This window comes from Mesoplodon densirostris, chromosome 6 (genome assembly GCF_025265405.1).
Source record: "Mesoplodon densirostris isolate mMesDen1 chromosome 6, mMesDen1 primary haplotype, whole genome shotgun sequence".
NCBI lineage: Eukaryota > Metazoa > Chordata > Mammalia > Artiodactyla > Ziphiidae > Mesoplodon > Mesoplodon densirostris.
The window spans coordinates 46,494,515-46,638,693 of record NC_082666.1 but is presented as its reverse complement, the minus strand read 5'-3'; the positions used below and the strand labels follow the sequence as shown (position 1 = coordinate 46,638,693).

At 41.7% G+C, this 144,179-nt stretch overlaps 3 protein-coding genes across 8 annotated transcripts; 1 reads left to right on the top strand and 2 right to left on the bottom strand.

Moving 5' to 3' along the window:
- Window positions 1-34,656: 34,656 nt before the first annotated feature.
- On the bottom strand, window positions 34,657-85,286 carry APTX (aprataxin). 5 transcript variants are annotated; one of them, XM_060101851.1, is made up of 10 exons: window positions 84,323-85,286; window positions 74,161-74,247; window positions 55,118-55,254; window positions 53,770-53,816; window positions 53,230-53,532; window positions 52,110-52,169; window positions 51,061-51,287; window positions 45,216-45,319; window positions 43,895-44,077; window positions 34,657-34,744 (listed from the first exon to the last, which is right to left on the bottom strand). In XM_060101851.1, the coding sequence occupies exons 3-9, from the start codon at window positions 55,248-55,250 to the stop codon at window positions 43,923-43,925; spliced, it is 1,029 nt and encodes a 342-aa protein (XP_059957834.1). In that variant the 5' UTR covers window positions 55,251-55,254; window positions 74,161-74,247; window positions 84,323-85,286; the 3' UTR covers window positions 34,657-34,744; window positions 43,895-43,922. The 5 variants fall into 5 exon arrangements, with proteins under 5 accessions (XP_059957834.1, XP_059957830.1, XP_059957833.1 ...); XM_060101847.1 differs by lacking the exon at window positions 34,657-34,744 and having other exon boundaries at window positions 43,799-44,077; window positions 84,323-85,285; XM_060101850.1 differs by lacking the exon at window positions 34,657-34,744 and having other exon boundaries at window positions 43,799-44,077; window positions 85,205-85,274.
- A 165-nt stretch (window positions 85,287-85,451) lies between these two features.
- DNAJA1 (DnaJ heat shock protein family (Hsp40) member A1) lies at window positions 85,452-96,674 on the top strand. The gene is made up of 9 exons (XM_060101846.1): window positions 85,452-85,576; window positions 86,676-86,817; window positions 86,970-87,147; window positions 89,330-89,434; window positions 90,462-90,689; window positions 93,592-93,706; window positions 95,027-95,142; window positions 95,445-95,545; window positions 96,289-96,674. The coding sequence occupies exons 2-9, from the start codon at window positions 86,686-86,688 to the stop codon at window positions 96,505-96,507; spliced, it is 1,194 nt and encodes a 397-aa protein (XP_059957829.1). The 5' UTR covers window positions 85,452-85,576; window positions 86,676-86,685; the 3' UTR covers window positions 96,508-96,674.
- A 4,785-nt stretch (window positions 96,675-101,459) lies between these two features.
- SMU1 (SMU1 DNA replication regulator and spliceosomal factor) lies at window positions 101,460-123,161 on the bottom strand. 2 transcript variants are annotated; one of them, XM_060101839.1, is made up of 12 exons: window positions 123,041-123,161; window positions 119,528-119,738; window positions 118,020-118,172; window positions 116,878-116,988; window positions 113,683-113,811; window positions 111,934-112,053; window positions 110,463-110,579; window positions 109,710-109,837; window positions 108,778-108,904; window positions 106,053-106,220; window positions 104,220-104,372; window positions 101,460-102,482 (listed from the first exon to the last, which is right to left on the bottom strand). In XM_060101839.1, exons 1-12 carry the CDS (start codon window positions 123,064-123,066, stop codon window positions 102,384-102,386), a joined length of 1,542 nt encoding a protein of 513 aa, XP_059957822.1. In that variant the 5' UTR covers window positions 123,067-123,161; the 3' UTR covers window positions 101,460-102,383. The 2 variants fall into 2 exon arrangements, with proteins under 2 accessions (XP_059957822.1, XP_059957824.1); XM_060101841.1 differs by having other exon boundaries at window positions 122,987-123,073.
- Between the last annotated feature and the right edge of the window lie 21,018 nt (window positions 123,162-144,179).

The following is a 144,179-nucleotide window of genomic DNA, read 5'->3' as shown; positions in this document are numbered from 1 at the left end:
CATACTGAAAGAAAACATTAATTACAGGGAGACCAAAAAAGAACCTTTTACTGCCAGTAAAAGGTTCCATCATTTCAGATGTTGGCATGAATTGATTAATGTTAACCTATCTGATGAAGTGGTTAGCACAAATAAGGATGCTGCTGTGAAATTTGAACCCAGGTTGTAAGGATTAGTTAAAGCAGGCAGTTATGATGCTCTTCAATATGAAAGTGACTGTGACAAAAGCATGAAGATGTCCCAGAGGAAGTGACACTAGCAAAAAAAAAAACTCAGGTTAAGAGAACTCTCAGATATTTCATGACATTGAAAGTGCAAAGGATAAAGTGTTGAAAGCTGATTCAGGCTTAGAAAGGATTACCACAATTTGCCAAGGCATAAAGAACCGATACATGCTACAACATGGATGAAACTTGAAATAAGTGAAAGAAGCCAGTCACAGAAGACTACTCAATACATACTATATAATTCCATTAACATGAACTCTCCAGAGTAGGTAACTCTGTAAGTACACAAAGTAGATTAATGTTTGCTTAGGGATGGGGGGAAGGCGGAATGGGAGGGTGATAGCTACAGGTTATGGGGTTTTAGCCATCTGTTTAAAGATATCAGAGAGCTGTCAAAATAACCAGGATTTGAAGGGCCAAGATTCCAAAGAAAAGGGAAGCTCGCTAAAGTGAGTCCAATATTCTGTTTACCTCTTTTTTTCCTCAGGGAAATGATGGGTCTTAGGGTGGTAGAGGCTGTAGGGGGTGAGGGTGGGAGGGCAGGAGGGAGGGTGAGAGTGGTGAGAAGCCAGGCAGAGAATGGATGCTAGAGGCAGAGATACCAGTAATCTCACAGACTTGGGGAGGGAAAATAAAATCTGGGCCTGCCAAAACAGCCAGGACTTAAATTGCCAAGATTCCTGAAGAAGGGAGGCCTAGGGAAGACAGTCTCACCTTCACTGATTTCCCCTCAAGGCTAATAAAACTGGCCATCCTTTTAAGCAAGACCAAACAAGAAAAAAGAGGAAAGGTACAGCTTACCAATAACAGAAATAAAAATGGAAACCTCACTACAGAGTTTGCAAACAACAGAGATGCCAATGGAATTATAGAACAACTTTAGGCCAATAAATTTGACAGTTTAGATAAAATGGACAAACTCCTTGAAAAGTAAAACATCAAAACTGATATAGGAAAAAAACATAAAATATGAATAATGCTTTAACCATTAAAGAAACTGTATCTATCATTTTAAAATCTTTCCACAGAGGAATCTCCATATCTAGTTGGTTTCACTGATGAATTCTTCCATTTAAGGAAGAAGAAACAATACTAAGAAAACCTCTCTCAGAGAAGACAATCTACAAATTAATGAATTTATCAAATTTGCCAGTAAACAAGGTCAATATATAACAAAAATAAAATACCAAAAATAAACCATAAGAAAATAAGATTTGAAAAATGATATAATAGTAACTCTCATCTCCCCCCTCCCCAATACAGCTCAGATTTAATTTCTTTAAATAATTATCTGATGATAAATTTAACACCTTGGAGGAAGTCATAAAGTCTATATTTAAATAACTGGACTCCTCTTTATCCAACATACATGAATACATGCATGTCTTCCTTTTAGACAGGCCTTCAAGGAAACCCAACATTCCAGGTGCCACAATAGTTCCAGGTATATCTGCCTGAGTTCTGGGAGAGAAGAAAGGAAGGTAAATCATACAGCTAGTACAATTCACAAGCTCACCTTCAGTTCATTTTCAAGGAGAACCCTTGTTTCCAAGGGACACTGATTCTGTAAGGAGACCTTCTTGGGCCTGGTTGGAGAACCTCTAAGAAATGTAGACAAAAGGGTAGGGGCCAGAGGTCAAGAAGCCTGGCTGGTGAGCCTCTGAATTTGATGGAGAGCCTGCTCTCAAGACTGTTAACAGTCCCCTCCCACCACTGCATCAGTGACTGTTTGGAAAAATGATTATAACAAGTATAACAAAGTGCTATTAATGCCCTTAATAGGTAATGAACATACAAATATCAATCCAAAAGACCTCTAAGACCCAAAATACAAGTGGGCAACAATCCTAAACAGAGTTTACAGAAAAAAATATTAATACAAATGTTCAATAACCATCTGAAAAGTGTTTGCCTGGGGTAGAAATCAAAATTAAAATGAGTTATCTGTCTTGCCAAACATATTAGCAGAGATTTTTTTAAATAATCATTTTTACACACAGAAAGAGAGATGGGCACCCTCGTATCTACTGGTTGGTATGTTAATATGTCTTCAAAACTGTAGAAGCCTAACAATAAAAAAGAAATCCAAACAAAGCTAATTCTAATCTAAATGCTATAAAGAAACAAATGCTGTGGGGATGGGGGTTGATATGTCCTAGCCCACCTCCTGTCTAAGTAAGTTGAAATAGCTCTTACTTGAAGTAAGTACTGCCCTCCAGCTATAGTATATAGGAAGACTACTATCTTCCTTTATGCTGTTGACCTGGCTGTTCAATCATGAATCAAGGAATGACCTTAAAAGAGAGCAAATCTACTGGAAAACTATGTTAGAAAAAAGAGTTTGGTAGAACATATTTCAGCATTCAGATTGACAACGTACTCTCAATATACCTCTCTACCACACATGCACACATATACACACACATATACACACACACAAATACATACCCACACACACACACACACACACATTCACACTCACACACACATTCACTCATACTCACATATTACATGCACACATAGTTTCTGAAGCTGTTTCTTCCCTTTATTTTCAAAACTTTTCAAAACATACCCCCTCTCAATCCTCTAACTTCTCTTTTTTTGTGGGATCTTTGTTCCTTGACCAGGGATTAAACCCGGGCCACCACAGTGAAAGCACCAAGAGTCCTAACCACTGGACCACTTGGGAATTCCCTCAATCCTCTAACTTCTTTTCGGCCACTTTCCCCTCTCTGCCAGCTAGTTTTCCTCTGTCTGCCCCAAAGGTTCGGATCCTTGCCTTTCTTCTCTTTAAGGATTACACCTTCTTGCTGAGTGGTCTCAGATTCTACTATTGCTTCAAGAACTATCTCTATCTCAACAACTTCCAAATACATATCTCCAAACCTGCATGAACTTTCTTCACAAACTACTAGATCTATATAGTTCTTGTATTGCCTCAAATGTATACATCTAAAATGGAATTTTCCTTTCTTATTCCACCTCGTCTACTTTTTATCCTATATTTATTCATTCATTCATTGATCCAACAAACAGTTACCAAGTGTCAGCGATTATTGACCACTCCTTTTTCCAAGCTAGACACTTGAGAATCCACCTTCATTATTCTCAGCCCTTCTCCTGCTCAGGTCAACCATGTATTCTAACTCAGATAGGTCTCTTAGATTTAGCCCTTTCCTTCATCTCCACCAACACTTTAGCCCCGGTCCTCCTCATCTCTTACCAGGATGCCTGCAGCAACCTCCTATATGTTTTCCCTGCTGGTGAAGTCGGTCCATTTTCTGCACAGTTGGCAGAATTATATTCCTAAAAAAAAAAAAAATCAGGTCATGCCACTCCCTGTTCTTAAAAGCCTTCATAGCCCATAGCAATGGGGTCTGTGGACCAGATGCATGGGAATCAGCTGGGGAGCTCATTAAGCTATTGCTTTCTGAGCCCCAGAGTGACTGCATCCACCTCCTTGGAGAGGAGGCCTAAGGATCCCCATTTTTTTTTTTTTTTTTTTTTTTTTTTTGTGCGATACGCGGGCCTCTCACTGTTGTGGCCTCTCCCGTCGCGGAGCACAGGCCCCGGACACGCAGGCTCAGCGGCGATGGCTCACGGGCCCAGCCACTCCGCAGCACGTGGGATCCTCCCAGACCGGGGCGCGAACCCGTGTCCCCTGCATCGGCAGGCGGACTCCCAACCACTGCGCCACCAGGGAAGCCCAAGGATCCCCTTTTTTTTTTTTTTTTTTTTTTTGCATTACGTGGGCTTCTCACTGCTGTGGCCTCTCCCGTTGCGGAGCACAGGCTCTGGACATGCAGGCCCAGCAGCCATGGCTCACGGGCCTAGCCGCTCCGCGGCATGTGGGATCTTCCCAGACCGGGGCACGAACCCGTGTCCCCTGCATCGGCAGGCGGACTCTCAACCACTGCGCCACCAGGGAAGCCCGATCCCCATTTTTAACGAGCTCCCAGGTGATTCTTGTGCCTGCTAAAGGTGGAGACAAGTTTCTTAGGCAGCAATGCAAGGTCCTCCACCCTCTGGGCCCGGCTGATCTGAGTTCCTTCCTCTCTATACTGTGCACCCTACACATCAGTCACACTGAACTTGTTGCTCTTGCCTAGACACTTCAGGCTCTCCCAGACGTCCACGCCTTTCTCTATATGCCACTCCTCTGCCTCCTTCACCTAGCAAAGCCTGGTTTATCTTTCTCTGTGAATCCTTCCCTGGCCACCACTCTCTGTTCCATCAGAATCGTCTCTTTCTCATTTGTTCTTCTTAGCCTTTTCCTCACACCTTTATCGTGGCCAGGCACTAGCCCTGCTGAATCATAATTTATCTGTTTATGTGGTGGTCTCCCAAATAGCCTATGACCTAATGGTATTATCTGGCAAATTTAAAAATCTTTATAAATGCCTAATGGACTGATAGATTAATTAATTAACTTCATGCACTAGGTCCATTAGTTTATTTTGCCTGGTATGCATTATGCCAGGCTCACGGGATTCAGCTCTGCCTACAATCTACAGTACTATTAGAAAAAAACTAAAGTTTTTTCGTGATCGGGAAAAACCACCATTACCATGTAAACCAGGCAAGCCTCTGGAATTTAAAGGTTCTAACCCTATAACAAGTTAGATCACCAGAAAACTCCCTATTTTAGCCACCCACATTCCTCATAGAATTATAATTTGATGTAATGCCTACTGTCACTGTGATGGTTAATTTTCTGGGTCCACTTGACTGGGACTTGGGGGTGCCCAGACATTTGGACAAACATTATTCTGGGTGTGTCTGTGAGGGTGTTTCTGGATGAGATTAACATTTGAATTGGAAGACTGAGTAAAGCAGATCAGCCCTCCTCAATGTAGGTGGGTCTCATCCAATCAACTGAAGAACTTAGAACAAGAAGGCTGAGTAAGAAGGAATTCCTCCTGCCTGAGTATTTAAGTTGGGACACTTGCCTTTTCCTGCCTTCGGACTCAGACTGAAGCATCAGCTCTTCTTGGGTCTAGAGCCTGCCTGCTTTCAGACTGGAATTTACACCATCAGCTTTCTTGATTCTCAGGCCTTTGTACTCAGGCTGAAACTACATGTTGGCTTTCCTGGGTCTCCAGCTTGCCACATGCAGATATTGAGACCTCTCAGCCTCCATAATCACATGAACAAATTCCTTATACTAAATGTTTGTTTATTTATATACACATCCTATTCGTTCTGTTTTTCTGAAGAGCCCTAATACAGTCACCAAGTGGCCATTTTGAAAGATGTTTCTATATTCTCCCCCGTTGAAAACCTTGTCTATTATGTTAAGCGCGCCACTGAAATGGTTAAACACAACGTGAGTGTGCTGCTGATGCCCAAGTGTATATCACTTCCCTGAGCTCCACACTCATGTATCCCACTGTCCACTTCACATCTCAACTGAGTTGTCTCATAAATAACTCAAATTGAACATGTCCAAAACACAACTCCTATTTTTGCTCTCCAAACCAGCTTATGCCCAGTCTTCATTATCTCAAAAGATGGACTCTCATTGATCCATGTGCTCAGGCCAAAAACTTAAAGCAATCTCAATCCACTTTTTCTCTCATTTCCTTCATGCAGCTAATCAGCAAGTCTTGTTGATTCTACTTGAATCTGAACACTTAATACCAATTCTACCAGCTTCCTCCTGGACCAGCCACCATGATCTCTCACCCAGACTTTTCCCACAGCCTCCCAATTGGTCTCTTCTTCCACTCTTGCCTCCTGCAATGTTCTATTCTCCATACAGTAGCCAGTGGGAACTAGAATTAGATACTTTAAAAGATGACACAACTCCCTGCTCAAAACTTCCCAACAGTTCCCCAATCACACTTGAGGAAAAAAATCTAAATCTCTACGAAGCCATACATGGCTACTTTCTCTCGCTTCATCTCCTACCAGTCCCCTGCCACTTGCCCCACCACTGCTATTTCCCCCACCCCACTATGTGCAAGTCTTCTCCAGTATCACTGGTCGTTTCTCAAATATATCAAGTTTTTTCCTACCTATGGGCCTTGGAGCCTGCTGTGCCCTCTCCTGAAATGTTCTTTGCAGAGCTCACTCCCTCTCCTCATTCAGGTATCTGTTCAGATATCACCTTCTCAGACGGACCTTTCTTCCCCTGCCTTCCTAGCACGATCTGCCACATTAATTCACTTTATTTGCCTTCGGAGCATTCACCCACTACCTGACAGTACTTTATTTACTAACTTGTTTGTTGACTCTCTCTCTTCAATGAACTATAAACCTCATAAGGTCAGAGAATTAGTTTTTCTTGTATATCTTCATATCCATGGTGTTTGGAACACATATGTACACAATAAATAAATAAATGGGTGGATTCTTCTTAGTATGTAGTACCAAAAAACATTCAGTATTTGCAAACTGATATGTATCCTCTTATGAGACACAGAAATCATATGATTCATCATGTTTCCCTTTTTCCTAACTTCCAGGAAGCCCAATTCTTAATTTTGTGCTCAAGCCCAACAACTTACCTTAAATTGGGTTTCCTTTTTAATTATCTCTCCATTACATGAATCTTGATCTTTTATCATTATTGCAACATTTCACAGAGCTATCTTTTATTATAAACCATCTCGATTCCTTTGTGTAGGCAGACTATAAAAATCAATACATACTTGTCCTCTGTTGTTTTTTTGATTCATGTGTGTTAATACTATCTCTCTAACATGACTAAGTTTCTTGAAAGCCGACCTATATATAACTGCCCTTCATATGCCCTCAAGTACATATCAAGGGGTAGAACTTATATTTCTCAATAACATTCTTTTTTTTTCCTTTTAGGTCCCAAGACTTTTTTTTTTTAATTTTTATTGGAGTATAGTTGATTTGTGTACAGCAAAGTGAATCTGTTTCAATAACATTCATAACGTACTGACTTCTTCACTCATTGATTGATCAACAGCACAACCACACTTTGGTTACAAGTGAATAAGCTAGGGTCTAGAGAAAATTGTCATTTCCCTTTCAGAAAGTGGACAAAAATTTGTTAGAAGTGAGAGAGCAAGAGTTATGTTATATAAAAGAGAACTTGACTTGGTAAGCTGGACTGGGAGGACATCACAGGCGCAGCTAAGCCTGACACAAAGTTTAGTGGCAGAAAACCTAGAAGAGGTGAAAGGTTCTCCAAGAAAATGCCCTGGTAAACCTGGTGGAGGGGAAGTCAAGTAAGGGAAGGAAAGAAATTTGAGGAGGCCTGGAGGTGGGCCTTGAAGAAAAGTGAAGGTATTGATCCAAATCTTGCTAGAGAAATAATGAAGACCCCTTGGCAGAGTGGATGGGGTTGAGGGGAGGCAGGATAATTTGGGATTAAAGGGATGGGAACAGTGAAGGCTTTGTCATTAGCACTGCTTGAGAACTACCTGGAGGTGGGAACCCTAGAGACATCCCTGTGGGATGTCTGATGTCTAGACTGAGGTTAGAGAGACAAGACAGGAAAAAGAGAGAGGGAGATGTAAAGTTCTGATAGAAATCTGGCAGGACTGCCCCTTCACGATTAATTCTTGACATTCAGCAAAAAGCCCAGCACTAAACATGAAGGCCAGCGGGCAGGAGTAGATGCTGGCATGGTGGATGTAGCAACTGTCCCCACTGGCATCCTTCCAGCCCCCGGGCACTCCACATCTTCACAAAACTCTTTGGGAGCAGCTGCAGTGCTAGACAAGGTTTTAAGTTTCTAGGTATTTCTATGTAGGTATTTCCCCACCCCCCCAACATGCCTCCAGAATCTACAACTTGCATTCCTCACACCAGGAGAGGGCCCAAGACCCTCCCCATTAAATAGGATGGAAAAACAAAAATGAAAAGCAGACATCCCACATCCACAGCCTCTGTTTCAGCACCCAGAGCCTTCTACTGGATACTCTGCTCAAACTTTAATGTCTACATCGAGGCCCAGAAATAGCAGGGACAAAATGTGAAGTTTCATCTGAAAATTGTGCCAAATAACTGCATGTTAATCAGAGTAACTTATATAATATGCCAGAGTTTTGTGGGGGTTTTAATGCTCTCAAAATACAGTTATCTGATGCTGAGACACTTACCTATTCCAGAGCAGGAAACAGATGGTAGCTAGTTTCAACATGTGAGGGAGAGCACTTTTGCTCAGAGGACTTTTTGCCCTAACATTGGACCAGACCTAGAACCACTGGCATATTCAAAATCCCCTGTGAGCATTCATTAAATGATGCATTATTAACCCCACCAATAAATCAGCCTACCCTGATGCAAAAGCTGAGAGGTCACTCATAAATCTAATTGGTATATACAGGCTAAATGGAATAAATTCACAATAAATCTTAGGAGAAATGGTCCACTAGCAGCTTGCACTCCCCCCATATCTATAGCGGCACAGCCAGACCCATACAAGATCCACTCCATCATCAACGCGTGTGTTCACTGAACACTTACTATCTTCCAAGCACTATGTTTACATCATCATCTCATGTAAGCCTTCCAAGAACTCTGCAAGGTAAGTACCACTATCACCCCATTTCACAGATGAGGAAACTCATCAAGATTAAGCCTTTGCCCAGCTGGTGGAGCTGGCATTTGGACCCATGTGTTCTCACTCAAGAGCTCCCATTCTTAGCATTTAAAGCTACACTGTCTCCCAAGTGATGGCACAGGGTCAATAAGGAGAGATGCCAAAGTGAGGTACATCGTCCCTCACAACTGCCTCTAAAGAGAAAGAAACGGTTGCAACTGAACAGGGGAAATGGAGTTCACGTCAGATGTAGAGGAGATGGGACCTCTTAAAGCTCTGAGTACAATAACTCCGAATACAAGTGGCTTTGTTTGTTAAATTAAACTACAGTATCAGCTGATAAAGTATTGCATCAATCGTTTTCACTTAAAGCAGTTTATAACATTTGAAGTTTCCTCCTGAAAAACAAATATTTGGGCTTAAGAAAACACCTTCCAAATGATTTCTGGGGAGATGAAACATTTGAAAAGACTTTACCAATTGATCTCAATGCAGAGATACTTTTAAAAACAAAAATTCTAAGCCCTGGGTCTCAGCTCCCTGCAGAACACACAAACACACACACACACCATATTCATCACACACACCTACTACACAAACAATGCACTTACACCACAAGCAAACATACACACACACATGACACACACACTTATCACCAAAAAATACACCATAAATACACACACATACACCACACACATATATATAATACATATATACCCAACACACAAACCACACATCCACCACATATATGCACATATACTATAAGACACCCATGCCACAGAAATCACACACATACACTCCACACACTAGCAGTAAAGTGGCATGTGCTATTTGTATTTGTGATCCCCTTTGTGCATCCATTTATGGTGTAACTGCACCTTTCATTTTCAATTTAAAGTGTACAGCTCTGTAGGGACAATTGTTTTAAATTTGAGAATGCCTGAATTAAATAACAATTTTAATTAATTTTATAGTCAAAAATGCAGTTCAGGGACTTCCCTGGCGGTCCAGTGGCTAAGACTCCATGCTTCCACTGCAGGGGGCACGGGTTGGATCCCTGGTCTGGGAACTAAGATCCCACATGCTGCGCGGTGCTACTGGAAAAAAAATGCAGTTTACACTAGCAGAAAAAAAAAGTATGGGGCTTCAAAAATTATGCTCTTAAGCCTACTGAGTCACTGTAATTTTAAAATTTTGAATCTGCCACTAGTGGGAGAAAGGAAATCTATTTTGTAATCTGGCACATTCTTATGATGAGTCTCTTACTGTGACTCATGCCATAGGTGCCCTGTGCAAATGTAAAAGAAAATAACCAGATTAATATGTGAGAAGAATTTCAATGATGGGAGAGAGGCTGTTGGGGTGAATCAAGCCTTTCCCACCCTTCACTGACTTGGAGCCCCTCAGAGTGCCCACATCAGGTTAAAACAATCTCACAGAGTTGAGAAGAACTTCATAGCACACCAGCAGAACAAAAGAGAGGATTTTTCGGGCTTCCCTGGTGGCGCAGTGGTTGAGAGTCCGCTTGCCGATTCAGGGGACACAGGTTCGTGCCCCGGTCCGGGAAGATCCCACATGCCGCGGAGCAGCTGGGCCCATGAGCTATGGCCGCTGAGCCTGCGCGTTCGGAGCCTGTGCTCCTCAACAAGAGAGGCCACAACAGTGAGAGGCCCGCGTACCAGAAAAAAAAAAAAAAAAAAGAGAGGATTTTTCAACTTGCCCTGACCTACACTACTCCCTTTGTCCACTGAAGAACACTCTCTTAAACCTAACAGACTATCCTCTATTTCTTTTATTCTCCTAATTAAAAACCTTATGGCTAAACGCAAGTGGCCTCAACTGCCTTCAAGCATAGCATAGCCCTGGGGTGAGGGGCAGGGGTGTGAATGGTGGAGAGAGAAAAGAAGGAAGTCAAGCCATGTAAGCGCTGTTATATTTAAAGTAGATAACCAACAAGGACCTACTGTATAGCACAGGGAACTCTGCTCAGTATTCTGTAATAACTTAAATGGGAAAAGAATTTGAAAAAGAATAGATACCTATACGTGTATAACTGAATCACTTTGCTGTACACCTGAAACTAACACACTATTGTTAATCAACTATACTCCAGGTACTTTCCTGGTGGTCCAGTGGTAAAGAATCCGCCTTCCAATGCAGAGAACACGGGTTTGATCCCTGGTCAGGGAACTAAGATCCCACATGTTGCGGGGCAACTAAGCCCACAGGCCACAACTACTGAGCTCGCGTGCCTCAACTAGAGAAAGAAAACCTGCACACCACAACTAGAGAGAAGGCTGCACACCGCAACGAGAGATCCCACATGCCTCAGTAAAGATCCCACATGCTGCAACTAACACACACAGCACAGCCAAAAAATAAAATAAAATAAATAAATAAAATGTTTTTTTTAATTCTTAAAAAAAAAGCCTTAAAAAAAAACCCTATACTCCAATATAAAATAAAATTTTAAAAAAAGAAGAAGAAAGAAGTCAAGGAAGTGAATTAATGGGAGATGAGGCTCAGTGGGTTCCTCTATGAATGGGTTTCTCAAAGGAGGGGTGGGAGTGAAGGAGGTGGAAAGAGCATAGGGCTGAGGAAAGTGGGTGATGCACCTAACTCAGAAGTGTGTGCCTAATTCTCAATGTTAACATGTGCCAAATAAGCTTACACTAAATACGTTTTGTACATTGACTTAATGAGTTTGGTGTACTTTTCAATTTGGGGTTATCTATAATCATGTAATTATCTCACCCTATTATTTATTGCATTGTGTTTAAGTTTCAGGTTTCAGGGGGCAAAACCGTTGAGAACTTTTTTTTTTTTGGCCACACCGAGCGGCATGTGGAATCTTAGCTCCCTACCAGGGATCGAACCATGCCCCTTGCAGTGGAAGCACAGTCTTAAATAACTACTGTACCGCCAGGGAAGTCCCAGAGAACTTTTTCTTTAATTTACTATTGTAGTAGAAATGAGGAATACGTTTTTATATAAATGTTGGTTGCAATTCGCCTTTAAGGAAGGTCTTGGAAGTTTACTGTGAATCATTACGACACTGTTGTTTCCCTTCCTAAAAACCACTTTAAAATAATATAATTTACCTAAACAATATAATTTATCTAAACAATAGTTTGTAAGTGCCAGGGACAACAATTAAACAAAGGGTTTATTGTGTGCTACAGGAAAGGAACTAACAGGATTTTTTTAGGACTAAAAATGTTCTTATCTTCTCCCTGGGTGTCAGGAGCTGGAGGATAGTTCAATCAAGGCAAATGCATCTGTCTTGGAGACTTTTCTTGAACCTTCAAAATCTAGCTTTACTGCTAAGTTGACTTCTGTTATTAAGTGAGAAAACTGTATATCTGTTATCATAATTTTCTTTCTTTCTAAAGATTTATGTGTTTTTCTAACAACCCAGTTGACATAATTTGAAAATAACACATTTTCAAGGTACAGATAATTTCCATGCTCTGTAATCCATTACAGAGCATTAAACTTAGAGAACAATTTCCTTCATTTAAAAAAATTCACATATCCCTGAATAGAAAAACAGAAAATGAGAAATCAAGCCTCTTACAAATATAGATATGTTTTAGGATGAAGTCAGGGATATCCAATATTACAACTATTATTTAATATTGCCTTGAATATTTTAGCAAATGGGAGTGGGAAGAAGGCAATAAAAAGCAACAAGTATAAGTATCAGAAAGAAGAAAGAATTATCACATGATACTCTATCTAGAAACTTTGGGAAATCAATCAGAACTAATTAGAACTAATCAGACTATTCACGAAGGGGCTAGTTACGAAACAAATTACTAACTTTCCTTTATATTAGCAATAGACCAAAAATGTGATGAAAAATATAAATCGCACTCCAAGTGCAACAGGATCTCATTATACATAAAGAATAACCACTAGGAATAAACTTAAGAAGAAATGTGGAGGATATAGATTGAATGAAAATTACAAAACTATGCTGTAAGTCATAAAGGAAGATTTGAATCAAATTGTTTCCAGAGAAGTGCAAGAGCTGTAAGACCGAAGTCTACCCAGGCCCACGGAGACCCCATTCAAGACCAAAACCAGTGACTTAGTGACACCCAAACCTAGAAAACTAGGCTTCCTGCAAGATTCTAGTCATCAGTCATTGGACAATGGGAAAGACACTATGTCAAAGGCATCACCAGGTTCACCTGTCACCATGTTTTAGTGGTAATGAGATTTCACACACACAAAAATACAATCAAGTGGAGTTGGACTATCTCCACGGATTGCCAGGTTTCCTGGGGTAGGATTGTGTTACTCTATATTAGCAAAAGTAATGCTTGCCACTGTAAAGAAAGATAAGCCCATTTTCTCAATAGCCAAACAAAATGAAAACTACCTTCTTGCTTATTTAGAAGTCCAATCAACCTGGGATAAGGAAAAAGGAGAGAAGCCAGGTTGATGAAGGCCCTTGCCATCTTCAACACATGGCTTTTCGGGTTGCCCTGAACATCAAAGTCCCACCAGCAGATGGGAGAAAATGGAGAAGAATATTGTTTATGAGCCAGCTCTGAATGAGGTGCCCCTCACTTCTGCTCACATTCCGTAGCTACAACTCAGTCTCATAGCCAACCTAACTGCAAGGGAGCCCAGGAAGGGGGCTCGCACTGCTTCCCTAACCCAACTAAAAGAACAGACAATTGGGTTTATTCAACAGGCAAAGAAAGAGCTGCCCAATTGCTGATATCTTCTTCATATAACTGGAGCTTCCCCTTTAAACAGTTAATTTTTTAATTTTACACATATTGATGCATAACAATTTTTCTGTTTCAACAGAGGGGGCAATAATGAAACTTTTCCTGTGGCTCAGGAGCTTGATGATGTATATCAGCTCTCTTCCTGGGACTGTGGTCAGGAACTCTTGAGGAATTACTAATACTTTCCCTCTATACTAAAATGCTCTAGATCACTATCTTTTTTTTTAAACCCTTGGGTCTTTTGAAATGTCTTTTCTGAATCCTTCCTCCGAACAGAATGGTACCTGTCACTTGCTCCTGTCATCACACAGGTTTCTAGCAGTTTATTTCCCCTCTAATGTCCTACTTCTACTAAGGATTTACAATAAGGTAAAAAAATTGAGTGTGAAGTAAAAGCAAAAAGTTGGCTCAGACTGAGGCCCACTCCTGAGTAAAGATTGTGAATTTCTATCACCCGGACCTGCTAGCCTTGACTTTTGTTATCCAGTATCTTTTTGAATTTTTTTCTTCCAAGTTTTTACTGCTTTTAGCAGTTACAAAAAAACAAGTATGTTGGTTTAGGATATGATCCTAGAAAAGAAAACAAAATTATGCCTCAAGGAGAATCACTTTACAAATAGTTCTAACTGTGAAGAAAATTAAATAATAAAAAATAACAAAACTAGAATAATAACTAACAAGGAAAGAGGTCTGCAATATATTGTTAGGTAGGGAAAAAAAAAACCAAGCTGCAAAACAGCATTTAGAGTGTAACCCCATTTTTGTAAAAAATAAAAAGGTGTATTTTTGTACATGCATAGAAAAACCTTAAGGAATGGGGAGTCATTTTCTCTAAGGTGTGGGATTGGTGACAAATTTTACTTACAATGCCATTTATTTATGTGTTTTATATTTTATAAGAAGCAGATTTTTTGTAAGCATAAAAAACAGTAAAGATGTTAAAATAAAATTCGCACTGTCTTCTCAGAGTATAACCTCCTGGAAGATATGGATGACAGATGAGCACTCCTCTATATACTGCCTACTGCCACAAATAAGGGGATTCTTAATAAACACTAATATAAACACTGATCTTTATAGACTAAAAATACAAACTAGAGTCTTGAGCTCAGAGTCGATCTCATAGACCAGGCAGGCTCCAGGAAAGTGCTGATGACTTTCCCCTTGGAACACTTCTGCCTGGAAACCTGCTGGAGACCATATTAAGCAGAGTTTCAAGAGCCCATCAAAGGAGCTTATGCTAACCAGAGCCATACTCTAACCTATACTAGAATCATGATGAAAATATACTCAGCTGGGAAAAAAACTCTGGATAACTATACTGTGTTATAAAGGTTTTCCAGAATCTACTTCACAAAACATTGATCATTTAGTGTGTGAAACCAACATGCACATAGTAGGCTTTTGCCTCTTGGTGTATACTGAGGGGATCCCACAAGACACCTTCTGCGCAGCATTTTCTCTCTACCCTGCATGAAACTCTATAAGACATTCACAGGAATAAGGCATGAACTCCAGAATACTGCAGTTTAAATGAAAATACATTTGCTAGGAAAGTTATGTATCAGTAAGCTATTGCCCCAAAAATGCTGCTTAACAGATTGACCCCGAACCAAGGGGCATGCACCAAGAAGCATTTATTCTCATGTTCATAAATCTTCAGGTGTGATGTGGCAGCTCAGCCGCATGCCGTGGGTGTGTGTGTTGGTTGGGGCAGCTATGCTCCACATGCCATGATTCTTCTGGGAATCGTTTTCATACTTAGTCAGTCTTAAAAGGAGGACACTAAGGAAATAGGACAGGAGGAAGGGGGGAAATGGGGTCTAAAAATATGTAGCACTCTGGACATTGCCTATGAGGGAGGAAAGCCTGGGGGAGGTGCCACAGGAGAGGTTTCTGGAAGAGAACATAATAAAACAGAACACCCTCATGAATGAAATTCACTGATGAAAATTCAGAAATGAAGAAAAACAAGATAAGACAGCAGGAAGACATAGATACATGAGTGTAAAAGAAAATCACAGAGAAAGACAAGTTTTAAGAAACCTGTACATAGAAGTAAAACTGTTCAAGCACAATGTGTTTCTCCATTTGAAACTAGCATTTCTTGTATGGCCATCCCTGATTCATAATCTGAAAGAGGTTGCAAACTGCTATGAGAAAATCTCTGTAAGAATCCTTTCTACAAGAAAAACAAGTGTGCAAGTGTGTGTGTATGTGTGTACAGGTTTTTTGTAAATATAATTTTATTATTTTTTATACAGCAGGTTCACATTAGTTATCTATTTTATACATATTAGTGTATACATGTCAATCCCAATCTCCCAATTCATCCCACCAACACCACCACACCCCCGCTTACCACATCAGTGTTCATATGTTTGTTCTCTACATCTGTGTCTCTATTTCTGCCTTGCAAATGGGTTCATCTGTACCATTTTTCTAGATTCCACATATATGCATTAATATACGATATTTGTTTTTCTCCTTCTGACTTACTTCACTCTGTATGAGAGTCTCTACGTCCATCCACGTCTCTACAAATGACTCAGTTTCGTTGCTTTTTATGGCTGAGTAATGTTCCATTGTATATATGTGCCACATCTTTATTCATTCATCTGTCGATGGACACTTCGGTTGCTTCCATGTCCTGGCTATTGTAAATAGAGCTGCAATGAACATTTTGGTGCATGACTCTTTTTGAATTATGGTTTTCTCAGGGTATATGCCCAGTAGTGGGATTGCTGGGTCATATGGTAGTTCTATTTTTAGTTTTCTAAGGAACCTCCATAATGTTCTCCATAGTGGTTCTATCAGTTTACATTCCCACCAACAGTGCAAGAGGGTTCCCCTTTCTCCACACTCTCTCCAGCATTCATTATTTGTAGATTTTGTGTTGATGGCCATTCTGACTGGTATGAGGTGATACCTCATTGTAGTTTTGATTTGCATTTCTCTTAATGATTAGTGATGTTGAGCATCCTTTCATGTGTTTGTTGGCAATCTGTATATCTTCTTTAGAGAAATGTCTATTTTACATCTTCTCATTTTTGGATTGGGTTGTTTGTTTTTTTGATATTGAGCTGCATGAGCTGCTTGTAATTTTGGAGATTAATCCTTTGTCAGTTGCTTCATTTGGAAATATTTTCTCCCATTCTGAGGGCTGTCTTTTCCTCTTGTTTATGTTTTCCTTTGCTGTGCAAAAGCTTTTAAGTTTCATTAGGTCCCATTTGTTTATATTTGTTTTTATTTCCATTTCTCTAGGAGGTGGGTCAAAAAGGATCTTGCTGTGATTTATGTCATAGAGTGTTCTGCCTATATTTTCCTCTAAGAGTTTTATAGTGTCTGGCCATAAATTTAGGTCTTTAATCCATTTTGAGTATATTTTTGTGTATGGTGTTAGGGAGTGTTCTAATTTCATTCTTTTACATGTAGCTGTCCAGTTTTCCCAGCACCACTTATTGAAGAGACTCTCTTTTCTCCATTGTATATCCTTGCCTCCTTTATCATAGATTAGTTGACAATAGGTGTGTGGGTTTATCTCTGGGCTTTCTATCCTTTTCCATTGATCTATATTTCTGTTTTTGTGCCAGTACCATATTGTCTTGATTACAGTAGTTTTGTAATATAGTCTGAAGTCAGGAAGTCTGATTCCTCCAGCTCCGTTTTTTTCCCTCAGGATTGCTTTGGTGGGCTTCCCTGGTGGCACAACGGTTGAGAGTCCGCCTGCCGATTCAGGGGACACAGGTTCATGCCCCAGACCGGGAGGATCCCACATGCCATGGAGCGGCTGGGCCCGTGAACCATGGCCGCTGAGCCTGCGCGTCCAGAGCCTGTGCTCTGCGACGGGAGAGGCCACAGCACTGAGAGGCCCGTGAACCGCAAAAAAAAAAAAAAAAAAAAATTGCTTTGGCTATTTGGGGTCTTTTGTATCTCCATACAAATTTTAAGATTTTTTGTTCTAGTTCTCTAAAAAAATGCCATTGGTAATTTGATAGGGATTGCATTCAAACTGTAGATTGCTTTGTGTAGTATAGTCATTATCACAATATTGATTCTTCCAATCCAAGAACTTGGTATATCTCTCCATCTGTTTCTGTCATCTTTGATTTCTTTCATCAGTGTCTTATAGTTTTCTGAGTACAGGTCTTTTACCTCCTTAGGTAGGTTTATTCCTAGATATTTTATTCTTTTTGTTGCAACGGTGAATGGGATTGTTTCCTTAATTTCACTTTCTGATCTTTCATTGTTAATGTATAGGAATGCAAGATATTTCTGTGCATTAATTTTTTATCCTGCAACTTTACCAAATACATTGATGAGCTCTGGTAGTTTTCTGGTGGCATCTTTAGGATTAGCTATGTATAGAACTATGTCATCTGCAAACAGTGACTGTTTTATTTCTTCTCCTCCAATTTGTATTCCTTTTATTTATTTTTCTTCTCTGATTGACATGGCTAGGACTTCCAAAACTATGTTGAATAATAGTGGCAAGGGTGGACATCCTTGTCTTGTTTCTGAGTTTAGAGGAAATGCTTTCAGTTTTTCACCATTGAGAGTGATGTTTGCTGTGGGTTTGTTGAATATGGCCTTTATTATGTTGAGGTAGGTTCCCTCTATGCCCACTTTCCGGAGAGTCTTTATCATAAATGCGTGTTGAATTTTGTCAAAAGATTTTTCTGCATCTATCGAGATGACCATATGGTTTTTATTCTTCAGTTTGTTAATATGCTGTATCACACTGATTGATTTGCATATACTGAAGAATCCTTGCATCCCTTGGATAAATCCCAGTTGATCATGGTGTATGATCCTTTTAATGTGTTGTTGGATTCTGTTTGCTAGGACTTTGTTGAGGATTTTTGCATCTATATTCATCAGTGATATCAATCTGTAATTTTTTTGTAGTATGTTTGTCCGGATTTTGTATCAGGGTGATGGTGGCCTCGTAGAATGAGTTTGGGAGTGTTCCTTCCTCTGCAATTTTTTGGAAGAGTTTGAGAAGGATGGGTGTTAGCTCTTCTCTAAATGTTTGATAGAATTCCCCTGTGAAGCCATCTGGTCCTGGACTTTTGTTTGTTGGAAGATTTTTAATCAATGTTTCAATTTCATTACTTGTGATTGGTCTGTTCATATTTTCTATTTCTTCCTGGTTCAGTCTTGGAAGGTTATACCATTCTAAGAATTCGTCCATTTCTTCCAGGTTGTCCATTTTATTGGCATAGAGTTGCTTGTAGTAGTCTCTTAGGATGCTTTGTACTTCTGTGGTGTCCATTGTAACTTCCTTTTCATTTCTAATTTTATTGATTTGAGTCCTCTCTTTTTCTTGATGACTCTGGCTAAAGGTTTATCAATTTTGTTTATCTTCTCAAAGAACCAGCTTTTCATTGTATTGATCTTTGCTATTTTTTTCTTTGTTTCTATTTCATTTATTTCTCCTCTGATCTTTGATTTCTTTCCTTCTACTAACTTCGGGTTTTCTTTGTTCTTCTTTCTCTAGTTTCTTTAAATGTAAACTTAGATTCTTTGAGATTTTTCTTGTTTCTTGAGGTAGGGTTGTATTGCTATAAATTTCCCCTTTGAACTGCTTTTGTTGCATCCCATAGATTTTGGATCGTAGTGTTTTTGTTGTCATTTGTCTCTAGGTATTTTTTGATTTCCTCTTTGATTTCTTCAGTGATCTCTTGCTTTTTTAGTAACGTATTGTTTAGCCTCCATGTGTTTGTGTTTTTTACACTTTTTTCCCTGTAATTGATTTCTAATCCTATAGCATTGTCGTCGGAAAAGATGTTTGATATGATTTCAATTTTCTTAAATTAATGGAGGCTTGATTTGTAACCCAGGATGTGATCTATCCTGGAGAATGTTCCATGTGCACTTGAGAAGAAAGTGTAATCTGCTGTTTTCAGATGGAATGTCCTATAAATATCAATTAAATCTATCTGGTCTACTGTGTCATTTAAAGCTTGTGTTTCCTTATTAATTTTCTGTCTGGATGATCTGTCCATTGGTGTAAGGGATGTGTTAAAGCCCCCCACCATTATTGTGTTACTGTCACTTTCCTCTTTTATAGCTGTTAGCATTTGCCTTATGTATTGAAGTGCTCTTATGTCGGGTGCATATATATATATATATATATATATATATATATATATATATATTTTTTTTTTTTTTTTTTTTTGCAGTATGCCGGCCTCTCACTGCTGTGGCCTCCCCCATTGCAGAGCACAGGCTCCGGACACGCAGGCTCAGCAGCCATGGCTCACGGGCCCAGCCACTCTGCGGCATGTGGGATCTTCCTGTACTGGGGCACGAACCCATGTCCCCTGCATCGGCAGGTGGACTCTCAACCACTGCGCCACCAGGGAAGCCCCCCAGCTTATTTTTGATTTCCATTTGCATGGAATATCTTTTTCCATCCCCTCACTTTCAGTCTGTATGTGTCCCTAGGTCTGAAGTGGATCTCTGGTAGACAGCATATACATGGGTCTTGTTTTTGTATCCATTCAGTGAGCCTGTGTCCTTTGGTTGGAGCATTTAATCCATTCACATTTAAGGTAATTATCAATATGTATGTTCTTATTACCATTTTCTTAACTGTTTTGGGTTTGTTTTTGTGGGTCCTTTTCTTCTCTTGTGTTTCCCACTTGGAGAAGTTCCTTTAGCATTTGTTGTTGAGCTGGTTTGGTGGTGTTGAAATCTCTTAGCTTTTTCTTGTTTGTAAGGCTTTTGATTTCTCATTCGAATCTGAATGAGATCCTTGCCAGATAGAGTATCTTGGTTGTAGGTTCTTCCCTTTCATCACTTTAAATATATCGTGCCACTCCCTTCTGCCTTGTAAAGTTTCTGCTGAGAAATCAGCTGTTAACATTATGGAGTTGCCCTGTATGTTGTCATTTTCCCTTGTTGCTCTTAATAATTTTTGCCTTTAATTTTTGTTAATTTGATTACTATGTGTCTCAGCATGTTTCTCCTTGGGTTTATACTGCCTGGGACTCTCTGTGCTTCCTAGACTTGGGTGGCTATTTCCTTTCCCATGTCAGGGAAATTTTCGATTATAATCTCTTCAAATATTTTCTCGGGTCCTTTCTCTCTCTCTTCTCCTTCTGGGACCCCTATAATGCGAATGATGGTGCATTTAATGTTGTCCCAGAGGTCTCTTAGGCTGTTTTCATTTCTTTTCATTCTTTTTTCTTTATTCTTTTCCACAGCAGTGAATTCCACCATTCTGTCTTCCAGGTTACTTATCCGTTCTTCTGCCTCAGTTATTCTGCTATTGATTCCCTCTAACGTACTCTCCATTTCAGTGATTTATTATTCATCTCTGTTTGTTCTTTAATTCTTCTAGGTCCTTGTTAAACCTTTCTTGCATCTTCTTGATCTTTGCCTCCATTCTTTTTCCAAGGTCCTGGATCACCTTCACTATCATTATTCTGAATTCTTTTTCTGGAAGGTTGCCTATCTCCACTTCATTTAATTGTTTCTCTGGGGTTTATCTTGTTCTTTGACCTGGTACATAGTCTTCTGTCTTTTCATTTTGTCTATCTTTCTGTGAATGTGACTTTCATTCCACAGGCTGCAGGATTGTAGTTATTCTTGCTTCTGCTTTCTGCCCTCTAGTGGATGAGGCTATCGAAGAGGCTTGTGCAAGATTCCTGATGGGAGGGACTGGTGGTGGGTAGAGCTGTGTGTTGCTCTGTTTGGCAGCGATGAGTAAAACTTTAATCCGCTTGTCTGCTGATGGGTGGGGCTGAGTTTCCTTCCTGTTCATTGTTTGGCCTGAGGTGACCCAGCACTGGAGGCTACAGGCTCTTTTGTGGGGCTAATGGCGGACTCCAGGAGGGCTCACGCCAACGAGTACTTCCCAGAACTTCTGCGGCCAGTGTCCTTGTCCCCATCGTGAGCCACAGCCACGCCCTGCCTCTGCAAGAGACACTCCAACACTAGCAGGTAAGTCTGGTTCAGTCTCCTATGGGAGACTGAACACACTACTTTGTGTGTGCCCTCCAAGAGTGGAGTCTCTATTTCCCCCAGTCCTGTCGAAGTCCTGCAATCAAATCCCACTAGCCTTCAAAGTCTGATTCTCTGGGAATTCCTCCTTCCGTTGCCAGACCCCCAGGTTGGGAAGCCTGATGTGGGGCTCAGAACGTTCACTCCAGAGGGTAGACTTCTGTGGTATAACTGTTCTCCAGTTTGTGAGTCACCCACGCAGTGGTTAAGGGATTTGATTTTATTCTGATTGCGCCCCTCTTACCATCTCATTGCAGCTTCTCCTTTGTCTTTGGATGTGCAGTATCTTTTTTAGTGAGTTCCAGTGTCTTCCTGTTGATGACTGTTCAGCAGTTAGCTGTGATTTCAGTGCTCTCCCAAGGGGGAGTGAGCACATGTCCTTCTACTGTGCCATCTTGAACCAATCTCTAAGTGGCAAGATGTACAGGTTTTTTTAAACAAAGCAGATCAGAAACTTCCTAGAATTTGAGCCTTGAATATAAGGATACAAGACTGAAAACAGTACGAGCTCACTCATCATTCTGGTTGCCCTGAGGAGGCTATGTCATGATTACTGCTTCCCAGGTTCTTAGAGTTGCTCCATATTCCTGACCCCTCTGAAGGTCCCCTCTTCCACATTTCCTTCAACTCTGTGAACCATCCTTTAATCCTATCAATAAATATATTTTTTGCTTAGATGAGTTTTAAATTGACTTCAAATTTTAAATCAAATAATTGAAATCAAAGAATTGTACTAGGTACTGGTCCCTTTCCTGTGTTTATCCTCCAAGGAGACAAGAGAGAGAAGGACAGAGAGCTAAAGATGCCTTGAAGCAAGTAACAAGGAATGCCATCACTCAAGAATCTAGTATCCAAAATCATTTCATAAAAATCACTATTACTATGGCAACTCTTTAATGTGCATTCAGTGACTTTATAATATATTAGCACTTTGATGTAAATCAAACTGTATTGGCTTATTCGGCCTTGACTCCTTTTTACATATAGATTGTTTTATCTCATAAAATTCATCAGAGCTGACTAACAGAGTAAATTTACTTTTTCCTCTAAAATTCCTATTGAAATCACACTATAAAGGAAAGCCTTCCATGTTTTATCTTCCACCATCACTCTATAAACATACCCACACACACTCATAATATCCACTAGAGCCCCAGCTCCTGTCATCAGAATCTGTTCTGATGATCCAATATGGTTAACATGGTTAATATGCTTTCTAGTAAATGATAAATTAAAAACCATCAAAGTCAAAAGCCTAATGATTTTTTAATAAAATCTGACTAGTTGGAGAGAAAGTTCATCTGGAAGAGTAACTGTGTAAGAGCCAATAATCATGTATTAATGAATAAATATAACCAATCTCTAGAATAAATCAGATTCAGCTTCAAAAAAAAAAAAAAGAGCCGATAAAATGTTGGGTATTTTTGGCTGTGCCACCTGGCACGTGGGAGCTTAGTTCCCCAACCAGGGATTGAACTTGCGACCCCTGCATTGGAAGCACGGAGTCTTAACAACTGGACCACCAGGGGAGTCCCTTTTGTTTTTGGGGTTTGTTTTGTTTCGTTTTGGGGTTGTGGGGTTTTTTTTTAAAGAGTCAATAAAATGTTGAAGAAGAAGAACACTGGTCAAACAAGCCATGACCATAGGGAAAGTCAAGGTAGGTGGCAGCAAAGTAGTGCATAGAGCCCCAGGAGGGATAGCCCTAGGGAGAGCCCTAGGGAGAGGCATGCCTATTTCTCATCACTCTGAGACAAACACCAGCACTTCCATATTATCTGAACCCAGAACAAGTTCAGACAAACTTTGAGCATCAAACTGTTTCCAAGGCCATATGGCCATATGGGACCACTGAGCATCACGTAACTCATTTATGTGCTACAAGACTCTGAGATTCAACGTCTCACTAATTCAGAGAAGAGCTTCAGTCAAAGAAAATAAATAAAAGAGGAAATAAAGGAAGAGGTGAATCCACATACACTGGGGTCAATGATGTTTTCACATCTTCAGAGAACTTAGAGAAAGTTTTTAAATCCAGCAGTAAAGACAAATAGATTCTACACAGACACTTGGTCCAAAGGATCAGAAAGAGGAAGTGTAAAGAACAAGCCTTAACTACAAGCCACAATCCTTCCAACCTCAGCAAGACCTAAGAGGGGTAATGATGGGCAACAAAGAATGGGGGAGTGATGAGTAGGGAAGGGACAAAGATTCCATGGTTAAGGAAATAAAGCTGGATACTGTGTCAGTTTGCCTCAGCTTCACAGAAGCCTCATACAAGATTGGCTAGATAAAATGGTAGTAAGGAAGAGAACAGAGGAGAAGTGGGGAGGAAAAGGAGAAGAAAAAAAAGGAAGAATAAAGAAATTCTACAAAATAATATGAATGAAAATTGTGGTATGAGTTTAGTAACAAACAGCTCAATAGTAGTGGAATAGGGAGTCCATAATAGACTCACATATGTATTAAAATTTAGCTCACCATAAATGTGGCATTTCAAGTGAATAAGAAATGAAGCCTTGTTTAATAGATGAGTTGGAGTATTTAGCTAAAAATTGAAAAAATAAACACGGATCCCTACCCACACTATACCACAAAATAAATGCCAATTAATAAAGACCTAAAGTCAAAAACAAAAGTATAAAAGTACCAAAAGATAATATGAGAACATATGGATGAGGAAGGCCTACTTAAGCAAAATATAAAATTTAGGAACAATGAAGAAAAAAGAAAGAATGCCTGATTTGGCTACATAATTTTAAACCTCTGTATGATGAGAGACACCGTAAACAAAGTTAAAAGGTCTAAATTTGTTAAGTATTTGCAAAATAAGCAACAAATATGTCAAGAACAAAAAGAGAGGTAACCCAATTTTTTTCATGTGCAAAGGAACATTGACAGAGACTGTTCAATATCTCCAATTCTCATTCTGTGCTGCTTCTATAATAATAAAATTTTATTATTTAATTGGGCGTGTAGTTATACAAAATAAAGATTGTATTTCACAACCTCCCTTAGAGCTTAGTCACCTGTGGCATGTGAATGAATGCTGGCCGTGGAGTTATAGAGAAGGGTCATGAAGGAGGGTCCAGGAATTTTCTTAAGAAACAGTATGTTTGGGTCCTTGACTCTACATCCTACTGCCCAGAGTGCAGATGCTTCCATCTTAGACCTGAGGTCAAGGTGAAGAGCTGGATTTGAACAGGAAGAGGGACCCCCTTATCCTGTGGAAGGAAATCAGGAATTGTATGCATGTAGACGAGCGGCAGTGAGGGGGATGGAAAGTGAGCAAGATAATTCTTACTGGCCTCAGTTTTTTGATCAAGTAGGAGAAAACACAGTCAGCTAAGAGTAAGGTGAGAACTTAAGGACAGTGGTAGTGACATCGAATATTTATTGACGACAATGAAGGAGGAACCTGACAACAGCCAATCAACAGAATGAAAGGAGAGTGCTGAGAGCCCAACAAGGGTTCAAGGCCATAGATGTGGGGGGGTGCCAATCTGCAAGGTTTATTGCAAGATCTACTGATATTTTTTTCTAACATTAACTAATCTGAAGATAGGAGTAAAGGAAGCAAATTGTGGCACTGATCCAGGGTTGGGATACAGTAGAGTGGGATGAGCAGTAGAATAAAAATAAAAGGGGTATTTGTGGGAGAATATTTTAGGTGATCAAACGTGAGGGTTCATGGAGAAGAAACAAAGCCCAAGATGGGACCGATAAACTGGGAGGAAGTGGAAAGAGCAAGGGACTGGAAATCTTGATGCTGAAAAACAGAGATAGTAGAAATGAAACTATGAAAAAACTGACAGCTGGGATCAGGATACTTGAGTTTTACTTGAGTCTTCTAAAATGGAGGTGTTCTAGAAGAAGGTAAGTTCCAGAATATGACCACGCAATAGACAGGAGAAGTATAGCACAGTGGTTAAAAGCATGAGCTTTGAAGCCAGAGAGAATTTCTGTTATTAGTTTTATTATTTATCTTCACTTAGCCTTGGTTTCTTCATCACACCTAATTAATAAGATTGTTGTGAGGATTAAAATAATTTACTTAAAGAGCTTTGTTCAGTGCCCAACACATACCAAGCTCTCAATAACTGATCATTTTTAAAAAGCAAAAAAGAGAAAAAACACAGATACCCTACTATTCTGCCTACTATTAAAGAAGATGCACAACACATTATTGGGTAGAAAAAGGTACTACCTTTTATACTGATGCTAATTTTGCTTATGGGCAGCAAGCATTTCCAAACTGTAAGCAAATGTCTAATAAAAAAAACAGTGAATAGCCCAATCCAGTTATGGGCTCTTCATTTTCCTTGATTGAAAATGTCTTTTAAAATAAGTGCTTGTTATGGTGAGCAGTACTTCAGTAGGGTGTGCCTATTACAATGAATTAAGTCAGCAATTACAGCAGAAACTCAGCCCCTTCAACTAAGCCAATATTTTGAAAAGAAGCATTTTTAAATGAAAGAAAAAAAGAACCTATTTCCAGATAACAAGTAAAAAATGATCATAAGTAAACAGATAACAGAGCCAGTGTGACTGGAGATGGAAGAATTATTCTTGGTAAAGTTGGAAAGGATGTCAGAGTTACCTAATGCAGTCAGCATCTTCATTATCAGAGAGCTTTCCCTACTCCATATGCCCTTATCACACCTCCCTCACTCTGTAAATTATTACATGAAGTGTGGGAAACGTATACCTGTATATCAAAGATAGGAAGTAAACCACCTCAGCAGATGCAGTTAGGAGAACAGATAGAGCCCCTGGTGTGGGCTAAAGGAATAACTGCAGACTTGTGATCTGTTAGTTATGTTTGAGTGCACATGGTTTGCTCTGTGATATACCCAAATCCTTTTAACTCAAATGGCTTTAGGCCACACAGCCAAAAGGCAATGCCTGATGTCCGGTGCCTAGTACATAGTAGGTATTCAACGAATGTTAAAAGCCATTTGCTTATTTATGTAGCCAACATTTATTGAGTACCTAATATGTGCCAAACATTGTTCTAGACATTAGAAATAGAACAAACACATTTTTAAAATTTTGTTTTTATTTTGGGTTTTTTTGCATTATAAATGTAATACACGATTGTTGCACAAAATGAAACAACACAAAGATGTATCAAAATTTTCTTTGTTGTCAAATATGGGATCAACTATTTTAAATGTTCCATGAACATATGGGGGGAGTATATCTTTTCTCTATTCAAAGGATGTGAGTCTTTCTCCTCTATACATGAGTGCACACCTGGGTGCTCACGTGTACACGCACGCGCACACACACACACGTTTACTTATTGTAGCATTCAATTCCTTTATGTCCTTACTTATTCTTTGCCTCCTGGAGATGTCCAATTTTGATATATATATACTAAAATCTCTCACCATAATTATTTTATATATCTCACCAGTCAATAAAAATTAAGATTAAACAACCATACAACAATGAATTGAGAGGCAAGAGCTAAAGTCCTTTGTTAAGCACCAAATGAATCAGAAAAACATTAAACGAATTCTGTCAATAGAACTGTCTATAGCTAAGTACACTGTGAATTAAGTTACAAGATTTTTTTCTTCAGAAAAATGCTCTTTCTGTTGATGTCAAATTAAATTCCTCAAGCACAAGAACTACATATCAGATCATTTACCTCTTCCCAGTCTGCGAGTCATAATTATTTCCCTTGGCTCATTGTTAATGTGGGCTTTTGTACAGTTGAAAATGACTGTGCAATTAGGTAATTCTATTAAAAAGACAAAAATTAGGTTTTTCTCTCAAGAAACAGAAGCCATATGAATACAGTGATGAGAAACCAAAAAGCAATTCAGAAACAATTTTAATTACAGTACAAAGTCCAAAGTATCTGCCTGCATCGTTCATCTTCAAAGGTCTTTTGCTTTTCGTTTTGATAACTCCTCCTCAGATTTTAAAGGAGTAGATAAGGTGAAAAACACAATTATATTATGTGTATAGAGTAGCCCCATCCAGGAAAAAATGAGCCACAGAAGGAGAGAGGATGCCCTGTTGACTGTCCTTGCTATTAGTCACATTGGTTTAAAACCTCACAGACTTTGTAGGGATAGAATACATGGAAAACAGGAGGAAAGAACCCAGAAGATGGAAACCATGATAATGATAGGTGTTTACAATTATACAAAATGTTTACTTTCCTTAGTCACCACAAATGAGTTGGAGTGTTAATCCGTACCTGGCCAAGTGACTGAAAGTTTAATCTTGAAATTGATGGTTGCTCCAAACAATTGTGAAGTGAATTCACCTAAAATTGCCACGTGTCAGATTATTTTTCCACTTTAAAAACATAATAGTTTATTAATTAATATAGAAACTACCCTGCTAGCTCCTATCTTTGGAGGAGGGGCTAAATTATTTCCTTTCTCAAAATTCTTTTGAATTAAAAGTGACTTCTTTTGTCAAGAATGTTTTACTTGGTCCTAAGATATATTTGGCATCTACCAAAATGAATCTTTTCTTAACCTGCTCACCTAAGCCGGCTGCCACTGAGCAAGAGAGGTGGAAAGGGCAGGAGAGCAGAGAGAACCTGCAAGTTGTATAGTTCCTTACATCAGAAAAGAAACCAAGAATTCCAATGAATAGATTAGACCAAATCTACAAGAAAGTTTCCTTAGAAGACAACTATTTGCCATAATCATCATAGTTATTTAGTGACCATATACCAAGAGTTTAACTGTCATTATTTTACAGCAATCCTACAAGGTAGACCTATTGTGTCTCTGTTTTACAGGTGAGAAATCTGAGGATCAGAGAAGTTAAACAACTTGCCAGTGTCACACAGCTGCTAAGTGGTAGATCTGGCATTTGAACCCAGCAACTAGGATGTGGGTTGTTTTGGTTAACATGAGAGACTAAGAAAAATCAGTACTGGTCATTGAGGATAGAAAAGGCACAGGTATTTTGCCAAGAGGTGATGTTAAAATCACTTTTAGACTGGCAGCCCTGGAGCGCGGAGGATATTATGGGGCCCCTTCCTCACTGCCCAGCGTCTGGTCATCCAAGTCCAGCCCTGGTGGGTTGCCCATCAAGCTGCACTCACCCCCTGCAGTCCAGCATGATGCCCTGGTCCATCCAGGCGGAGCAGCAGCCAGCAGGTGTAGTCTTCGTTGTCCAGATCTCACAAAGCCCGGGTCCCTGAGATGAGCAAGCAGCTCCTGCTCTCTGAGAAGGTCTCTCTGAGCCCTCCATGACTCCAAACCCCAGGGAGGTGCCCACACCACCACCACTACCACCACCCCGGGAACTCCTGCCCCAGGTCATCCCCAACACCAAACCCTGGCGAGGGGGCAAGGGGGCCTCAAAGTCTCCAGCGGGAGCCTGGTGGAGGGCTTGGGGCTTACCCTCCTCTAACCCTAGCCATCTGGGACCCAGGACTCCCTCCTGGTCACGGTCTCCTCTGTTCCCCACCTCCTCTGGCTTGAGCCCCTATGGGCAGCCTCTGGCCTACACCAACAGGCCAAGGATGCCTCAGAGCCCCAGGGGCGTTCTCATGGTGAGGATCCTGGCTCGGCTCCTTCCCCTCACTCAGTGCAGAGACGTGGCTCTGCTATCTCAGCCCATCTCCATGGGAGGAGAAGGGAGGGAGGAAGTGGGCAAGAGCTTCACATGGGCTGAGGCGCAGCCCCGGGCCCCTACCCTGCCCCCTCCTGGGAGGCTTGGTCCATACCTGCCTGGTACCTACTTCCAGGCAGGCCCGTCCATTCCACCTTGTCGCTGGGGGGAAGAAAAGGAAATTTAAATCCAGGGGGCCAGGCCCTGTACTGGACATTTTAGATACTTTATTTCACTTACTTCTCACTGTTTTAACACCTGATTTTACCATAAAGGAAACTGAGACTCCGAAAAGCCAGCCAGAGCAGGGAGGATCCAAACAGCCAAACATGCTGGGTCTCTCTACTCTGCCCTTTCCACCTCCGCTTGCTCAGTAGCAGCAGAGGTTTTATTGGAGTAAGTCATTTTTCAGCTATACTTTTACCTTTCTCTGTTCACATGGTTAGAAGGGAAGGATGGAGATGGGAAGCACATGCTTTTATGAAGGGGACTGAGGGAAGAAGTCAGGTTGTTCAAATAAGATGCCCCAGCCTTCAGACTCATTGCCTTCAGCTCAGCCAGGCTTGGACATTCGCAGCTTGCCTTCTAACATACTTTGACTGAACGTTAAGGCTCAGTAACTGGTTTAAGGGAGATGTTCTGTGTGAACACGTGAGGAGGCACCTGGACATAAGGGAAGAGTTCTAGCTTCTAATTCCCTATTCTCCACCCACTACCTTGGTCTGGGACAGAACCATTCTGAGTTTTTTTTTGTTTTGTCTTGTCTTGTTTTGTTTTTTAGCTGTGCTGCACGGCTTGCGAGATCTTAGTTCCTCCCGACCAGAGATTAAACCCAGGCCATGGCAGAGAAAGCACAGAGTCCTAACCACTGGACTGCCAGGGAATTCCCAGAAACACTCAAGCAGATTGAAACTAAATTCCTCAAGCAAAGTGAAACTGAACCCACCTACCTTATGGCATTGCTGCCAAGGTTGGTGACTGTCACAAAGGGAGCCTCAGTGCTGTTTATTTAGTGCCTCCCTCTATACCCAGCAGACCATATTTCCAGGCCCCAGAGGAGGGGAAAAATCTTATCTTGAAGAGACCAGTTTCTATTTCTCAGGGCAAACCCAGCTTGAGAATTCCTTTTGTCCCCAAAGACATGCCTGTCCTCACTGCTCTCCCACACACCTGGGCAGCCTAATGCTCCCTATGCCCATCTCCCTTTCACAAATGAGTTGTCATCTCTTTCTCAAAAAGTAGACTCCACTCTGGTATTCCTCCCACCACCAGTAACTGGAAAACAAGCTCTGCCTTTACAGAACAGTATGCTCAGCAGGTCAGCCTGGCAAACTGGAGTTTCAGAAAGGATTCCTGGAGGATTTTGCGGTGTTTTGGAGAGTGCCTCTGGGCAGATCACACACTGTGACAAGTTCTTTCCAAATTGTGACAATTCAATCATGCCTTCTACAAAGGACTGACTTTTTACACTTAACATGGGTGGTAGCTGCCCTTGCTCATTTTCCCCAAAATCTTGAAGTGAGCTTGGGACAGCAAAACGGAGGCAAATGCGTGGTTTTCCGAACACTGCTTCTGTTCTGTGGCACCTGTGAACTGGCAGATAGGCACAGGCAAGAGGTGAGGAGCCTCTGCTGACAGTTATGCTGGAGTTTAAAATGTCTGTACACATTGAGCCCAGGAAGGCAGCAGCTTCCAAACCCCACCCCCACCAACTGTCAGAGGAAGAAAAACAAACAGCTGGAGGGGGAGTGGAGGTCTCTCACTGTAGTCTCCCTAATTTACATGGCTTGCTGCTAGCAGTTGTATTCTTTTCCCTTGAAATTTCTTCTCTCTAATCATAGATTCTCATTATCAGAGAAGTGGGACATTGGGAGGGGAGGAAAGAGATGCTTACTTCATATTAAAAAATTTCCCGATCAGGGCTTCCCTGGTGTCACAGCAGTTGAGAGTCTGCCTGCCGATGCAGGGGACACGGGTTCGTGCCTGGTCCAGGAAGATCCCACATGCCGCGGAGCGGCTGTGCCCAGGAGCCATGGCTGCTGAGCCTGCGCGTCCGGAGCCTGTGCTCCGCAATGGAAGAGGCCGCAACAGTGAGAGGCCCGTGTAACGCAAAAAAATAAATAAAAATAAAAATAAAAAAATTTCCCCATCAGATAATGCTTTAAACCTTGTAACAGGGGCTTCCCTGGTGGCACAGTGGTTAAGAATCCACCTGCCAATGCAGGGGACACGGGTTCGAGCCCTGGTCCGGGAAGATCCCACATGCCGCGGAGCAACTAAGCCCATGCACCACAACTACTGAGCCTGCACTCTAGAGCCCCCAAGCCACAACTACTGAGCCTGCATGCCACAACTACTGAAGCTCACACGCCTAGAGCCCGAGCTCCACAACAAGAGAAGCCATCACAATGAGAAGACCACGCACCGCAACGAAGAGTAGCCCCCGCTCACCGCCACTAGAGAAAGCCGCGTGCAGCAACAAAGACCCAATGCAGCCAAAACATAATTAATTAATTAATTAATTAATTTAAAAAAAATCTTGTAACAGGACATTCACCAAAAAAAAAAAAAAAAAAAAAAAGAATCTAGACACAGACCTTACATCTGTCACAAAAATTAAATCAAACTGGATCATAGACCTAAATATAAGATACAAAACTAAAACTCCAGGAAGATAACATGGGAGAAAATCTAGGTGACAATGGGTTTGGTGATGACTTTACAACATGAGTTGGGGCAGGGGGAGTGGGGGGGGAATGAATAATAAATTGCACTTCATTAAAATTAAAAATCCTTTAACTGGGGACAAAATTTTTTGTTGTACAAATAGAACTGAAATGCAAATTCCTATCTGAAGGAAAGAATACTGGGGTTTAAAATCACAGTAAAGTATAAAAGACTAATGGCAGATCCTTGCCTAGGTCATATTGTTTCATTGCTGTGATACAGGTAAGGAGAAAGGAGATGAGAGCACCCAAATACAACTACTCATTTATAAGAAAATACAAAGAAAAAATACATGTGACATGTACAAGGAACAAAGTCTTATTCTAGGGATAAACATACCACTTCCACTTTAGCATCTTGAACATATGCCTTCTCAATGGACACAAGGAAATCTGACGGTTCAGGTCTTAAAATTAGATTAAATATTTCCTTGTTATCAACAGCCAAGGCAGTTTCCGTAAGTCTCAGATCCAAGCCAGCAATCAATTCATAGCAGTAAATATTTTCATTATTTAAAAAGTTCAATCATGAAAGTAACTAACAAATGCAAGAACTACTTTTCTGAAAAATATCACTTTGTAATATAAGCAAACATTCATCAAATGCAATCAAGAAAAAAGGAAGAAACACAAAATGCAAGATATGAGAAATGGAAAGAAAACAACAGAAATCAAAATTCCCCCCCCAAGAAGATGACGTATATAATCTTTGCTTTCAACTCTCAAAAATTATTAAAGGGGATCCAGGTCACATCAGGGAGAGTAACCCTTTTCCAAAATCTCCTCCTCCCTTCCCTAGTTCTCCCGACCACTCAAAAAAGGGGTAAGACAGGAATAAAGACACAGACCTACTAGAGAACGGACTTGAGGATATGGGGAGGGGGAAGGGTAAGCTGTGACAAAGTGAGAGAGTGGTATGGACATATATACACTACCAAACATAAAATAGATAGCTAGTGGGAAGCAGCCGCATAGCACAGGGAGATCAGCTCGGTGCTTTGTGACCACCTAGAGAGGTGGGATAGGGAGGGTGGGAGGGAGGGAGATGCAAGAGGGAAGAGATATGGGGACATATGTATATGTATAACTGATTCACTTTGTTATAAAGCAGAAACTAACACACCATTGTAAAGCAATTATACTCCAATAAAGATGTTAAAAAAAAAAAAAAAGCTCCCACTTCCCAAATGACTCAAGGTCCTCTCCAAATGTTCACCTCCTGTATCTTCTTTCTCTTCCTCCCTTTTCACTATGTAGTTTGGTTTAGCTTCTCTGACTTCTTTTTGTTGCCTCTCCACTTCTCTCATTACTTGAATTCTCTACCACAAAGGATATCTGAAGCCAAAGTCCTGACCATTCTCTCCTGATTTTCAGGTCCTATTTGCTCCTCCACTTCTCCTGATCTTTATGTCTGAAGTCTGGCTTTCAGGCCACAAAGCACTCACACATGAACTAACCTATAAATGTTATCTCCCATTCCCACCCCATCAAAAATGTTTCCTGGAGTCCAAGTCAACACTGAAAAAGTAGCCCTCAGGAACCAAGAGGGTTCATTCCCAGAACTCAAGGACGGTTCAATATTTGGAAACCTAATATAATATGCCACATCAACATAACACAAGGGAAATCATGGGACTTCAATATCTGCTGAAAGACATTTGTAAATATAAGTAGGAAGTTGCTGTGTACAACAATTTTGAACAAAATGTAGTTGATATCTCTGTGAAAGAAACAGAGATTGAGGCTGTGGGCAAACAGAGAAAATATAGTCTTCTAAATCTAGTGATAGGGAAATCATCCAGAACATGAATTACCTTCGTCTGTGTCATTCTCAGGCCCAACTGAACCTGTTAAAGGCTTGGAATTTGGACTTGCAGGATGTCTTTCCATCTATAGAGGACTGGAGAAGTGATATGACTTGTTAAAATTATTAGCCATTTTTGGCTTTACCAGTTATTAATATAAATTAACTGAATGTTGATTGCATTCCCTTGTGACCTATTACTTTTTTTAAATAAAACTTGGTTTTTCTCACATTCCCAAAAACATATTCACTGTAGCTAATTAGAAATATTCACAACATAATGAAAATTATGTTACCCACATTCTCACCATCCAGAAAAAAACACCAATTAACATTTTAGTATATATTCTCCCACCATGAGTTTGGGAATATAAGCGTTCTTGGTGTTTAATAAAGACTTAACTTTATCACTGGTGTTAAAACAATCACTTCTGTGTCCCAAATGACTCAATGGGATATCAGAGGCTACTAGACTAAAGAATTTTAACGGACTCTTGAGGCAAGAGTTTAAACATTTGTCTGCCCGCAAAACACAGTATTAGATGTTCTCCCATTGATAGCAGAGTTAATTTCTGTATGTGGTTTGGAAAAATGCCCTACCAGATTGTTCAAAATAATCAGGGTCAAAGGGATGTACATACACATATACACACACACACACCAGCTGAGAACCTTTGCCCTAAGAAATCGATAGATAATTGATTTGTATGAAAATGTATGTACAGTGAGAGACTCCACAGTTTTCACCTCTCAGAACCTGTGTGACTCCTTCAAAATGTCAGGAGCCCTGGTTTGTAAAGTTCTTTCCAGCTCTAATATTCTGGTACTATCTGAGGTTGGGGCACTTATTCTGCCTGTTTAGAAGAGAGAAGCATTGAAAGAGCTGGAGGACAGAGGTGAAGCTAGGTTCTTTTATCAGAAAGAGGCTTTGGTTGGAAACTGGCCCATGAAAAATGCACACTCAGCCCTTTACCTTCTCTGTGGATCACCAGCTCGCTTTGACAGTGCTTCCTCTAATATCGAACCATCAGAGAATTAATAATTAAGTCAATGTAAAAATGATGTCACTTTTCAAAGATATGCCCAGCAGAAATGTCTGCTCCCAGTGCTGCTTCCAGGTATACCTGTGATGGGAACAAGAGTTAGTAACCTTGGGGTCAACTTAAGAAATGGGAGGAAACGAGATAGCATACTTTTCAATGCCTACCATGCACTTGACATGTCCAAGACCCTCCACTGTTAAGTGCCAGAATCAGATCTCAATCATGGCTCTAGCCAATTTTAGAGTCTATTTAATCTCAAGGCAAATGACCTCCTCTATCAATCATGTATGTTTTATATTCTTACTACACCCTGGTTTTCTGTCCAACTTCTATCTTAATTAGGAGATCAGTTAAACACACATAAACCTTATTTTTAAAACCCCTCTGTATTTTATTTTAAAACACTGATTCTAAAATATAAGAGTTACATAAAACTTCCCCCCGCTGCAAAAAAAAAGGACAAATTAAGACTTTATTGTTCAAATGCTGCCATCTGGTGGCCAAAGATAATAATCCCCCTAAAAATAGATACTTCATAGAAAAGGTATGGAAAACCCCAATAGCCTTTATCACCTTGTTTGTTAGCAAAGATTGATAATCTGGAACGTTATGTGGGAAAATATGAACATTTTTATGTTCCACTAATTCTGATCCATAACAGATACTATGCTCATAGAAATGCAAATCAAAACTACAATGAGGTATCACCTCACACCAGTCAGGATGGCCATCATCAAAAAATCTACAAACAATAAATGCTGGAGAGGGTGTGGAGAAAAGGAACCCTCTTGCACTGTTGGTGGGAATGTAAATTGATACAGCCACTATGGAGAACATTATGGAGGTTCCTTAAAAAACTACAAATAGAACTACCATACGACCCAGCAATCCCACTACTGGGCATATACCCTGACAAAACCATAATTCAAAAAGAGTCATGTACCAAAATGTTCATTGCAACTCTATTTACAATAGCCAGGACATGGAAGCAACCTAAGTGTCCATCAACAGATGAATGGATAAAGAAGATGTGGCACATATATACAATGGAATACTACTCAGCCATAAAAAGAAACGAAATTGAGTTATTTGTAGTGAGGTGGATGGACCTAGAGTCTGTCATACAGAGTGAAGTAAGTCAGAAAGAGAAAAATAAATACCATATGCTAACACATATATATGGAATCTAAGAAAAAAAAAAGGTCATGAAGAACCTAGGGGTAAGACGGGAATAAAGACACAGACCTACTAGAGCATGGACTTCAGGATATGGGGAGGGGGAAGGGTAAGCTGTGACAAAGTGAGAGAGTGGCATGGACATATATACACTACCAAATGTAAAATAGATAGCTAGTGGGAAGTAGCCGCATAGCACAGGGAGATCAGCTAGGTGGTTTGTGACCACCTAAAGGGGTGGGATAGGGAGGGTGGGAGGGAGGGAGACGCAAGGGGGAAGAGATATGAGAACATATGTATATGTATAACTGATTCACTTTGTTATAAAGCAGAAACTAACACACCATTGTAAAGCAATTAGACTCCAATAAAGATATTTAAAAAAATTAGAAAGTAAAACAAAAAACATTTGTTATTATAAATAACAATGGAATTTAGTATGCTATTATACTCTCAGACCTACTGTAGGACATGCTGTTCTTTGCTGTTCCACTTGTGGCAGGATTCATCGTTTTTCTAACAGGTACAGATACCTATGCCTGATACTGTGAGGAAATGTTATACTTGAGTTCCACTCTTATCTCGCTCAGGCATTTTTTGGAATTGTCTAAAATGTAATTACATACTGTCAACCTCTAGCATGATACCAGGCACATAATAGAAACCCAATAAATGTTTCACTGTGAGTGGAGAAAAAAAAATTTATTGGGATCCTATTATGTTCCAAGTATACTGAATTTTATTGGGTACATGTCAGAGAACCAAAGAAATAGCATCTGTTCTAGAGAACCTCATGGTCTGGTGAGAAACAGGGTCCCCACCCTGTAAGGTTGCACATTTGTGACCTACATGAGCCCCAGACTCAGGGGTGAGTGTGGGCTAAAAGCTTCCACCTGCAGAGGGTGCCTTTTACTCATTCACATGAGACATACACTAACAGCTTCTCAGGTGGGGTATTCAGATAGGGGTGCCTATTGGGGCCTTTCTCCAAAATCTTGGGTCTCTTCCCTAATGCCTGACAAGCTGGAGGGAATCACATTTTAGTATTTTACCTATTTCCTCCCCTTGCTCTGTCATGAACATTTTGTAGCTGATTCACTGTGTTATACAGCAGAAACTAACACAACATTGTAAAGCAATTATACTCCAATAAAGATGTTAAAATAAGGAAGGAAGGAAGGAAGGAAGGAAGGAAGGAAGAAAAGAAGGAAGGAATCAACACACACACACACACAAAAGAATCCATCTGTTCAACTGGCTTTTCGGGCAACTCCCAAAGCCCCTTCCTCTGCCCTGGCCCTAGCCTCCTACCCCCAAAAGAGCAGCCAATGAAAGAGCAGCCAGTGAAAGAGCAGCAGAGCTGGTGTTCTACTAGTGAGCCAGGACATGGAGGTGCCTCAGGACCCTGGCAACTCTAGCCAGTGTTATAGGAGTGCATCCTACAGCTTCTGGAGAAGTTTCTGCAAAAGGTCCTTAGCGAGAAGCTATTCAATTTGAATATGATAGTTTTTCCTCCAATCAAGGCAAACAGTACAGGCTGGGGGTCGGGGCAGTAGGTTGTGTCAACTTTCAACCTGTAGCTACGAGAAGCCCAGGATTGTCTGCCTCCGTTTTAGTCTTAGATCCCATGTCAACGGCACGGGGCTAAGGGAGCTACCAGCATTTTGGAAGGATGTGTGCAGTCCATGTGAGGGGTAAATATCTGTTGTTTTGCAAATTGCTCTTCCCTGTTCTGTGTAACTCTAGCGGGGCCATCAGTCCTGTGGCCCTCCACCCATCTCGCCTCAAGATGGTCCTGTTCCTCAAGACAGCCAGAGTACGTCTCCTCCTAAGAGATACAGTGATTAGTCCAGAGATGAGTATGTGACCTAAGCAGAAGACTCAGGGTCCTTTCTATACTTGGGCAGGAATGTCAAGGAAAAGGACTGTCCTCTCTCTCTCTGAGGCCCATGGCTATTTTTGTTGCCCCCTGGAGAGAGTCAACACAGGAAAGCAGAACTAAGAAATGGAAAGGGAAAGTTCTAATGATGTCACTTAAACCCCTAGATTCAGCTATGCCCTTTGCTCTCCACCATGGGTCCAGAATCAGCATAAACTGGGGCAGATGAAGACTTCTTTTAAAACTTACTTAACAGTTAAGGGCATGGATGTAAAGAATCTCTGTATTTTAGAAAGCTCATCTGCCAATTTTGATCTTAGTAAAAAAGGAGACCTTAGGGACACAGCAATAGAAGCTAACCAGCTGGAGCCTGAAGCAAGTTATAAGTCCCTCTTACTACTGGGAGGGACTTTAAGTATCATCTAGTCCAAAGCCCTGGTTTTAAATATGAGAAACCAAGACTGGAAGGGAAAAAGAACTTGCTGGAGAGAATACTCACTGAGGCCTCACAGGTCAGATGGGGTTAGTTTAGCAGAGAAGACCAGGATTGATGAGTGCTGTACCTGGGACTTTCACGTTCATACTTGTTTAATCCTCACAGTCAATCGGGGATTACACATTTTAACTCAATTTCACAGATGATAAAATTGAGGCCAGAGAGGTTAAATGACTACTCCAGTGTCACACAGCTAACATGTGACAGAGCTGAGCTTCAAATACAAGCCTAAGCCTTTTTTTTTTTTATCTATTTTTGGCTGCATTGGGTCTTCATTGCTGTGCGTGGGCTTTCTCTAGTTGCGGCGAGCGGGAGCTTCGCTTCGTTGCAGTGCACGGGCTTCTCATTGCGGTGGCTTCTCTTGCTGCGGAGCACGGGCTCTAGGCACATGGGCTTCATTAGTTGTGGCTTGCGGGCTCTAGAGCGCAAGGCCTAAGTCCTTTTATTCCTACTCTACCTTTAGATAAAGAAAATATGCAAGACAAGAAACAAGTGAGATTTAGCACTGACGCCATTCCTTATTCTTAAATAAGATGTCAGTACCCTGAGCACATCTGGGAAGAGTCAAGAAGACTTCCAATACAGGCCAAGATCTGGTTTAAATTGCTAAATGAACCCTTTAAACCTCCAAGTCCCAGTAGCCTTCTAAAAAATGACAAGGTTGAAATAGATGGTCTCAAAATAAATTTGCAAAATGAAACAGGCAAAAGGAATTGAGTAGTGAATGGCCCAGAATCCTAGAACTCCTTTCCCACTGCCCCATGCCCAGGCTGTTTCCTTCCCTGAGGTCTGGGTAGACAGCAACTGCCAAGAGAGGAACTCTCAGGCATTTGAGGATGTCACTGATTTGATGAGTCATTTGACAATTGCTTACATATTGCTCACCTACCAGCCCCTCCCTGAGTCAGAAGCATCAGAACCCTACTCATTAGGAGACTCCAAGACGCAAGCAAAGCTCATTCCTTGGTGATAGCTTGTTTGTTTAAAAAAAAAAAAAAAAAGTTAACAGATTAAGATATAAATAATAGATTACTCCATTTCAGAGAGGCTAATGGACTTTGAGAGCCCTTCCCTCCAGCTCCAACTTATGATTTGTTCAAAGCCTATTCTTCATGCTACCATGTAAGACATTCACTTGATCAGTTTCAGGTTCCAGTTCAGCTCTGTCACATCTTACCTACCTTCTCTTTCAGCAAGAGAAGAACTCAATTGTAAATGTGCCTTCTTGACTAGAGTTTAAAGTATCCATCCATATTCAACTGCTTTATTTTAATAAAACCGCTGTCTTGCCTGGCTATGATAGGGCCAAGATAAAAGAGGATAGTCCTAATGGAGAAAATACTGCAACCTGGCATCACAAATGTGATTTACACGCTTTTGGTCTATTTTTTCATGCCAGTATGCCCTGTACCTTGAGAAGACTCCACCCAATTGCAATGCAGTGATAAATCTGGGTTAAACAGGCAAAGAAAGGTAATTTTTTTCTAGTGATAATGTCAACAATAGCCCACCTGGGGGAGGGGATGACATGAGGCCTATACACCTCAATATTTTGCATCCTTTTTCTGGCCCCTCCAAGTCATTATTTAATTTGTTCTTCTAAAAGAGCTATTATTCAAGCTCACTGAGTAGCCTGGCTGAACAAAGAATTTAGAGGTGGCCACCTCACTTCCAAATTTTCCTTCACTATCTCTCACATATTATACTATCTGTGATATAGTCTCTCCTTGGTTGCAGTTTATCAAATATTCTCATCTTGATTTTAATATTGATATGCTAAACTATATAACATTACTGATTAGGTGGAAAATTAAATTGAATCCTTCTGCAATATCTATTTCTTAAAGTTCACTGGGCATTTTATCTGAAATTTAGTTAAATGTTCTGTAATTCTCAAGTGCACTGGCTGGGGCCTCAGTAAAATCTCTGCCTTAGTTTAACAGTACAAGCTGCTACAAGCTGTACTGGGTCTTCAGTCTTGAGATACAATCATGGTGCAGATGATCGGTACAGTTTTCCCCTAGATATTCATTTTGGTAAAGTAGATTCAATGCCATTTATTCATTCATTTAGCCGTGTGGCATGTGGGATCTTAGTTCCCCAACCAGGGATCGAACCCACACCCCCTGCATTGGAAGTGTGGAGTCTTAACCACTGGACCACCAGGGAAGTCCCAATGCAATGCCTTTTAGATAGCTTATGATGAGTGTCAGCCAAGGTTCCCAAAGCCCTCAGACCCACTGAGGATTTCCCTGTTTCCCAAGACTCCTGCCTGAGTGTGGTGGCTAAACTGCAGCCAGCAGTTCCTGGGTCCGGGTTCCAACTCCAGCCAGAGGCCCCCAGGATGTGTATGTACTAAAGGGCTGAGGAGGGAGCACTGAGACCAAAGGAGAGCATCCCAGAAACATCCTGGAGATGGGATCTGGCCCCTTGTCTTCCACAGTGATGACAGACACCTCCTGAAATCCCAGACACATGATGAACCTTTTCACCAGAGCAGGGGTTCGTAAGTTGAGGTCTACCGACCACTAGGGAGTCTATGGAAGCACTTCAGGGACTTTATAAACTCCCTATTAATGTATATAAAATGTGTATATATACATTATCCTGGGGAGTAGGCTTGATGGCTTTCATCAATTTTTTTTTTCAGCCGCGCTGCACAGCTTGCAAGATCTTAGTTCCCCGACCAGGGATTGAACCTGGGCCACCACAGTGAAAGCACCAAGTCTTAACCACTGGACCACCAGTGACTTCCCTATCATATATATATTTTTTAATCTAGTCTATGGAAGACCTCTGTGGAAGTCTCCAAGTTGGCATTACTGGGACAGAGAGAGGCAGTTAGGCCAATTCTGTCACAGATGAGCCCTGAATCTCTGATATCTAGCCATATCCAAACTCCAGGAAATGTCACTGAACCTGCAGAGACTCTTAATGACCATCCCAAGTATGGCCTGGTCCCTGAAGGGACTATTCATCCCTGGATATCAAAGAGACAAACCCAGGAGAGGAAAAAACATATATGCTCTGAGTCTACTATGGCTAGCTACATTCATCAGGGTCCCAAGCCAAGCCTCTGAAACTGACCCCTGGGCAGGAAGAGGGGAATGGGAGCCATTGAAGAGGAGCAGTCATCATTTCAACTTGGCTCCTAAGAGCCTGGGGCCAGAGAGGCTCCCTCCAACCCCTGCAGAAAGGAAGGGCTGGTGGCTACAGCCAGTCACTCTCCCTCATCTAATGCCCAAGGTCTTCCTGGATCCTGAAATAACACTGACCCTGAAAAGGGAAGGAAGACCCATAACTGGCCCAGAAAGCCAACCAGAAAATACAGTATGTGCCCTGGCAGGACATAGCCTAATCTGGAAGCTTCAGAAATGCAAGGTGTTTTGAAGCCAAGGGCTGACTTATACTCTGGTTCTCAAAATTTAGTATGAATAAAGATCATCCTGAATGTTTGTTATATAGTGCTGATTCCTAGACCCAGGGGATTGTGATTCAATAGTTCTGGGGTAGAACCCAGGTATTCAAATTTTTTAAAAGGAAACTAGTAATTCTGGTCTCAGGAGTCCATGGAGTATACCTTTAGAAAGAGAGTTTCTCTGGGTTCTAAGGCATCAGATGTGGAGAAGGGGATAGATCAAGTGAACCCTCTTTCCCAATCCCCACCATTCCCCCCACCAAAATAAAAGCAGAGCTTCCAGTTACCATTTATCGAGCCCTTCTCTGTGCCAGACACTATGCTAAATCTTTTACATGGATTATTCTATTTAATGCTTATAACCCTGAAGTTCAGGGAAAATCAGTAACTCACCTAAGATCCCTCAGCTCTGAGTACCTGAGCCAGGATTGGAACCCAGAACTGAATCCAGAGTCTGTTCTTAACCAACAAGCCCATGATTCTAGAAAGAGTCATAGTGATGACACCAAAGGAAAAGCTATGAAGCCACATCCCCTCCACAGGGTCGAGGGAGAAGGCCATGGGCCACAGGGTAAGGAGGCAACCACTGCAGGAAAGGAAGCAGACAATTGGGCAGGCTCAAAGGTCCAGAGTTGAGCCAGACAGAAGGAACTATTTATTGGATAAGGAACTATTTATGGATAAGCTGGGCTTATAAGATAAGGACTACATTCCTGGAATGCAGAAGGAACAGAGGACAGAGACGAAAAATGTTGGACAAAAGGGCTTTAAAGGAAATGACCAGCCTCAGAGAAATCAACGAAAGCCATTGAAACTCTTGGTCAGCACAGGCCCAAGGCCCCTGCGGGTCTGTGACCTCTGCTGGTTAGTACTGCATTTTACTGTTCAGCTGAGAGGGAAAATAATGAGTTCAATGCACCAGAACCAAGACCAACTTTGGAGCCCAGGATCTTTTACAGATTTTTAGATCTTCATCCTTTAAAGGGGCATAACAATAGTAGCTACCCCAGAGTTACATACAGTAAGAAGTAAATGAGATCATTTGGATAAAGTACTTAACATAATACCAGAAACGAAGGAGCTGGACAAGTGTTAGCTGCTATAATCACTAATTACTACTAATTATGACTATACCCATGCCCACCAAAAAACCACTGTGGCATCTTGTTTATTTGTGAAAGACACAGGTCAAATGTGGTCTCTGTGGATTGAGGTTTTTCTCTCTTCAGAGAAAAGTTATTGTTAAGATGTTCTTTTTTAAAAAAAAAAACAAGAGCAAAAAATGTCACACCGCCAAATATAACAACAACTCATCAAAAATAATGTTTTAGACTTCACTTCACCTTTAGTTTTGATGTTATCCAAAAAGTAACTTAATCCAACTGTTCCATCCAAATTTGTTCTGAGGGAAAGCAATGGGGCTCTGTGCAACTTTTCATTCAACAACTATCTTTTTGTGCATCAGAGCTGACTTTGTGACTATTAGCTGACCTCCTGATAGTTTTCAATTACCTAAGAGAGACCCCAAACAAATGAACTTTATTTTCAGACAACAGATCTAAGCAAGACACCAAGAAGACTTGACAGCTGAACTGTGATGAACATATGGCTGAGTATTTCCATACCATCCAGGAACTCCTGATATTAGAAGAAAACTCCATCCTTCTACCCCCTCACCTAGCCTGTTTGCTCAGAGTGAAGGAGAACTGATGAGACAGACTTCCTGGGAAGAGGAGCATTTGGGTGGTTTGGGATAGAAAGCAATGAAGGGTACAGAAGAAACTAAGTCTCCCTATGAAGGAGGGAAAGAGAGAGAATATTACAGACCAGACTGAGATCAAAGAACAAGACCAATCAGTGCCTTCGGGATAAATAAGAGACCATTCTGGCTACTCTGATGAAAGGGTACCACCTGCCTCTAAGGAGGGAGGATAAATGTAAGAAACAGAAATATATAAGCAGCCCTCTGCCTCTATATCCTGTGTTTGATCAGTTTGAACATGGCTTTGCTCCCATTAGTCAGACCTGATGTGGCTCCTGGAGATGGTGGGCCAGGCCTATCTCAGCCACCCTCACCAGAGAACACATCCATGACAAACCCTAATTCCTAATTCCTGAACTATTCAAGTCACCCCATATTTGTGGCCACTCAGGAATAGAACAAGCTTTGAAAAAAAAATTGCATGTTTTAATTCAAGAAATAAAAGTTCACACACAATCCAGAACAGGTGTCAGGAATTTGGTCTAAACAATCAGCCACACCTGCTGCAGAAGTTCAGGCTCCACAGAATCACTTTGGCCAGTGCTTCCTGAGATGCTCTTTCAGCTGAGGAATGGAAGGCAGCAGCTGCTGGCACTCATGACAACGGAGGGGCAGCTTCAAGAGCTCACACATCCCATCTTGGACAGTCACTCTGCCAGCCTCTTGTACCATCTCAATCACAGCTGCAAGCAAGGAAATAGAGTTTAGAGCCCAGATACAAAAAAAAAGAAAAAAAGAAAGAAAGGAAGGAAGAAAGAGAAAGAAAGAAAGAGGAGGGGGGAGGGAGGGAGAGGGGAAGGAAGGAAGGATGGAAGGAAGAAAATCTGACTCCCAAATATGCCAGGTATCCTTAAAGCTAGTAAACTTGAGGTTACATTCACTATTGGGAAAATGGGCTCAGTCAGGTTCTAAATCTGAGCAACTTATTTCTGAGATGATTACATTCCTTCAGGATACACTCTAAGCAATCCATGTTACTATGTCCAAGGCTTATTATCACAGGGCTTTACCCCTAGTTATCCCTTGATCAATAGGAGCTGTCATCATTAACATCCCAGCATGATGAAGTTTCACAGTATACACACTGGGAAATGCTTCCTTCTGTATACACAGCCTTCCCCTGTTAAGTAACCACTCTTGACGGAAGGCAGCCCCCAAGTTCCTCCTAGCTGAGTTTATTCTCAGGACCACCTCTGAAGTCCCCCATTGTTAAAATAAACAATCTTTTTTATACCCTGACATAACAGCATTCTAAGTCCCCCAAGAAGGCTGCTCACAGCAAAGTGGCAATCCTACTACAGTCCAAATAGCCCAGTTTCTTTTAATGGGGCTCTCTGTACAGGCAACACAAAGTTGTACATGGGTTTTTGAAGCCAAGTTATTTTGGGAAACAAATGAATCAAGTATAAGAACAACTGAGAAGGGCCCTGGTGGGGCAGTGGTTAAGAATCCACCTGCCAATGCAGGGGTCATGGGTTCGATCCCTGATCTGGGAAGATCCCACATGCCGCCGAGCAACTAAGCCCGTGCACCACAACTACTGAGCCTGCACTCTAGAGCCTGCAAGCCACAACTACTGAGCCTGCGTGCCACAACTACTGAAGCCCACGCGCCTAGAGCCCATGCTCTGCAACAAGAGAAGCCACCGCAATGAGAAGCCTGCACACTGCAACGAAGAGTAGTCCCCACTCACCACAACTAGAGAAAGCCCAGGCGCAGCAACAAAGACCCAACACAGCCAAAAATTAATTAATTAATTATTTTAAAAAAAGAACAACTGAGAAAATGAAACAAATGTAAAAACCAAAGAACACTGTTTACCTTGTGATTCGAGGAAGTATTCGGTATTGAAAGAATTCCAGTGTTTTTTGTTTTTAAGGCAAGGAGAATCAAAATCCTGGCTGATCACATGAAGGTGTACATGGCTAGTTGAGAGGAAACAAAGATTGACCATTAAACCCAGCTTAATCAAAATGACAAAAAGTATGGGTATGTAAAATATTGATAGTGTTTCCATTTAACTCCACTCATTCATTCATTCACTTAAGACTATTTAAAGCAACCTAAATGTCCATCGACAGATGAATGGAAAAAGATGTGGTACATATACACAATGGAATATTACTCAGCCATTAAAAGGAACGAAATGGGGTCATTTGTAGAGACATGGATGTACCTAGAGACTGTCATACGGAGTGAAGTAAGCCAGAAGGAGAAGAACCAATATATATTAATGCATATATGAGGAATCTAAAAAAATGGTATAGATGATCTTATTTGCAAAGCAGAAATAGAGACACAGATGTAGAGAACAAATGCATGGACACCGAGAGGGGAAAGGGGATGGGATGAATTGGGAGATTGGGATTGCCATGTATACACTGCTATGTATGGAACAGACAACCAGTGAGAGCCTGCTGTATAGCAAAGGGAACTCTACTCGATGCTCTGAGGGGAGGGAAAACCAGAAGGGAGGGGAAATGTGTATACATATGGCTGATTCACTTCACTGTACAGCAGAAACTAGCACAACATTGTGAAGCAACTATATCCTAATTTAAAAAAAAAAAAGACTATTTACAGCTCATGAAGTACCTACTCGGGCCAAGCACTGTACTAGCACTGGGAATTTAGCAGTGGACAAAATGGGAAAGGCCTATGCCCTTACAGAAATTATATTCTAATGAGGGGAGAGAAATAATAAATAAGTAAACAGATAAACAAGAAAAATTCAAAATGTTAACATTGCTAAGAAAAAAATAAACAGGGAAATGGGATGGAGAGTGCCTGAGGGTAGAGGCTGCCTCTTTAAGTAGCTAGGGTGTCCAGGGAAGGCCTCTCCCAGGCAGTGATTTGAGCTGAGAAAGCAGTCATGAAAGCAAAGATCTGAAAGAGTGTTTCAGGGAGTGGGGAGACCAAGTGTGAAGGCCCTGAAAAAGGGCTTGGTGCAACCAAGGAGCAGAAAGGAAATATGGCTGGAATGGCTGGAAACAAGGAGCAGGGACTAGGTAGAAGCCAGATCATAAAGGGTCTTATAGGTTGGCAGAGGGTTTGCATTTTATTCTGATTACACTGGGGAACCACTGAAGGATTTTAAGCAGGGGAGTCCTGTTATCTGATTGACACTTTATAAGATCACTCTGGCTACTGTGTGGAGAAAGGACTGTAGAAAGGGTAAGGATGGATACAGAGAGACCAGTTAGGAGGCTGCTGCTGCAGCAGTCCAGGCCAGAAATAATCATGTTTTAGACAGGAGCTATAGCAGTCGAGATGACAAGAAGCAATCCAATTTTGAATATATTCTGGAATAGAACCAAAGGGACCAACTAATGGATTGGATGTGGGTTTGGGGAGGTGCCACTTGCTGAGATGAAGAAGCTTCAGGAAAAGCAGGTTTGAGGAAGAAAACCAAGAGTTTGCTTTTGGACTTGTTAAACCAAGTAGGATGACTTTTTGTATAGCTTTGACTCTTAGAATCAGTAATATTTCACATTCTCCCAATAAATCATCAAAACCAACCAGTGCCGTGTGGGAATTTAAAATGGAATAATAAGCAGTAACAAATAAACCTAACTGTATTACAAATGAAAAAGGAACCACACTGAAGGGAGTCAGAAAGAAAATAACTACCTAATTAAGCTTGGAAAACAGTATTTTGACTGGATTCTGTAAAGATAAAAAGAACGTTATACAAAGACTGTACTCTAATAAGTAAAATGTCTTTCTCACCTGGGTGTGGATTAGCAATTCTGCAACTATTTTATGTGTACACTAGGACTGAACAAATAAGTGAACTAATTGTACCTAAAGAGAGCCAAATTTCTCACTGTTGGAGAAAGAAGTCACAAAAAAGGAAACGGGAAGACAAGGATGAACCTGTGGAGTTGGACTGGAATCAGAAGTATCAGCATGAGCTCATGGCTTTCCATACAAATGTACAGGTAGGTAAACAGAGAAATAAACAGAGAGGTGCATGTATCTGTGTGGGTTAGGATTCATGCATGTATTTCCTGGCTCCATCTGCTAAGAGGGCCTAGAAGCAAAGACACTCTGGAACCAACCACTTCTCTCTAAAGAAACCTCGTGCCCTAGTCTTGGCTTATAAATGTCATTATCCACTAAAAAGAACTCGGGCTCTTTGGAAAAGTGGTTCATTCCAGGGCTAGAACAGGAAAAATATAAGACAAGCCTGGAACATCTTGTTCCAAAAAATAAGGAGCCAGAAAATAAGGAAGAGCTCAAAAAATGTTTGGGGCATGTCAAAGTGATACAGGAGCCAATCTAAAGGAATTTCCAATGTCCAAAGCTGGAACAATTTGAGCAATAAACAGAGGTAGATTAAATTAAATCCTATAGACTAAAATAAATATCCATGAGTCCATACGTGTATTGAATAAATACATAATGGGGGAGGACAGCTCTTCCACACAGAGGAATTCCAATTAATAAATTAGAAGGAATGAGGGAAACATAAAATTACCATTAGGTAAACACCATAATAATAACTGTTGCAGGCAAGATCCACCAATAGCTGCTAAAATCACTGGGCAAAAGTTTGAGGAGAAAATATATAGTAGCATAGTCTTAAACATCTCCCCCCAAGATATTCATCAATTACAAGGGAAAAATAGTAACTTTGAGTAGAGAAACCTGGCAGACACTACCTCAACAAAGTGATCAAGGTGAATATCATGAGCAACAAACCATCTCGACATCCTGCACTCCTTGATATGATGCACTGAGAAGGACACACATCATTTCTGTGGTATATTGGCAAAAAAAAAAAAAAGCATAACCTCAATCTAGTCATGAAAAAACATCAGACAAACTCAAATTGAGAGACATCCTGTAAAACAACTAGCCAGTACTCATCAAAAGTGTCAAGGTCATGAAAACCAGAAGAGGAGGAGGAACTGTCACAGATCAGGGAGACTAAGGAGAGACAACAAATAAATGCAATGTGGGATCCTGGAGCAGAAAAAAAATGGAAAGAAAAATGGCTGAAATTCGAATAAGGTCTAGAGTTTAATTAGTGGTGATATTATGGAAGATCTTTGTTCTACTTCATACTTCCAGTTTTATATTTTCTAAGTTGAAAATATATTACTTTTACAATAGAAAAAATATTTAATTTATTACCTTTTCTTTCCTATCTTTAATTTATTCAAAATGATATCATAAAGAGTGATCATAGGGCCTCCCTGGTGGCGCAGTGGTTGAGAGTCCGCCTGCCGATGCAGGGGACACGGGTTCGTGCCCCGGTCCGGGAGGATCCCACATGCCGTGGAGGGGCTGGGCCCGTGAGCCATGGCCGCTGAGCCTGCGCGTCTGGAGCCTGTGCTCCGCAACGGGAGAGGCCACGACAGTGAGAGGCCCGCGTACCGCAAAAAAAAAAAAAAAAAAAAAAAAGAGTGATCATAAAAGGATATGTAACTGGAAACTTTACTTACTGGTCATTTTGCTTCCCACCCACACCAGTCACAGCTCTTGCCTTTAGCATTCTCCTTAGCACAACAGCAGATGCAGAAAACGGACGTGTGGACACAGGGTGGGAAGCAGGGGATGGGATGAATTGGGAGATTAAGATTGCCATATATACACTACCATGTGTAAAATAGATAACTAGTGGGAATCTGCTGTATAGCACAGGGAGCTTAGCTCGGTGCTCTGTGGTGACCTTAATGGGTGGGATGGGGGCGGGGGAAGGGAGGTCCAAGAGGGAGGGGATATATGTACACATATAATCGATTCACTTCATTGTACAGCGGAAACTGACACAGCATTGTAAAGCAACTATACCCCAATTAAAAATATATATATTTTTTTGCGGTACACAGGCCTCTCACTGTTGTGGCCTCTCCCGTTGCGGAGCACAGGCTCCGGATGCACAGGCTCAGCAGCCATGGCTCACGGGCCCAGCCGCTCTGCGGCATGTGGGATCTTCCCGGACCAGGGCACGAACCCGTGTCCCCTGCATCGGCAGGTGGACTCTCAACCACTGCGCCACCAGGGAAGCCCCCCAATTAAAAAAAAAAAAAAAAAGGTATGGCCACCATGATTACTACGTGAAAAGGGCTTTGTGATCAAGGGCTGGTAGTCATGAGCTCTGCAGCATTAGGGAAATAGGATTATGGGTGACTTTTTGCCGTAAATTTTTGAATAAGGTTTTAACAATTAAAAAATATTTTTTTAATGAGATACAACATAACCTCCACCCTGTGACCTAGCAATTCCACTTCTGGGTATTTATACAAGAGCAAAAAAATGAAGTATATCCATGATATACACAACAACATGCATGGATCTCAAAATCCATTATGCTGACCAAAAACAGACAGAAAGAGTATACATTGTATGATTCCACTTATATGAAGTTCTACAACAGACAAAAACTAATCTATGCTGAAAGAAAGGAGAACAACACTTGGGGATTGAGGGGAGGATTGCAAGAAAGGAGCACAAGGGAACTTCCTGGGAGATGATAGAAACGTTCTGTATCTTGATCACAGTGATAGTTACATGGCATATACATCAAGACTGATCAAACTATAGATCTTATTGTGCATTTTATTGTATGTAAGTTATGCCTCAATTTAAAATAAAGAGTATTGATGGGGAAAAAATGGGGCACAAAAATTTCACTTGTTAAAGTGACCAGTAATCTAAGTCATAATTACCCACCTAATAAAATGTGAAGACTGTTAGGTGGTTAAATAAAATAATCAAAAGAAATTCTGACACATGCTACAATATGGATGAACCTTGAAGACATTATCCTAAGTGAAATAATCCAGCCACAAAACAACAGATACTGTATAATTCCACTTATACGAGGTACCTAGGGAAGTCAAATTCATAGAAACAGAAAGTAGAATCGTGGTTGCCAAGGGCTAGGGACAGGAAGGAATGAGAGGTAGTTCAGGAAGATGAAAAAAGTTCTACAAATAGATGGTGGTGATGGTGCACAACAATGTGAATGTACTTAATGCCATTGAACTGTACACTTAAAAATAGTTAAAATAGTAAATTTTATGTTATGTATATTTTACCACCCCCCCCAAAAAAAAAACAGCCTAAGATAAAGACTCAGAAACCCAATTACTCTGCTTATCTTGTTGCTTAGCTCAAAAGAACTGGAGATCTGCCTTGCTTTCATTCCTTGAAAAGAATCAATCATTCCTTTCTGAATCCTTCGGGTATGAGCCAAAGGAAAACAGGCTCTACACTTTTTTCTCATTTTATTTTAAATCTTAGATCTACTAGGCTGTCATGAAAGAATTCAGTGATGCTTGCCTCCTTCAAAGCAATGGTTCCTAATCATTTAGGGGTTATAGATGCTTCTGAAAAATCTGATAAAAGCCACTGACCACAGTTCTTCACCCGAAGGCAATGAAGCTGCTTCATCTAGTTCATAAGTTAGGCTCTCAGAGTTTACACTTTGAGAAGAACAAAGAACTGTATGTTATCGAATTATAAGCAAAGTAGGAACTCAAGGCTTATGAGCAAGTCAGGCAGGAGGGTTGAAGTTTCACCCCACCTGCCTTGGAAACACCCTACCCTACTCCCCTGGACCTCAGGGCTATGAGCACAGTCAGCAGACCCAGGCTGAATCCATCTGTCCACCTAGATAGAACCAGGACACACAAGCACTCCCCACAAGGCTTACCTCATGCTGGGAATGGCATGGTAGCCCAATCGGAAGCGGAGTTTGCTAGACCCAGCAAAGTCTGCAATCACTTTTTCCCCGACAGTGTGCATGTGTCTGAGGAGCTCAAGGTGTTCTCCGGTCACAGCCTTCAGACTGGAAATGGAGGCCCATGGTAAGACCAGCCAGTGGTGACGAGCCTTGGGGTATTTATCCTTAATCACCACCACCTGCTCATCTTTGTAAACCTACAGAGGGGCACAAGAGAAGGAAACAGATATCTACAGCGCATCTTGTGTGTGTGCCAGATACAGTCACATTCATTAACTCACTTAATTCCCACCACAATCTTGCGCAGAAGGTCTTAGTATCCCAATTTTGACCGATGAAAGCACAGAGACTCAGATAAGTTGAGTGTCTTGCACCAGGCCACATAGTTATCAGTACTAAGTGGGAAGTCTAGAATTCCAACACAGATCTAGTTGACTCCAGTCTGCGTTTTCAGTCACCACACTACACAGAACACACAGAAGAGGCACATAGTTCCTGAGGATCTGATGTAAAACCCCTGCAGGCATGAATTCAAATGCACCCTTCTCACTCTAACACAGCAGACCACAAGATACATGCAAGTGTGCTCCAAGAAGCCCTATCAGATTGCCCCTTGTCACTCCAGGATGTAATTTAAGAACTCAGACTCCTCCCAGGATGACACCTGACTATTAATCCCAGGGCAGCCCAGTAACTACAGTCACTATACATTATCTGACACTCTGTTGAAAGAGACCACACTAAGGTTAACACAACTTCCCTTATAATAATAGTACCCAGAAGTTTAGGAGGAACAAGGCAGAAGGGATATTCATTTGAGAAACTTGGCTTCTCTCCAAAGAACTCCAGTTGCTAACTTACTAACAATGAGAAAAGCCACTTGATCTCACAAAATAGCGCAGTAAAACGAATCTCACTCAGAAGGACTGATCTCCTTTGATTTCATTTGTAGTTATGAACTCTGTGAAGTGATCATTTAAAACGTGGAATGTATTTCAATGGCAAAATTTTATTCTGACCTGCATTTTGGGGTCCTCCATTGAAATCTTCAAGCCTTGACTCCAGTGGCCCAATGATTCCTAAAGCAAAAAGGGGCAGTGTAAATCACAAATGCGATAGTTAAATTTGTCAGTAGTTAATACTGGGCGTCAGCAAAGTCCAACCAAACTTGGAAATAAGGTCAGTCTTTAAGAATTAAACTAGGGGGCTTCCCTGGTGGCGCAGTGGTTGAGAGTCCGCCTGCCGATGCAGGGGACATGGGTTCGTGCCCCAGTCTGGGAAGATCCCACATGCCGCGGAGTAGCTGGGCCCGTGAGCCATGGCCGCTGAGCCTGTGCGTCCGGAACCTGTGCTCCGCAACGGGAGAGGCCACAGCAGTGAGAGGCCCGCATACCGAAAAAAAAAAAAAAAAAAAAAAAGAATTAAACTAGGGCCTCCCTGGTGGCGCAAGTGGTTGAGAGTCCGCCTGCCGATGCAGGGGATACGGGTTCGTGCCCCGGTCTGGGAGGATCCCATATGCCGCGGAGCGGCTGGGCCCGTGAGCCATGGCCGCTGAGCCTGCGCGTCCGGAGCCTGTGCTCCGCAACGGGGGAGGCCACAACAGTGAGAGGCCCGCATACCGCAAAAAAAAAAAAAAAAAAAAAAAAAAAGAATTAAACTATATCTCTTTACCTCAATCTTTTCCTTTATAAACCATAAACCATTCCCATTTTCTTCCCATATTCAGAGGTGCATGTCTAGACAGAGGTTGGAAACACCAGAGTGTGAATTGCATCTTCTTTGCCCTCTCCCACTCCATCTACAGCCTAAGTTTCCACTTTGACATCAGGATGTGAATCGCATGATCTATGAAGAATGTTCCAATCTTAACCTTCTATAGATATACACTGACCCATTTTAGCAGCTCAGTGTTAAGCACACTGCCATTATCACCCTACCTTCAAGGGGCTTACCTCAGGAATTCAAGAGAAAAGTACATAAAGGGAATTCACCCAACTGACTGGTGACACAAATAAGTGACTCTTTCATCATGGTTAATAACCCCTTAGGCATGTCTGGGCTTTACTGCGTACAAAACAATTAAGTAGTCATTACATCTCATTTAATCTCCACATCATCTATCAAGCACACTACCCTCACCTTTTTGGTGGATGCATCTTTCCCCTTCTTTGGGGGCACAGAGCACTGGCTAGGATTGCTCCCAGGTTCTAATCTTGTACTGGGCTCAGCTTCCTGGGCAGCATCCCTTTCTACAGAATCACTGTTGCCTGACCTCTTTCTCTTCCTGTGTGTTTCCAGGCCAGGGTTCTTTGTCTCTTCCTCAAACTCTATGATATATGGATAAAGTTCATTCACCAGGTGGAGGACCTGGCCAGGCTGCAGCTTCACCTCTTGGTCTTTCCCAATTATGAGTGAGTCAATGCTGGTGGGATTGACCCCTACCTATGGAATAATCAGAAAATAATTATAATAATAGCAATAACACCATTAGCAATATAGCTACTCCTACGTTCACCACTGACTATGTGCCAGGCACTGTGCTTAATATTCACTTCTGTTACTCTGCCACTTTCACACGTGAAAGAGAAGCCTTTATTGGCTGGCACAGACATTCTAAAGTCAACAGTGTAAGAAAATCATCAAGTATAACATGGAAATCCAAGTTATAAATAGACATACCTGCTTTACCTTGACATATCCTTTGTTACACTCTGCTTTCAACTGTACTGAAAGAGATTGAAAAAAGTTAAACCCAAATGCCATGAAGAACCAGGCACTTGCTCCTGTTCTCCCTACAAGACAGTGAAGCCTCACTCCAGGAGGCAATGTGACAAGGGTTTCCTCAAAGGCCTAAGAGCAAAATCATCCATTATTCAGTTGGCTAGGGCTCCAGGTCCTTCCATAAAATGCCCAACAGTGTACATACTCCTTTAGCTACTGCTAATATCTTTATAAGGCAGCTTCACTGAATCCCCACAAGTCTCCCTATTCCAGAGCCCTTGGCCCACTCAAGATCACAGACTCTGCAGTCAGGAAAGGTGACCCATTTCTCTCACAAGCTCTTATATCTCAGGATTAAATCAAGGCTTCCACTATTGTATGAAACCAACAGATGCCTTCAACAGAGAAAAAGGTAAAAGATACGTTCCTGGAAAATTGAAGTTCAGCTGGCCTTGGGTAGGAGTAGAAAGAATATTCTAGAAAAAGGGTTGCAGGGACAGAACAGTCTGAGCATGTGTGGGAAGAAGTAACACTAAATACTTGTGTTCAGATACATGAACAAAAAGCTTCTGGACAGGGTGACATACACATCCCTACAGCTGCTGCTGTGACAAGGCAGACAGAGAGCAAGAAGTAGTGTCTGCTTCTGTATGTTTGGCTTAGCCAGCTCAAGCATGGCTTTCTTCTTTTTCCCATTTAGATTAACTCTTGTGGGAAAAACCATAATCAGTGCTCCAAGCCTTAGGAACCCCTACTATGGCAAACACACTGCAGGGGGAGGCCTGGTAGCAGTGAGCACGTCTGGAGTTTACAGGTAAAAAATGAGGTACATGGTAAAGATTTTTCCTAAGGACTTTCATTTCATTAAATCCCACTAAAGACATTTCAAGAGCTAGATGTCATAGTCTTTTAAAGATACCACCCTCTGTGTGTGGCAAAATGTAAAGGACAAAACCAACCCATCACTTCTCAGACATGGTTCCAACCTGGAAATCCCAGAATTCAATTGTCTCACTGCCCAAAGAGGAATCTCCCTGGGCAAAGCAGAGTGCAGAACTCAGTTCCACCACCCCAGAGTACAGGACAGAACCTGCCTGCTCCCAACACTGAATATTAACCACTTTCAGAGGGTGCAGTCAGGAGTGCATGGGGCCCTAGCACTGGTCAGAAGAGCTCAGTTCCTGAGTTTTGTTTATGGCACACAAAAGGTTTTCCATCAGTAGCATCCAGGAAATGTACATCTTTGATTATATCACTATCTGAGGGAACCAAACATGGTAATCTCCACAATCCTATGACCAGTTACCTTGCTGTCGAGAACATTTCTTGTCAGTGATCTTGGTCTCGGGGCTGCGCCCAACCATGACTGCTTCCAAATGTGGAAGTTTGATTCGCTGGTGCCGATTGTCCTGTCTCACCAACCAGCACACCCGCATCATTACTCTGAGAGACAAAACACAAGAGAATCGCTGGAAAAACTAGCACAGGTGCTCCAGGGCCACACCCCAGCACCACCACACATGCCATTTACCAGCTGTTCATCTTGAGGCAAGTGACTTCACCTCCCTAGTCTCAATTTCCTTACCTGTAAAATGTGATAATGACAGGACTCATGAAGGTGTTGTGAGGATTAAATAAAACAATATGGGTAAAGTATTCACTTCTGTGCCTCAGTCATGCTACGTAATCAAATATTTGTTATGTTTATTGATATACTCTATGTGCTGGACATTAAGCTACCTGCTGAGGATCAAAGAATGATGAAACATTGTCCCTAGCCTTCAGGGGCCTGGAGTGCGATGGGGCAGACTCATATACCAATTATTACAACATAATGTAACATCTACTATAAGAAGGGAGTAGCCAAATATGGCCTTAGCCCAGGGAAAGGACAGACTAACTCTTGTAGGGAGCCTCAAAAAAGGCAGGGATATTCACGCTCAGTTTTAAAGGGTGAGAAGCTTGCCTGACAGAGAACTAAGGACATAAGAACAGAGGATGTTCTCCATAGGCATCAAGGTTTCCATTCCTTAACTGTCAAAACATACTGATGTTAGGACAACACATTTCACTGCCATCTGCCAGAAGATAGTCATAATAAATATACAAACCTACAATTTCTAAAGTGTGAATGCAGCACCTTTGTGCAATACACAACCTGCACAACACTATTGGAGGGTCTGATATTCTCTTGTAAAACAACTTTTATGGTCATGTAGGATATCAGTAGAAGAGAAAGAGAAGAAATTCGGGAGAGGGATGAGGCCTGAACAAAGAGGATGGAGAGGAAAAAGAGCCAGGAGAAATTGCGAAGGTAGACTTATTGCTGACTGCATTTGGGGAATGACAAGGGAGTGAATGGAGACACCAACCAAGATTTCTAATTTGGAAATACTCATTACCCAAAATGAGGAATACACTGGAGACGTAATTTAGGGATAAATGATAAGTGAAGAAGGGATGATTTCAGATTGAAACACAATTACATTAAGTTGCCTGCGGAAGATCCTAGAGTCACACTAGGATATACGGGTATGAAGCTCAAGGAGGGGAAGGGACTGAAGGTATATATATATATATATATATATATGTATATGTGTGTGTGTGTGTGCGCGCGCACGCGCGCGCGTGTGTATTTTTTGAGACTATAAAGTGCTTTATTTGGAGTCTTGGGAATTGCAATTCAGGAGACACAGTTTCGAGTAAAACTGAAAGTGTTTCAGGGAAGAGAAAGAATCAGGGGCTTATAAAGGTAAATGCCACAAGGTTGTTAAAGTTGTAAGAATTATGACCAGCTCTGACACAAAAAGGAAGTATTTGTCCTTAACTGAATGTATATATAATGAGAGGCATCAACGTGTCACAGAAGTTAGGGTAAAAAGAGGATGAGATCACCTAGAGGCAGAACAGGGAACTGTGGGAGGGACAGACTAGATCTTTGGGACACCTCCCTAGACTCCAGAAGCCTACTAATGCTCAAGCCTCTAATACCCTCTCTTTGCAAAACACCCCTTGCAGGCAAGGCAACACTCAATCAGCCACTCTGCACAAGCTTTGTATCCAAAGGAGAGAGAAAAGAAACCAGATTTTTCAAAATCAGAGTTTCGCTACCATCTGCAAAGACAGAATAACGCAAAGCAGAGTGAGCAAATGAGTGCTGAAGACGTGCAGTCACAGAAATAGGATCAGTCAGGAAAGGCTTTGGAAACTGCCCAGTAGAAAAAGCCAAGACCCAAGAGGACTGATAAGAAAGAAAAGGAGTGGGAGTGGACATTCCACTTCAAAAAGCACAAGTGACGGTACAGATTTCAGCAATGACAAGCCATGGGTGAGGGGTGAGAAGCAGACCTTAGTTGGCCAACCCAGAGGAGCTGCCCCAGAGAGGCACCTAAAGAAAGCAAAGGTGCTGAAAGAACACTAGGCCAAAAAGTTGAGATTTAACAATCCATAGGAGACAACTGCCAGGGTCTGAGCTGCAGAGTGAGGTGAAATGATGCTGTATATAGGCAGGCTGGAGTGGAGAAATCTAGAGTCAGAGATGAGTCATTTAATAAATTAAATGTGGGCCAGAGTTAGGTCTAAAAGGCAACTTCTTTGTGAGAGAGCTGATGCAAGAGCATGAAGAGTCACCTGTAAATCTAAAATCCTAAACCCAGAGCCTCAAATGATGATGGTGCTACAGGCAAGTCCCACTTCTAAATGTTTTATGTGTTCAGAGGGGCATGTTTGCTCTTGCTGGAAACTGATGAATGAGCAGCTAATGGACTGAGAAATGAAGTATGTCTTCATTAAGCATTGGGAAATAAGTCCTCTGGTGACTGACTACTCACAGTAATAATAAAAGAAGCCTGAAGAGAGAACAGTTGGATAGCAGGGACAGGAGGGAATCCAGTGGACAGCTGAGAGCATGGCTGACTTTTGCAGAATAGGACCTACCCCTCCTGCCCCACCCAAACATACATTCACATGCTTCATTCTCTCTAAAGTTCTGAAGTTATAATGTTTCTATTTACTACACCTTGAGAAACTGAAGCAGTGACTACAGGATGCTTATTTAACTAAACTTAAGCAATATCTTCACCCATTTCAGCCTCCAATTCCAACTTCTAGGAATGAAGCATTTTAGAATATGGGGAGCACATAAGGATGGATGTTCCTGAATCTTCAATATAACTCATCCAGTAAAACTCCATAAACTGCAAGCTCTATGACAGCAGAAGTCAAGGCCATTTTTCCTTCCACTATACCCCTAGCACTTAATACCTAGAATACAGCAAGAATATAATAAATATTTGCAAGTGAATGACCAGATAATAATCCTATCCAGGTTCTCCTCCCTTCCTTCTCTCTCCCCTCCTCTAGCTCCTCTTATGTGGGGTGCTTTGCTACTCTCTCTGAGCAACCCCATCTCCACATCTATGTGGGTAAATCCTAATTCTCTATTTTTCAGCCCATTTTTCACTTCAGAGTTGTAGGGACTGGTCAGAAAGAAATTCTGATTATTTCTTAAGGGACCCAGGTGATCTGATGGGCCGCACAAGGCCAGAAATCTGGTAACCTGGAACACGCTGTCCAGAACAATGTTCTGCAATGATAGAAGTGTTCTAAACACTAACGTAGCCACCACGTGACAATCAAGCAACTGAAATGTAGCTGGTGCAACAGAGGAACTAAATTTCTTACTTAGCTTTTTTTTAATTTACCTTAAAGTTACGATAGCTACACGTGGCTGAGGGCTACCATAATGTCCAGCACAGCCCTGATCAATCCCAAATCCCTCAGGCTTGAAGTTGAGACTCTCGTACTTTAACCCCACAGAGGTTACTTATTTCACCTCCCACTTCGTTTCATAAAATTAGTCCCATTTACCCATCCTCTCTCTCCTCCCTTCCCCTCACATACATCCTTCAGGTATAACGTACTGCATCAGGTCTCCCAAGTAAGTCATTATGAATATGCTCTCCTGGTACTGAATTATACTCTTCCCTTCCTCCTAAAAAAAAAAAAAAATTCTTCTCAACCTCCAAGTCCCACCTCCTCCCTGAGGCCTTCACAGAGCCTTCTCTCCTCTACATCTCTTCTTCTCTTCTCTACATCTTGTTATTGGGTGTGGTCGGATTTACCTTCTCTGAAAATGAAATATGGATGTAATCCCACTGGCCAAATGAGATTATAATCTCCTTGTAAACAGACTGCATCCATTCAGGAAACTCGGAGGAAGGGTCTCTGGAGGTCACTGGCCTAGGCTAGGTCTGGTTTTGTACTTCGGGATCTGCTGGTCTTCAGTATACTTTTATCAAGTGCATACCATGTGCTAGGTACTTGCTAAATGTCTTACTTACATCATCTCATTTAATCTTCACAACTCTCATTCTAAGGAAAATTTAAGTCTTAGAGAAGAAAAGTAACACGTTCAAGTCACACAGCCAATGTGTGCCAGAGATAGGATTTGAATTATTCCAGAGAACGGGTTATTTTGTTGCTGTTGTTGTCTTGTTTTGGGTTTTGTTTTGTTTTGTTTTGTTTTTTGGCCACGCTGCATGGCTTGCAGGATCTCACTTCCCCGACCAGGGATTGAACCCGGGCCACGGCAGTGAAAGGCCAGAACCCTAATCACTAGACCACTAGGGAACTCCTGAGAATGGGTTCGTAATCACTACATCATATACTTTTTGTCTTCAGTCATTTGATCATTCAGTCAAAATTACTCCATGCCTACCATGTGCCTTATGCCACCCTGGTGCTGGGAATAAAGAGGTAACACATCTCACTTGTATGGCATGATGCAGGTATTATACATCATACCTGCCTTCAAAAGGCTCAGAGTCTTGTGGAGGAGAGAAACTCAAAAACAATTGTAACATATGTGGAAAGTATAATGATTGGTCTATGCAAAGGGTGTTGTGGGAACACAAAGCTGGAGTATCCAACCTAGACTTGGAAAAAGGAGGTGTCAAGGAAGGTTTCCGATAAGAGGTGGGCCTAAAATGAGACCTATACATTAACTGGGTTAATTAGGTGAAAGTGGGCAGCCTAATTAGGTGAGGAGCAGGAAGTAGAGAAAGGAATCAGCGAGAAGATTCCAGTCAAAGGGAACAGCAAGGGCAGTGCACAAAGAAACAGCACAGTGCACATGAAGAAGCAGTTCAGGGCTGCTGCAACCTAAAGTATGAGGCAAAAAAAGAGGATGGAGATGCAGGCTGGTCCAGATGAAGCAGAGTCCTGGGTGACCAGTTGCAAAGCTCAAACGTTAGAAGCTCTAATGGATTTTGCAATTTAGTAAACAATAAATATTTGCTGAATAAATGAGAGAAAAGATTGGATGAATGGACGGATTCCCTTAAATATTATTAGCAGGACTTTGACTCAGTCAGATGTGTTTTCAAAGATCATTTGGGGGAGGAATGTAGGTAGTGTGGAGAATAGATAACGTCGGATATAGGACTAGAGGGGGGGATACCAGTTAGAAGGCCATCTAATTTCAGATCAAAGAAGATAAGGTCCAAAGTAAGACAATAATAGAGATAGGAAAAAGAGCAGAGATTTGAGAAATATTTAGGGGGCAAAATCAACAAGATTTAGTGATGGATGTGCTAAGAGTAAGTTCAGAGAAGACAGAATTTGAACAGTCTGTGGGACTCACAGGCAGAGCTGTCCAGCAGGGTAGTCAGAGGTGAGCACGAAACTCAGAGGAGATCTAAGCTGACACTTCGATTTGGGAGCCTGCAGGAGGGAGTTAAAACCAAGCTAGTTGATGTGCTCACCTAGGCAGCGTGTACAGAATGAAAAGAACAATGGGCCAAAGTCACAAGCCTTGTAAACACCCAACATTTTAGGAGTGGAGGAAGAAGACTATCCACAGGAGAAATGACTGGTAAGAGAGGCACATGGAAAAACAGCTAGAATGTAAGCTCTTTAAAGGAAGGAGGCACTTTGACTTGTTCATCTCTATATCACAGTACATGTTTGTTGAATAAATCAGCTGAGTGTATTGTCCTGAGAAGCAAAGGAGTAGGGAGTGAAAGGTATCATCAAGTTTCAAAAGCAGCAAAGGAATCCAGTAATGATTGAAGAATGTCTATCTGGTTTGATAATCAATCACTAGTGACTACAGGATAAAATTTCAGGGGAATGACAGATCTGAAAACTAGACTGCAGAAAGGAACGGGAGGTGAGGAGTTGGAGACAGAATTTAGAATACTCTTTTAAAAGTTTGGATGAGAGGGGAAGAGAGTTACTGGATGAGAGCCAAAGGAAGATGGATCACTAGGAACTTTTTCTTTCTTTCTGGCTTGGGAGTGGGGGGGGGGACACACACATGGATATGAGAAACCTGACCTTGACATAGACAAGGGCACAAAAGACAAATGAAAACAAGGTCTCATAGGTGAAAATATAAAAGAAAGGTCAGAAGCAAAAATAAAGGAAATTGCTTTGATCAGGAGACAGCTCATCCTCTGATACTGAAGGAAAAGTAAAGATAGGTGTAATCTAGATGACTGTATGAAGGGAAGGCAGGGGCAGAAATTTGAGGGAGAGCACATCTGATGACCTCAATTTTCTCCCTAAAATAGCAGACAACAACAGAGTAAGGTGTTTGGGAGCTTGATAAACAGTTGAGGAAAATCAACATAAAATAGTGGATAACATCCAAGCCTCTAAAATCCAACTGCTCAAGTTCAAATCTTGCCTCCACCACCTACGGACTGTGTGACTTGTGGCCAGTTATTTAAGCTAAGTCTTTATTTCTTCAGCTGTAAAACGATATTAATTACTGCTCTACACCACAGCGTTGTCACAAGGGCTAAATTAAGAAGTTCAGTACCTGGCAAAAAACAAGCATTCAACACTACTATCACTCTTATTAATAGTGAAGGTAGGATGAAAGCAAGAGCTAAGGAAATGTAAAACGATCATCCGAGAGCACTGACTGTGCAACTAAGGTGAAAGGGCACAAATCTGTTGTGTCTTCCCACGTGAAGAGTCCTGTCTCAAGTGTTCTAATGACGCCCAATATAAATCAAATTCTCAAAAGGCTCCAAACCTGGACCACATTAATTCCACATGTTAATTATATCCTTGCTTTGTTGAACCGCTATCACTGGTCTGCATGAGAAAAGGCTTGCTTTTTCTGGCCTTCCTGTAAGGCCTGTTGAGGACGCTGTGAAGGGCCCTCAAGTTCCTCTCATGGAGGTTTCTGGAGAAAACAATGTCCCTCCTGACAGGCTGCGCCGCCTCCTTGGGTTAGACAATACCCATTCTCTAATCTTTCCTCTGCTTGTGTTCCGACCAAGCTAGGTACAGGTGTCAGGGGCACAGGTGAACGAACGCGAAGTGGGACGGAGGCCAACGTGAGCGCCGCCAAAACACGGCAGGCGGGAAATGGGAAGCCCAGAGCCCTAGAGCCCTAGAGCCCGAGGATGCTGCAACACCTGCAGGGAAAGAAGCCGTGAGAGCGTTATTCAGGGCACATCACCTCAGAGGCAATAGCGGACCCGGCCTGAGGCTCACTGCCACGGCTCCCAACCCGGCAGGCAGAAGAGGCAGGCCGATAAGCGCCTTACCTAGAAACGGCGGAGGCTGACAAGCTCACGTTACTCCTCCACTTCCGGCGCTGTGGGATGACGTCGAGAGACAGACTGGAGAGCAACCAGTGATTACCTGCTGACAGGGTCTCGCCCGATGCCCGGATCGGGAAGTGCCCGCCCCACTTGGACCTGTATTGGGCCACGGTCCAAGTTTGGATCTTGGCAGTTATCCCAAAGAGGACGAGCTTTCTCAGCATCACTCTATGCGAGAGCTGCTACCCCGTCACCACCTCTTAGTTTCTGAAATGGGAGAGACTTCAGGCTGCTCTCCTCTCGGTGGCCGTTTCTAGGCAGTCGTCCAGCCTCTGACATTCCCTTCATAAGGAAAAGCTCACTACTTTTAAGGCCACCTTTTGCGCTGTAGACAGTAGCTGCTTGTGGCCGCCCCCTTTCAAAGCTACAATCTGCTTTCTCCTATTCTGGGGGAGAAAGGACTGGAGGGGAGAAACCTTAGCGGAGAAACCTGCTAAGATTTTTTAATGCTGTCTTCACTAAATGAACTGGCTGAGGGGCAGTCAGGGAGGAGAGAAGCAGGATGTTGGAATGAAATGTGTTTACCGATTTTTACGGCAATTCCAAGATGTTCCCTAAGAGTCATATATTGCGATTATTCGAACGCATTCTGGCAGATGGAAAAACTCCTCTCTCATTTGGAATATCGTTTCCTTCCAAAGGAAAGCAGAGACTCAATGGTATGATGGCGATATCAGAGCTATAAAAACAGAGTGGGAGGATCTTCCAGGAAACACGTAAGGGAGACTTGCAGTTGTTAGCAGAGAAGATGCAGGTTTATATTAGGGTCACACCAGTAAGTGGAGAACAGGAAGCTTCTCAGCGGCCACACAGGCCTCATGGCAGTGGAATGTGGTTCACATTGCTCGAGGTAAAGAGAGGCTATTCTGGTGACCTGACCAGTTATTTCCTCAGAATTAAGCTTCTCTTAGCCTCTACTTCAACCTACCTGCCTATGTTGTGTCTTGCATTCAAAACTGGATTGGATTATTCTAATTGGATTATTCAACATATACTGTGCAAAAAATGCCCAGCCTATTATGTCTAGCATACTACCGGCCCAAGAAGCAGGGTCACATGGCATAATGCACGGCTTCAGGGCATGGCAGGCACAAAATTTTCAAGGACTCCAAAACCAAAGATTTATCACAAACACATATATAGAGATTAATAGAGAATAAGCCTGTGGTATTATCTAATGCAGTAGCCCTCAAAGTATAATCCTTGGATCAGTAGCACTAGCCTCAAAACACTTGGGAACTTGTTAGAAATGCAAATTCTCAGTCCTCGCCCCAGGCTTACTGATTCAGAAACTCTGGGGGGCGAGGCCCAGCAATATGTTTAACAAGCCCACCAGGTTATCCTAATATTGTACATGCTTAGATTTGAAATTCACTGATGGAAGGCAAAGGCTTCAAACCACACACTGTGATAAATGTGTTTTGTTAGTATACTCAGAGTTTTGGGGATTTTTTGTTTGGTTTGGTTTTCTTTTTTTCAAATAAAAATTTTTTTTCAATTTTTAATTGTGGCAAAATACAAATAACATAAAACTTACCCTCTTAAGTGTTTTTAAGTGTACAGTTCAGTAGTGTTAAGAATATTCACATTGTAGTGAAACCTATCTCCAGAACTTTTTTTTTTTTTTTTTGATTGCGTTGGGTCTTCGTTGCTGCACGCGGGCTTTATCTAGTTGCCGTGAGTGGGGGCTACTCTTCGTTGCAGTGCACGGGCTTCTTATTGCGGTGCCTTCCCTTTTTGTGGAGCACGGGCTCTAGGCACGCGGGCTCAGCAGTTGTGGCGCACGGGCTTAGTTGCTCCGCGGCATGTGGGATCTTCCCGGACCAGGGCTCGAACCCGTGTCCCCTGCACTGGCAGGCGGATCCTTAACCACTGCACCACCAGGGAAGCCTCTCAGAACTTTTTAAGCTTGAAAACCAAAACTCAAACAACTCCCCATTTCCTCCGCCCCCAACCCCTGGCAGCCACCATTCTACTTTAAGTTACAATGAGTTTGACCACTCCAGATACCTCATGTAAGTGAAATCATACAGTATTTGTCTTTTTGTGACTGGCGTATTTCACTTAGCATAATGTCCTCAAGGTTAATTCACTTGTAAGTGTCAAAACCTCTTTCCTTTTCAAGGTTAAAAAACATTCCATTGCACGTATACACCACACTATTCATCTGCTTCCACCTTTTGGCTATTATGAATAAGGCTGCTGTGAACATCGTTGTACAAGTATCTCTTTGAGATCCTGCCTTCAATTATTTTGTATATATACCCAAAATTGGGATTGCTGATTCATAATTCTGTTTTTAATATTTTAAGGGACCACCTACTGTTTTCCATAGCGGCTGCACCATTTTACATTCCCACCAGCAGTGCACAAGGGTTCCAATTTCTCTACATTCTTGCCAACACTTGTTATTTTCTGATTTGGGTTTTTTTTCTTTTAATAGCAGTCATCCTAATGGGTGTAAGGTAAGGTGATATCTCATTGTGGCTTTGATGTGCATTTCTCTAACGATTAGCGAAGTTGAGCATCTTTCCATATGTTTTTTGGCCATTTGTATATCTTCTTTAGAGAAATATCTATTCAACTCCTTTGCCCATTTTTTAATCATGTTAGTTTACTGTTGTTGCATTGTAGAAGTTCTTTTAATCTTCTGGATATTAACCCCTTATCAGATATATGACTTGCAAATATTTTTTCCCATTTCATAGGTTGCCTTTTCACCCTGTCAACTGTGCCCTGCACAGAAGGTTTTTTTTATTTTTTTATTTTTTTTATTTTTTTTGCGGGGGCTGCGTTGGGTCTTTGTTGTTGCGTGCAGGCTTTCTCTAGTTGCGGTGAGCGGGAGCTACTCTTCGTTGTGGTGCGCAGGCTTCTCATTGCAGCAGGCTCAGTAGTTCTGGTGCACAGGCTTAGTTGCTCTGCGGCATGTGGGATCTTCCCGGACCAGGGCTCGAACCCGTGTCCCCTGAATTGGCAGGCAGATTCTTAACCACTGCACCACCAGGGAAGCCCCAGAAGTTTTTAATTTTGATGTAGTCCAATTTATCTATTTTTACACTTGCTGCCTATGCTTTTGGTACCATATCCAAGAAATCATTGGATGCTTTTCCCCTATGTGTTACAGTTTTAGGTCTCACATTTAGGTCTTTGATCCATTTTGAGTTTTTTTTTTTATGGTATAAAGTAAGCATCCAACATCATCCTTTTGCATGTGGATATCCAGTTTTCCCAACACAATTTGTTGAAAACACTGTCTTGCCTCCATTGAATGGTCTTGGAATACTTGTTGAAAATCATTTGACTACATATGCAAGGGTTTATTTCTGGGCTTTCTATTCTATTCCATTGGTCCAGTACCACCCTGTTTTGATTACTGTAGCTTTGTAATAACTTTTTAAATCAGGAGGTGTGAGACCTCCAACTTTGTTGGGTTTTTTTTCCTTTTTCCAAGATTGTTTTGGCTATTTTGCTCAGGGGGAGTAATTTTTTTAATTATAACAGTTAGAAATTAGAAAATCTTGCATGAAAATCAGGATTCTTGGTGTCCTGGGAAAAAAATCAAGAAATCCAGCAAATTCTGGCAACAAATAGTTGGAATTGGAGTGGCTGCCAAGTGCTCTCTAGTTGCCATTGTCTCCACCCACTCATTTATGTAACCTGTCCCGTCCCTTAAAGGCCCTTCTTTCTTTGATACTTTGAGACTCCTGGTCTAAGGGAAAGGCAGTTGGAACCAGAGGACCAACCTGGGGAGGCTGCAGTGGTCTGGTTCAGAGATTTTCTCAAAAGGAAAAATACAAAGTTCTGAGAGAAAATATAGCTAGGAAATTTTGTTTGTTTGTTTGTTGCAGGAGAGAGGGTAGAGTGGGAGGGGTTGGGGAGGGGTGTCAGGAAAGACCTATCTAAGGAAAAGACAATTAAACTGAGTCCAGAAAGATGAAAATGAAACAGACAAAACTTGGTAGAAGAATATTCTAGGTCTATAATCTAGACTGAGGAAAGGGCATGTACAAAAGCCCTACAGTAGGGCTTTTAGCATATTCTTTCAGGCATGACAGAAATTCAATGGAGCTCAAGAGTAGATTGTAAGAGGAAAACGGTGATATATGAGTGAGGGTCAGATAGTAAACCATTCAGGAACTGTATGTAAGCTCATCCTATAGTCAATGAAAAAACCCTAAAGAGTTAGCCAGGGAGCAACATTATTTGATTCTCATTTTATGAAGATTACTGTGGCTGCTGTGAAGAAGAACGGATTGGAGGGGAGGATGAGAACAGAAAGGCTGAGAGCAGTTAGGAGTTTACTGATGTAGCACAAAGGATGTTGGCAGCCTGGACAAGAATACAGAAGTGGACTGATTTAAGAGCTATTTTGGAGGCAGTAGCAACTGGATAAGACAAGACATATTCTTCTCTGTAGGCCAGCCTAGGTCAGATGGCAAATAATAAAAGTCACTTAGTGGGGATAGGACCAAAACCTAGTGAGCTACACATGTAGTTGCATCTTTCACATATCCAAAAACTTCTCACTGCAAGTACCTACGACTCTGCCTGAAGGCTTCCTCTGGCCCCAAGAGCCTTCTCTGACTGCATACAGGCCAGAAGGGATGGGATTTACACTCCTGGGAGTAGTGAAAATGATGTAAAGAAGTGAATGGGTAAACTTGTTTCCACACCCCTGGGGTGAAACAACTTTGAAGCATAAACTACTCTGTCTCCCAGAGGCTCTCCAGCCCCAGTTGTCTAGAGGGGTAACCTGTGCATTAACCCACAGGTACTGCTTCCCTCCCATCCCTGTCTCACTTCTCCACTCCCCTACTGATGCTTCCTGCTATCATCTCCTAAACAAACTAACTGCACTCAAATCCTTGCCTTGTGTATGCTTCTGGGGGAATACAACCTACACACTCCTGCTGAATATTTTATTTATTTGTTTGTTTGTTTGTTTGTTTTTGGCCGCATTGGGTCTTCATTGCTGCGTGCGGGCTTTTCTCTAGTTGCAGCGAGCAGGGGCTACTCTTTGTTGTGGTGCGTGGGCTTCTCATTGCGGTGGCTTCTCTTGTTGCAGAGCACAGGCTCTAGGCACGCAGGCTTCAGTAGTTGTGGCACACGGGCTCAGTAGTTGTGGCTCACAGGCTCTAGAGCGCAGGCTCAGTAGTTGTGGTGCACGGGCTTAGTTGCTCCGTGGCATGTGGAATCTTCCCAGACCAGGGCTAGAACCCGTGTCCCCTCATTGGCAGGTGGATTCTTAACCACTGTGCCACCAGGGAAGTCCCTGAATATTTTCTAATGATATTTTATTTCTCTTTTTTTGGTAAGTTAGTAACTCCTACTGCTTCCCAACTTTTTGATGTCACGACGCAAAGATAAAATTATATATGCAGATCATACTGGGGTCACCTTAAGGTCTATGAGGAACTTGGTGAAAAAAAATCATTATATTTTCTTTATAATTATATGTGATAAAAATTTAAAATAGACCATTTGAGAAAATAACATTGATTCTGGCTAAATATCCAAATAAAATATTTTAAAATTTTTCATGAGAAACTTGACCGTGTTTCTGTGAATATTACCTTTTTGACATTAGGTTTTATGGTGAAATAGCTATGTCATTTCTGATTAAGTTTTTAATGATAATCTTTTTAAATTCTTAGAGTCACACCCATAATTGACGCACCAGTAGAGAAGTTGTTCTATACATCAGAGTAAACATGCTAATGTATCCATGAACTATACCCTGCAATTAACTTTAAAATTTTCCACCTATAATTTACACTTTGTTTTCAACTCCTACTTTCAATACTAGTTAACCTCTCCCACTATGTGTTGAGTTCATAGCTTAACTCTCTCAAGAATCTAACTTTGCAAGAGTTTAGGGGATCATCACTGTAATCCCAAGGACTAACATTCATACTATTGATGGTTCCTGTTAGAACTTTCATTTCAATTCACCGATTCTTATTTGTGTAAATTGCAGATGTTGTGGTGGTCTCTTCTAAAATTTCTTATAAACATACTAATTCTAACTTATCCTGCTTACCTTCTACCATCTCTTCATTGCCAGCCTTGTACGAGCAATGCTGAACTTCTTACCCTTCCACCCCCTCCTCCTCAGTACTCTAGAGAGATAGATGAGCTATCCCTGCTAAGCCCTGGCACAGCTGTAATACTCTATTGCATTCCTTGATGTTCATGCTATTTCCTCTGGAATGTTCTTCCTTATTTTCTCCCTAATTCACTCCAGCCCCCTCCAATCCATTTACATGCAACTAGAGAAAATATTTCAAAACACAAATCTGACTAAACTCAGTAACTTTTAGTCTTACTTTTGAACGAGATGTTATCTATCTCTCATAATCCTATCTACCACTTTTTCCTTGCCTATCCACATACCCAACACAGGGAGTTTCTTTCAATTTTTTGAACCCGTTCAGTCAAGGTTCTCTGGTTGGAAGCTGGAAAAGTACTCTAGCTAACTTAAAGACTGATGCAGCTGCCCTTGGTACCATTCCCAAACCATATGAATCTTGTACTATCCAGGCCCTCAACCTCACAATTACACAGAGTTAACAGTAACTCCAGAACAGGAGGGCCTGGGCTCCTGACATTGTCAAGATCAGTTCTTCCCTCTGGTCAAGTAGGAGGGACGTGGATTTAGGAGCCCACATGGACACTTGCATCCCATTAAAGGCCAAGATTCTCCAGGGTCTTGGCCTCTAGCCAGATGAAATCAGAGAAGCTCTAACTTTCCATTGCTTGGTACATTTTTTCATTCATTCAACAAGTATTTTTGAGTAGCTTCTACATGTCAGGCATTGTTTTAGGTGCCAGGGCCTATACCACAGTGAAGAAAACAAAGCTCCTGCTTTCAAGGAGCTTACAATCTAGTGGGGAGAAGCAGACCATAAAAAAGAAATATACGGATAGGGACTTCCCTGGTAGCGCAGTAGTTAAGAATCCGTGTGCCAATGCAGGGGACATGGTTCAATCCCTGGTCCGGGAAGATCCCACATGCGCAGAGTAACTAAGCCCATGTGGCACAACTACTGAGCCTGCCCTCTAGAATCCATAAGCCACAACTACTGAGTCCACGTGCCACAACTACTGAAGCCCACGCACCTAGAGCCTGTGTTCCACAACAAGAGAAGCCACCGCAATGAGAAGCCCGCGCACCGCAACGAAGAGTAGCCCCTGCTCGCCACAATTAGAGAAAGCCCACGTGTAGCAACGAAGACCCAACGCTGTCAAAAATTAATAAATTAAATAAATTTTTTAAAAAAAGAAGAAATATATGGGTCATGTGGGGATAAACGTTATAAAGAAAAAGCAGGATAGAAAGTGATGAGGATATTTTGTTTATTGTGGAAGGCTTTTTTTTGAGTACAGACCTAAAAGAACAAAGGAAGCCATGTAGATATCTAGGTGGGAAGGGAAGCCATCAAAGGATTTTAATCAGAGGAATGACTTTTTGAGCCCCGCCACCTCCAACCACCACAGAGTGACATATTTTTTAAAGGGTACATGTTTTTTAAAGAGTCATTCTAATTATTTTATGGCACCAGGATCTTAAAGAGAGGGAATGGTTTACAACCTGCAGTTTCTTCAAACCTCAATGTCTATATCCATTCAACAATCGCTTGGAGTGCGTCCTCTGTATTTGGCAGTGAGCTAGGTGTTGAGGACAGAGAAGGCAACAAGCCAGACCCAGCCCCTCCCTTTAAGGAACTTTCAGTGCTGGGAGCTCAGTTCCAGCACATACTCAGCTTTCAAAGACTCACTTTTGAGCTCTTCTGCTCTCCTGAACTTGTCCGTGTCCTTCAGATACTGACCTACCTGCGATTTCTCCCATTTGTCTTTCTCACTATACTTCAGACTGGATGCCCAGTGGCATTTTCCTGACTGTGGTTTGGCTCCTCTTGACAACATATTTGTATGTCTATACTTTTACACTATTCAGACAACCCTGGGACCCTCCTACTTTGTCACTCTTTTCACTAGCAAAGATCCAGCTCTGCATATCAAAATAACACAGTTTAATTAAATTTACTCTTTCTTTCTTCACCATACTTTCAATGAGAGTAAAACATCTATTTAACATAGAATAATATTGGCCTAAATTATATGGCCTGTAACAGAAGTTTTTAACCACTCTCCAAAGGACTTTCAATACAGAAGAGACCTCACTTCCCACATATGTGACTTCTCCCTGATGTCTCAGAGATAGGGGATATGGCATACGCGATTAAGGAGAAGAAAGGACAAAAAAAATTTTTAGAAAATATAGATTTAGTCTTTCTCTCTATGGCAGTCTATTACTTTTCTACACCCTATTGATTCTCCCCTCTCAGAATTCTTGCCCTTGTATAGTCCCCTCCCACACTGACTCTGGTCTTGGCCAAGGAACTGGCTTTGGCCAAAGGGACATTAAGAAGTAGGATGTGAGGGCTTCCCTGGTGGCACAGTGGTTGAGAGTCCGCCTGCCAATGCAGGGGACACAGGTTCGTGCCCCGGTCCGGGAAGATCCCACATGCCGCGGAGCGGCTGGGCCCGTGAGCCATGGCCACTGAGCCTGCGCGTCCAGAGCCTGTGCTCCACAATGGGAGAGGCCGCAACAGTGAGAGGCCTGCGTACTGCAAAAAAAAAAAAAGAAGAAGAAGAAGTAGGATGTGAGCAGAGCCTTGATAAGTGCCTGCACATTGTGGCCTATCTTTTCGGGGTGCTTCTCTTCAGAACCCAGCTGCCAGGCTGTGAGAAGCCCAACTTAGCCACATGAAGAGATCCTATGAAGGAGTACTGGGGTCCTGGTCAACAGCCCCAGATAAGCTCCCAGCCAACAGACAGTATGTGAGTGATCCAGCTTGGATGGACCCTCCAGCCCTAGTTGAGCAATCTCAGTAGTCACCACACAGAACAAACAGGAGCTATCTCTGATAAACCTTGCTCTAATTGCAGAATTTTGAGCAAGTAAATTACTGTTGTTATTTTAAGCCACCAATGTGGGGGGCATTTTGTCATACAGCATGAGATAACAAGAACACTCTTTTAAAAAAAAAAAAAAAGAGGTGCTGTTTTCTACTGTATGTTGGAATTCTTAAGACTAAAATGCCTGAACCCTGGGTCAAGGTTCAACTTCCCTAATAAGAGAGATGCTGGTGTACAATTAATTATACTGGTGTAATTGTTAGTTTAACGTCTGCAGCCCCATTCATCTGTAAGCTCCATGAGGGTTATGTCTATCATGGTCAACATTGTTTCAATGACCTAGAAAAGACCCTACCACATAGTAGGCACTCAATCAATATTTTAGTAAGTCAATATTATGTTGATTTACTAGCTATATTAGTTCTTCTGTTCGAATAGGACAGTAATACTTGTTATTTTATTATTATTATGAGCAAACATTATTATATAATGTTTACTACATGTAGACACTATTCTAAGCAATTTACATGTATCATCAAATTTAGTCCTCACAATAACCCTATGAGCTTGGTTCCATTATTATCCTTTTTTACAGATGAGGAAACTGAGGCACAGAAAGAATAAGTAACTTGTTTGTCACGGGACCAGGATTCAAACCCAGGGAGTCAGCTTCCAGAGTCTATATTCTTTGCCACTGCACTGCCCCTCCCAGTTTCCTGTCCTAGCCCTGGCAGTGTCATTGCTGTTGAAGCAAGAACAAGGAAAGGTTTCACACCAGAAGATGAAGAGTTCCCTCATCATGATGAAGACACCCCTGTGATTATGCAGGTGGAAAGCTGCACAGAGGGACCGCGTTCCTGCTCTAAAACACCTTTACAACGTCAATGACAACAAGAAGATGACAGACAGGAATGAGAGATGGTGACACACACCAGGAAGAAAAACCCTTATACCAGGGCCTAACCCAAGCCTCTAACTCTGCCAGCTAAAGTGACTGAACTCCAACTTGTGAGCTCAGCTCAACCCCAGTCACCCTACAGGACTATAAGGAGCCCTGAGTCAGGAGCTGCTAGCTCAGCACTGAGTCTCTTTTAAAGCCAGTGCCCCTGTGACTTGTTACTGGGTCTTCCTTATGCTCAGCACACAGACCAATGACAAAGGCCCAATGTGGCACCATCACCAACTCTGCCTCTGCTCTGAAGAACAGCCTGGATGTGGGAGTCTGGATCTAAGCCAGTAGCACTGTGAAGGTCACTAGCAAACTGACCTCCCAGTTTGATGAGTACTTTCTTGACCCAAAACTACCACTACCACCACCAGCAAGTGTGTACACCCACACACAAATGGCCCAGCCTCACTCCCCTATTTGGAGAAGACATGATAAGTTTAATATTAAAACTGAAATGGCAATTTACCCCAACAGTAGAAGAAATATTTCATAACTGCATCGCTTGATAGCTAAAAAGGGGTGCAGAGTTGGGGAGCAGGACGTTAGGTCTTGGTAATCAGAGGGGCCTTTTAGAGGGAGCCTTTGAACTATGTCTTCTCCATTTGACATTCACTCAACAAATACTTTTTGACACCTGCTATATGCCAATAACTGTACTAGGTGTGAGAAATAAAATGTTGTGAAGCCATGATCACTGAGAGTGCTCCACCTCAGAAACAGTGCTTTAACCCATGAATCCCTTTTTGGTGTGCTGCCATCAGGCTGTAAGAGGCACCCTTGTGAACTAGACACCCTGTCAGGGATGCTGTCAAGGACACTGCTCCTCATATAACATAATGTTCTCTTCATGAGCATCCCTGGGAGACAGTCCAATCTGATCTCAATTCTGGGTAACAGGTTTGTTTTTTACCTAGAGTAACAGGTTTGTTTTTTACCTAGGGACACCACAAATTGTAGGACCAATGAGGCTGTCAGCTTAGAGACAAATTCATGGCCCAGCTGTAGCAAATGTGAAAGTCATTCCTATCTGCATTTTTAGCTTTGTCCCTGGCTCTATTTTGTCTCTAGCCATGTTTTTATTTCTTCTCTGCACTTTTAATTTATGGCATCGTGTGTGTGTGTGTGTGTGTGTGTGTGTGATTTTTTTGTTTCAGAGATTTTTCTTGTATCCTTGGAAATGTCTATGAACACTTTCTAAAAGACATTGGCATCAATGTTTATAATACATTATATACATTTACATAAATGCTATGATAGAAGTGTATCTACAGGGTGATGTTAGCACACAAGAGGTCTTATAAATCAGTCAAAAGCATTAGAGGAGACCTTGCATAGGGGTCATTGCTTGAGCTGAATTCTTATTTTGTATTGTTCTTTGTTTTGTTGAGGATCTTGTAGAGTTTATTCACAATGCAACAATTGTTAAACAAAGTTAAGTTGTTACCTAGTGCAAGACGATAATAAAAATCTGGCAGAGTAAATTTTTTACATCCTATCATGGGTTCATGGGACACCACAGAAATCTTTTACAATAGATTGAGGCTACTTCCACAAGAGTTTCATTTCATCAATTTTTTCTGACAAAAAGATCATGAGCAAAAATAATTCATATTTACATCAGAATTTACATGCAGAGAAAGAAATTAAGGTGGGATATCAAACTTAAGTTAGAAGATATTTGATAGCAAAGTGAGATGAAGAATTAAAATAGTTATTTAGAAGACATATATACACAAAATGTTATCAACTGGATTATTCAAATAAATGAGGACAAACAGGATTTGGGAGTTTAAATTATCAAGATCGATAGTCTCCATGTGGAAGGGATATTAAAAATCATTTAGTTCAGTTGCATACCTGTGCAGCAGTGTTATTCCTTAATTCTTTATTCCATCTTGCAGGTAGGCCCCCCAGCCTTGGATGGTCCATGGATTGTGCGATTGCCTGTATGAGAACAGAGTGAGAGAAAGAATAGCTGCTGACACATTGTTTTATGTGTGCTGGGTCAGCAGATTATTTTTAAATACACTCAATTTGAGCTCTTTTTTCCCCTCTTTTCTTAAAAAAGAGTTCTAGCAATATAAAAACTCATATTGACCAACTGTATATAGAGGACCTGAAGAAATAGGTCAAGATCTCATGGATGAAGCATTTCACAATTTACAAAAAGACAGCAATAAACATGTTTACTGCACATCTTTTCATTTTCAATGGCATGAAAAATTACAACTATCTTTCTTCAGGTTAAAAAGAAAGAACGAAAAAGTAAACTAGCTATACTCCATGACCTCTTTCAACAATCTATAAGGCCTGGCGCTTTAAAGAGGATACTGTTCTGCCTTGCATTGGGGAAAATTGTTGACTTTTAACTTAGAATGACTAAAGAAAATGCATTGCTATTTTCCCCCCTCTTCCTTTCTATCAGAATTTTTTTAAGCAAAATTATCTGAAAATTGCTCACTGCTGAGCAGAAAGGCTACTCTGAACTCAGCAATTAGTCACTGACATTTCCTGCAGGAGGGCAGCCCAAGCAAGCAGAAAAACCACTATAGTGTTAAGCTGGATGTTCCATGAGGGCAGGAACCATCTCTGCTTCTTCACAACTATCTACCTGGTGCCTGGCTTAAAGTCTGGCACGATGCATATTCATTCATTCACTCATTCCATAAACTTGTATTGAGTACCTACTCTGTACCAGGCAGTGTTCTATATGCCTGGGATACATCATAAAACAAAACAGACAAAGATCTCTATCTAAATGAAACTTTACTTCTATTGGGAAGAGGGTATAGCGGGAAGAGACAATAGGTAAGTAATTTGTTGTGTCATGAGTGTGAAGTTATATAAAAAAGTTAAGGGGGATTGGGAGTGCTAAAGAGGAAGAGCAGATTGTGATTTTGAATAGGGTAGACACCGTAGGCTTCATTGAGAAGGTGATATTTAAACAAAGCCTCGAGGCAGGTGAGATGCTCAATACACACTTGTTGATTAAACAAATGAATGAGACCAAAGTTAAGGAAGCAGAAGAGTACAAACGATGTTCAGGAGGTGGTGAGAAAATGAGTTGAGAAGGTAGGCTGTTGGAGATGAAACTGGGAAGGAGATGGGAGGCTCACTAAGAAGGGTGCAGAGCTGAAGGGTAGGAATTTACAAAATTTAGAGTTTACAAAGAACTTTCACTTATAATCCTATTTAATTCTCACATTCCCAGTAAAGTTAGTTTCGTCTCTACTTTACCAATAAAGAAACTATACTCAGAGAAGCTTGGTAATTTTCCCAAGATCACACAGAGATACAAATTAAGAGTAAAATTTTATGTAAATTTTTAAAATTATACACCCTGTAGAACAACCAATAGATTGTGAGTGCTCAACAAAAAAATTAAAGAATAGTAAACTAACAGCCTATTTTGAATGTGTATCGTATTACTGGCAACAGAAAATATGCAGCTGCAAATCTATTTCTTTCATAAATGCCTCTCTTTTTACTTGTATAAACTTTTGCAAACTTGTGCTTTCAGATTCAATCCATTTCTCTTACAAACACAATACTTTGTGACTTGATTTTCATGAATAAAAATATTATTTCTCAGTTATACAAGAAATACATGAATACTTTCTTTAAAAGGTTAAAGTCCCCACCCAGTGGCCACCCTCCACCCTGGTCCTCAACATCAGAGATAAGTAAGTACTATCAGTTCTGATTGTATCCTCCTGCTCTTTTTCTATGAATACTTGTATATCCAAGTGTTGCCTGAATATCCACACTCGGTTGTTAATATGTTTAAAATTGAACTCATTATTTTCCCCTCAAAGCTAACCTGGTCCTCTGATTTCCTGTGTCAGTGAATAGTATTACCCCATCAGAAACTTTACATTCCATATTTTATCCACCCACTCACCTATCTCATCTAATCATCAATCAATCCCTGTAGGTATACCTCTTTAATATCTTGCATTATCACTCTTCTCCAATCCTACTCCCACAGCTTTAATATTGGCCCTCTTTGCCTACTGCTTCTACTGCAAGGCCAGATTCATGGCTGTGTGATGTGCAGTCACACAGGGTCTCATGCTTAGAAGAGCCCCATGCTAGGTTTAAGGCTCTGCTGTCACTGTCTCGAATTTCTCAATAATCTTTTTTTTGGCTGTGCTGCACGGCTTCCGGGATCTTAGTTCCCCAACCAGGGACTGAACCCAGGCCGTGGCAGTGAGAGCACCAAGACCTAATCACTGGACTGCCAGGGGATTCCCATCTCAAAAATTTTTGACAAGGGACCCTATGTTTTCATTTTGCACTGAGTCTTACAAATTATATAGCCAGTCCTGTACTACTGTAATAGCATCCTAACTGGTATCCATTTTCCCAGTATGGCCCTGCTGCAACCCACCCTCCACAATTCTGTAGGGAATTAAAAAGAAGACATTCCATTGGAATTGGATCAAGCAATACAGGGCACAGACGTCTCCCCTTTTCGAGGCTAAGAAGTCTAAAGTACAACTTTAAACTGAAAAGATGAATTATAGAAGAATGAAAGTTCCATATAACCAAGGATCTAACCACATTATCTATAGACACTTTTGTATTACAAGTACTTAGGGAAGATGGCCAAAGTAAATACAAGTCTCTGTGAAGCCAGAATGGTAAAGACCACAGGCTTTGCATTCAGAAAGACTGGGTCCAAATTCCAATTTGACCACTTAATGTGTGACTTTCGGGAAGTTACTCAAATTCACTAATTTTTATTTCATATTGATAAAACAGAGAAAATTATCTGTCAGGACTTTAGTGAGACTCACAAAATAACAGGGAACCAGTTAAGTTCAACAAACACTACTCTGTGCCAGACATGCCTTCATGCTGACGATATCAAGATGAATATGACTTCCTTCTGAAGCGTACAGGATGGAAAAAGGTGGCGGGGGTGGGGGGAGAGTAACTTCACAATATGGAGAAATCTGGCAAATGCTACCTCAGCCAGGTGATCAAGGTCAACATCAACAGTGATGAGTCATGTTCACAGTATGTACCTTGGATACATGATGAAACTAGCAATTTACCTCTGTGGTCTTTCTCCCCAAAAGCCATAAACCCAGCCTATCCATGAAAAAAACATGAGACAAACCCATATTGAAGGACAGTCTACAAAACACCTGGCCAGTACTCCTTAAAACTGTCAAGGTTATCCAAAATAAAGAAAATCTGAGAAGCTGTCACAGTCAAGAAAAGCCTAAAGAGACATGATGACTAAAAGTAATGTGGTATTCTGGATGGGGTCCTGGAACAGAAAAGGGACCTTAAGTAAAAACTAAGGAAATCAGAATAAAGAATGGACTTTAAAAAGGAAAAAAAATTGTAACTTTGTATGGTGATGAATGGTAACTATACTTACTGTGGTGATCATTTTTCAGTGTATACAAATATCAAATCATTCTGTTGTACACCTAAAACTAATATAATATTATATGTCAACTATACTCAATTTAAAAAAAGAATGGGCTTTTGTTAATAATAATGTAACAATTTTAGTTCATTAGTTGTGACAACTGTACCATTTTAATTAAGAAGCTGACAACAGGGAAAACTGGGTGCCAGGTATACAGGAACTCTCTGTACTATCCTCGCAACATTTCTGTAAATGTAAAACTATTCTAAAATTAAAAGTTTATTTAAAACATAACAGGCGGGCTTCCCTAGTGGTGCAGTGGCTGAGAGTCTACCTGCCGATGCAAGGCACACAGGTTCGTGCCCCGGTCCGGGAAGATCCCACATGCAGCGGAGCGACTGGGCCCGTGAGCCATGGCTGCTGAGCCTGTGCGTCCAGAGCCTGTGCTCTGCAACAGGAGAGGCCACAACAGTGAGAGGCCCGCGTACCGCAAAAAAAAAATTAATTAATTAAAAAAATAAAATAAAATAAAAAGTAACAGGGCTTCCCTGGTGGCACAGTGGTTAAGAATCCACCTGCCAATGCAAGGGACACAGGTTCAAGCCCTGGTCCAGGAAAATCCCACATGCCGCGTAGCAACTAAGCCTGTGCACCACAACTACTGACCCTGTGCTCCAGAGCCCACGAGCCACAACTACTGAGCCTACAAGCCACAACTACTGAAGCCCAGGGGCGCCTAGAGCTCATGCTCCGCAAGAAAAGAAGCCACCACAATGGGAAGACCACGCACCGCAACGAAGACCCAATGCAGCCAAAAATAAATAAATAAAATAAATAAATTTTTAAAAATAAAATAAAAAATAACAACTGGGGGTTGGGGGTTGAAAGGGAGAACAGTTCATAAAGAAGACTGAGACAATGTGTAGTCACAGAGATAAGAGGAGAACCAGAACAAATTGGTGAGACTCAAAAAAATTCCAGCCCCACTAGGCCCCACAGTCAATTAAAAACTAAATGTTGCAAGAAATTTAAATTAATTCATACAAGTATTTAAACTAGAATTTTAGCTAGAATTTACTTTCCATTTTGTACTTTCTAATAAAATTTTTCTTTCCTTTTTAAAGAAAAAAAGTATAGCAGTAATTCTACACATCCAAAACTCAACTCATCTTTCTTCCCCTCCAACTCTGCCCCCACCACAGCTTCCTCTTCCTCCTCTTTCAAGTCTCCCCATCTCAGGAAGGGCATCTCCAACCTCTTGCTCAGGCCATAAAGCTGGAAGTCAGCCATGACTCCTTCTCCATCAACTCTGCATCCAGTCAAAGCGACCTGCAGATGCTACCTCTATACTTATATTTCCCTCCCTCTCCATTTCTACCGTGTAGGCCTTACGAATTCTTTTTTTGTTTTGTTTTGGGTTTTTTTGTTTCTGTTTTTGTTTTTGTGTTTTTGGCCACACTGTGCGTCTTGCAGGATCCTAGTTCCCCAACCAGGGGTCAAACCTGTGCCCCCTGCAATGGAAGCATGGAACCCTAACCACTGGACCACCAGGGAAGTCCTGGCCTTACCAATTCTAATCTAATCTCTCATCATAAAAGCTTCCTATGAATCCATCCTCCACATTAGCATCCAAATGGTTGTTCTAAAATGTAAATATGATCAAATCATCTGTAAAACAAGGTTGATATGATTAAAATATGACAACATTTATAGAGAGTGCCTGACAGGCACTCCCCCCAAAAAAGTCAGCTGTTAGAGGTTATATCACCCCATCCCTAAAATCTTCCAGGATCTCTCAAGAGCTTTCAAGATAAAATTCAAGCTTCTAGCATAATTCTCAAGCCCTTAAGAAATTGGCTCCTACCATGCCTCCAGTCATCTCCAGCTATCTCCATGGATACTTGTGATCTGGCAAGAGTTACAAAGCACACCACTGAAATAAAATATAATGGTAAGAAAAGAGACCATTCGTGATAGAAACAAAAAGACAATGTCTAATAACATCTTTAAGAAGAAATGATCAGGACCTGGTTTAAAACAAAAAGCATACAGTAATCAAAACAGTTTGGTATTGGTACAAAAACACAGATATGGATCAATGGAACAGAATAGGGAGCCCAGAAATAAATCCACACACCTACAGTCAATTAATCTTCAACAAAGGAGGCAAGAATATAAAGTGGGGAAAAGTCTCTTCAGCAAGTGGTGCTGGGAAAGTTGGACAGCTGCATGCAAACCAATGAAGTTAGAACACACCCTCACACCATGCACAAAAATAAATTCAAAATGGCTTAAAGACTTAAACATAAGACATGACACCATAAAACTCCTAGAAGAGAGCATAGGTAAAACACCCTCTGACATAAATCTTACAAACGTTTTCTTAGGTCAGTCTCCCAAGGCAATAGAAATAAAAACAAAAATAAACAAATGGGACCTAATCAAACTTACTAGCTTTTGCACAGCAAAGGAAGCCATAAAAAAATTTAAAAAAAAAAGACGACCTACAGAATGGGAGAAACTATTTGTAAATGATGAGACAGACAAGGGCTTAGTCTCCAAAATATACAAACAGCTCATACAACTCAACAGCAAAAAAACAAACAACCCAATTGAAAAATGGGCAGAAGACCTTAATAGACATTTCTCCAAAGAAGACATACAGATGCCTCGTAGGCACATGAAAAGATGCTCAACATCGGTCAGAATGGCCATCATTAAAAAGTCTACAAATAACAAATGCTGGAGAGGGTGAGGAGAAAAGGGAACACTCTTACACTGCTGGTGGGAATGTAAGTTGGTGCAGCCACTATGGAAAACATTATGGAGGTTCCTTAGAAAACTCAAAATAGAATTACCATATGATCCAGCAATCCCATTCCTGGGCATATACCCAGACAAAACTATAATTTAAAAAGATACATGCACCCCTATGTTCATAGCAGCACTATTCACAATAGCCAAAACATGGAAACAACCTAAATGTCCATCAACACATGAATGAATAAAGAAGACGTGGTACAGAATATACAACGGAATACTAATCAGCCTTAAAAGAACAAAATAATGCCATTTGCAGCAACATGGACACAACTAGAGATTATCATACTAAGTGAAGTAAGTCAGAAAGAGAAAGACAAATAGCATATGATATCACTTATATGTGGAATCTAAAATATGACACAAACTTATCTACAAAACAAAAACAGACTCACAGACATAGAGATCAGACTTGTGGTTGCCAAGACGGGGGAGGGAGAGTGATGGATGGCGAATTTGGGTTGGTAAATGCAAAATATTACGTGTAGAACGGATAAACAACAAGGTTCTGCTGTATAGCACAGGGGACTATATCCAATCTCCTGCAATAAACCGTAATAGAAAAGAAAATTATAAAAAGAATGTCTCTATGTATATAACTGAGGCACTTTGCTGTACAGCAGCAATTGTCACAGCATTGTAAATCAACTACACTTCAACTTAAAAAAAAAGCATAAAACACAATAAAGAAAATGAATATATAGTTATACGCACAATATAACTTGTTTACAGAGGAAGATTCAACATTATAAACATGCTAGTTCTTCCCAAACTGACTGATATATAAAAGCACTGTAATGACAATCAAAATCACGTTGGGATCTTGGGTAATCTGCCAGAAACATTCTTAAGCTCATCGGGAAGAAGAAAAATACTAGAAAATGCCAGGAAAATTGTAAAAAGAAGGAGCAATGAGGAGAAAGAGGCCTACCAGACACTAAATTTAAGTAAATTTAGTACACAATAAAAGTGGCATCTCACATGAGTTAGGAGAAAGAGTATTAAAATATTTAGACAAACTAGCTCACCATCTGCAGAAAGATATAGCTCAGTTAATTACAAATAACCCTCAGTCCTTTCACCAAAAGAACTTCTAGGTGGAATAAAGATTTAAATATGAAAAATGAAACGATGAAAGTGCTAGAAGAACACCTGGGAGAATATATAATGTTGGATTGGTGAAGTCTTTTAAACATAGCAAATGAAGGAGAAGTAGGAGGGGAAAAGAAGAGAGGAGAAGAAAAGAAATAAGAAGTCAAAAGAAAAAGTTGAAACTTATTTACATAAAAATTTTAAACTTTATATGGTCCACATATATACACATATAGATACAGTCAAAAGCTACAAAACACTAGAGAAAATAACTGCAACACACGACACATTAACACCTACTATCTATCACACATAAAGGTGCTATTATATATCATTAAAACAGTGTAGGGACACCACAGAAAAATGGTCAAATGAGAGGAACAGACAGGGTGACAGAAGAAGAGTCAGTAAACATTTAAAAGATGCTAACCACACAATTCAAGAAAGTCAAATTAAAACAATAGATACCACTTTTTAACCTTTAAGGTTAGACAAGACAAAAAAAAAAAAAAAAGACAGAACTCACATTGGCAAGGTCCACTCATACACTGCTGACAGGGGTACAAACTGATATGCAAAGTTATTTACTCAATTTTAAATTTGCATTCACATTGACACAGCAATTTCAGTTCCAGATGTCTGTCTTACAGAAATACTTTCATGAGTGCCCAAAGCTGTTATTTGAGAATATCTCAGCAACATTGTCCATGAAACAGTGGAAACTACCAAAATGCTCAATAGGGGAATGGTTAAATATAGTGCCTGCATGCTATACACTATAAACTCGTTAAAAATAACAAGCTAGACTATTTATCCTAACATGGTAAGATGACAATAAATTAAGCCAAAAGGGCAAACTGCAAACAGCGTGTATATAATATGATCTTATTTCTGCACCAAAAAAGATCACATTCTAAATTACTGCTAATCTTTTTGTATTTTATGTAAGTAATGCTTCTTAAAAGTGTTAACTTCTATTACTGAAAAACCAGGATATTTAGCAGCACATATTTTCAGCACTACTTACATACGCTTCTATGAAGGAAAAACCGTCAAACAGAACATACGTAATGATGTTTTTTAAGACAACTAAAAATCACCTAACTTGCTTCTGGAGTGATGAGTTACTAGTTCAAAGCTTGAATTGGGAGGAGGGAATTTTATACGTTTTTAAGTTTAATTTTTTAAATAAGTATTGCATTCAAATGGATTAAATATTCCAAAATTACAAACAGGTATATTGTGAAACTTCCTCCTCCCATGTGCCTCCCCCTAGCAGCTAGCTCTCTCCACAGGCAACCATATTACTAGTTTGGGGGTATCTTTCTGAAATATTCTACACACATACAAGCAAATGAATACATAGTTTTCTTTTTTAATCAAATTTTATGCCCTTTATTCTTAATAAAGAATTAACTTGTAATAATCTATACTCGAAAATAATCTGAAATATATATATAACTGGAAAAAAGGAATTAAGCTTAAAGAGCTTGCAGATTTTAAAAGTATTTTCAATATCATATTTCATAGTCTTAATGTTTCAGTCTCAAGACGGTATCTTCATGTTTGTATAATACTTTCATCTTTCTAAAACGTGTGGGAATTTCAGTTGGGTTCCTCAGGCAAAAAGAAACACTAAACATGGTAATACTTGAGAAACACTAGCCATGGTAATATTTATTGTGGAAACTCTCCGTTGAAGTGATTTGATATACACCATACTGATGCTTATTTCATATGCTTAACCAATGTTAGACTCACAAACGCACAGCTCACGTTACACTAAAGTAGGGACTTGAGGACTTCAAAGCCTACGTAACACATGGACGATATTTATTAGCTGTTTGTTTACTGTTCTCTTTTAATTGTTCATGTTTTCACAACTGTTGGTCTCTCCGCCTGGGATACTCATCTGGATGGTGCAAGTTTCCCACTACTTGGCACCCCAATACTCTTCTTTTGTCAACGTTTATCCTTGAGGGCAGGGAAAACGACTTACGTGATTTTTATATTAACAAGCCCTAGCTCGCTGCCTGGCAGCATTGGAGTTTTAGTGACTGAAAATTAAGAAAACAAAACCAAACCCTTTATACCTGAGGTGATAATTGAGAAGGTAACATCTAAGATTAGAAACATTAGGTGTGGACTTCCCTAGTGGCACAGTGGTTAAGAATTCAACTGCCAACTCAGGAGACACAGTTTTGAGCCCCGAGTCCGGGAAGACCTCACATGCCACGGATCAACTAAGCCCGTGCACCACAACTACTGAGCCTGCGGTCTAGAGCCCACGAGCCACAACTACTGAAGCCTGCACGCCTAGAGCCCGGCCTCCGCAACAAACCACCGCAGTGAGCAGCCCCTGCTCGCCACAACTAAAGAACGCCTGCGTGCAGCAACGAAGACCCGACGCAGCAAAAATACATAAATAAAATTTTTTAAAAAACAAAAAGAAACGTTAGGTGTTTCTCAGCCGTACCACAAGCACAAACAGGTGAAAAAGTGCATTTGGGAAAATGCACAAAGCTACAATTTAAAGAGATAAGGCTGAACTGATAAGTATGGGATGCCTCCAGGGTAAAGTTCAAAATTCTTAGTTTAGTAACATACACCAACAGGTGTTTGCCAACTAGCTCTGAAGCCTCACCCTCCGTCACTCCAGCTCTCAGCTCTGGCTATATTCAAGTACCTGCAATTTCCTAAAAACATCATATTCTTTCACACCTTAATCATAGCCTTCCCTTGCACTTTGTCCTTGCTGGGAATACTCTTCTTTCTTCACAACTCGGCTCAACTGCCACTTTCCCAGAGAAGCTTTCCCTGTTCCATCAGATTAACAGTATTCCCCTACAGTTCTCTGACTTGCCTGTCTCCCTACTAAAGTCTGAGTGAACCAGGATTTTCCAGCGTTGCATCTCCATCTTCCTTGGTGCTAAGTCCTCCTGTGTTTGTTTTGTTATTGAATAAGGAAGACAGACCCCATCTTCCATTATGTCCCGAACTCAACATTTGAAAGCCTGAAGGACTCATTCTGCAGACTCTAGATCCAGATTCATAGACTAGTAGGACTTAAACGTTAGGTCAAATAATTAAAACTATTTGCCAGTTAGCCACTCCTGGTGTTACTGTGTCCCCCGCTAGCCAAACCCGGTGAACGCCTGGACAGAGAGACTACAAGGCCCACGGTTTGCACCAAGGTAATGCAAACGCTTCCCCATTGAGGGCCGCCTGAGCCCGACGTATGGCAAGGCCCAAAGCAAATAACGTGTATATACGGGTCCGGACTTGAACTAAGAGCTCTTCCAACTTCGCAGTTTGGTGAATTACGAGGCCTTGGACTGCGTGGGTGATTGCTCTGGGGCCCAGGCCCGTCTTGCTCAGCATTTCGTGCTCGGCGGCTTCCCAGAATCTCAAGGCTAAAAAACTAAGCCGGTTAGAGACGCCGAAAGAGGTGAACGAGGCGCCAGCGGGGAAGAGGTGCGGCAAAAGGCTTTGTTCTGAGAGGTTCCCGTTCAGCGCACAGCCCCTGTCCGGGGCCCAGTTCCCGAGTCTTCCGCGCTCCCGCAAGCGGCGGCGGCCCCACAGATTTTGGAATCCCTTGCTGACCCAAAATTGCAGCGCTCTTAGGTAATCCCCGTTCCCGCTCGAGACTTCTGCACTCTCTCACTCACTAGCTGGATGAAAGGGCTCCAGAAAGTTCCACAAACGCCAGAGACCCAGGCTTGCGCACAGCCCCTCCCAGCCCGAACGCCCCCGCGCCGTTGCCCAGGCAACCGCGGGGCGGTGGCAGCGGCGGGAAGGGCGGGACTTCCGGCGGGTGACGCGCCTGCGCTCGGCTATAAAAGACAACGGCTGCGGCGCTCCAGGCGGAACTTTCCAGAACGCTCGGGGAAAAGGCGGAGGAGCGGCGGCTGCCCGAGTTGCGCACGGCAACGCGCTCCTTTCCGCTCCCCCACACCGGCATCGGCCCTCTCACCGGTGAGCTTCAGCCTTCGGGCTTCACCTCGTCCCAAGGCTGGCGCCGTTGGCTGCGCCGGGAAGCCGGATGGAGCCGCGGTCGGGAGGCGGTTGGCTCCTCGTGGGCGGGAGGGTTGTCGATTCCTGTACCCACGATTCTCCTTCTGGAGGGCTGGTGGGGGTACGCCGGCACCCCTCGCCGGCGTGCAGCGAGTGGGCCCGAGACCCTTCCTGGAGCTTTCTCCACGCCCTATCTATCTAGCCAGGGGTCTCCAAGGACCTTCCGCCTCCGTCTTTCCCTCCGCCCGCGCTCGCTGGCGGGCGGGCGGGCTGGGGTGTGGGGGTGGGGGGGCGACCCTGTGCGCACGCGCAGAAGGAGCTAGGGGGCGAGGGGCTGCGGGAGGAGCCGGGCGGAGGCTGCGGCGTTCGCTTCTCGGGTCTCCTCCTTCGCTTTGTTGAGTGCTGGCCGCCTCCCACCCCTTTCATCCTGGGTGGGAGGGGAAAGGATGGAACCCCTAACGGTCGGCATTGAGTGCAGGGGAAAACCTAACAACGTGTAAACTACGCTGGCTTGTGGGGGCGAAGGAGGTTCGGCGGTCGAAGCAGAGGAGCTGTACGTCCTGTGACTGAGAAACAGCCTCAGGATTGAGGGGAGGGGAGCTTGCTTTCTGGAGCTGGTGTTCTTAGTTTCATAAAACACTGCCTCCCCGCGTTGTGCCCAGATGTCTTTTCTAGGAAGTGTATGATTTATCAGATTTACCAAGAATAATGACAGTGGATTGAACCTCTTAGTGCTCCTCTTCTTTACTGCCCTCTGTCGCTGGTTGGGAAGGGAAACAGGAAAAATCCAGACAATAGTCGCGTTATTATGGGAGCTTTCAGGTGGGAGAGTGGGAACCAGCTGCTATAGGAGGCTTTTGAATTATCCCCTGATAATTATTAACTTATAGTCTTAGAATTTATGGCTGAATTACCAAAGGAATTGTTACCTTCTCTGTGAAATTTAGGGAAGGTGGTGTTCTTACAATCAGGTTTCTCAGAGAACAGATTTCTATGCCTAAATTTTATTAATTAAAACTACCAGTTGAAAGTTGGCTAAAATTGAACTTTCTTATTTTAGGCTGTAGGAAATGGTGAAAGAAACCACTTATTATGATGTTTTGGGGGTCAAACCCAATGCCACCCAAGAAGAATTGAAAAAGGCTTACAGGAAACTGGCCTTGAAGTACCACCCTGATAAGAATCCAAATGAAGGAGAGAAGGCAAGTAGTACACTCATAACTTAGCTGAATAGTTCTTGCCAGGTGTACGGTATTTCCATTACAACATGAAATTGGGTATGTCTAGTGTAGTGGCTGTGCTTTGTAACAGTTGAGTTTTTTGAGTGAAATTTATCCCCCCTTTTCTGAAACAGTTTAAACAGATTTCTCAAGCTTACGAAGTGCTCTCTGATGCAAAGAAAAGGGAATTATATGACAAAGGAGGAGAGCAGGCAATTAAAGAAGGTGGAGCAGGTGGCGGTTTTGGCTCCCCCATGGACATCTTCGACATGTTTTTTGGAGGAGGAGGCAGGATGCAGAGAGAAAGGAGAGGTAAGAATGACAGTTCACATGTGGCAAATTAAAATTAGCCGTTGGTCAAAGTAAATTCTTAAGAATTCACCTACTAAATGCTTGTTTACTTGTTAGCATAATGTTGTAAATTGATTTATGCTAAGAGTTTTTAAGAATGAGATTTGATGAGACTAAAAATAGCTAAGCCAACCGAGTGCTAACAAGTGAGTGCTTCTAAAGCTCTTGGGATACATAGGATTTCTGTGATGTTATCAGGCATTAAAGGAATGAAGTATAGGAGCATAATTTTCAAAACCCTTTTCACAGATTTTATTTTATTCTCAATCCTCACACCCCCACCCCTCAGCCTCAATGGGAGGTACAGTGGCCTTACACAGTCGAAAGTGAATTACAGTTCAGAATGGTAAATTTTTGTCAAGGTTATATATAGCTATGCATCAGAGTCTTGATTGGAACACAGGTTCATTGCTTCCAAATAGCATGCTATCTGTTTAAGCTTGCTTCAGTTTTATTATATCAAAATATGTGCCATTAACATTTCATAGAAATGTGGTTTCTGGGCTGTGGAAATACTGCTTGTAGAAGTACAGTGTTCTGGTCAGAGTTAATCTTACTTTGTTCCCAGTGTAATTCATACAAACAAGGACTAATGGGTAGAGCCCATTCTAGAAGGAATGAGCAAACCACTAAATTTTCTCTGAGCTTTTTTGGATTCAGAAGGACTGGAAATCATTTATTCAGATTTTCTTAAAAGGAGAGGGGTGTATTTTATTTATTTTTAAGAAATTTACCTTAAAACAATTTTCAGTCAAGGTCAGTTGTTTGGCAAACTCTACTGTGTGGCTTAGATCAATGCAGGGTCATTTTTTTAGTGTGATATTGGAAAATATTTGCTTAAACTTAAGAAGCTTTATTTCTTCCCTATACTGTAAACTCTATAAGGCTAAAGTAAGAAGGGCAGTTTTCAGCCTGCCAGAACCAATTACATGGAACGGTATTTGTGATGCAGAACAGAAAAGTGGATCTAGGAACAGGTTATAGTTGATGGCACTTCACTCTCGATTGGTAACTAAAAATGTTCATTAGACATGTTCTGCAGATAGGAAGTTCAAGAGCTTTCACTTAAGCATAAGGCAGTATTTCATGGTAAATAAAGTCCTTCTGGGAGAATCACTAGCTAGGAACTTACTACGTATGGGCAGGTGACTACATTTCTGTAACCTCTGTTCTTAGATGATCTCCACCTTCTACTTCCCATTCCTAGATGAGATATGTCGCTCTTTTGTAGCCACTGGCCACATCAAATTTAGATCACTGCAAAGAAAAATAAAAATTTAGTTACTTAGTCTGCAGTAGCCGTAATTATATGCTCGATAGCCATGTGTGACTGCTGGCTCTTGTGTTAGCTAGCACAAGATACCAAACATCTCCATCACTGCAGAAAGTTCTATTGGACAGCACTATGGTAAAGGATGAGAAATCTAGCCTTTTTTGGGGGGAGGCTGTGTTGGATTTGTTGCTGTGCGCGTGGGCTTTCTCTAGTTGCAGTGAGCAGGGGCTACTCATCGTTCTGGTGTGCGGCCTTCTCATTGTGGTGGCTTCTCTTGTGGTGTGCGGGCTCAGTAGTTGTGGCCCACGGGCTTAGTCGCTCCACGGCATGTGGGATCTTCCTGGGCCAGGGCTCGAACCTGTGTCCCCTGCATTAGTGGACGGATTCTTAAACCACTGTGCCACCAGGGAAGCCCGAGAAATCTAGCCTTTAAACAGTGCTGAATAAATATGTCAGCTTCCCTGGGCAAACTTGATTAGTTTTTGGAATTTAGTGTGCTGAAGAATTTTTGGATGATGTAATTGGTCATGTTACTCAATATAATAAGTGAACAATTCAAAGAATATATTAGGACAGAAAAGCAGTTTGGGTTAATTTACTGTGAAATGTGTCTGTTTAAATAACGTGAGTTTTCTCAAGTGATTTTTGCAGTTAACATTTTTGATTGCCGTAAAATGTAGGATGGCTGTAACTACGTCCTTATACAAATTGCTTAATCTCATTGGATGTTTCTTATTTGAAATTACACCACAGTTAGAGGATTATGTGTGTACCCTTGTAGGGCTCATCTTCATTACCCTTTACCGTTTTTATAGTACAGAACACAAGATTCAGCATCTTAGATTTTTAATGTGCAATGTTTTGTTCTAGGTAAAAATGTTGTGCATCAACTCACAGTAACCTTAGAAGATTTATATAATGGTGCAACAAGAAAACTAGCTCTGCAAAAGAATGTGATTTGTGACAAATGTGAAGGTATGTCTTAACATTCGTAATATAATTGAAAATGGAACTGAAGCCATTCTGGATATATAAAACTGACATATTGCACTAATTCTGAAGAGTGCCAGTACGAAAACCACCTGAATCCACTTCCTAGAGAAATATTAGCAAATTATCAGCACTTTTATATGTGTATTTTGAATGCAAGTGGGACTGATCTAATTTGGTGTCTGTTTTTCTCAACACTGTTCAGAGATGAGTCTTTCCTATCCTCTCTAGAACTTCAGAGGCATTCCAATGGCTTCATAATCTGTAATATGATTTGACAGTATCCTCTTTTGGGGTATCAGCTGTTAGATTATTGGCTATGAACCTCTAAGGTGTTTTTTTAATAAATACAAGTTATTTGTTGGAAATATGGTATTTTCTAAAGAGAATGAACTCTAAAATGTTCTCATCTCACAGTTAAAGTAGCCTTTTAAGAATTGTGCTTTGGGGGCTTCCCTGGTGGCACAGTGGTTAAGAATCCGCCTGCCAATCCAGGGGACACGGGTTCGAGCCCTGGTCCGGGAAGATCCCACGTGCCATGGAGCAGCTAAGCCCGTGTACCACAACTACTGAGCCTGCGCTCTAGAGCCCAAGAGCCACAACTGCTGAGCCCATGAGCCGCAACTACTGAAGCCCGCGCGCCTAGAGCCTGTGCTCCGCAACAAGAGAAGCCACCACAATGAGGAGCCCGCGCCCCGTGACGAAGACCCAACGCAGCCATGAATGAATGAGTGAATGAATGAATGAACTGTGCTTTGGGAGCACATGTTTAAAATCTAGAATTCTGAAATGGCTCCTTGGGAAAATAGCAGTCAAGATGTTTATAGATAACTGAAGCTGATTGTGGCGATATTTTATCAGATAAAAAGGCTGAATTGTAGATTCTTATAGCGGCATTCCATCAGACCTTGAAAATATTAATGAAGTGGAGTGTTTAGGAACTGTCTCATTAAAACATTCGTCACCATGTCCAGTACTAAATTCAAACATAATTTCTTTTTGAACTATTTAGGCCGAGGTGGTAAGAAAGGAGCAGTAGAGTGCTGTCCCAATTGCCGAGGTACTGGAATGCAAATAAGAATTCATCAGATAGGACCTGGAATGGTTCAGCAAATTCAGTCTGTCTGCATGGAGTGCCAGGGCCATGGGGAGCGGATCAGTCCTAAAGATAGATGTAAAAGCTGCAATGGAAGGAAGATAGTTCGAGAGAAGAAAATTCTAGAAGTTCATATTGACAAAGGTGAGTTCTGAGCCACTTTCTATTTTCAATTCTTGAGTGCTGTTGCAAATTATATTAACGTTACATTTTATAGTGGTTTAAAACTACTGTTGGAGTGAGGAATAGGTATATTTTGATTTATTAACTTATTTGTAAGAACTTAGACTATTAGACTATGAATGTTACTTTCTAATGGTTTTTACAGATTATGTAAACATACTTCAGTTTCTGTCTCGGCTTATAACTTAAAATTTTCTTTAAATATTATTAGGATTTACTTTATTTTGCCAATTCCTTAATTTTGACAGTTTATTTAAAAATGCTTTAAAATGTATTACAGCAGTACAAACTCATTGTAGAAATTTTAGAAATGTGTATAGCCCCAGAATAAATGGTGCTTCTTACTCTGAAATAATCAGTATGGCTGGCTCTTTCAGACTTTGCTCTTTTAAAATGAAACTATTATTAGAAAATATACACCTACATTAACTTAAGCTCCTGAAATAGTATTCACCCATGTGAATCATGGTACCTCCCCTCCCTCCATTTTTTCCCCTTAATTGGTCCCTGTTTAGTAGGGTTTGAATTTCTCTCTGGTAAGATTTCCCCCTTGCTACCAACAGTATGTACTCAGGAGGGCATTAGTAGTAAGTGAAGCCATTTATGAATGCTGCACTTGCCCGTTTTTTTGGCTACACTGCAGCCTATGGGATCTTAGTTCCCCAACCAGGGATTGAACCTGTGCCCCATGCAATGGAAGCGTGGTGCATTAACCACTGGACCTCCAGGGAAGTCCCTGCCCATACTCTTAACATTAATGGAACAACCAGCAAAACTTAGCTGAGTTTAATTGCTTCACTAGTGTAGTGAGACAGTTACTTTGCCTTGTGAATGATTAAAGACAGATTGTTGGGCTTCCCTGGTGGCACAGTGGTTAAGAATCAGCCTGCCAATGCAGGGGGCACAGGTTTGAGCCCTGGTCCTGGAAGATCCCACATGCCGCGGAGCAGCTAAGCCCGTGCGCCACAACTACTGAGACTGCGCTCTACAGCCTTCGAGCCACGACTACTGAAGCCCAATTGCCTTGAGCCCGTGCTCCGCAACAAGAGAAGCCACAACAATGAGAGGCCCGTGCGCCACAACTAGAGAAAACCTGCGCACAGTAATGAAGACCCAATGCAGCCAAAAATAAATAAAATAAATAAATTTTTAAAAAATGTTTACTTTTGTCAGTGATATTTTGATATTTTGGTTTAAGTCCTTCTCTTTTTAGAGGTATATGTTGAAGTATTTGGGTTAATTGGTATGTCTGGATTTTAATTGAAATATATGCAGGGAATGTGGATGGAGGTGTGTAATAACATGAAAATAGTAGTCATGAGCTGGTAATTACTGGATCTATATTGATGGATATATAGGGACTTCTTGTACTGTTGGCTACTTTATGTAAGTTTAATACTTTCCACAATACAAAGTGAAACAAAGTTGCTCTTGTTGGGTGACCTCAGTGATCATTGGTTCAGGAAATCTGGCACTACTGCTGTAGAGAAATCATCTGCAAACACATGAGTTCTGTTTAGAGAGGTGTTAGTTGGCTTAAGTAATCCCTTACTGAACTAAGGTGCATGGGCCAGAGGGAAGAAATCTCAGTAAATGTGTTGGCCTTTAAGAAGCGTCTGCCTGTTGGATGGACTTCCCTGGTGGCGCAATGGTTAAGAATCCGCCTGCCGGGGCCTCCCTGGTGGCGCAGTGGTTGAGAGTCCGCCTGCCGATGCAGGGGATACGGGTTCGTGCCCCGGTCTGGGAGGATCCCATATGCCGCGGAGCGGCTGGGCCCGTGAGCCATGGCCGCTGGGCCTGCGCGTCCGGAGCCTGTGCTCCGCAACGGGAGAGGCCACAACAGTGAGAGGCCCGCATACCGCAAAAAGAAAAAAAAAAAAAAAAAAAAAAGAATCCGCCTGCCAGTGCAGGGGACACGGATTCAAGCCCTGGTCCGGGAAGATCCCACATGCCGCGGAGTAACTAGGCCCATGTACCACAACTGCTGAGCCTGCACTCTAGAGCCCACGAGCCACAACTACTGAGCCTGCATGCTGCAACTACTGAAGCCCACGCACCTAGAGCCCGTGCTCCGCAACAAGAGAAGCCTGCACACCGCAACAAAGAGTGGCCCCTGCTTACCACAGCTAGAGAAAGCCCGCGCAGCAACAAAGACCCAAAGCAGCCAAAAATAAAATTAATTTTTTAAGCGTTTGCCTATTGGAAAAACTTCTTTATTTTTGACACTAATAACCACGTGGTCTGAAAGTACCCAACCGTAATTATCCTCTTTTTAAAAAAAAAAAAAAGAGGACTAAAATCATTCACTATAAATATTACATATTTTTTTAATTCTTAGATTTTATATTACTAATACAATAGAAGGAAGAATGTCTGACTTATGCTTCTGTTAGATTTAATAGAAATGATTTGACGTAAGTTTTTTTAAAGTGATGAAATAGTTAAAAACATTTATGGTTATAATGTTTGGCAGTCACTGATTTGGTGCCAGCATAGACCTTTTTCTTTAGTCCTCACAAGAGCCCTGGTGGAGGACATAGGTCTCTGTGGGAAAGTTGATACTTAGGAAGGTTATGCAATTTGCCTCCCCAGGGTAATCTGGCCTAGTAGTAAATAGCAGCTCTGAGATTCGAAGCCTGACTTGTTTGCCTCTAGAATTTGTGTTCTCCACTATGATAGCTTTCTTCAGTAAGAAATTGGACTGATCTATTAAGCGTGTGGGCATTTTTGGTAAATTCTGTAAAACTTCAGCATCCGCAAAGACTTGAACATTTTTTTCATGCACAAACGTGCATTTGTGTTTCAGTAGAGATTCTGACCTTACTTAGATGTTAAGAGTGTAAAATTAGCCTTTTGTTTTTAGGCATGAAAGATGGCCAGAAGATAACATTCCATGGTGAAGGAGACCAAGAACCAGGACTGGAGCCAGGAGATATTATCATCGTTTTAGATCAGAAGGACCATGCTGTTTTTACTCGGTAAAAACTTTTATCAAATACTCAAACCGACATCTTGCATATTTGGGTTTGTTTTTTTTTCCTCAAATATAAATGAGCTTTTTCATTACTTTTGGAATACATTTCCTAGAAATAACCTAGAAAAGTATAGCAGAAAAGTTAGACTATATGTGTCTTTTATAAATGATTGTTAATCATTAATGTTTCAATCATAGAAGAAGCTAAAGACAAAAATCTTTTTTTTTTTTTTTTTTTTGGTCTAAATTTAGGTAAATTGTCGCCTAATTTGGATTTTGAAGGATATACTTCAGTTAGGAGATGTGTTGTATAAGTATAAATACAGTAGGGGAAACATCCCTAGATAAAACTTGGCCCCCAATTTTTTTTTATAAGCAGTTAGTTTTGAAATAAGTAGCCTAAAGCTTTCACCAGTTTCTTCAATCCTGAGTTCATGGTAAATTGGGTTGCTTTTAATTTTAAATAAATGTCCAAAATCATCTGTGTAAGAAGCTGTAATATATTCATGTCTATTGTTATGAAATAATTTTGTGTTTATGATAAATTTATAGTGATGCACAAGAAAGTCAACAGTGTTAAATAATGTATCAATGGCTAATTTTAAAACATTAGACTGGAGTAGGGTTCCAGTAAGTCTGTTGGGAATGACATCTGAAGGAACAGGTTTTAGATTAATAGTGTCTCAAGAATAATGGGAAGTGCTATCGAGCTCAGAATTTTGATGCTATCATTTGAGGTGAATCCTCAACAGGAGTATTTCTGGAGAGTATTCTGCCTGATGAAAAGATTTCATTAATATGAATTGGAAAAGAAAATAAGCATGAGGAGGAAGAAGTGGGTTGTTATTAAATATAAAAAATAGTGTTCATACTGTGCAGGCACTATATTACTTAATTCATGTACATCAGTAAATTACTACCCCTTGAAATTGGCCATATACCTTTTATTTAATTTCATAGACCCTAACTTATCCAGGACCCAGCCTGAGGTTTGTTCCACTGCCTAGAGTGTGTGGAGGGATTCTGAAGCCTTGTCCAGGAAACTGCTGGCAGTTTCCATATGTTTGCTGTACCCAGTTCTCAGCTCTTAAGAATGCGGAAGAGGCCTTCCTCACCTTCTGAGATGGCCCACACTCTGTGGAGTATGTTTCTCTCTAAATCCACTTCATACCTGTCAAAAAGAAACAAACAAAAAAGAATGGGGAAGAAAGGGCATCTTTTGAAAGATACCATTTGTTCATAAGAGAACAGAATTGCCTATTTTGGTAGTTGTAATCATTGCTGGTTTGAAGGTCTAAGTATATGCCGTATTTACGTTGTACAGACGAGGAGAAGACCTTTTCATGTGTATGGACATACAGCTGGTTGAGGCATTGTGTGGCTTCCAAAAGCCAATATCTACTCTTGACAACCGAACCATAGTCATCACTTCTCATCCAGGTACAGTAACTAGATGAGCGTCTGTTTCTATTCTAGTGTTTTCATTGTCTGCTCATAGCTAGTATAGCCACGGAGGAAAGTGGCATTTAAGTTGCTCGGTACATGTCTGTCCTTGAGCTGAGCTGAAATCGTGCATTGTTGGCTCTCTTGTAAGCCCTTAGAAAACCTATAAATGAAAGGTATCAGCATCGTTTCATATAAATTTACCCCTATCAATGAGCTAGGACATTGCTCTGTTCTTTATTTTCCCTGCCTCGTAAAAGTGTGACTGTACTTAAGGAATTTGGCTTCAATGTTTTTAGGTCAGATTGTCAAGCATGGAGATATCAAGTGTGTGCTAAATGAAGGCATGCCAATTTACCGTAGACCATATGAAAAGGGTCGCCTAATCATTGAATTTAAGGTAAGCTATACAGTACTGTAGGAATGTTTGAGGATGATTAGTTTATTAAAATTCAGTAGCAGTTAGTTTCTGAATGGCCAGAAACCAAGTTTATATTCTCCCTTGTCTAGATCTAATGTTACTCTTGTTATGTTGAACATTTTTTGTTAACAAGTTGGTATTGGTTTGTTTGCATCATTATTGTCTATTTAAAGATGGGGGGGTGGCAAGTGGGTAATTTACTAATGAAAGGCTATAACTGGAATCTTAAAGTTCAACAGAAGCATGTTAGCTGGTGTGGATTTTTGGCAAAATACTGCAATGCTCTGGTTCTTAAAGTAACCCAACCATTTCCCTCAATCTTGAGTGGCCTCAGACCCACAAATTTAACATTTATTAAAAACATCTTTGGGTGGGACTATCTTTGAGTAACAATAGCTTTGTTTAAATTATCCATTAGAAGGAATGAGAATGTGTTTTAGGATGGGTTCTCCTATTAAAATGTATTTGCTGAATAGAAGTGATCATTACAGTGTAGTTTTATTAGGATCTTTTTTTTTAAGGCCTTACCTTGAACTCTAATTCAAAATAGTAGATGATATATGCCTTCTTAGAACATGTGTTCTAACCTGGGATTGGCAGATTTACCAAAAGATTGTGTGGTTTCATGTTTTTTTCCTGGGGAAAATGGGTCAATGGTATTTGTCTAAGGAGCTAAGGATGAAGTGTCATTTAAACTTAAAGTAGAAATTTCTTAATTATAGGTAAACTTTCCTGAGAATGGCTTTCTCTCCCCGGATAAACTCTCTTTGCTGGAAAAACTCCTACCTGAGAGGAAGGAAGTAGAAGAGACTGATGAAATGGACCAGGTAGAACTAGTGGACTTTGATCCAAATCAGGAAAGACGGCGCCATTACAATGGAGAAGCATATGAGGATGATGAACATCATCCTCGAGGTGGTGTTCAGTGTCAGACCTCCTAATGGGGCCAGTGAATAACACTCACTGCTGGCATTTTATTTGCAGTAGTGGTTGAGTGAAGGACTATAATCATAATATGCTCACTTCTTGCTATTGTTTGTTTTAATATTCAACTATAGTAGTGTTTTAAAAGTTAAATGAAGAATAAACTCGAATATAAAAGCTCTGACTTTGCCCTGTATGTATGATGACTTCAGTGTGCAAGATAAGTTTAATACTTGTAAAAACTACTTAAAAAAATTACCCCTAGCATTTGTTAGGCCATACTTTGTAATTGATTTCAGCTATGTACATGGAGTAGCTTAGACTGAAATGCCAGGTATATGTATTGGCTTCAGTGTATGACCCTTAATTGTTAAGCTATGAAGTTAAAACTGTATTTAACTGGCAGTCAGACAAAGAATTTGTAGAGAAGTGTTGGTCTGTATAGTGGTATTAAGTGGGATTCATTGTGATGCCTCTGCATTTATTCTGTTGCCTCAACGGTTACCTGAAGATGGCATGCTGTATAATTTAGCTTGTGGTATCAGTGATAGAAATGATACCTTTCTAAAGAAGGGGTTTATCATATAACATGCTGCTTCTTAAGGGCTTGCACTTGTAGAATTGCATTCCCTTCTGCTGTGCCATCTTTTTTTAATATATCTAGCTATTGGTCCTGGTTACTTTTTTTTTTCTTCCTTCTCTTTGGACCACAGTAAGCCTTAGAGTAGTCACTTCTGGAGCAGGGTAACTTAGAGGTTAGAGTGATGAGAAGTAATTTGCATGTATGAGTTAGGAAGGTGATTTGCAGGTATGTTACAGACTTACTTTAAACCATTTAACTTATGCTCCAAAGTAACTGTAATTTAATGTTGGTAGAATAGCACATTATGAATAGCTTTAATTGTATGTTTAAAGTCATATGTTCACAAGCTTAAATCTGGATATCAGAATTTAAGCAATTCTTGAAATGTATGAATGTCTCCTTAATATACTGATTCAAAAGCATGTCCAATGTGTCACCACAGGCTTTTTTTTCCCAGGTTGAAGTATTGGCTTTTCACTAAGATACATAATTTTTCATTTAACTAAAGTGAGTAATACCAAAAAATACTATTTAACCATAGTTAAATGTTTAATATTAAACAAGGGTGGGGAATGAAAGTGGAGAGGTGAGTAATGAGCAAAAGAAGGGGGCTTTAAAATCTTTGCAAACACTGAAGTGAGAATGTGAGAGCTTACTGTTGATTCTGCTCAGATTCTGTATCTCATTGTAATCAGGAGGCTTAAAACATTTCTAACCTGGAAGTAACCCACAGCTTAAGTTCCCCTCAGAACACTTGAGTTAGAAAGAAGAGACTGAAACTTGGTGTAAAGTGCATCATTTCCCAAACCTTCAGGTTTCTTGTCATAGTGACAGTTTTAATTGATAGCCTCTCCACATCATTCTTGGGTTCTTTTTTAATTTGTGGCCAGACAGCTACCTTCATTTGGATAGTGAAGCAGGTGTCCAGGAAAGGAAAACAAACCAAAATACTAAACATAGTGGTTCAACACATTTTAGTTTTCACTGGATTTATATTGAGAGTCTAAATTCTACAATAAACTTATATTGTAACACATTGAAGAATACTTTCAGGCATTTTAAAAATTAAAAAAATCCTTACTGAGGTTTTCAATATTATTAGTCATGAGGGAAATAAAATGAAAATCACAGTGAGATACAAAACTGCACACCTAGTAGTCCAAAATCTAATCCCAAATGGTGGAAACAAGTGAGAATATGGAGAAACTAGAACCCTGTACCTTGTTGGTGAAAATGTAGAACAGTGCAGTTTCTGTAAGCAGCTCCTCAAAAAGCCAAACGTGGAATTCACTGTATGACCCGGTACTTCCATTCCTTGACTCAGAAACATTGTGTGCCAATGTTTATCATATCATTATTCACAATAGCAGAAGAGGAAACAAGCCATGTGTCTTAACAGATGGATAAACAAAATGTGTTATTTGTATGTATGACAGAAAAGGACTTCATTTATATGAAATATTTAGGCAAATTCGTAGAGGCACAGATTACCAAGGGCTGGGAGGAAGAGGAACGGTAAGTTAGTGTGTGCTTAATTGTTTTTGTTTGGGGTGATCAAAGTTTTGAAAGTGATGGTTGCACAAGAGTTGATACAATTAATGCTACTGAATTGTATACTTAAATGGTTGAGAGTAAGCTTTACTTTTGTTTCACCACAGTAAAAAAAAAAAAAAAAAATCCTTGATAGAAGAAGAAAATAGTTACAACCTGGAGAGGCAGAAACTGACAAGTTTGTATTCTGTATTAAAAAAAAAAAAATTCTTGTTAGAACTCTGGCCAAGGTCATCACAGAAATACAAGTGCATCCATGGAAGTGTGTAGTTCCATCGCCCCAGCACTAATGCTTTGTGATGCCTCCCCTGTCTGTTCATACTTGGAGGGAATAAAACTAGAAGCTGATTATGTCCCATGAGGGTCCTAGTGGAACACGGTGGCAGATTTTCCCTTGTGAAATTAGCATCACATTTTTTCTCCATATACTACTGCCTCTCAACCTTGGCTACAATTGGAGTTACCTCGGAAGCTTTAAAACATGATTTGAGTCTCACCCTCTGGGTATTTTGGTGTAGTTGAACTGGGTGTAGCCTAAGCAAAAGGATGGTTACATATAGCCAAGGCTCTACACCAGCACCATGGGGACATAGTTATATTAATCACCAGAACAGTAATGCCATTAATTGTTAGAATTGCTGTGGAGGGTCAAACAATGGCAGCCCTTAACTACTGCAAGTTTGTTTCAGGCCAAGGCTGCTTCCCATCTTAGACATACACTATGGTAATTTTCTCTCTTTTGAAGTACTGTGGGAAAATGAAGCATAGGCTCTAAAAGCACAGTGAATGAAAAATGCTAGCAAGTTATAGCAGTAAAGATGCTCTTTCAAGGGTTTCTGAAGTCTTGTACCTTTATCACTTAATTTGGTTATCGACGCAACCTTCTTGAGACCAACAGAACAAGAATTGAAACACCTACCTTACAGTTGATGAAAACGACCTCTTCTACTTACTGGTTCTCAAATCTGAGCATGCTTGCTGAGCCCCACTGGACTTGGATTCTGTAGGCCTAGGGTAGGACCTGAGAGACTTGCCATTCAAACAAGTTACCAGGTGACTTGGCCCACGTAAAAGAAATGACAGCAAGACTGGAATCCAGATTCTTGTAATTCGGTGCTTTTTCTACTCATGTCTGCCTTTGTGGGGTTTCGATAAGTCTTAACAGAATGTGGAAAAACTGACTTTCAAAGAGTAAAGAAATTGAGTTTTAGAATCCCACCTCAGTCAGCTGCACTCCAGGAGCAATGTATGGAATCTTGGAATCTGTTTCATGTGATAGGACTCAGAATAGGCTGGAGCTCATAAAGCAGTTCTGAGAATTAAATAACGCTGCTTACATAGTAAGGAAGGGCTCAATAAATGCTATTAATGGTAGTAATACAAGCCAAAAAATAACTAGTGGAGAACACACTGAGTTGTACCTGAGACTTGTATTTAAAAGAAAAAAAAAATTTTTTTTGGTGTGGAATACCAGGTCATTCAGCAGCTCAGTGGGGGATGGGACAACTCACGGTAACTTTAATGCCATGTATTCTGAGTTTTAAGTGCTAGAGGAGTATCAGTTAAATACTTGCAGCCCACTTGCATGGGTGGGCTTCAGCAACAGAGCAGCTGTCTTAAGAACCAAGGGGGGCGGAGGGGCAAGGGCTCAGGATGCCTGCCGCGTTCCCCTGCTGCACAGCCACACCAAACCCGGCGCACCCCACCCCAGAGTTTGGGCAGCACACCCTCCACCACTTCTCCCAGAGTGGAAGTGTTGGGCAGTTGCCGTGGTGTCCAGGAGCCAGACAGCCCTTCTCCCACCTCTGCCTCTTACCCCGGGGCTCCCTCCGCCTTTTGTACTGGAGATGGCCATGGGGGCTAAAAGGAAAAAAAACTAGGCGTGGAGTAAGGGAAGCTCATTTCCACTTTTAAACAAAACAACACTTCTTAGGTTTGTGCAAAATGAAGTTGTGGGCAGATACACAAACATGGGTGACCTGGGAAAAGAAGAAAATTCATTTTTTCCATTTTTTGTTTACTTGTTACACCAATGCACTACTTCATTAAAAAAGAAAATATACTTAATTGGCTCTCAGTCCAGTCCTCTCCTCTTTGCCTGGTCTCCCCAGACCCTACCATATGTCTAGCACATGCTTGCAGCTATGGCACACTGCAGTGCTCCTAGGATCACCAAAGCCCTTTACCTTCAGCTCCTGTTGGTCCTTTTATGGTCAACTCCAGAAAGCCTTTCCTAACCCATTAGGTCCGGATCATCAGAAAAACAACTCCAGATTTTCAGTTATCCCACTATTTTAATTAACCCTGTTAACTTGTTTTTCTCCCCTATGCTGTGACAGAAACTAGTGTTTTTAACCATCCTGAGCACTAGGTGCAGGAGCAGAAGAGGGGTTTGTTTGCTAAAAATTCCTAGAAAGAATTAAGTGTACATGTGCTGAAAAGATTCTTGCTCTCCATGAGCCTTGGCACAAAGTGTGCATCTCACAACTGCCAGTTCACGAGGTCATGCGCTAAATCACAACTCCAGTTTCTTGAAGATTTTTCTAAGGAATTTTAGTATAAGCTCTTTGCACCTTAAACTTTTTTTACTTAAGTGAAAGCCTCTTCACTGGGAGGAATGGCAGACTACATTCATAGACACAGCTATTCAACTCTCGAATCGGCAGCAAATGACATTCTGTGAAAAAGCTGCAGGTTTTGTGGCAGAAAGACAGTTTTGGGAATATGACTGGGAAAGATGGATTTCATAGTGCTGCTAAGAATTATTCAGCCGATATTAAGCATTTTTATGTGCTAGGCACAGCTAGCTGATCGCAAATACAGGATCAGGCTATATTTCAAGTGACAAAGGTTTATAAGACTATACAAAACTTTCCCCACTTGTTTGTACCTACTAATTGGGAAAATTAAAAGGGGGCATAAAAGGCCCACACAAGCAAACAAGCTCACTTTCTTGAAATGGTACCTAGCATAGTACCTTCACACGTCAACATAGGCATTCCATATACATCTTTGGTTGAAACAGAAAAGAGACACCCACATGCATTTCCAAATATGCCAAAACTGAATTCTCATATAATGTACCCTGCAACTAGCTCTATCCATAAAATGAAGACGATATTCCCTGGAAAAGGCACAGCTAAGAAAAATGAATGCCTGGGGGAGGGCAGTGAAATGAGATCCTGTGTGACACCTGACTTTACATTCAGTCTGTCCTACCCAGGAATTGACTTCCGGCTGTACTTAAGATTCAGGAATAATAATGTAGTGTCCCACCCTCTTCATCTGATTCTAAGTAAATGTTAACTAGATGAGCACTTACTTACATTTAAAAACAAAGCCTCCAGAAAGGTGTAAAGTTTATTAACATCTTTAAAAAAAAAGATGGAACAGTAAACAGCTACTGAATTTGGGATAGTTCCTTATTTACAAGTTTTACTGCAGGAGGCCCGTTTTAATCAGCATTTCAAATAATCAAAGGAGTACAGTTTTTCCCTAGAAATATCAGGTATTTCACTCTCCAGGTAAAAGACTATTGAAAACATTAAGTGACTGCCCCAGTTAGAAACAGATACACGAATACCTTGAAAATATATAAAAAAGAGTAACTGCTACTTAAAACATGAATTTTCACAAAATTATTCTTGTGCTTAATTCAGACAATTTACTTAGAAAAGCTGGCCTAAAAAAAAAAAAAAGCAACACATGAATATGTCTTCATTTTAAGTACATGCCCTCAAGCTAGTTTAAAAAGTTGAATTAGGGTTTCCAGAGTTTTAGGAGTCCATCTTCACTGTAAGTAGCAATCAGGTTCTGATGAGGGTGATGTGCGATACCAATCACATCCTTCTCATGAACCTGGAATAGGTAAAGCACAGGATTAGGGTATATAGGTCTCTAACAAATCACTCTGAAGAAGCTTCCAGAGCTGAGTGGGAGGGAAGAACAGTGAAGCTCCTACTTCTCACCAAAGGAATCAAGCCCAAGGCAGCCTCAAAGAGTGCTAACCAAACACACAAACCAAAAATACAAACGAGGCTATCACATGGCTGATGACATTTTCTGTACTTTTCTTCATAATGTATAAATAACACTTTGGGCCAAACCACTCCTGCACTACAGCCGGTCCTAGTCATCATCACCATTTTTTTTTTTTTTTTTTTTTGCGGTATGCGGGCCTCTCACTGTTGTGGCCTCCCCCGTTGCGGAGCACAGGCTCCGGACGCGCAGGCTCAGCGGCCATGGCTCACGGGCCCAGCCGCTCCGCGGCATATGGGATCCTCCCAGACCGGGGCACGAACCCGTATCCCCTGCATCGGCAGGCGGACTCTCAACCACTTGCGCCACCAGGGAGGCCCCATCATCACCATTTTATAAATACTAAGCCAAGACGGTGGCTGAGACCAAACAATTCCTTCAACTCAGTGAACTTAGTATTTTCCTCAACTAGAGGACACCTTCCACCTCATCTTGTTTTGTTCACATCTTGGATCTATACTGGAGGCTTCACAAGGCAGGTGTACCAACAGTTCATTCAAGAACAGTTTGAGATCAGATTATTCTCTAACAGAGCTATGTGTATAATTTTTTATACATTCACCAGACCATTTCTTTTTCCTGGACTGCAGACGACTACATTTTCCCTGCCCAACCACCCCTCTGCATTTGGGCTGTGGGCAGCATGTGACTAATTCTAATCAAAAAAGAATGACAAACAAAGTAATATAAACAAACCACTTCCAGATGTGGGTCTTTAAAACATCCAGTATACCCCTTCAACTATCTTTTCTCCTTCTAAGATCTTAGGGGCCACATATTCCAAATGGCACAGCTAAAAGAGGACGATGCAATTTATATCACACTGTGACATAATAAGAAACTTTCATTGTATTAGGCCACTGAGATTTAAAGATTGTTACAGCAGCTAGCATTAATTATTCCTTGTTACTGATTGAGCCCTCTTACAACACAAAGCTGCTTAAAAACATAATCAGGGGCTTCCCTGGTGGCGCAGTGGTTGAGAGTCCGCCTGCCAATGCAAGGGACATGGATTCGTGCCCCGGTCCGGGAAGATCCCACATGCCACAGAGCAGCTGGGCCCGTGAGCCATGGCCGCTGAGCCTGCGCGTCCGGAGCCTGTGCTCTGCAACGGGAGAGGCCACAACAGTGAGAGGCCCACGTACAGCAAAAAAAAAAAAAAAAAAATCAGTTTGATAAGATAATATACAAGTAACTTGCCTTTGAAAGGACACAGAGAGGACTAGCTATATCTGCCACTCTCCAATTGCCCTGGATAAGGTCTAACCAATCTAGCTGGCTACACAGGCATGTTCCCTTCCTTCTTCTCTGCTTTATGTACACCCATCCTATCCACTTGAAGCTGAAGGCTCACTATAAAGGATGACTTTTCCTGATACAGGAGTTAATTCCATACAATTACTTATGGCCCTTTTTTTTTTATTTAGTGATAACATTTTTACACTATTTTATACCAAGGTTCACACAGATAGCAGTCTGGAAAAGGTTTACTTCAGAGTTCAAAAAGACATAAGCATTAACAATTTCTGTAGATGGCCGTAAGTCAGTAATACTTACTGTCAAAGTTCTCTCCAGTTTGCCAGTGACTGTGCTAAAACAGTAGAGCACAAAGTCCTCCCCTACACAGTAGATCCATTCACCACGGGGAGAGAGGGCACAGCAAACAAAGTCACCACCTTCTCTCTTACCAGAGCTGAAGCTTCTGACAATCTAGATCATTAACACAGCCCAAGGTAAAAATAAATCACCTGGATTAGCAACAGTTCTACTGCAGCAGTTTAAACTGACATCTTTATGTTATTTTGTACTTTGGTTTACTGTCATTTATAATTAGGTTACCAGTTCCATTCACCATGTCCTGAAATATTCAAAGGATAAGCTATCCTATGTCAGTGGCAGACAGCCATTTACAATTCACTTGTCCCAAGTCACCAATCCTACTCTTTAGTCTACTGAGCCATTTTACCCAGAAGCAAATTTATTAGCATACATAATTTCCTAAATCAACATACTACTGGTTCTCAATGCTCTGTGGACCCATGCTCCCCAGTTTCCTATTTCTAACAGAATGAGATGCCCTCTCCATTCATGATGCAACTGTCTCCAAGACCTTGCTTGCTCTATTTTACATACCATTAAGATCACCATAAATCAATGGAGAGAAACCAATCTCAAAAGGTTAAAAGGCTACATATTGTATGATTCCATTTAATTACTATTCTCAAAATGAAAAACTGTAATAATGGAAAATAGATCAGTGGCTGCCAGGGGCTAGAGCTGTGGGGGAAGGGTTTAACTATAAAAGTGTAGCACAAGGGAGTTTCTTTGGGAGTGATGAAACAGTTCTGTATCTTAATTGTGGTGGTTACATAAATCAACATGAGATGAAATTTCACAGAACTATTCATGTCCCACCTCAAAATGAATGCATGTAAAGACATAAAATCTAAATAAGGTTTGTATGTGAGTTAACAGTGTTGTACTGATGTCAATTTCTTGGTTTTGATAACTGTACAATGTTTATGTAAGATGTTACCATTGGGGGATGCAGGTCAAGGGTGTAAAAGAACTCTCTGACCTGTTTTTGTAACTTCTTTGTGAATCTAAAAAAAATTTTTTTTACGTTTTTAAAAAGCCAAGCAGAAAACTAGGAAGTGGGCAACTATGGCTATTATGCAGTGTCCCAACAGGTACTGCAGACCAGCCATCTCAACCATAGGTTCGTCACTACCAACTTATCATTTATAGGGACTCAAGCAATGGAGAGAGAGTTCCATACACCAGCCCCTGGGTCTTCTCCATGCTCAGCAGGATCCCCAAGTGCCCAGCCCAACATTTCAGTAGCATCACAACACATTCCCAGGGCTTGAGACCTCAACCTTGTTACTCCTAATATCCCTGGTGCTATAAAAGTGAGGTTCCTTGGGAACCAGCAGGTGATCTGATTACAAATACACATCATAAAGACACTGTTGCCCTTCTCCTATTGGAGTTCCACCTTAGATCACATGGTAGCTAGCAGATGTCCCAAGCTGGTAATCCACACACTGTATCTCCCTCACTCACACAGGGATTGTTATATCAAAATCTTCAGTGAGGTTCTGCAGGAGGCTTAAAGACAGATCGGGGTCTCATTTATCCAAAGGATGCAAAAGAAAGAGAACAGTATACAAACATCCTGGGGAAAGTAGATTAATTACTGAGATGCCAAAAAGATGTTTTGTAGACACAGAATTTAAAATTTTAAGTAAGTGTCTGAAAAACAAATACAGTGTATATGGTTTTCCAAGTGGTGAACCCACATTTGGTTACTGCAAGTGCCAGGACCAAGATACACTGATTTGGGAACGGCCCACAGGGCTTGAGCAAAGGCACTTTCTGAGCACTCACCTGTCCCTGCATGTTCATAATGACCACTGTGTTTGATCTGTTGCAAACCACAAAGTGCTCTGGGTTTTTAGGAAGCAGGATCACACAGTTGACAGTGATGTCTGTCCCTGCAGTGCTGCCCAAGGATTTAAAGGTATTTGAACATTCTGTGGTCTTCATGTTCCAGATCTACAACACACAAATATAAGGCATAAACATTTGGGGGGCGGGGGAGGAAGGTTAACAATTTCTAATGTTTTGCAGTTGAAAATTGTATTACTAAAAAAGAAAAAAATTGACTCAGAAAAAAAAGCTTCGTACAGTCCAAATACCTAGCATTGCCATATACGTAAGAACTCCCCATTTGCTGATTAACTGGTATAAACAAAATAAAAATCAGAAAGTGAAATAATAAAACCCTTTTAAAACTTATGATCTTTTCCTACAAAATTTTCTTTGGCTAACAAGCTACCTATCTTTAATATCAGCTATGTGTCAACACTGCTACTGTCATAAACAACCAGAAAGCCACCCTTCTCTGGACACCAAAATGAAATGAGGGTTATTTAGATTTATATGCTCAGGACCCTGAGATTCAGATTTGGTAGGTCTGGAGTGGGATGTAGGTTTGTGCAATTTTTTTAATCTTTTTTTAAAATTAATTAATTATTTGGCTGCATTGGTGTTATTATTTGGCTTCGTTGCTGTGCACGGGCTTTCTCTAGTTGTGGTGAGCAGGGGCTGCTCTTCATCGCGGTGTGAGGGCTTATTGCGGTGGCTTCTCTGGTTGCAGAGCACAGGCTCTAGGCACGCAGGCTTCAGGAGCTGCGCCAGGCGGACCCTAGTGCGCGCGGGCTTCAGTAGTTGTGGTGTGAGAGCTCAGTAGTTGTGGCTCGTAGACTCTAGAGCGAGCATGTGGGATCTTCCCGGACCAAGGATCGAACCCATGTCTCCTGCATTGTCAGGCGGATTCTTAACCACTGCACCACCAGGGAAGTCCCTGTGCATTTTTTAAAAGCTCCACAAATGATTCTCAGCTTGTACTGAGAACCACTGCAGAAGTCACAATGTAAACAGACACACATGAGGATCCATGAAGTGGAAGCTACTCTTGGCCACTTGTGTGACCTCTCCCAGTCCAACATTTCTTCTGCTAATAGTGCTCCACCCTAATGCTTTTCACCTGGCCCTTCTGAGCTACTATGAACTGAAGTGGTTAAGTCAGACATCACAGTTACTGAAATCTGAAATGTGCTTAGAGAAGGGATGGACCAACTATTGCCTGACATTGTCTGGACAGCACTCACTTCATGAGGTATAAAAACTTCAAAGGCATGGACTATGTTGTATTTCTTCTGTGCCTTCAATGGAACCCCGCACAAAACAGATGTTGAATGAATACCTATAAAGAGGAGGAAATAGTTGCCCCACTAGTTGTCCCAGTATTTATTTTCTTAATAAATACTGTATCATCTACCCCAATCTCCTCTCCAAAGCCCAGCAGCCTAGAAAAGAAATGAACATTTCAGGGATCAAGAGTTCTAAGACTGGGCCTCCCTGGTGGCGCAGTGGTTAAGAGTCCGCCTGCCGATGCAGGGGATACGGGTTCGTGCCCCGGTCTGGGAGGATCCCATATGCCGCGGAGCGGCTGGGCCCGTGAGCCATGGCCGCTGGGCCTGCGCATCCGGAGCCTGTGCTCCGCAACGGGAGAGGCCACAACAGTGAGAGGCCCGCATACCACAAAAAGAAAAAAAAAAAAAAAAGAGTTCTAAGACTTCCAGAGTTTTCTGTCCAAAAGGTCAGTGAGATGCTTTACCCCACTTATTGCAGAACTAAAGGAAAAGACCACAAAACAAAGAGACCTACACAAGCCACCTCCCAATGGTATTTTTACAAGTTGTGAGGCCCATATATTGATACATAGCACAAAGAGGGCAAACCGCATGACTAAAGCACTAAGAGCTCTGTGTGCTTCCCCACCTATCCTGAGGAAGAGTACATCTCCTACCTTCAGGTTTCTGGTTCAATTCCCAAGCCAGAACAAGCCACTGCAGAAGGTGGTCTGACTGTTAGGGATTTGTGTTAGAATGTTTAGGTCTTCTGCCACATAACACTCACTTACATAAGGCAATTTAAAAGCAGATCTAGAATGGAAATGGAGTGTCTCAAAGATCTCTAGTGATTTTCTATTTGGATTTCCCATCTTTTCTAGGAAATGTGGCCCTCTGTTGAAATAACTAAATCTCTTAAGGTACCGAAGAGCCACTACTTTCAGATGAGAGCTGAAGGCAATAAATAAGTATCTGAGAGGACTTGGTTCTATTCTAGGCCCCTCTTGCTCCCCTTTAAATGCTATTAGAAAGGCCCCAATGTGGAGGCTCGGGGTGGGATGAGGCTGACCTATTTATTTAGCCACTGAGCTCTTCGTGAACTTGTTGCAGTGGACCATACCTATGGCAAGACAGAATTTCACCACTGTAAATGGGAGTGGACTTAAGTTTAGAACTCCACACCTTTCCTCTTTTCCTACATATGATAGCGTCTGTAGGTTTGAGATTTGAGGTCCCTAGGCCAATAGGAATTACCACAGAATATTACTATTGTCACAGACTCACCTCAATTATGGCTAAAATACTTACTAAAGAGGTTTAACCACCACAATTATCACCATTATCACCACTGAAAACTCCTCAAAGGGCAAAAATGGAACAGACACCCCAAAACAAACCAGTAGCAAATACTTAACCTTTACAGTGCCATCAGAGGATGCACTAATAATATAATGCCCATCCTGTGTAAATGTTGCTTCATTAACGAAGGAAGAATGGCCACGAAATTCCTTCAGGGTTTTTCCAGATTTTAAACCATGAATTCTATCACAAATAAAAGCAAATGAAAAGAACAATTAATATTCTATATATTATGGTTGGGACCAACTGTTGAAAGCATTTTAGATGAATTATAGAAGCTCATGTTAAAATATTAAAATTTTAAATATTAAGTGAAGAATGAGGGCTATGCAATTATGTATGCAGTATTATTTTTATTATGTCAAACAATCAAACAAAACCACAACAAAAGCTTTGCACAGAGACTGGAAGAAAATATGCCAATAATACCACAAGCTTCTGTTCAGCAACAGACTTCTAGGTCTCTGCCGGGTCCCAGGAATCTGTATTTGTCACATGTCCTCTAAGGTGACTCTGATGCAGGTGGGTCCATAGACCACACTTTGAGAAATATGAAGTACTGCTATAATCCCTTTCTAATCTCTCTTCTAGGTAAAGACCCAAATGGACAACACAATAGCACTGTGTCAGCTGTACTTCGGGGAAATAAGGTCTCACATACCCTCACTCTCCATATAAAAGCATCCTGGTGAAAACATAAGGAATCACTAGTACCTCCCTCTAAGGCTTCACCATATTAAACCCAAGTGAGGGCAGTTTGGAGATTCTTTTTTTTGTGTGTGTGGTACGCGGGCCTCTCACTGTTGTGGCCCCTCCTGTTGCGGAGCACAGGCTCCAGACGCACAGGCTCAGCGATGGCTCACGGGCCCAGCCGCTCCGTGGCATGTGGGATCTTCCCGGACTGGGGCATGAACCCGTGTGCCCTGCATCGGCAGGTGGACTCTCAACCACTGCACCACCAGGGAAGCCCCTGGGGATTCTTACTTACCTAATTGTCTGGTCAAATGAGGCACTAAGGATCTGACTGCTATCCTTAGAAAAGCTTAGACAGGTGACACCTTTACTGTGTGCTCTCTCAAATCTCCTTAAACACTGTCCACTCTGAATCTTCCATACCTTTATTAAAAAAAACGAATAGTAAAAACCTGTAAATACTGTCCCACTCTACTCTGCAGAGCCAAGCAAGATGCAGTGCTCACTAATATGCTAAAAACAGCATTAAAAATGCATGCTAATAGCTGAATATGATATGTCTGGTTCACACAGTACAATAACTTGAATCCTTTGAAACTTAAGCCTCTTTCCTTTTAAATTATTAAAACAAAAATTCAGACTCTAAGTTCACTTAGCAGAGACCATTTCTGTATTTTATCTAGCCCAGGGGATTTTAACAGCAATTAAATACAAGCCACAGCTAATCAACTGCTAATCACCTGCAGACCACCCCATCCCCTAAGCACAACACACCATATAAGGTGAGCCACAGTGGCACAGCAGAAAGGGCACAAGCAGATCTGGACTGAAGTCCCAGATCTGTCACTTACCAACTGTGTGACCTTAAATTACTGGACCTCCCTAGGCAGAGTTATTATTAGGATTAAACAAAAACTAAAGTCACTGGCATAAAGCTGATGCTCCATAAAGAGTAGCTGTTATTAAGCAAAAAACCTATGTAGGACACTAACTCATTACAGAACTCTCAAAATGTCTACATACAAGAGTTCATGCCACTAATTCATACCTTGATTTTTCCATCTTGGGCACCAGTTGCTAACATTTCTGTATCTCTGCTGAAGCACATGCAGAGGACAGCATCATCCATCATCATAAAGTTATCCTGGGCCTGGTACTTAAGATCCTAAAGGAAACAATGATAAGCAGTTATCAAAATAACATAAAAACACCAGTTACCCCAGGTCTCTGCAAACTCACTAAAAGCAGGATAATGGACTATGCCGACTCTAAATCTCCAAAGCAAATAGTGTCATGCACACTATCCTGATGAACAACTGATAATACTGGGAATAACTTTTTTACACAATTCAAGTAACTATTATAAAAAATGCAAACATATTAGCCTACATCTTTTGCTTATGATCCTTTCTAAGCAAAATTTCCCTACAGTACATACTGTACATCTTTAATAAATCTGAATTTATTTGTTTTTAGGGTATGACATGAGAAATTAATGTTTTGTCCATACTGTCAGCTACCTTTCCTAAAACCATGTATTGATTAATCTATTTATTTGTTATTTTTCTTTTATCATCCATTAATGTTCATGTTGAAATATATTTTTTCTAAAATATAGAAAGAGACTGCTTCATGAAAAAAAGGTAAATTATAAAGAAATATACAATGTAGAAAGTGAAAGTCACTCATAAATCCACTAAGCATGGAGTGGAATTTAGTACTCTATGATCAAGATTACATTTTAAATCAGGGGTTAGTCAACAAGTAGCTATTTGGGAAAAAGTTAAGTTGGATCTACACCAATTTTATCACCCTAAACAAATGCCAGATGGATCAAAATTAAACACAATAAGAAACATAATGAAGGAAGTCCAAAGGTACAAACTTCCAGTTGTAAAATAAGTGCCACGGGGATGTAATGTACAGCATGGTGACTACAGTTAGTAATACTGTATGTATATTTGAAAGTTGCTGAAAGAGTAGATCTTAAAAGTTCTCTTCACAAGAAAAAAAAGCTTCTAACTATGTGTGATGATGGATGTTAACTAGACTTACTGTGGTGATCATTTTGCAATATACACAAATATTGAATCAGAAGCAATCCAAAAGAGAAATGGGCAAAGGATATAAAAAGACTTCACAGAATAGGAAATACTGGTTGCTTTTCACATATAAAAAGATATTCCACTTCATTCAGAATGAAACACAATTAGTCCTACAATAAGGTTAGATTGGAAACAATAAGCAACTGCTTACATATACACATAGAATATTCCAGAAAAGTTACATAAGAAACTGGTAACCCTGAGTGGACCAAGGAAGGGAACTGACTGGCTGAGGGACAAGAGGGGGGCACAAGCCTCTTTACTGAATAACCGTTCTATTTTATAAAATGTTTTATCAGATGTACATGTTACCCATTCAAAAAGTAAATTTAAATTGCAAAAATAACAGATAATTTAAAAACAGTAACAGATAATTCTCCCACTAGAAAAATTAATGTATTTAAAATACTTTACCTTCCTGATTTTTCCAGTCGTAAAATTCCATACTTCAATGAATCCATCAACAGACCCAGTAACCAGATACTGACCATCTGGAGAAAATCGAGCACACTCCACATGTGATTTCTGACCAAACTGTTTCGAATGAAACAATGAAACAGATGCACTTTTATGTAGTGGCCTTAAAACAATTCCCATTTTAAACTTTTGAGAGCTCTGTCCTAGCATAAAGCCATAGCTAGCCTGTATCATGGATTTTGGGAGGGGTGTTTCTGTACCCAGACACCAAGAGATGCTAGATATATTTTCTCCAAACAGTTTAGCGTCTAGGCTCTCCACTGAAACTAGTTTTTGTTCATGTTTTTGTTGTTGGTTTTTTTTTTAAATGAAGTTGGTATTTCCAAAGAAAAGCAAAAGAACTATTTTAGCAAGGGACTTAGAACAAATAATCCTGTTAACTCAAGCAATAAATTTTTACCAGAATCAGCCACTGTTGGCATGACTTCCACACTCAACTAAATATGGCATATGTTCCTATTTTTTTTTCATCTGGGGGAAAAAATTCATTTTTCAAAATAAATGGCTATTTTCCTCCACTATTTTTTAAACAAATTTTCCATCACTGCTTCTTTTCATGACCTTCATTTAATCAAGTGATAATGTGTGGCTGACTAACTCTAGGAGAAATGATTAGAGCTGACAGATTGTTTGCCCGGGAAATGTATCCTGAGCATTTACCAGCAAAGATGCTTCCATTAACAGATAAAAACTACAGAACGTTAGACAGATGGGAACAGAGGAAAGCTCTATTATGAGTTTCATTTTAAATGCCAAAAAAAGGAAGTGTTTATAACAGAAAATCTTAGTCCAGCAGCATAATTATAATGGATTTCTATTTGTCACAAGGTTTTAACCAGGGTAAATAAAAGTGCTGCCCCAAAATACCTTTACATGCAAATCAAAACATATAATCCAGAAAAGACAAATTCAAAACACTAAGCCAAAGTCAAAGATTTGAGGAATATGAATTATTTTTAAATCTATAAATTCAATCAGAGCACAAACCCAGAAAGAAACTAATAAAAAGGAGATGCTAAGGGCTTCCCTGGTGGTGCAGTGGTTGAGAGTCCGCCTGCCAATGCAGGGGACATGGGTTCATGCCCCAGTCCGGGAAGATCCCACATGCCGCGGAGCAGCTGGGCCCGTGAGCCATGGCCACTAAGCCTGCTCGTCAGGAGCCTGTGCTCCGCAACGGGAGAGGCCACAACAGTGAGAGGCCCGTGTAACCGCAAAAAAGAAAAGTCAAAAAACACCAAGAACCAGCCCTCAAGGTGATAAAATTATTTTCCTCAAACACCACTCAAGCCCACTTTACAATCCATGCCTGGTACTTTGCCTAACATGTAGCAAGCAAAAACACAAATGTTGAACAGGACAAATACATAGAAATTTCATGGTTCTTAGTCCCAGGCTTAACCAAAGAGCTAAGTAGTCTTCCAAATGCAGGATTCCTTGGAGGAAGTCCAAGGGCAGATGATGGGCCAGATGTCCAATGTATGTCCACTCGGTAATACAGTTGAGGTGTGCCACTGCCTGGCTGCAGGGAGACCTCAGTGATCACCAGCAGCAACCATGAATGTTGTCAGAGCTGGAGAATGAGTTCTGCTCCCCAACCCAAGCTCCTGGCACAGGGCCTGGCTAAGCAAGCATACATTGAGTCCCCAACAAATGATTACCGACTGGCTGAGTGTCCAAGGATCCTACCTTAATATGCCTGCTCAGCTGTGTAGGAAACTTTTCTTCTTCCACATCTTTGACAGCTGCTTTGCCTCGGAACAAATCTATGGTCATACCAGGGGGAAGCAATCCCTGGTGCTGCTGCCACTTCAGTGCCTATGAGAAAAGAAATCCACTTGGGTGCTTTTAAGATCTGGTCCTGATTGCTCAGACAAAGCCTGAAAGGGTGAGGTTCACAGGAAACTGAGCCATCCAGACCCAACCATCTTTGGCCATCCAAACACAACATAAGCTTGGCTATTCTGTGTCCTAGGAACACAGGCTGACCTCAGGGTAGAAGGGGACTCTGAGAGCCAACAGGGCCAGGTGTTTACACCTATTTTCTTATAGGTGTCTCTTACTATAAATAAAAATTGAAAAACAGAAATCTCCCATAGTTCCAACATCCAAACACAGCTACTGTTAGCATTTCATGTTACCTTGTAGTATTTTTCCCCAGACATATATGTTTAATTTATATAGCTGTAATTATACCATATGTAAAATTTTATATTGTTTTCACCTATCATTAGATCATGCTATGATATGACTAACATTTCGATGGCTGTTCAATATATCCTATGTAGTGGATGTTTCACAGTTTATTTAATATATTAATGGACATTTATACTGCTTCTAATTTTTGCACTCATCTAAATAATGCTGCAGTGAACACCTTTGGACATAAGGCTTTTTCTATTTTGAGGATATTCCCCACTTGGAATAGATTCCTAGAAGAGGACTTACTGAATCAAGAAAAGAACACAAATGGTTAAGGCTCTTTATATACACTGCCAAAGTGTTTTCCTCAAAAGACACAACTTCAATAGCATTCACGACTGCACTATGGGGAGTGGAAAAACCATGGACTTTGAAGACAAATGGTCCTAGTTTGTCAACTATGCTATTCTGACTCCCAATTTCACCAACTAAATTCAGGGGAAAAGCCTAATTCCTAGAGCTGATGAAAGGATAAAATAAAATAATACATGTAAAGTCTATATAACACAGGGACATGATCAATGTTGCTTCCTTTTTCCCTTTACTATATCAAGAAAACAATAATTTTGGATGTCATTTAAAAACTCTAATGAGTGGAAAGTTATGCCCTACTTTAGTCAATTCTCTGATTAGAGTTTCAGCTTTTCTGCATGTTTATTAACTACATATATTTCTTCTGTTAGCTGTTTATTCATGTTCTTCGCTCACTCATCTATTGTGGTCTTACTATTTTTCTTATCAATTTGTGAGCTTTTAATGTGATCAAGACATTGTATTTGTTGTTTATGTTTGCCAAAAAGAATTTTTTTCCCAATCTACCCATTTTTTTTATTATAGCTTTAAAGCTTTCTTTTTATCTTAAGTTAAACTCTCAAGTAATGAAATTTGTTGACCTTTACCTTGGTGTTTACTCCCTACTCACAGGAAGTCCTTCCCTATCAGGAGGTTTGATACATTATATCACCACCTAAGTTTTTCTATATTCTTAAAATACATAACTTTCACTCTATCTGAAATTATGCTTATAAGATATGAGAGAAGGCTCTGATCTGATCTGATATTTCTCCCCCATTCTAAAGTAGGTGCCCCAACACCATACACTTAATAATTCTTCCCTGTTCCTAGGTTCTGTGACATTCCCATTATCATCTATTGAATTCTTATAAATAACAGGATCAATTTCTCGCACTGTTGTCGCACTGGATGCCAAGTACCAAAATGATTCAGACTATAAACCTGTTAAAAGCTTCACTATCTCTAGGGCTAGTGTGCTCTCAACATTCTTCCTTTCCAAAATTTCTTTGATGAATATACTTCCAAGTTTATTTTTTCAAGTGAACACTAGAATTCTTCTGTGAAACAGTTCTAATCCTACTGTGATCCTTATTATAAACTGCCTTAAATCTAAGAACTGGTATCAGTGTCAGTCTTATCCAGGAAAATCAGTGCTTCACCATCTACTCAAATCTTCTTTTACTTCTCTTGAAAGCTTTGAACGGCTTTTGCTTTTTTAAAAAATGGAAATAAATCATGTATTACCCACAAAAGTTAATGCTAGAATTCTTATACTGTATGCTGTTGCTATAAACAAAAGCTCTTTTTTTCACTGAATATTCGAACTGGTCAGTGCTGATATGTAGAAATGTAATCAACTTTTGTATATTTTATATCTCACAACTTTACCAAACTTTTAAATTAATTCTATGATTATAGTTGAAATATTTAATGTTTATAAATACTATTAATTTTATTTCTTTCCAAAATTCGTATGTTGCTTATTTTTCATATTTTACTTTAATGACTGGAAAACTTGACCTGTCTCCAATCAACAGGTACTCTCTACAGGCTCTTTACCCTTAGTCTACAGCAGCTTCAAATCACTCCCAACTTTAAAAGGAAAAAACAAAAACGAAAACCCCTCTCTACATCACCCCTATCTCCTTCCTTTAACAACCAAGAAAGGAACAACTGGAGAGATGAAAAGGGAAGCCAAGAAGAAAACGGTTAGAAAAACCAAGAGAGGAGTTTCATGAAGACGAGTGGTTATCATGGTTGACAGCAACCAAGAGCATGGGGAAGATGAGGTCAGAAAGGAGTCTGTACTCTAGGTCGCATTAAAAATAATAATGACAATGCTAGTAATACTACTACTACTAAAAAAAAAAAAAAAGAAAAGAAAAAAGAAACACCACCAGCAGCTACCAGTTACTGTGTGTTTACAAGGTGCCAGGCAAAATACAATTGTTTTAAGTACATTTTATCTCATTTAATCCTTACCAGAACACCAAGATGAGTAACTGGGATCAAAAAAGTTAGGTAATATGCCCAAGACCGCATAGCTGGTAAGTGAGAGAGCTCAGATTCTAACTATGGTGAACATTTGTTCCAATTTGTTTCAGACAGTGTTCTGGCACGATGATCAACAATGCCCTCAAGATTGGATGATAAATTCTATTGTTACCCTAATTCTGTCTCTAGAGTGTATGCCCTTAACCACTAATCTATACTGCCACTCCCAGGAAAGATGAATGTGGCATGGCACAGCTGTTGGTACAAGCAGCTCTACAGGTATTTCCCAGTTCTTAGGATGTCTGATTTCTTTAGCTCATACATAGACTTTATATGCTACAGGAAACACTACCAGGAGTTCAGAGTCATTTCAGTTCCACAGACTTTAATCACCTGACCCAGCAATGCCATGAGACGAGATGGAGGCACCACGCTGACTTCCCCAGCTAAGGCCTGGGCAATCGCTGCTCTTCTCTTCTCTTTGCTACTTCCATCAGGGTATGCCTGAAAAAGGAGCGGCCGTAGCATCATTTCCAAGAAATGGCAAAAGACATAAACGCGCATATTTTTTAAAAAGTAACAGTAATCAAGCAGAAACATTCAAAAAGGAAAACATAAAAAGTTAAACAGAGGATTAATCAAACCATTTAGTTTTTAAAAACTTCTCAATTCTACCCACTCGCATTTCAAAAGTATGAGCTGAGAGAGAACTGAGGTCAGCCAATCCACACCATTATTTCTGAAAAGAGCCTAAGTAAACTATGTCAAAGCCAGAGTTGTTTTCCCAATTTTTGAAAAATCTGCAGAGCCAAGGATTCTTTTATATTCTTTAATAATTTTGTTCAGTCAAATGACTCCCAGCCCAGAAGTTCTTCACCACCTCTAACTTAAATCCTGTCCTGGCAATCCAAACTCCTTCCTTTATCCTCACGGTTTCTGTGAGCTTACTCTAACAACTTCCCATTATCCAGTGCCTATTAAATTCTTCTTCCTCCTATTTAGACAAGCTTCTAGTAAAAGGCTGGGTGAAAAAGAATGAAACTATATATATATGGTTTTGGAAGAATAAAAAATAACAATCATCATGCTCCAGTAAGCATAATCAGCTGAGAAGCAAAAACACAAGCTTTTAAGAACTAAAAGAACCAGGACTTCCCTGGTGGTCCAGTGGTTAAGACTCTGCACTTCCAAAGGGACACAAATGCACAGTGAACATCCCAGCAGTACAGCAGCACTTCTGGGCCAGTTAAGTACTTGGGCTAATGTGGAAATGATACCAGAATAAACTGTCTACTTTTTTACTAATCAACACACAATCCTATATGATGAGGTGTGTGGGGGAGGGAAGGTCCTCAAATACTAAACTAGATTATTCTCTTTAACATATGCAAATTTCAACCAAGGTAAATAAACAAAAAAGTATCATTTTCAAAAATTAAATCAAAAATACAAAAAGTATCCAATAAAATGGTTTTAAAAAGATCACATTATTGCTCAAAGTTAACAACAGTTTCTTTTCATTACCACAGTCATACCTCTCGAGGATCGAAGTAAGACCTGGCCAAGAGGTTTTCCAGATGAATATACCGTTCTGGCTGTGTTTGTTTTAACATAATCATGGGATCAGTCTGTCTCAGAAGAGATCTGGCAGCACCCAATTCACGGAGCTCTATTAATTCCAAAACAACCTGTATAATTGAAAGAAAAGGGCTGTTTCAATGCATTCGCTTAATTTTTCTTTTTCAGTACTATTTCTGATGTAGAAATGGCCTACCAAAATGATTTCCAAATCACAAATCAGGAAATGCCCCTTCTCCTTTTCACAAGCAATTTCAGGCAGACAACTACAGTAATTATAAAGTAATAACTTCAGTCCTTCATTTTTATCTACCAATCTCTCCTCTCCTCTACCAATCTCCTCTCCTCTTAGGTCTCTTACTCAGAATGTACATGCTAAAGAAAACTAAAGATGGAAATATCTCTATAGGCTCCAGAGAAACCTTTCTCCAATTACCAAAATTTTCTTTAGGGAATTAACTAAACTCACGTGGACTGTAAAGAAACAAACCCATTTCCCTATTTTTACTTCAAACCACACGACATTCTTATTTCCAGAAAATCCACTCTGTTCTGTTGTATAGTAAGTAATTTTACGATCTATGTCCTGGTTTCCTGGCACACATCTTCTAAAAACCTTGGCATTTCCCCAGTGATAGGAATATCTTTGTTACTCATAAGCCCTCTGCATCACACCTGAGTTAGTGCTAAGGAGATGGCTCAGGACAGGGCCTGGCTATCAAAAGGACCAACCATATGATTAGAGGGTTGATGCTCTGAGCCAGCCCAACCCTGCAGAGGGTCAAGGAACTAGAATTTGAATGAAAAATCTCAATGGAGCTTCCTGGTTGGTGAATACTTTAATGTGCCAGGTAAGAGACAAACCCCAACTCCATGGGGGGAAGGCACTGGAAACTCTGGTTCAGTACCCTCCCAAACTTCACCCTATATGTCTCTTCATTCAGCTGGTACTGATCTGTCCCCTTGATAATAAAACTGCAATCATCAGTATGTCACTTTCCTGAGGTCTGTGTCATTCTAGTGAATTATCAATTCTGAGGGGGTCGTGGGGACCCTCAAATTTGTAGCCAGTTGGTCAGAAGTATAGGTGGCCCAAAACCCCAAAGTGTGGCTGGTGTGTGAAGTAAAGACAGTCTTGTAGAGGACCAAGCCCTTAACTAGTGGGGTCTGTACTAACTCTGGGTAGTTAGTGTCAGAACTAAATTGCAGCACACTATTTGGTGTCAGAACAGTTGGTGTTAGAATAGATCATTTAATGGTCACTTAAGAAAGAATTTCAATTTGGGAAAATCTTGGCTTTTCCAAGAAGAGAGATAAAAATACAGAGTAGCACTCAAGCTTTGACAGTGTAAATTTTAGGGCTGTTACAGCCCCATAATGCTTGAAGAAATGTTCACGGATGCTTTCCAGTCAGGGGGCCCACAATAAACCAACATACAGGGATCAGCATCACCCCCACTCTTACCTGTTCATAGAGGTCAATGAGGGTTTTGTCTGGCAATTTCAGAGACTGTATAGCCTGTAAAACAGTGTCCCAATGGCCGCTGTTAATGTCAGCCACAAAACTCTCAATGCTGTCCACAGTATTCAGAGACACAGTAGTCTCTTCCTGCAAGGTGGCTAATGCCCGATGTAAACTGTTCTCCTTTAGGTACTGCATGATAAGACGGATCACACTGAAAGAAGAAAGCAAGTCATTCAGCTCATGGATCCTCACTCACCAAAGAGGTCACAAAATAAAGCCCACTCCAGTTTATTTTTCTACACAACCATCCTCCTTTCACTACTTACTTTCTGTTTCTTTATCATGTGAGTAAAACTTTTCAAAAAAATCACAGAACCTAAGTTACAAGATATCATCCAGTCCTACTTCCAACTCAGAAATAGGAGAACGGGCCTCCCTGGTGGCGCGGTGGTTGAGAGTCCGCCTGCCGATGCAGGGGATACGGGTTCGTGCCCCGGTCTGGGAGGATCCCATATGCCGCGGAGCGGCTGGGCCCGTGAGCCATGGCCGCTGGGCCTGCGCGTCCGGAGCCTGTGCTCCGCAGCGGGAGAGGCCACAGCGGTGAGAGGCCCGCATACCGCAAAAAAAAAAAAAAAAAAAAAAAAAGAAATAGGAGAACTGGGGTTCAGTGAAGGGCAATAATTTGCCCAATGTCTCACAGTCAGCTAGAAAGCAAGTTAGTACCAAGAAGACTCTCTTACTTCCAAGGTCAGAGATCTTTTTATTATGCCAAGTTTCTTATTAGTTCATATGATTACACTGTTGCACACTATAGTAAAATACTTTAAACCAAGTCTAGTCACTGACACAAAATACTCTAAATGATTGGATGATTTGGTCCATTTTTCAAACGACAACAAAAAATATGAATTGAGACCTTCTTAAAAGGGATTTGTTGAACACAAATAAGTAGAGCTATACTGTATGTAAAAGCAAAACAAAGCTATGTGTCCTCACTTGCAAAAATAACACCTACCCACTGCCTTTATTACCAAATGTTCAGGACAAGTGAAATAAAAACATGTGGATTCAGTTTCCCAAGGAAAAGAGGACCCAGACAATCTCCAAATACTCAGAGAACAAGCAACAGTTTTCAGCATGTGACAAGTCATTTCGAGTTAAATATATATGATTAAAACTTCTTGATCTTCGGCTTAGTGTTAAGGAGTCTAGTGAAGAATGTTGTTCATATAGACAGTAAAAGTTCACTTTACAGGCTGTACTATACTGTTCTTCTCTTGCCTTAAAAGTAAATATGTGGCACACAAGGTATTTCTACTGGACAGCACTAGTATCGGGGGTCACACTGTCCTGGTTGGGAGGGATTTCAGACTGGAATTTAGTCAATTCTCTTTCCCAGGAGAGAAATAATAATCAAAAAATAATAACCAATGTTTACTATGTGTTCACTATATATCAGGTACTGTTCTAAGCATTTTGGATTCATTTACTCCTCAAAACAACCCTATGAGGATGGCATTACTCTTATGTCCATTTTACAGATGAGAATTTGACCAGGTAACAGAGATAAGTGGAAAAATGAAGATTTAAACTGGCAGTGTGGCACGTGAACATACACCCTGGACAGGAAAGCAAACACCCTCTTCTTAAAAAGGGTTCCCTTCCTGCAGAAGGGAACTGATTACTGCTACTCACAGTAGTCTTTTCTCTCATGGCCCCTTTAAGAGACACCTGCTGTTCCAGTATCACACTGTCTTCCATAGCACACTTCCATTTACACTCCCCAAATGAAACACCACACTTGCAAAGAACTCCTATTTGACATAGCTAAAATCAAATTCACATCCTTCAAACACAGTGTGATACATAAAGAGCTAAAAGCTTTGGAGATAGGCTGGGATTTGAATCAGAGTTCTGTCACTTACTAATTGTGACTTTGGACGAGTCAGTTAACATCTCTTTGCCTGTTTCCTCACCTGTTAAGAAAAATACCTACTCTGTAGGGGTTGGTCAAAGAGTTGACTACACTGCTTATAGTGTGACTAGCATGGGAAATACTTAGTAAAAAGCAGCAATTATTGATAATGAAAACATGCAGCTGGGAGTGGTCAGTTCCCACTTTGATTCAGGCTCAAAGCATGGAATCCGTTCCAACTCCTGCCCTGACTTAGGTGTCTTCATCGCCAGCACTCTCCATCACCCTTCTTTGCTTTACTTTTTCTCCAAAACACTTACCACGATTTGCTAAGCCTATTTTACTTACTGCTTTTGCCTGCTGTTTGCCTTCCTCAATAACAATGTATTTTCTATAAGGGCACGGATTTTTGTTTGCTTTGTTCACTACTATATTCCCAGGGTCTAAAACAAGTACACAGTAGACTTCAATATTTGTTGAGTGGGGCTTCCCTGGTGGTTGAGAGTCCGCCTGCCGATGCAGGGGACACGGGTTCGTGCCCCGGTCCGGGAAGATCCCACATGCCGCGGAGCGGCTGGGCCCGTGAGCCATGGCCACTGAGCCTGCGCGTCCGGAGCCTGTGCTCCGCAACGGGAGAGGCCACAACAGTGAGAGGCCCGCGTACCGCAAAAAAAAAAAAAAAATTTGTTGAATGAATAAACCTCCCTTCTTCCTATGGCAGATCTTGAGGACAAGTCCTCTCTCCCTTACAGTCAGGACACAAATGATACGTCTGCTGATTTAATTATTAAGTGTTGGCAAAAGCAGGGTAGACGATGGAATCCTGGAAGAGTTCACTAAAGACCTTCAGTCACTCATTAACCCCCCTCTCTCCCAAGTCTATCATTCTCCTGGCCCAATTTCCACATTCTGTCCCTCCTTTGGGCTACACAGAGCTCACAGACTAACCAAAATTCAGCGCCACATGGCACTTCATAAAATAGCTAGTCGCTCATTCATTCCAAAGACAATCACTCATTCATTCCAAAGACAATCACTCATTCATTCCAAAGACAGTCATTGAGCCTCGACGATGTGCTAGGAACTGGGACTGTAATGAAAAGGAGCCCCTAGACGCCTACACAGGCTAGTAGGGTGGGCAAACGGTGACAATACTGGATTAAGTGCTGGGCAGAAAAAAGCAGAGGGCCCTGTAAGCACAGGGGAGGAAACAAACCACACTGTTCAGTGGGGGCGGGAAGAGAAAGAAGGCTGCGAGTTCGGCCCCCTTGTGCAGATTAGACCGGAGTCCAGGTTGGATGGCTAATTTGCTCAGTCACAGAGCGCACCAGGAGTCGGCGAGGGCTAGAACTCAGGTCTTCCAGGCATGTCTTACCCCCAACCCCGCGCCGCCTCCCATCGGGCTTTGGGCTTCCCGTCCGCTACTTTCTCGTGGGCCCGCCTCCGAGGTAGCCAGATCCAAGAAGCTTCTTTGTGGGAAAGGAAATGCCCCTCCACTCCCCAGCCTCTCAAACGCCTCCCCCGAGCAGCTTCTACGACCTCACCCTTCGCCTCCCGTCCCCCGCAACCTCGCGAATATCCACCACCACAGGACTCACTCCGAGGACTCGATTTCGATCGACATAGCGCTATCTTCCCTGGCGCAGGGACCACTCCACTCTCAGGCCCGGTAGCGGAACGCAACACCTCCGGCGGCCCCAGTACGTCACTTCCGCTCGACGTTCGACGCCCGCTCTGGAGGCGGTCTGTACGGAAGAGGGGCGTGGAGTGCGTGAGGAGCGGGGTTTCGAGAGGCGGAGCTTCGAGGGGCTGTCAAAAGTCGGAACCTGGGCGCCTGCTCCAGAGAGTCTTCCGTTCTCCTCCCTAGAGGAAGAGTTGCCTTTAAAAGACTGGTTTTTAAATTTTGCTTTTTAAATTTTTAATTAGTTGACTAGATTTAAAGGTAGGGTTGATTAATACATTGGAAACCAGTGGGCCACTAGGCAACATTTGCAGGAAAATTCCTTGAGTGTAAATAAATAAATGAAAGATTTTGAAGCCAAAACACAGTTTAATTAATCTAATTATGAAAAGTTAGGGACTCAGGATTTGCATACTCACTTCTTGGAACGAGCTAAATTACTTGTAATGTTTCCAACTAAGTATTTAGTTGAAAATGGTTTCACAGTAGTGGTACAATTACTGGAAAAACAATGAAACCAAATGCAAATGTGTAAAGGGCGATTTGAGACGTCCTTTAATAGACTTTAAACCATACATTATTAAATTAGTAGATACAAATGTAAAGATATCAATGAATTTCATAAAGATTATTTTTAAAAAATATTTTATTGACATCCTATATAAATTTTTTTAAATATTTGCAGCACAATGATAAGAAATCTCTGCTGTGAAAATTACATATTGAAATGATTTATTTGGAGAGTTCCTACTGGCTTTCAATAGGAACTTATCTGATATTTTTTCCAAAGGTCTGCCACACAACTTCTCTGTAGACTCTTAAATACTGCTGCTTTTTTCAAATCTTTCTCAATTTCCCATCGACTCTCGAAGGACCATGGTCTCCAAGATCTCAAAGGTCTTAAAAGTCTAAATGTTTGCTCCAACATGTGGTGAGATATCTAGATGGGTGTATGATTTCTGACATATTCTTTCACTATCCCATCTCATGGAGCAGCATATAAAAGTATTATAACATCTTCCTTGAAACAAGACTCTGCTCATTTTCAACAATAGAGTATGCCTTCATTTTCTCTACCTAGTACTTATCAGGTTATTCTTACTTCCATGAAGATTATTCCCCTATTTAGCTTATACAAATAAGTCCCCTCTATAATTACTTAATACCAGGTTTTGTTCTAGTATGCATCACACCTCTGCTATCATTTTGAATGGAATGGCTTCTCTTCTTATAACTTCTATTAAATCCAGACTTGTTCATTATACATACAGCAAGCATCTCATTGCTTCATTTTGTCTTTAGTAGTAATGCCCAAGGATTTAAATATTGAAATACATATTACTATATTTTATAACAAATTAATTTCTTTTTATTTTCTACATATTAGGCATTATATTAATTTTTTCATTATCTATATGAGTAGATTATGTTATTTATGAATTTCAGGATACCAAAGAGAAAGTTACAGAATATTTGGAGGGCCTTAAGCCTAATAGTACTGAGAACATGTTGGGAAGATCCCCATCAGAAATTATTCCAACATAATGACTCCAGTCTCTTATTATTTTTCTTACTCTCATCTTTTAACCTTAGAAAGATATTTTAGAAAATAATATCTCTTGTGATAAAGAAATGTTTATGTGAAGTATGGCAATTCCTTTGGTTTCACTTCAGCTTCTATTTATTCAGTCAATTATGGATACAATTAAATTGATTACTTTTTCTCCAAAAAATAACATGTATTATATTATCCTATTTTATGAAAGCACACATCCACGATTCCTTACCTGTAATTCTGAAATTTAAAAAGCTGTGAAAATTAAATATATTTTATAAGTTGTTTAGCAGCAAAATCTGTCCTGAATTTAAGTGAGGCTATTTGCAGTCTTTTAAACATCTTATAGTGTGAATATTCATATACAGAAGTGTTAATATATTTAATTATGTACCACCTAGATCCTGCTGGGAGATATTGTAAGATATACAGTGTATATACCATATTATCTTACTAAAATATAAAAAACTCCAAACTCCAAAACATGGCTAGTCTCAAGATTTTCAGAAAGAGTTTCATGAGCCTGTTCTATATGTCTATCTATCTACCTGGTCTGCTATTGTACGTATACATAAAGGTTCTTTGGTTGATATTCACCTAACATCATCTGGGTGACAGGATTTGTATTATTATTATATTGTCTTCATTTTTCTGCATCATTAAAATTCTTTTTCATAAGCATGTAAGAATAAAATCTTTTTTTAATTTTCAAGAACAGCTATAGTACTTAAAGGCACAAATGTCAGTTATCAGAAAAATTAACTTATGTGGAAAAATTCAATCTCTGATCATTCTGATTTCAGAGAAAAAAATTGCCTCTAAAGAAAAAAAGGGGTGTGGACAGCTGTTTGGTGTTTGGGAGGGTGTAAACTATATTCTAGCTGCACTGCTTACTGCTTGAGAAAAATTCCTGGTGCCAAGAGACCTGTTTCTCTTGGCACCAAGTCAGAGCTTGCTATTTGCTGCTGTGTCCGTGGTTTATGCATCCATGGCGATCAGATCATAGACACCATTTCTGAGAAATGAAACTTTATGATTACAGTTAGCAGCCACAGATGTATCCTCATTCTTTGCTTCTTAAATGTATTGGATTTTTAATCTCTGATTGACAGCCAATGCCCCTGGCATCCCAAACCTCCTCCTCCATGTTTCCTCTCTAGCAACAGACTTGACTGTGACATTTGTTACTATATGTAATCAAACTGCACTCTTTACCTAGTTAGGGAGTTCCCCCACCCCCAAACTAGCTGCTTATGTTAAGTCTTCCGTATCCCAACTATATAAGCCATCAGTTTCCATATCTTTTCTATACCCAAAGCATAAGCTGCATTATCTGGCTGATCCCTTATTAGCAAGCTGATAAACTCTGACAATTGCTAAACAACAATTTGTCTAAGAAATTTTGTTTTTAACACTGGACAAAAAAAATATTCCTCTCTCTGTCTGTACATGGATGAAGAAACTCACACGGGCACACAACACAGACAACTTCTAACCTCTAAACCAAGCAGTTGTGTTCATCAGGAAGCTTCCCACCCCACACTCAGAGCTGGATCACCACCTCCTAGACCTAATTTCTGGTGAACAAACGGTGTAGAGTGACCCCAAGGGAAATCCGGTCTCCTGATCACATCCCCTTTCCGGAAAGCTGGCCCTTCCCAGAAGTCCATGTCTCCACAATCCATCTCCTTAATCCAGCAGAGGGCAGGCCAACCACAGAAAAGCTGCCATTGTAAACCAGGCCAACAGGTGTCTAACTGGTATCGAGGAGGAGAGGTGTATGGGAAAGACATCCTTGGTCCAATGGGCAAAGGAAGTAGAAGGCAGGGTCAATATTTGAGTGCTAAAATGGAGCAACAGTTTGGCCCTTCCTATTAAACAAGACCAGTTTCATCCAACATGATAACAAGGCAAAGTCTAGAGAAAAAGTATCACACAATTCTACCTGTTCATGGCAGAAAGTGACTTAGAGATCTTTTAACTCAACCTTCTCTTTTTAAATTCCCACCTCCGACCCCAGGGCAGGAATCCCTGTATCATCCCTGATGAAGGGCCTTCATCTTTTTTGTATATCTCCTTGAATAAAGGCCACCTGTTCCAACTTAGAACAAAATATGCTTTCCTGCAAATCCCAAAGAGCTAGCCTGTTCTCTTCAGAGACTGCAGTGTGGCTCTGGCCCTAGAGTCAAAAGGAGAGTTTCTCCACATGGATAATTTTTTTTTTTTTTTTGACTGTGCTGCCTGCCTTGTGGATCTTAGTTCCCCGACCAGGGATTGAACCTGGGCCACTGCAGTGAAAGCGCCGAATCCTAACCACTGAACCACCAGGGAACTGCCCACATGGATAATTTTTATCAAGGACAAAAGCCTTTCCCAGGGACCTCCCTGGTGGTCCAATGGGTAAGACTCTGCGCCCCCAACGCAGGGGGCCCGGGTTTGATCCCTGGTCGGAGAACTAGATCCTCCATGCATGCTGCAACTAAGAATCCGCATGCTGCAACGAAGATCCTGCGTGCCGTAACTAAGTCCCAGGCACAGCAAAAACAAACAAACAAATATATTTTTAAAAGCCTTTCCCAGAACCTCTCCCTCTTCAGCTGATACATTGGCCAAGGCGGCCTCATGTGTCCATTGTCAAGTTGAAACCATCACTGGCAAAGGGAGTGGAATTGTCACATGTGGCCTAAACATGCACATGTGCCCTCTGGGGCTGTGAAGGGACCACCTTCCTGAGCATCCAAACACAATCGCAGATCATCCAGCAAGAAAAAGTAGATGGAGCCAGTGTAATGACTGTTGGGTGGACAGCCAACCCTGTCTGTATGGTCTGGTCTGTGAGGCTGGTAGGAAGCACTGAAGAGTCCCATCACACAGACAAGAAAGTGGAAAAGAGGAACTGAAGGGCCCCACACGGATCTCAAAAGGAGTAAGTCACAAGCTTGTAAAAATTCACCTGTGCTGACTCCTGTCCCTTCCCATCTTTCTTTGACCAATGTCCAAATCAATGACTGTGGATGCTGTCCTCAGGGGACTAGCCAAGACCAGGCTTATAGGGCTGAAGGGAAGAGGGAAGGAGAAAGGAAAGACGCCTTCCAAGGAGAGCAATGAAATGGGACTGATTTGGGGCACAGAGAATAGCTCTAGCCTGACAACATGAGGCTTAGCCAGGACCGGAGCTACACGTGCCTATCATGGAGACACCTAAGGAAAGAGCATCGCCCACAGTGCCACCTAAAAGGGCAACAACAGGCGATCATGTTTTACACCATGTAACTCCAATCCCCTTCCCATACCACACCCAAGAGCAGACAAACATCCTGTGAGCTGAACTGGCTCAAAAAGATAAGTTGAACTGGTCAGTTTAATGACCTGGAAAATGTGGCGAGATCAGGCACTTAGGAATAGGAGCAGCTGAAAGTTTTTAAGGTGGAAGAAGCCATGAGATGTGTAAGATAGAGTGTGAGGCAGATTTAGCTGAGAGAGAAAAAAGATATTGAGCTGAGAGAATGAAAGAGAGTGAGTGCCCAAGGCAAGCATGGAGCAGACATTTAAATTATGCTAAGTAGTGCTAACAAAGGGACTCTGGAGTGGGGAGCCTTGAACTCCATCTTGCTGCTGAGGATGCTGGAGCAACCTTTGAGCCCTAAAGAACATTCAGACTCCTAAAGGCCTGCACTGTGGTGCCTATTTTTAGATTTCCGAGCTTCCACCTCTTTCTTTCAGCCCACTTCTTCCTTTGAATAACCCCTCCTTTCCTTGAAAAAGCTTGTGGAAGGCCGTTTCTTACTTCTAAAAGATCCTAAGAAGTATACACCACTGGAGTGAGAGCCGCAGTTCTGAAAGTGGTTAAGAGCACAGGTTGCCTGGGTTGAAATCCTAGCTCTGCCACTTACCCGCTATGCAACTTTAGGCAAGTTGCTTAACTTCTTTTTGTCTTGTCTCCTCATCTGTAAAATAAGGATAATAATAGTACTACTTCAAAAGTTATGAGGATTAAATGAGTTAATACATATAAAATACTTAGAGCACTGCCTTGTATATAGTAAGCACTGATAAGAGTTGTTTATTATTATTATCATCATCATCATCATATATTAAGAATTGTAGGGCTTCCCTGGTGGCGCAGTGGTTGAGAGTCCGCCTGCTGATGCAGGGGACACGGGTTCGTGCCCTGGTCCGGGAAGATCCCACATGTCGCGGAGCGGCTGGGCCCGTGAGCCATGGCAGCTGAGCCTGCGCATCTGGAGCCTGTGCTCCGCAACGGGAGAGGCCACAACAGTGAGAGGCCTGCGTACCGCAAGAAAAAGAATTTTAAAAGCCCTACTCATTTATGTTTCTTAACACCATAAGAGAATTAATACTAAAAGTCAAACTGAAGTCTAAAACTGGTTAAACCATTTTGAAGGGAGGGACTCCTCCCCTCTTTGGTGTGCTGCTGCTTTCCCAGATGGGTTTGTATACTGCTTATGTGCCATCAGCGGGTGGATGGCTGATCTCCTGTAATCCTCCACTTTGTCTGAACCCCTGGAATTCCTATCTGTCCCCACTTGCCAATTCTGCCCCTGTGACCCAAAGCCACAACGGGGTGTGTTGCCAGCACCACCTTTATTTACACAAAAGGTGTTCTTCCCACAAGCCTGGGGCGCAGATGGGAGGCCAGTGTTGGCTCACCTATCTCCCCACACCATGACTTGTTAGCACTTGTAGTTTCCGGAGGCTTCCCTTAACTCATCTTTGATCTGGGATCTATGCAGATGGAATCCACAGATCCAGGCCAGGACAAGCCCCTGCTGCTTCCTGTACTTCCCCGGAAGGGAGTTCCCACTCTTCTCCTTTTCTTAAGTAGAATCTCTGGTCTCCTTATCAGACTAACTTCCATCAACCTCCAGGGACTCTAGGGTATAGAATAAGGATTAAATCTAGACACCTGGAATGCTTGGCCTTTATCTACATTGAGGGAAAGGGTCCAAGTTCATTCCCCGTATTACTCCAACTCTTACAGCAGACTGGGATTCCCCTCTGTCCAGTTGCAATTGACACCTTTTGAGATGTCTGGCCAGCTCACAGTTCTTTCTCCTTTCCCCTTCTAACTATCCTCACTCAAGGGTGGGCCTGCTACAGCTACATTTTACCAGGTATTTCTCTTCCCACTATACCTGAATGGCTCAGTGGTGGACACTGACCCAAACTAAGCTGTTAGGATTCTCTCTTCCAAGTACTAAGAATTGGAATTAAAATATTCTAGTTCTAACTGGGCTGATATGCTGAGGAGTTGTGGGGTGGTCACTTTCCTTACCTGACTGGAGAACAAAGAAAATCAGGTTGCAGAGAAAAGGAAACCAGCTGCATAGAGAAAAAGAGAGATAAGAGCACCAAGGGTGCTATCTGAGTTTCTGATGGCTTTTATTCCCCACAAAAACTGTGGTAGGGGCTATTAATATCCCATTTTACATATGAGGAAACTAAGGCACAGAACCATGACATCATTCAGGTGATATCAGATGAGCTCCTGCATCTAGCTGTTCCTACACAGGATACAACTTTGCACATCCTACTGTGTGAGCTGGTAAAGGGTCTCTTTTTGTCTCCTTAAGCAGGTTTGGGTTGGAATTCTGTCACTTTTGATTAAAAGAGTACTGACAAACGAGAACTGAGATGGGTTCTTTGGGATGGATCTAGCCTTGAATGTGAGGAAGGACACCAAGACCCAGGAAAAGGAGATGGGAATGGGTGCAGCTGCAGACAAGTTTGGAGGTGGGAGGGGGCAGGAAATGGAGCATGTTCACACCCACTGGCCTTGGGCGGGGCAGCGGGGGGGGGGCGGTTCTGTGAGGTGCTAGGAGGCAAGGCATTTGTGTTGAGCCCAGCTGAAGCCCTTGCGGTGGGGGAAAAGGGTGCAGCTGGAAAAAGCAATAGCTGTATGTTGTTTTGTTTTGTTTTGTTTGTTTTTTTGGCCGCGCCATGCAGCATGTGGGATCTCGGTTCAGGGATCGAACCTTCACCCCCTGCATGGGAAGCACGGAGTCTTAAACACTGGACCACCATGGAAGTCCCCTTGTTTGTTTGTTTGTTTGTTGTTGTTGTTGTTTTGGGGGGTTGGCCACACCACACAGCATGAGCAATAGCTGTAAATGGGAGAGGGAAGGCAGTTTGTATCAAGTAGAGGAATCCCCAGCAGCGGTTACAGGTAATGAGTTGTACGTAGACTCATCCACCCTCCTGTACAATTTTTCTCCAGTGAGGCTCCACTACATTGTTGGGGATTAGCCAGGTGGGATAAAAGTGGGAGGTTAGGACAGTGAGGGTGCTGAGGAGAGAGCTGTCGAAGGATACACCTGGAGGTCAAGGTTGAAGGAGATGGGGAGCCCTGAAAAGGTGGAGGCCCCACTGAGATGGGAGACAAATATGACAAGAGTCAGAGTGTGAGAGAACTGGAGAGAGAGGGGCAGGTCAGAGCCTGAAATACTGGATTTTTGAGACTTCTGAGGTGGAGCCCTTCTCACTGATGACAAGAGTCAGGACATGACCACAAGAGGGAGTGGCTGAAATAGAGTGAAGGAGAAATGCTGGCATGGAAGAAGTCTGGAATTTGGGGACTAAATACATATAAACATATAGGCTTAGAAACTCATGCAAACATATATTGGAGACACCCAGACACAGGATACAGACATACATGCAGATATACACAGGCACACAGCACTGGCTTCCGTCACAAATGCACAGACACAGGACACGATGCAGACCCCACCCCCCCATCTCCCTCCCAGCATACAACACAGACAGGGACACATATATAGAGACATATATTCATGTGACAAACACAGAAACTTTGACACACATATACCCCACAATCCTGTGACTTAAGGGAGTAGGTTTTTCCCTGGATATTGTTTTTCTCATTGATTCTGGCCACTGTGGTGCCCACGTGGCACTTCCCCAGTTCTTAGAAAAAAAGACAGAAACCTGAAGCCTCTCCCAAGTTAGAAACAAAGGGCCTGGCATGGCCCAGCCCTGGCTCACCAGTCCAGGATATCTGCTCCTACCTGGAAATGCAGTTCTGGTTCAAGAGCTGCCCCAGGGGCTCCCAGCAAAGGGAAACAGAACCTCCCTGGGCACAGGGTAGCCCTGGGACAGCTGGGCCAGGCTGGCCAGACAAGCTCTGACACCCAGAGCCCCCGCCTTCCCCAACCCAAGCATCTCTTTCCCAGTCAGGTCAGCCTTAGCCCACACAGCAGCCACCAGGGAAACAGAGCAAGAGTGAGAGGGGAGAGGCTGGAGAGGCAGGTAGGCTTCAGCCAGAGGAAAATGCGGGAGCCAAGGAGTATTACTAACTGAGAGGTGACATGTTTAAATTTGCACTTCAGAGCTCCCAATACAAAGAATTTATTATGGCACATAATAAATATGAAGGGCTCTGGTGGCTTCCTGTAGAAGGGTCTGGAAACTGGTGACTCTAATGGTAGGAACCCTAATTAGGAGCATCAGATCAGTTAAAGAGGATGGGGACTTCATCTAGGGCCAAGGATGATGTAGGAGTGAATAGAGGAAGAAATGGAAGTGACTGTGGATGTGATAAGAAAGGCTGGCCAGAGCTGGACCCCAGGAGTGCCAAGACCCATGGACTTTGACTCATGCTAATTAAAACACATGAGGCAGACATGGAAAGCCAACTTGCTGATTTACCTGTCACATGGGTATGAAATATACCTGTGTCATGAGGGTGGCAAATAGCTACATCAGCATAAGCATTCCCATCAGCATACAAACATGCTCTGGTATCTCTCACTCTTAAAATTCTTCTTTAACCTACATTATCCCTCTTCACCTCCCACATCACTTCTCTGTTTCCCTTCATAGCCAGATTTCTAGAATGAGTTGCCCCCCCAAATGCTACTTCTATCCCTCACCCCATTCACTCCTAACCTATTTCAATCTGACTTTCATTCCACAAAGCCTTCTCATGTCAAGACCATCAATGACTTCAAGTTGCCAAATCCAGTGGGCACATCTAGGTCATCATCTTGAGAAAACTGAGGTTCAGAAGTTTAAATAGAGTTTCACTTCTTGCAATTAGGCCCAGGTCTCCTAGTGAGGACAACTGGAAAATATAAAACAAATCTGCTACAAGGCATAGAAGAGATAATAAATTGAGGTTTGGGACCACTTTTTCCCAGGGTGGGGTAATATTTGTTAGTACCACAATAGATGACCAAGAGGCAGATGGTTTTTTTGAACAGAAGAACAGGGATTGGAGTTTAGGGATGGCCAAAGTGAGAAGCACTGATGAACATCCCTTGGGTTAAGATACGAAAAGGCTGAACCTTAGAAGAAAGGATGAATTATAAGTACATGGGCCCTCAAAGGGATCAGTTTTAAATCATCTCAGTCCTTGAAACTGGAATAAAGTAATTCTGGAATGCCAATGATTCCCAAGAGCCTGGCAGAAGCAAACTTAAATCCTTTCTGAAGAAAGATATCTTGGGCCTCAAATTGCTGCTATAAACAAATTTTTGTTTTGTGTTTTGCAAATACAGTGGCCCATGTACTCTCAGTAGAGCATAGAGCATAAATGAAAACCAGCAAAAACAACAGACAATAGAAACAACTCCACAGGGGCTCCAAATATTGGAATTATAAGACACAGACTTTAAAGTAACTATGTTTACCATGTTGAAAGACAAGATTGAGAATTTCAACAGAGGACTGGGAACAACAAAAAAACTAAATGGAAATTCAACCACTAAAAATATAATAATCAATAGTAACAAATCATGGATAGGTTTACCAGACCATTTGACAAGCTAAAGAAAGAATTCATGAATTGGAAAATGTCATTAAAAAATAATCAGAAATAGGGCTTCCCTGGTGGCACAGTGGTTGAGAGTCTGCCTGCCGATGCAGGGGACATGGGTTCGTGCCCCGGTCCGGGAAAATCCTACATGCCGTGGAGCAGCTCAGCCTGGCCATGGCCGCTGAGCCTGCGCGTCCGGAGCCTGTGCCCCACAACGGCAGAGGCCACAACAGTGAGAGGCCCGCGTACCTCAAAAAAAAAAAAAAAAAACAGAAATAAGTGAAGAGAGACAATAGTACGGAAAATACAGAAGAGAGGAACAATTCATAAAGGGTGTGATAAAAAGATCTAACACATGAGTAATTCAAAATCCAGAAAGACAGAAGAGACAGAGAACAGGATAAAAGCAAATCTTGAAGGGTTAATGGCTGAAAACTTTTCAAAGTGGAAAAAAGACATCAAGCCAGAGATTCAAGAAGTCCTGGAAGGGACTTCCCTGGTGGTGCAGTGGTTAAGAATCTGCCTGCCAATGCAGGGAACATGGATTCAAGCCCTGGTCCAGGAAGATCCCACATGCCACGGAGCAACAAAGCCCGTGTGCCACAACTACTGAGCCTGTGTTCTAGAGCCCACGAGCCACAACTACTGAGCCCACATGCCACAGCTACTGAGTCCCTAGGCCACAACTACTGAAGCCTGCATGTCTAGAGCCCATGCTCTGCAACAAGAGAAGCCACTGCAATGAGAAGCCCACGCACTGCAATGAAGAGTAGGCCCTGCTCGCCACAGCTAGAGAAAGCCTGCACACAGCAACGAAGACCCAACGCAGCCCCAAAATAAATAAACAAATAAATTTTTAAAAATAATAAAGAAAAAGAAGTCCTGGACATCCAAATAGGATAAATAAAAAGAAATCCACACCTAGCCACATCATAGCAAAGCTGCTCAAAACCGGTGACAAAGAGAAAATCTTAAGAGCATCCAGAGGGAAAAAAAGACACATTATCTTTAAAAAAAAAAAAGCAACAATTAAACTACAATAATACATGACTTCTCATGAGAAACAATGGAAAGCAGTAGACAATGGAATTTTATTTTAAAAGCACTGATAGAAAATAATTGCCAAGTTCAATTCTATATCAAGTGAAAATACCCTTCAATAAGAAAGGTAGGATTCTGATTCAAAAAAATTGTAAATAAAAACATACTGGGCTTCCCTGGTGGCGCAGTGGTTGAGAGTCCGCCTGCTGATGCAGGGGACATGGGTTCATGCCCCAGGAAGATCCCACATGCTGTGGAGCGGCTAGGCCCGTGAGCCATGGCTGCTGAGCCTGCGCGTCCGGAGCCTGTGCTCCGCAACGGGAGAGGCCACAAGAGTGAGAGGCCCGCGTACTGCAAAAAAAAAAAAAAAAAAAGGTAAAAAGATTGGGGACTTCCCTCATGGCGCAGTAGTTGGGAATCCACCTGCCAGTGCAGGAGACACAGGTTCGAGCCCTGGTCAGGGAAGATCCCACACACTGGGGAACAACTAAACCTGTGAGCCACAACTACTGAGACTGTGCTCTAGAGCCTGCGAGCCACAACTACTGAGCCCACGTGCCACAACTACTGAAGCCTGCGCACCTAGAGCCTGTGCTCCACAACAAGAGAAGCCACCACAATGAGAAGCCCATGCACCGCAATGAAGAGTAGCCCCTGCTCGCTGCAACTGGAGAAAGCCCACGGGCGGCAACGAAGACCCAAAACAGCCAAAAATAAATAAATAAATTTATTTTTTTTTAAATACAAAGATTGTTAGAATGGACTTAAAAAATAAAGAACTATATGTTGTTTACAAGAGACACAGGTAAAACGTAAGGATACAGAAAAATTAAAAGTAAAAGGATGAAAAAATATAGAATGGGAAGATTCTAACCAAAAGAAAGCTGGTGTAGTAAAAGCTTTAAGCCAAGGAGGATTAACAATTCTAAATTTGTAAGCTCCTAATAACATATCCTCAAAACAAAAAAGGTAAGAATCAAAAGAGCTACACCAATAACCAGAAAAATGTACAATCATAACAGAACATTTTTAACAAGTAAAGGGTTTAGAAGATTTTATTTAAGAATTCATTAAGGTTATAAAAGATTTGAATAATACAGTTAGCAAATTTGAACTAGTGGTCATACACAGAACGCTGTCCCCAAAATTCTGACTACATTGTCTTTTCATGCATATTAGGACACTTGCAAAAGTTGACCGTATGGTGGGCCACAAAGCAAGTCTCAACAAATTTCAAAGAGTTGATAACCATACTGAGGATCCTTTCTGCTTACAATGCAGTTGAACTAGAAATCCAATAACAATGACCAAAAACAACAATTTGAAAACCCACATATGATAGGACACTTAAAAATATATTTCTATGTTATCTTTGGATGAAAGAAAAAAATCAACTGAAATCAGAAAAAATGTCAAACTGGAAACTAGATAGTAATAAGCATAACACATAAAATTCTAGAATGCAGTTAAATATGTGCTTAGAGGGAAATTTATAGATTTAAATGAATATATTTAAATATGTATCAAGAGTTCATCTTTAGTCTCAAAGCATTAGGAAAAAAGCAAACTAAGCCCAAATAAAGTAGAATGAAGGAAATCTTAAAAATTTGATCGGGACTTCCCTGGTGGTGCAGCGGGTATCCCGCATGCTGCAACTAAAGATCCCACATGTTGCAACGAAGGTCCTGCATGCCACAACTAAGACCTGGCACAGCCAAATAAATAAATATTTTTTAAAAATTTGATCATAAATTAATGAAATGGAAATAAAATACAATAGAAAGGGTCAAAACCAAGATGTTTTTCTTTGAACAGACTTTTAAGATTGCAATAAAAAGGAAAAATAACTCCTTCAGAGATATGAAAACCTGATGAGGATATTACCTGCCAATTTCATTCATGAACATAGTGCAAAAATCCTAAACAACAGATTAGCCAGCCAAATCTTGCAGTACATAAAAAAGGTAATGACTAAATTTGTTCTATTCTAGGAATACAAGGTCGGTTTAATATTTGAAAACCAATCCAAGCAATTCACCTCATTAAAAGAATAAGGGGAAAAAATCATATGATCATTTTAATAGATGCCAAAAAAGCATTTAATAAAATTAACATCCATTCAAGATTAAACAAAAACAAACAAAAAATCACCTCTTAGCAAATAAAGGACAGAGGGGATTTTCTTAATATGACAAAGAATAGTTACATAAAATTACATCAAATATCATTCTTAATGGTGAAATAGTAAAGGTTTTCCTTTACATATCTAGATTTAGAATAAATAAAAAGGCCTGGACAGCACCGTAAGACAAGAAATAAAAGCTATAAGGATTGAAAAGGAAGAAACATCATCTGCAGATGATAGGATAGTATACATACAAAATCCAAGAGAATGTAGAGGGACTTCCCTGGTGGTCCAGAGGTTAAGACTCCGCGCTCCCTATGCAGGGGGCCTGGGTTCAATCCCTGGTCAGGGAACTGGATCCTGCATGCCGCAACTAAGAGCCTGAATGTTGCAACTAAAAGATCCTGAATGCTGCAACTAAAGATCCCGCATGCAGCAACGAAGATCCCTCATGCTGCAACTAAGACCCGGCACAGGCAAATAAATAAATAAATAACAAAAGAATGTAGAAAAATTATTAGAATTAATTAGCAAGGTTACAGAATACAAGGTCAATACACAAAAATCAATTGTGTTTCCATATACCAGCAACAACAGAAAAATAAATTTTTAAAGGCTATTATTTATTACGATATAAACGTATCAAATACCTAGGGGAAAAAATGTGTAAGACCCCTAAGGATAAAGAAGACTTAAACCAGACTTACCTGGTGATCCTGTGGTTAGCATTTGGTGCTTTCACTGCCTTGGCCCTGGGTTCAATCCCTGGTTGGGGAAATAAGATCACTCAAGCTGCATGGTGCGACCAAAAAAAGAAAAAAAAGAAAAAAAGAAGACCTAAACCAAAAGAGGATTATAGCATGTTTATAGATTGAAGGCTCAGTGTTCAAAAGATGTCAAGTCTCCTTACGGTGGTCCATAGACTCATCATCATTTCAATCAGAATCTCAACAAGCGGGGTAATGGTGGTGGCTGTTTTCTGGTGGAACATTTTGGGGAAAAGCAGGAGTTAGGCCACCAGAGACCCTGGGGACAAGTTTTGTGTTTCACTTTGTGAGCTGAACTTTGTGTTCTTGCAGCTTCAGTCCAGGTGATAAAGCAGACGGAAGAAGGAAAAGCAAGAGACTGTCATACAGAGTGAAGTAAGTCAGAAAGAGAAAAACAAATACCGTATGCTAACACATATATATGGAACCTAAAAAAAAAAAAAGGCTCTGAAGAACCTAGGGGCAGGACAGGTATAAAGATGCAGATGTAGAGAATGGACTTGAGGACACGGGGAGGGGGAAGGGTAAGCTGGGACGAAGTGAGAGAGTGGCATTGACATATATACACTACCAAATGTAAAACAGATAGCTAGTGGGAAAAATAGCTAAAAAAAGAAAAAGTTAGCTATCTTTTTTTTTTTTTTGGCTGCGTTGGGTCTTTGTTGCTGCACAAGGGCTTTTACGGCGAACAGGGGCTACTCTTCGTTGCGGTGGTTCCTCTTGTTGCGGAGCACGGGCTCTAGGCACACGGGCTCACTAGTTGTGGCGCATGGGCTTATTTGCTCCGCAGCATGTGGGATCTTCCTGGACAGGGCCTCGAACTCACGTCCCCTGTGTTGGGAGGGGGATTCTTAACCACTGCGCCACCAGGGAAGCATAGAACAGGGAGATCAGCTCAGTGCTTTGCAACCACCTAGAGGGGTGGGATAGGGAGGGTGAGAGAGAGACGCAAGAAGGAGGGGATATGGGGATATATGTATATGTATAGCTGATTCACTTTGTTATAAAGCAGAAAGTAACACAACATTGTAAAGAAATTATACTCCAGTAAAGATGTTAAAAAAGAAGGAAAAGCAATAGCGCTTTCCAGGAAGGCTTGCAGCAAAGGCTTGTTCCCTTTGGACTCTGGACCATGCCCCTGGGGCTGCCTCGGGACTGCCCGGAGCTTCCCGTCCTTCCCCTCCCTGGTTTCCTGGATTAACAAAGAGGACCTTTGTTCCTGGCCTTGAGTCCTAGCTTAAGTGCCCCAGCAGCAACCTCAAACAGGCAGAGGGGCCAGGCGGAATAAAGCACCCTAAAGAGTTTTCCTAGAACCACAAGCTGGCAGCCCCAGCAGGCTCTCACAGCCTCCCCACCCAGTTTCTGGATGGGGATCAGAGATCATCTGGTCTTGGTCACCTAGCCAGTCAACACTGGTCTTCCAGTCCAGGGCTTCCTCAGGTTTCTCTCCTGCCTTCATCCTCCCAAAGCCAGGCACCCCCAGCAGTGTGCTAGGATGTGTGCTCACCTCAGGGTCAGTGGAGGGCCAGGGAAAGACCTAGCAGGCCTTGTTTCCTATGAAGAAAAGCTCTGGAAAAGTCTTCTGGAGGGTGTGGGCAGTGAACCTGCAAGGCAGGGCAGGCCCAAGGTGGCGAGAGTACCCACAGGCCCCACGGAGCCAGCAGGGCCAAGGTCATTAGCCAAGCCCACCAGGTACCAAGCCCAGGGCCTGCAAGAGACGAAGTTGAGCCCCAGCACCTGAGTCAGAGACAGCATGTTCTGAGCTGGCAGGCAGGGCCCAGGCTGGCATCTGAGAGACATTGCCCAACAAATTGGTCACGGTGGAGATTTCTTCCGTTCTCAGCATCAGATGGTCAGTTCTCCTCGTTCCATTTCACATTGTGGCTGGGTCAGCTTCCATCCAGAGCAAACCGCATGAAACATAAATCACTGAGGTCTGGAGTCTGATGAAGTTAAACCCAGCAGAGATTTTTAGAACTCTTGATTCAGCCTGTCTAAAAACCATGAATCATCAGACACAGCCCCTGGTTTCATTTAGGAAAATGCCATTGGCTAAGAAGGTTTGGGAGGATTGGGAATGGTGTGGCGGCTGCCCTCCTTTGGGGAGAGGGTGCACGGGGGGAGAAGAGGTGCCTAGGGAGAGCTGCGCAGGAGTCCAGGCCTCAGCAGAGCTGCCTGTCTCTCCGCCCTCCCCAGGTCCCCAGCAGCCTTGGGACAATACTGTGCCAAGCCCCCCTGGACACCAAGTGTCAGCCCAGGGAAGGGACAGGGCTGAGCACTGCAATGAAGGAGCTGTACTGTCTGTGAACCAGGGGCTGCTTCTCGCCTCACAGAGCGACGCGTCCACAGGCAAAAAGGAGCCCAGCTGCTTCTTCAGGTCCGCGTGGGTCCTCAGCTCTCAGGGGTCTCCCTTCCTCCCTGTACCCATGACCCAGGCCCCCTGCATCCTGGTGGATGATTTCAGTGTTAACCACTCCCATGTGTCTCCCAGATGGAGGCCGCATTAATGTCCCTGGTATAGGGAGCTGCTGCCACAAAGTATGCCAGATTCCCAAGTCCTCTAAAACTGTAAAAGGAAAACAAAACAAAACCCAAACAACACAAAACAGAAACCAGATCTTGGTTCTAGCCCCCTCTCTACACTGCACTTCTCTTGGCGATGCTGCTGAGGCCAGGCTCGAAGCAAGGGCCGTGTCTTCTGGCTGAGGCTGGGCACCACTCGGCCTCAGGCCTCCAGCTCTCACACTGTTTTGTGGAGAGAGAGCAGCTGAGGCTGGATGAGTGGCTGGATCATGGTTCTGTGGCCAGATCCCCGGGCTGGGACTCCTGGATCGGACACTAACTCTATGTGACCTTGTGCAAGTCACATGACCTCCCTGAACCTATGATTCTCATGATGGGGATTACCGTAATGAGCAACGCAGCGCAAAAAGGGCCAGGTGTGCTCATAAGGGGAGAAGCCATGTAAGGGATCACAGTAGTGCAGCAGTTCGCCAAGTCGTCCTATTCCCTCCCTCATTACAGACGTGCCTTTGGTGAAGTGGGGAACCAGAGAGCTGGGGCCTGGGAGCTGGCCTGTCTCCTGCGCTGCTGTCATCAGGGGAAAGCAAAGTCGCTGAACACACAGCAACGGGACATTTCACAGAACGGGAGTACTCTGAAGGCCCCACCAATGGCCCAAGTTCCCAGCCGGATAACCACTGGTGGCCCACCCTGACCAAGGCTCTCAGTGCAGGAAGCTCCAGCTGGCTGGGCCCCCGTGGAGCTGAGCGAGGGGGTGGGGTGCAGGGCTCGTCAGCCAGCTCTTGGCACCCTACCAGACAGAGCATCAAAGATAGTGGCGTGCACTCTTACTGGTCACAACCTGCTACCCTCCCTCCTGTGGCACAAGCCTCCCAGGCAGGGACAAGGTCCAGGAGGACACGCCAATTGTCTGGCACTCACATCTGGCCCGGAAATGAATCTACGATAGCTGCAGGCTTGGGTCTGTGTCAAAATCCAGATGTCAGGGCCTCCCTCAGCAGCAGGACACTTGGATTCCGGGGCCAGAGATCCACAGGCAGTGGGATCGCCCCGGTTTCCTGCTGGGTTCATAGTCCTCCCAGGGCCCTGATCAGGTTCCTCAGGCCAATCTTGCCCCTCCAGAGCCAGGGCACAGTGCCTCCATCCCTGCCATTTTTTCTGTTGGTTAACACTTTTATTACCCAAGTATAACAGGCACAAATATTTAATGGAACTCAGGAAAGAGCGGCAAAACTGTCCTAACTTTTTCTAAATCCGAGAGAACCGCTAGAAGCTCTCCAGCCCGAGTTGATCCCGTCCAGCCTCCATGGACATCCCCAGAGCATGCCACGTCCCCCCTCAATGTGAACAGGGCACAGGCCTCCATCATTCCCCCCATAGGAGGAAGCCCCCGTCTCTCTTCCAAGTCTGGGCACTTTCATGGAATGCAACTCCCCTGGGGAGCAACCCAGCTCATTCTCTCAACGGGGCTAGAACTTGTTAAAGGCCTCGGCCCTCAGGCAGCCCCCAAAACACTAAAGGTTGTTACCCCAGAATGGGAGCCTGGCCACACTGTCTGTGCAGAGAAGGGAGATCATCTCTTCATTTTATCGCTCGTGCATCTGCTCCCATAAACAACTGCAGAATAATCTCTGCACTAAATTATTCAGACATTTTCCTGCCATATGTGGAAATACCATTCTGTAGTTTGCTTTCTTCCCTCAGACCTCTTTCTAATCAATAAGTATAGATCCACTTCATCATTCTCAGTGGTCGCCTGGTACTTCATTGTTTGGATGATCCTCATTTTACTTAGCACAGTCTCCCATTGATGGTGGCTTCTAGGTTTTCAGTGTTATGAGGAATGGCAGGGTGAAAACACTGCTGCATGCAACAAACACTCCCTCCTGCGCTTCTCCCTCAGGGCCAATGGGATAATCAGGAAGCCTGAGTTTGGAAAACCTAAGGGGGAGCAGGTGAAAGGAGTCTGCCGGAGCTTGGAGGGGACTGGCAGAAGAGGGAGATGGCGAAGCCACAGCATCTCAGCCTGCCCCACCAGGTAGAGCTTTAGCAGATGATCCTGCGATGCTCAAGGCCTTCCTGGGAAAGGAGGAGGGAAGGCAGGGGTGATCCCGCTATTTTTACAAATGAAGACTCAGATAAAATGACTTTCTTCAAGGCAGTATAAAGGGTGAGCCTCAGGGACAAGGGGAAACCCAAGACCACGGCACTTCCTTCTGGCAGGAGAGGCCAGAGGTGGATTCATAAAACAGAAGAGCAAACTGAGGCTCAGAGAGGGGAGTGGACTTGCACAGAGTGACACAGCAAATGGGAAAGCAGAGGGCCAGACATAATGACCATTGTTTGTATGGCTTCTTCCTGGCCCTCTTCCCGGGACCCCTCCCTGGTGACCTGGCACACAACTTGCGCAAGGGCAGCTATCTTGGGAATACCACGGTCCTCTGGTTTCTGGTCCGTTGACCCTATCACTTCGCATGACATCCATACACCGCCGGTTCCTTTGCCTCCCAGCCTGGGTACAGGTCCTGGAGCCCAGATGAAGGCAGCAGCCACGTTCCCTGCCCGGGGACTGTGCCAGAGAAGGAAATGAGGTTTGTCTGGCACAACCGGCTCAGCCAGGCAAACCTCATTTCCTTTCTGATGGGGGAAGAAGTTCCAGTTCTAAGAAGAAATTGGCCTAGGAATGTCCGAACTCCCACCTCCTGGAAGAAACAGGAGGAGGGGAGCCTGGGAGTGTGGTGGATACTTGGCAACACCTAGAACTCAGTCATTTTCTCATTTCCTCAACCTCTCCCCCATATTCCCCACACAGCTTTCCTCTGTCACCAGCAGCAAATGCTCCTGCCTGGAGAGGTTTTATTCATATATCAATACCTCCATGGGCACCCACCCGCCTGGGCACCACAGCCCTGCTTCCAAAGGACATCAGTGATTAGGCATCCAGGTCACATTCTCCCATGGAAAAGAGATACTATACTCGGGGGGTGGGCAGGGGCTGGTGTCCACCAAATCCACACCCACGGCTACTGGGCCCTGCCTGGCTCAGACTTGGTTTGGTTCTCAGGTGAAGTGGGAGACTAAGGGCACTTCTCAAGGAAATAGCAACCCCAAGAGCCTGGCCCTGGCCCCCTTCCTCCCTGGTACCTTGGAGCCCACCAAGGCGGGGTTCAAGCCCCCCTCCATTACCAAGGCTGCCAGTCCAAACACCTTCACTCAGGGGAGGCAGGAAGGGGTGAGGAAGCAGCACTGGTGAGGTCCTGGGTGTCTCCAGAAGAGGAGCGGTCACTTGCCCTGAGATCCACTCACCCATCTGCCACAGACACGTGCCCTAGAAGAGGAAAAAAGGGAGATCCCCAGCACACCTGGTGTGTGCATGTGTATATGTGGGTAATGTGTGCACAGCAGTCTCTATGTACATCTCAGCACGTGTTCACCTGCACTTTTAAAAATTTAACAAATATTTGTAACATGTATAATGCTTATTATGAGCCAGTCTGAGTGCTTTATAAGATTAATTCACTTGACAATACTATGAAAGAAGTACTGTTATCCCCATTACACAGATGAACAAACGGAGGCACAGAGAGGCTAAATCACTCACTCAAGGTCGTGGAATTAGGAAGGAGCAATAGGATTTGAACCCAAGCATTCTGGCCTCTCCTAGGCACATGTCAGCATATATGCATCTGCGTGGATATGTGCAACTTTGGGGAGGGAAGCGTGCCCCACTTAACCCAGACCTTACAGCTTGGAAAGCCCTGTAAGGCAGCACTTTGTCCAAAGGAGTCTCCTGGCTGGAAAGTCAGATCTGAGTACCAGCCACCTCTGCTCAAGCCTGAGGCCGCTAGGGCTCCTTCCAGCAGTCACAGGGATGGGTGGAGACAGCCAGATGGCCCTGGTGGGGCTACAAGGGGTTGCCCTTCCTGCTCTGTTTCCCAACCGGCTCCATCCCAGCAGGGCCTGCAGCCCCCTCAGCCTGCATGGCGGGAGTGACCTCTCCTGCACACTGGTTTCCTCCAGCCCATTTCTGCCAGATGCCGACTCAATCGAAGCAGCATGTCAGAGACTGCTGATGCCTGATCCCAGGGGCGCTGCAGAGGAGGAGCAGGTGGTGCCCAGGGTACTTACTGTCTCAAGTCCTTGGGTCACAGTTAAGACCCTTGAGAGCGTCTGGTTAAATTTCCTGGGGCTGACAAGAAAGCTTATTTATCTAAGCTACCCTGTGAACACCTTGTGTAAATGGCTCTGAGA

What these genes read in the sequence shown, in the direction of transcription:
- APTX (XM_060101851.1), bottom strand. Translation starts at nt 55,250, where the DNA reads ATGATGCGGGTGTGCTGGTTGGTGAGACAGGACAATCGGCACCAGCGA. An exon ending in CATGCCATTCCCAGCATGAG is followed by an intron (nt 45,320 to 51,060) that starts GTAAGCCTTGTG and finishes CCTCTCAACTAG; the next exon opens with CCATGTACACCTTCATGTGA. An exon ending in ATACTTCCTCGAATCACAAG is followed by an intron (nt 44,078 to 45,215) that starts GTAAACAGTGTT and finishes CCTTGCTTGCAG; the next exon opens with CTGTGATTGAGATGGTACAA.
- DNAJA1 (XM_060101846.1), top strand. Translation starts at nt 86,686, where the DNA reads ATGGTGAAAGAAACCACTTATTATGATGTTTTGGGGGTCAAACCCAAT. An exon ending in GATGCAGAGAGAAAGGAGAG is followed by an intron (nt 87,148 to 89,329) that starts GTAAGAATGACA and finishes GTTTTGTTCTAG; the next exon opens with GTAAAAATGTTGTGCATCAA. An exon ending in GCCTAATCATTGAATTTAAG is followed by an intron (nt 95,546 to 96,288) that starts GTAAGCTATACA and finishes TCTTAATTATAG; the next exon opens with GTAAACTTTCCTGAGAATGG.
- SMU1 (XM_060101839.1), bottom strand. Translation starts at nt 123,066, where the DNA reads ATGTCGATCGAAATCGAGTCCTCGGA. An exon ending in CTTACTTCGATCCTCGAGAG is followed by an intron (nt 116,989 to 118,019) that starts GTATGACTGTGG and finishes CTCCTTTTTCAG; the next exon opens with GCATACCCTGATGGAAGTAG. An exon ending in AGCTGAGCAGGCATATTAAG is followed by an intron (nt 112,054 to 113,682) that starts GTAGGATCCTTG and finishes CATTCGAAACAG; the next exon opens with TTTGGTCAGAAATCACATGT.